At 49.9% G+C, this 141929-nt stretch overlaps 2 protein-coding genes across 5 annotated transcripts; both read right to left on the reverse strand.

The window, feature by feature from the left end:
- Window positions 1-3766: 3766 nt before the first annotated feature.
- Window positions 3767-29751, reverse strand: LOC105479036 (transmembrane protein 201). 2 transcript variants are annotated; one of them, XM_071101166.1, is made up of 11 exons: window positions 29524-29751; window positions 22610-22730; window positions 21575-21769; window positions 20003-20179; window positions 17162-17514; window positions 16345-16548; window positions 10907-11139; window positions 8593-8664; window positions 7705-8004; window positions 6624-6761; window positions 3767-5576 (listed from the first exon to the last, which is right to left on the reverse strand). In XM_071101166.1, the coding sequence occupies exons 1-11, from the start codon at window positions 29634-29636 to the stop codon at window positions 5479-5481; spliced, it is 2004 nt and encodes a 667-aa protein (XP_070957267.1). In that variant the 5' UTR covers window positions 29637-29751; the 3' UTR covers window positions 3767-5478. The 2 variants fall into 2 exon arrangements, with proteins under 2 accessions (XP_070957267.1, XP_070957274.1); XM_071101173.1 differs by lacking the exon at window positions 29524-29751 and adding an exon at window positions 24843-29209.
- A 6622-nt stretch (window positions 29752-36373) lies between these two features.
- On the reverse strand, window positions 36374-81490 carry LOC139355294 (solute carrier family 25 member 33). Of its 3 annotated transcripts, none has more exons than XM_011736854.3 (7): window positions 81250-81490; window positions 65011-65190; window positions 50010-50087; window positions 46896-46996; window positions 44100-44166; window positions 39222-39502; window positions 36374-36846 (listed from the first exon to the last, which is right to left on the reverse strand). In XM_011736854.3, exons 1-7 carry the CDS (start codon window positions 81303-81305, stop codon window positions 36644-36646), a joined length of 966 nt encoding a protein of 321 aa, XP_011735156.1. In that variant the 5' UTR covers window positions 81306-81490; the 3' UTR covers window positions 36374-36643. The 3 variants fall into 3 exon arrangements, with proteins under 3 accessions (XP_011735156.1, XP_070957291.1, XP_070957283.1); XM_071101190.1 differs by lacking the exon at window positions 81250-81490 and adding an exon at window positions 80963-81087; XM_071101182.1 differs by lacking the exon at window positions 81250-81490 and adding an exon at window positions 80609-80956.
- Between the last annotated feature and the right edge of the window lie 60439 nt (window positions 81491-141929).

Below are 141929 nucleotides of genomic sequence, written 5' to 3' on the forward strand. Positions count from 1 at the left end.
TCTGGGACAGGGACAGCTCAGTGTTGCTCACCATTGTATCTCCTGGGCCCAGCACAGCCTGGCACGTGCTAGTGGCACCACATTGATGGCTGCACAGTGGTCGAGGACGGATGAATTAAGGGAAGAACCTGCTGTGGAAATCCCGGATTCCTCTTCTCCTTCACTGTGGTCCAGCTCAGTCCCACCCGGTGAACGGGGCTGGACACGCACACTTGGGGGCTGGTGAGAGGGTGTGTGGAGAACTCCGAGTCAGCACCAAGCTGAGGGGGCTGCACTTCGGCCCTTTAAGGACTGAAAACAGCTTTCCCCACTTCCCTCTGCCTTTGTAGCAAGATACCCTCCCTCAGTGGCTATCACAGAAAGCATTTTGCAGTGGTAGAGCCACTTTGGACCCCACAGAAGACACCTATGGTGGGGGTGGGGGGAGAGTTCCTGCCTCTGATCGTCCCTCAGAAGAAACAGGGGTCACCTAGGCCCTTTCTTGTTGCACAGAGGGGTCCAGTGCCACACGGCTAGTTGGTTGGCATGGTGGGTGGTAATGCTACAGTTTTTGAACTTAAAAAGAAAAATCAGTAGATTTTTCTGATGTAAAACAGAAAAAAGTGGGTTAGCACAGACACAGGTCATAAAGACCTTACTGAGAAAACGGTTTGCAGTAAAGAAGCTAAAACCCACCAAAACCAAGATGGCTTATTTATTTATTTAGAGGCTGAGTTTCGCTCTTATAGCCTAGGCTGGAGTGCAATGGTGTGAACTTGGCTCACTCACTGCAACCTCTGCCTCCCGGGTGCAAGCGATTCTCCTGCCTCAGCCTCCTGAGTAGCTGGGATTACAGGCATGCTCCACCATGCCTAATTTTGTGTATATATATATATATATATATATATATATATATATATTTTTTTTTTTTTTTTTTTTTTTTGAGACGGAGTCTCGCTGTGTCGCCCAGGCTGGGGTGCAGTGGCGCGATCTCGGCTCACTGCAAGCTCCGCCTCCTGGGTTCACGCCATTCTCCTGCCTCAGCCTCCCGAGTAGCTGGGACTACAGGCGCCCGCCACCACGCCCGGCTAGTTTTTTGTATTTTTAGTAGAGACGGGGTTTCACCATGTTAGCCAGGGATGGTCTCGATCTCCTGACCTCGTGATCCACCCGCCTCGGCCTCCCAAAGTGCTGGGATTACAGGCTTGAGCCACCGCGCCCGGCCATATTTTTTAGTAGAGACAGGGTTTCTCCATGTTGGTCAGGCTGGTCTTGAACTCCCGACCTCTGGTGATCCACCCACCTCGGCCTCCCAAAGTGCTGGGATTACAGGCCTGAGCCACTGCACCCGGCCCAAAATGATTTCTTTACCTCAACCTGTAAATTCATCTCAGTTGAAACCCTGCCTAAGAAAACTGAGCTTCTCTGCTAGAGAGGGGTGGTGCCGGGCACCCTGCCTGCCTCTCTTCCCCTCTCCAAGTTCCTTCCTGATCTTCTGATGAGCTTTCAACTGCACTATGGCAGATGCCTGGGAACCAGGGACAGGTTTCTAAAGCAAAACTAATTTTTCTGTATGTTTCTGTAATGCAACACACACAAAAAAGCTTTAGCATCTTTTTTTTTTTTTTTTTTTTTTTTGAGACGGAGTCTCGCTCTGTCGCCCAGGCTGGAGTGCAGTGGCCGGATCTCAGCTCACTGCAAGCTCCGCCTCCCGGGTTCACGCCATTCTCCTGCCTCAGCCTCCCAAGTAGCTGGGACTACAGGTGCCAGCCACCTCGCCCGGCTAGTTTTTTGTATTTTTTAGTAGAGACGGGGTTTCACCGTGTTAGCCAGGATGGTCTCGATCTCCTGACCTCGTGATCCGCCCGTCTCGGCCTCCCAAAGTGCTGGGATTACAGGCTTGAGCCACCGCGCCCGGCCTTTAGCATCTTTTTGAGACAGGGTCTTGCTCTTGTCACTCAGGCGGGGCAGTGGTGCAATCACAGCTCACTGCCGCCGTGACCTCCCAGGGACTCAAGCAATCCTCTTGCCTCCGCTTCCCCAGTAGCTGGGACAACAGGCATGTGCCACCACATCCAGCTTTTTTTTTTTGAGATGGAGTCTCGCTCTGTCGCCCAGACTGGAGTGCAGCACCACGTCCGGCTAACTTTTTGTATTTCTAGTAGAGACGGGGTTTCACCGTGTTAACCAGGATGGTCTCGATCTCCTGACCTGATACACCCGCCTCAGCCTCTCAAACTGCTGGGATTACAGGCGTGAGCCACCGCGCCCGGCCCCAGCTAATTTTCTTAATGCTTTTGTAGAGATGAGTTTACACTTTATTGCCCAGGCTGCTGTTGAACTCCTGGGCTCAAGAGATCCTCCTGCCTTGGACTCTCAAAGTGCTGGGATTACAGGCATGAGTTTATGCTGGACCCTTGGGATAATTCTTGAGAGGTAAATCATTCTACTGAAGATTCTGGCCAGGCACGGTGGCTCATACCTGTAATCACAGGACTTTGGGAGGCTGAGGTGGGTGTATTGCTTGAGCTCAGGAATATGAAACCAGCCTGGGCAACATGGTGAAACCCCTTTTCTATAAAAAGTACAACAAAAATTAGCTGCATGTGGTCGTGTGCACCTGCAGTTCCAGCTACTGAGAGGGCTGAGGCGGGAGGAATGTTTGAGCCCCTGAGGTTGAGGCTGCAGTGAGCTATGATTGCATCACTGCACTCCAGCCTGGATGACAGCGAGACCGTCTCAAAACCACCACAAAGAGACGCCAATATCTTAAATGCCAGGATTATGAGGCTTTTTTTTGCTCACTTCTATTTCTAGGTTTTCTACATAAATGTTTTACCTTCTGATAAGAAAACCATAGATGGCATTACTACTGGTGCTCCCAGGGCGGGGAGAACCCTCCCAGCTGACGGCGCTCGGCTCTCTGCTGCCCTCACTTGGCCTCTCCATGCCAGGCCCGGGTAGGACCTGAAGCGGCTGCTGGACCTCAGGTTGAAACATGATGTTCCCGACATCTTGAGGACCTGAGGTTAGTGAGCTCAGAGGCGTTTGTGGCTCCCACTGCAGGCAGCTCCTGGTGGGGAGCCGGCCCAGCCCTGCACCCTCATCTGCCCTCAGGGTCTGGTTCAGGTTGGTCCTGCCAGCCCCTGGGAGCCAGTCCCCTGCCACTCGCCGGCTGTAGTCCTCCTGCCCGCTGGGCACTGAGCCAGAATGACAGGCCACCGTGGTAGGGCTCCCCGTGCACTGTGCTGTGGCTTAAGGTCCTCACATCAGCCCTGGATGGCCATCCTGTTACTTCCGTGTCAAACTGAAGCCAACAGAAATGCAGATCTGTCACCAGGAAGGTGACCCCAGAGCTTGTGCTGTGACACCCTGGCCATTCCCCATCCCCGCCGCCTCAGCCTGGAGCCGTGCAGCAGCTCCAAGCCCTCTCTGAGGGAGACAAGGTCTTTTTTACATGCTGACCCTGGCCCCCGCAAGGACTGCCAGGGATGGCTGGTGGACTCAGGTTTTCTGAAGAGTTGAGCCAAGTGCTTCCTGCCCGAACACCCTTCTCTGTGCAGTGAACTCTGGGGTGTCCTTCTGGCCCAGGCTCCGCCAGGCAGCGAGTCTCCCGTCCAAATCCCTAAGCCCCTCCAGGGACACTGTCCGGTCACACTGTGGCTACCCCAACCCGAGTCCCCCACTGAAGAGGAAAGAGAAAGTGGATGAGAGCCCCCTTAGCAGGACCCTGCCCTACCTGGAGGGCCCAAGCTGCCCAGGCAAACGAATACAAACAGCCAGCAAGCATCATTCAAAGGCTGTATCGTTTTTGGTTTCCTTTTTTGCTTTTGTAAAGAAAAATAAGGTTGTGTTTTCTGTTTGAACTAAAACATAACACCCCCTCCCGCCGGGCCTGTACCCTGGCTCTGGGGGATGCTGGGACCACAGGTCTGGGCAGGAGAGGCCAGGCTGCCTGGCTGAGAGGAGGGCGCGCCCTCAGAGCCAGAGAGGAAGGGCATTTGGGAATGGAGTTTGGTTAAGCAAAAAATAAAAAACCTTGACACACACGCCCACTATACAAAAATGGGGACCGTGAAGCGCTGCCTCCGAGTTGGAACCATTGCGGGCAGCTGGACTCAAAGGTCCTGAGGCTGTCCTGGGGCCCCCGTCCCTCATGTTTCAGGGGTAGGCAGGGCAGGAGGCAGCATCCACAGCTCTCAGGATAGGAGTCAGGGGAGAGGAGGGTGACGTCAGAGCAAGCTCCTTCCCCACGTTAAAAAAAAGTATTAAAAAAGCACCCAAAGCTTAAAAAAATGAATCCTCCATGGCAGGGAGAGTTGGGGGCATCCTGCTTACTAGCAAAATGCCTGACCTGGCAAAATGTGTAGAAAAATAAAATTAAACTTTATCCCTGAATGGCAGAGTGAAGACCCTTCCTCCCGCCCCACAGTGAGTCTCAGAATCCACTGAGGCAGCTGATTCTTCTCCAACTGGCAAAAGCACACGACCAGCAGACACGCGCTGCCCCAGGCCCGTGTCCGAGGCCCAGGGCAGGACGGCGGGGGGGCTCTGAGAGCCACGGGCGCACAGTCCCTCCTCTCTGCCTCACAGCATCGGGAGGGTCCCTCCTCAGCGCCAGGAAGGAGCCCCAGCAGGGGAGTGGGCAGGAGAACCAGGGGCAGATGGGACTCTTCGGGGCTGAAGGGAGGCAGGTGCCCGGGAGGGTGAGCGAAGGGGTGCAGTCTCATCTGAGATCTGAAGGCCCCCGTCAGCCTGCCCTGCAGTTCCATGCGCAGCTGAAGGAAACACAGGGCGAGGCGGGCCAGGGCTCTCTGCGTTCTCAGGGTAATGGGACTGCTTCCTGGAAGGTCAACAGAGGTCACAAAGCGGAGGGCATCTGGCAGGGGAGGGTGGAGCAGGGGCTTGCGCTGGGCGTTTGGCTGCTCAGACCTGGGAGCTCTGAGGATCCCGGGCACCCTTCTGCCCACTCCACAGGAAGGGGCAAGACAGGGCAGATGACAAGGACCATGCTTCCCTCTCCCCCAGGGGGCCTTCAGCTTAGTGGGGCTCTGAGGTCGCCCCAGGTGGGACAGGGGAGTACAGTACAAAGATGTGACCACGCCTGTGGGCGTGGGGCCGGAAGGCAGGCCGGGCAGCTCCTGCTGCAGTTACAGTAGTACTGGCGTCCCTGTCAGGCAGGGCTGAACGGTGTGGGGCACCCCAGGGTCATGCAGCCCCTTGGGGCTCCCTGGCTTCGGGATCAGAGTGTCAGCACCAAACACAGCCGATGTCAGCCAAGGAGGTGGGCGGCAGAGAGTGTGATCCCAGACACACACTCAGCCCTGCAGTCCGTTAGGTGAGGAGGGGCAGGTGTCCTGAGGACAGTCACAGTCCAGTGAGGTCAAGGCCCTGGAGATGAGGGCAGAGGCGGCAGCCCCTCCAGGGAGGGTCCTGAGGCCGGCAGTGGTGAAGCAACAGGCACCGGGTTGCTCCCCTCCGAGGGGCTCCAATAGTGGGTCAGCGCAGGCTCTGGTACAGAAACGCCGAGGTGAAGAGGGCATTGGCGGCCAAGCTCACGGCCAGCAGGCCCCGGACCAGGGAGGGGCCGAAACGACCTGCAAAGCAGAGAGACCCCGTCAAAACGTGTGTGTGGGTGAGGTCGCTGTGCAGCTGAACAGCCCCCCAGAGCATGCAGTTTGTGGGGAGCTCAAGGCTCTGCCCAGGGTGCTCCCCGAGGCTGGTGAGGCTCACCCCCAATTCTCTTGGCCAAAGGCTTCCCTAGCAGGAAAGATCCCCCATCCCTGCCTCCGTGAAGGCACAGCTTTTCATAACCCTGAGCCACCAGGAAGGCCGTGGGCTGGGCTGTCATGAGCTGGGGCCTGGGCGATGAGGCAGTGACCACAACGGCCACTTTACAGACGAGGACATGGGGGGCTGGGGACAGGAGCACCCGTCCAGGCCTCCGAGGGAATAAGCAGCCAACTCAGGTCCGCCTGCCGCAGCCTGCGTCCTCACCAAGCCCCCAAGCTGCCAGGCCACCCTGCAGTCTGGGGCAGCACTGGCTTCGGGAGTCAGTGCAAAATGATCTGCCCAGGAAAAGCCCTGCTTGCTGATCCATCCGTCTCCCTGAACACACCCCCTCCCCACCCGGGGAGTGACAACGTGGATCGATGACCTGGTCTCTTGCCCCTGAGCCCGGGGTCAGTGAGCAGAGAACCTGGGATCTGAGCCAGGCAGCTCGGCACTGGTGCGGGCTGCAGCCCCAGCGTGATGTGGTCCCGGCGTGCCCAGGCTCTCTGGGCACTTCCAGCCAGGATGGCAGCCACGGGCCACAGGTGCCTACTGAGCACTTGAAATATGGCTAGTGCAGCTCAGGAACAATATTTCAAACTTGATTTAATTTCAATTCAGTTAATTTAAACAGCTGCCCGGGGCCAGAAGCCACTGGAATAGTGCAGATCTGGGCCCAAACCCCGACGGTGGGAGTGCCGTCTACTGAGTCCCTGATCCTGGATTCAGAGGCGCCGGGTGGGTTACTCGTTGGCCACTCAGGGACTGCAATGTCCTGGAAGATTCTGTCAGCGCTCTGGACCCACCAGGGGGAGATGGTGGCTTTGGATGCGTGCCTGCCCCCCTCCCCTCCCACACCTCAGGGTGCAGACCTCTCCAAGTGGCAGCCTCCTCCGAGCAGCCCCTGGTGGTGGTGTCTACCACACAGGTGGATGACTGGGAAGAGTCGTCCTCTTTCTTGATGGAGTGGTTGCTGCAGGCACTGCCTCTTTCCAGCTTGGATCTCAGGTCTGCAAACAGAAGGGTGTGCATCTCAGTGGCGCTCACGGCTCCCCCCAGGGACAGACGTGGGGCAGCTGCACTTCCACTCTAAGGACAGTTGTCAGAAGTGGTGAGCCAGCCTGTCCCAAGCCACTCATCCACCCTGGACAGTGGGGGGCCAGGTCCTTGCCCCACTGTCGTGCCACCTCTGTCTGCCAGTATTCAGGGCCAAGGTGACCAGATCTCTGACATTGTAAGAGACACAGGAAATCTAAACATTCGAGGCTGGGTGCAGTGGCCCACGCCTGTGATCCCAGCACTTTGGGAAGCCAAAGTGGGTGGGTCACTTGAGGCCAGGAGTTCAAGACCAGCCTGGGAAACATGGTGAAATCCCATCTCTACTAAAAATACAAAAATGAGCTGGGCATGGTGGTGTGCACCTGTAGTCCCAGCTACTTGGGAGGCTGAGGTAGGAGAATCTCTTGAACCCTGGAGGAGGAGGTTGCAGTGAGCCAAGATCACGCCACTGCACTCCAGCCTGGGTGACAGAGTGAGACTCCATCTCAAAAAAAAAAAAAAAAAAAGGGAAATCTACAAATTCATGTGAAAGTTGTAGGTTTTGAAGGTTGGGGGCTAACTTTAAAAATTTTAAATGCTTTGCAGTACAGTACCATTTGAGTGAAACTATCTGTGACCACACGCACCTGGCAATGCGTGATGTATTTTCGATCAGTTCCAAGGAACAGAAGACCCTGAAGGTCAATTGCAAAAGGAGAAACTGAAATCAGCCAGTAGAGGGCAATGTCCCAGAGGGTTTGAGTCATGAGAGCCACAATGGGGTGCCTAGAGCTCCAGGGCAGGAAGGCACACACTGGAGTCAGAGCAAGGATGAGCCCCCCCACCGCTGCACAGCCAGGCCTCTTGGCAGCAGAGGCCCTCCCGCGGCACCTTGGGGCGCTCAGAAGGCCGTACCCAGGGCGTGCTTCATGTCCTGCAGGGGCGGCTTCCGGGGAACCTTGGGCGGCTCCATGGTGAAGAGGCTGCCGTTGTGAGGCGAGTGCTCATCTGAGCTGCTAGGCGTGGTGGGGGCCTCTCCAGGGGGTGATGGGAACAGCAGCAGCTTCTGTCCCTTCAGGTTGAGCCGGGCAGGGCTGATGAGGGGCCTGCGGTGGCGCAGAGAGCCGGAGCTGGAGGCCACCGAGCCAGCCACGGAGGGCGCTGGGGAAGGGAGTGGGGAGGAGGGGCAGCTCCCCGACAGCAAAGAAAAGTAATCTGGAGGGAGGGAGGAAGATGATATGAACGTGGGCTCTTGTCACCGCAACGCTACGATGCACTATTTCATTTCTGGGGGCTTTCTTCTATTAACCCGGGAAGAAAGGAAAGGTGCAGAGACTGGGGGCAGGGGGAGGTCCTGCTGCACAGCTGAGGGAGGAGGGGGCTGCCCGCTACCAGGCACCTGAGGGAGGGGAGAGATCCTGGAGCCTCAGCCACGACCTCCTGCCCTTGATTCCCATCCAAAGCCCCGGGCACCATCCGCTGAGAGCAAGGCCAGAGAGCAGCAAACCCTGGAGCCACAAGGCCAGCTCACCCAAGGCCCTGCTGCCAGCTGGCACCTGGTGCACCAGCTCCAGCCATGACCGCTGCTGAGGATGGCAGAGCAGCATGGTACCATCTGATCCTAGCGACTGCCATTCCCATGTCACGCAGGTGGAAACTGAGGCACAGGGTCACTTGCCCAGGGCTGAGATGTGAACACACACCTGAGGCCTGTCTGACCCCAAAGCTCACACAAACCACTGTGCTCTGGAACGCCCGGGCCTCACGCTGCCCCGTCCCCCCTTAGCTCTCCGTCCTCCTCACCTGAAACGGGAAACTCCCCAGATCGAGACATCTGAGACGGTGGGCGGCTACCGCTGAACAGATAGCCGGAGTCTGGAGACAGAGAGAAGCAGACAACACATCAGGCCTGTGGGCTACGGGCAGAGGCCCCCACAAAGGCTCTGGTGAAATCCCAATCCAGCCTTTGCTCTTTACAAATGTGCTTTCATGAAAACACAGGTGCTCCCGGATCCCTTGGACTGCCATCTGAGGGGTGCTGGGCACATTCCCTTTTTGCAGATAAAGAAACCGAGGCTCTGGCTGGGCATGATGGCTCATGCCTGTAATCCTAGCACTTTGGGAGGCTGAGGTGGGCAGATCACGAGGTCAGGAGATCGAGACCATCCTGGCTAATATGGTGAAACCCCATCTCTACTGAAAATACAAAAAAATTAGCCGGGTGTGGTGGCGGGGTGCCTGTAATCCCAGCTACCCAGGAGGCTGAGGCAGGAGAATCACTTGAACCCAGGAGGTGGAGGTTGCAGTGAGCCGAGATGGCGCTACTGCACTCCAGCCTGGGCGACAGAGCGAGACTCCGTATCACACACACACACACACAAAAACCGAGGCTCATGGCTCATGGCAGGTGGTGAGAAGAGTCAGCACCAGGCATATTGTCCACTCCTCAATCCATGCTCTTCTTCCCACACAAGGGCCAGCTTTTCCAGCCATCTAGTCCCACTTTTTCCACTAATCGCAGGCTCTGACTGCCTGCGCTCTCGAACCCAGGTAGCACCGACCACGCTGCCTTTTCCTAAATCAGGTGCATGCGCCCCAAGGGCAGGGGCCCCAATTCCAAGTGGCTGGCTGAGAGCTGAATGTGGGACGAGGCGACTGCCTGCCTCGCGTCCTGTTGCCACCTGCAGGCTCTGAAGGGTCTGTTGCAGCACGCAGATAACCCTCCCCTCACCAGGCCAGGGCATAGGCTGGATAAGGGTGGTCACAAGAGCCCAGCACGCCACCCAGGGTCCTTCTGGAACCCATTCTATGGATGCTGGGAGAGGCCGTTTTCCTGCTGGGCATGCGCTGCAGGACGCAGGGATGAGGCGTGCGGCAGAGGAGCAGACTGAGGACAGACAGGGAGACAGCAAGCTGGATTCTGGCCACAGCACCTGAGCGCGCTCCAGCGGGTCTCTGAAGACGTGAGCCAAAGCCCTGCAGGAACTCCTTCCGCCGACCCACCCTCTGGCGATGGAGACCAGGTTCCTCCCCCCAACCACCCTGGCAATGGAGACTGGGGTCCCATCTGTCACCGGACACTCCAAGACAAGCTTGCGCCCCACAGACCTCTGCTGCCACCTCAGACAGGCCGCTACTGTGTCCCTGCCTCTGCCTGTTCTTCTCTATCCGCGGGAGGCCCTGCCTCAGAGGCCGGAACTGGCCCTGGGATTGCCACGCTCCCCTCCCAAGGGGCTTGACACAGCAGTCCCTGAGCTCCACCGCCTCGGCCAGTGTGCACAGTTTACTCGGAGTGCTCAGGCCCAGGGCAGGGCTGCTCCTGGCACCTCCCACCCCAAGTTCCATTCAAGTGCCACCAGGCTGGGGTGCCCTGAAAACGGGGGTATCTCTGCTTAGGGGAAAAGCAAAAGCATCCTAATATAAACCTCGGCGTGTGCGCAAAATGGCCTGCCCTTTAACCGTATGACAGGAGAGGGCCTTGGCTGTTATCAGCATCTCCTCCCCTAGAATAACTGCAGTGGCCCCATTTGCTGAGGGGCATGTTGCAATTTTAGAGGAAAAGATTAGGGCACAGCACGGCGCACACATTTACCCAAGGTCATGTCACCAGAGCTGGGACTAAGGGGCCATGCTGGGGTTCCCAGATGATGTGGCAATTCTGGGCACTTTATTTTAATTTTTTTGACAGGGTCTTGCTTTGTTGCCCATGGTGGAGAGCAGTGGTGTGATCATAGCTCACTGCGGCTACCAACTCCTGGGTTCAAGTGATCCTCCCACCTCAGCCTAAATAGCTGGCACTACAGGCGCACGACATCATGCCCAGTATTAAAACACCTTTTTTGTAGAGACAGCGTCTCCCTATGTTGCCCAGGCTGGTCTTGAACTCCCAGCCTCAAGCCATCCTCCCACCTTGGCCTCCCAAAGTGCTGGGATTAAAGGCATGAGCCACCTATTCCTAGCTAGCCCCATTTCTTTGAGGGGAAACTGAGGCTCAAAGCTCCATTCTGCCTGTCTCTGTAGCAGGAACACTAACCGGCCCTCCCTACACTATGTGCCCACCCACAGTTCCGTCCCAGCTGCCCCCAGCCCTGTCTGCCAATGCCTAGGCAGCCCTTACCTGCTCGAGTCAGAGAGGGTATGGTTCCCAGAGAGAGAGCCCGGCTGAGGCGGCCGGGCAATGAGGAGGGTGAGGCCCGTCGAGGAGACTGGAAGAGCTGCTGGTTGGCAAGGGGCAGGAAGCTGGGCGGGCTGGGGATGAACAGAGACGCTGGAGAGCCTCCGACACTCGGGTGAGGGATGGCCAGGCTGGGGCTGGTAGGGAAGAGGCTGGCAGAGTCTCCTGGGAGGAACCTGCAAGGGCCCGTCAGGCACGGGACAAGAAGAGGGTCAGCGGGAGGTCCTGGAGGCCGCCTTTCTGTGGGTCCCACCCCTCTCCCACGGTGCAAGGTGGGGGCCTCAGTTGGGGTCCCAGAGAAGGCGTGCGTTAGTGAAAGCAGAAAAGCAATCCGACCGCATTCACACCATTAGGAGCGGGTGGCTGGGAGGTGCCAGCAAGACCCGGCCCTCCCCGCATGCCCCCTCCTACCCCTCCACTCACAGCAAACTATCTCCACTACGAGTCTCGGTATTAAAGTGACACTGTCGCCCTTGCCAACCTCATGCCAACCCTTTCGCCTTGAAGCAAAAATGCCCAGCCCTGTGCCAGGCACTCAATGAAGGTTAATGGACTTGGACTCCTTGCCACTTCTTGTTCTGTGCCGAGCCTCCCCACAGAGCGGCCGGGCTCAGGGACACCCTGGCTCATCTCCCAGACGGGCCTGGATCACAGGAAGTCAGGCCCCAGCACGGCTCTGGGCACCCTCTGTTTCCAGGCATGATTCCTGGAAGTTCTCCCACAGCTCTGCCCTTAGGAGGCTGCCTCCTGCGCTCTGGCCTTGCACTCTGGAAACTCCGCTGAAGCTCCTGGTAGAGCAGAACTGGGGGGCAGCCAGGCCTTGGAATCCCCCGGAAGGGCTCTCACGGGAAAACGCCAAAACCGAACTTACAAGAGACCCGTCAACGACCGCAAAGCTGCCTGAAAGACGGAAGGTGACAGTGTCTCTTTAACTCGAGATGGTACAAATCACACAGCAGGACCCGATGGCCCCACGCCAGAACATCAACCATGCTTCTGATTAAGGCACCCAATTACAGAGGGAAGAGAGGGACAGAGGCAGTTAATACATTAGTCCACCGTCTGGACGGAGCTCCGGGGGTCCAGCCTTACCTCGGTGCCAAGGGACAAAGGAGCCCAGCGGACAACGTGCTGGTGAGCGGGCAAGCTGGCCCAGGCCCTGCAGGAGCCGGGAGCTGGCTAAGGGACCTGTGCCCATCACGACTGAATGCTCGGGGATTGCTAGCCAAGCCGCACGCCACCAACCTCCCAGCTACTTTCCCTCTAAAATAAAGTTTTATAAGGAAAGTGTGAGGCCACCTGTTGACTTCCCAGAGAATCATGTAACCTTTCTAATGCCTTCCAAGGTACCAGGAGGTCACCGGGACTTCGGAACCAAAGGCGAGGCCATGTTTGGGGAATTAGGCATCAAGGCAGCTGAGCTCGGGACCCTGGGGAAGGGCCTGGACAGCAGGACTGGACACACCCTTGCTCTGCCCACTGACCTGTGCTTCCCAGGCCCAATGCCCGCTGCTTTGCCCTCAAGACTCCAGGGAAGGCTCCACCTCTACACAGAAGATGAGATTTTGTGTTGTCATGTTACAGAACTGTGATTCCATTTGGCAGGACCGCGCAGCGACTTCAGGGAATGACCCTGAGGGCACCCTCAGGCAGGGGCAGTGAAGGTGTGACTGGGACCTTAGGGCATGACCCTCCATGGGAGGGAGCTTGTGGGGCAGGGCTCTGGCCTCGAGCAGCGCCCCCAGCAGATGGCAGCAGGGCTCCACGCTGGGTTTCCTGTGCCTACCCTGCCCGGCAGCACAGATATAGCCAAGAGTCAGCCAAGGGTGACCAGGTCTCCCAGTGACCTGCGAGTACCGTTGGGAGACGCATGAAAGAAGGGTCCTAGTGTGTTGTGAGTATGAGGTGGTCGGCTGGGCCCCGCAGCTCCTGGCCCCGAGGGGTCACCTCCAGCAGGAGCGGCTGGGTCTTGCCAGTGCGTCCCCAGTCTTCCCAGCTCCTGCTCACACCACCCGGGGCTGCCTCAGTCCTAAAAAGCTGAATCTCCTGGCTACCTGGCACAGGTGCTGTTGTTCCCAGTTTGGTGCCACTGAAGATGGTGCTGTGGGGAGTTCCTTGGCAGTTTGACCCCCACTGTGATATGTGGGAACATCACTCAACGAGACCTCGTAAATCGCTCGCAGGGCTGGGCATGAGGGGCTGGGCTCTGTACGGGGGCCGCAGCGAGCCTCCCCCAGCTAAAGGAGCCCAATCTGTTGGACCCTGGAGAACTCCAAAGGTGCTGACATTTCCTTTGGTGAGAGGCCCCCCGACTGCCCTGTGCCGTCAAACCATGTCTGAGAGAGGGATTAAGAGGCCAGGATCAGGCCTGGATGCTGGCTGGGGAGTGCCGGCACGGATACACTCATCTGATAACAAGGGGAGATGTCTGGTCTTCTCCGACCCAATCCCAGCCCACGTCAGGAGTGGAAGGAGAGAGACCACGTTTTAAGCAGCAGTTTATTGAGATGGAAAAAATACGATCGAGCAAAGGCGAGCGAGGTGAGCCGGGCCCCCTAAGCCAGCTGGTGTCATTGTCACTGACTCCCAAACCTGACTCCTGTGGACGTGTCTGTACCCCAAACGCAGCTGCCCACCCCAGCCCTGGCACAGAGCCCTTCTGAAAGAAAGAAAAGAAGAAAGACGCGGCACCTGACGCCAGCGGGTAAAAGCAGGGCCCCAGAGGCATTTATTGAAAACACAGCATCCAAAACACGACATCTAGGCCAGGCGCAATGGTTACAGTGATGAAAGGGTCACTAGACAATTATCCACAATTCTACGACACGAGACAGAGACTCGGCAACAGTCACAGACAGAAAGGTCACAGGTTCCTTCCTGGGCAGGGCAGGGCGGGAGGCGGCAGGTGCGGCGTGGAGACTGCGTCCTGGTGGTTTGCTCCCAGGCAAGGGGTACAGGGAGTCTGCTTGGCCTGGGTGGGGACCCCAAGTCTGAGAGTGAGGATGGCCGAATCTACCTCGCTTATGTCTCAGAGACGGTCACCCGTTACCGGGATGACCCCACCTGGACCCTGGAAGGTCTGATGGCCGTCCCACGTCCCCTGTGAGGAGGAGTTCCCTGGCAGGGGTGACATTCCCAGTCAACAAGCCACAACACAGTGATGCCTGCACTCCCTCGGTTGTTGCCACAACACTCAAAAGTGCTGGAATTTTCTCCACATAGTGAAACTTTAAGGGATAGATGGATAATTTAGAAAGTCACACAAAACTCTAAAAAAAGCAGGAATCCTCACTCTGCTGAGAGCTACCTCCTGAGATGGCGTTCCGGACCCCGGCAGAGGGCAGGAGCGACATCAGTCGGCAGGAGGATCCTGGCCAGTGCGAGGGCTGGCTCTGGTTATTATAAATAATCTAATTTAAATACACACATACACACAGATGTCCTGCTTCTACCCAATGCCAAGAAAAGCAGAAATTAGCATCACACTGTCAACACTTCCTCGAGAACTGAAGATTCGAGACGCAAGCAACAGCATGGCCAGCCGACAGGACGCTGTCTCATCCTGGCTCCGCCACGTCCTTCTCTCAGACGGGCTTTGTGGGGTGGGGGCGGCATGAGTGGACAGGCAGGTGGTTCCCTGCCCCTCAGGCAGACACCACTGGGGGCTGCTTCGGCTCACCCAGCCCCACTCCTCACTGCAGAACCAGTGGGAAGTGTGGCCCCATCGACATATTTTCAGAGGGGTTTCCTCACCTCACACTCCACACAGAACAAGCTGAGCCCAGTAATGCTGAGGCCTTGTCTGAAGCCCCACAGGTCATCGGGCACAGAGGCCACAGAAGCCCCTGAGGGTCTCCCGACGCATCTGGGCTCCTTACTCGTGAAGTTGGGTGAGGTGTGAGTTGCTACCCAATCACTGAGGTAGGGCAACCTCCAGGACCCCTGGCGTGGCGGATTCACAGCAGTGAGGCCTGGCACCCGCCCCCCACTCCCATCCCAGCAGACCAGCTGGCAGGTGTAACCCTCATGCACCTGTGATCTGCTCTTGCCTCCCCGGGTTCCAACACACAGGAGAGAGGAGCTGGCACACCCTGGCCACATCTGGAAGGTGAGCTCGTGCTCAGAGTGGCGAGTGGCAGGACATGCGGGCCCCGAGGGAGTGGGCAGCCAGAGGGAACATGCCTGGCGGAGGATGGCCTCGGGCCACTCTTGACTGGGACCCCTGGATGAAGCCCCCAGGCCGGGAACTTCCTCTGCACGTGGCAGCCCCTCGACTTCCAGAGCGTGTCCTCATGAGCCACCTCATGTGATCCCCACACCCACTAAGGCTGGCACCCAAGGGCTCTGGAGAGGGGTCCCTCTCATTTCATAGATGGTAAACTGAGGCTGGGAACAGCAGGGACCTGGCCAGGCCCTGCTACTGAGCAGCAGGTCTGTGGGCTGCCCCCTCACCTAAGTTGGAGGGCAGAGTGAGGCTGGGTCATGGCGAGCAGGTGCCTCGGCAGCATCCAAGAGCCACTGCCAGGGCCTGGGGAAGCTCGTGACAGGCCAGGGAGGGAGAGGATGACAACAACCTGATGTCACTGAAGGCCTGCATACCCTGGGTCCCTTACCCTTGGAAAAGCTCAGATTCCCCAAGGTTAACACAGGCTCCTACTGCCCATCTCAGGCAGGGTCTCACTCCCCAAACTCCTAGCGAAGGCCAGGCTGGGCCCGAGAACTGCACTCTCCATTCCCAGGGACTCGGGAGGGTCTCGGAGCAAGAGGCCGAGCAGCAGACACAGAGCAGCAGCCCTGCCTCCTTGACGGCTCCACCATCTCCTGCAGGGCTGGTCCAGCCACAAGCAGGACCAAGGGGACAGACCGCAGGTGCTCCTCAGGGGCCAGGTGGGGGCTCTGTGCTGCCCCAGCCTCACTCTGTTGCATGGTTAGGGCATGCCAGGGGCCCAGCCTGCAGCCCCTGTCACCACCAGACAGGACCAGGCTCCTCACTCAACAGTGTCAGAGCCAGGAAACGGCATTGTGAGATGGGGGTGCCTGGAGCTACCAGCAGGAAGCCACGGGTCAGAGCCTGTGTGGGTGATGCCCACGTTCCAGTCACCAGGCCAGTGAAAGGGCCATTGGCCAGAGAGGTGGCAGCAGTGGTGAGTGGCTACAGGGCACTCGGGGATGGCTGGTGGTGCCAGAAAGGAAAAGGCGGGGCAGACTGACTCTTCGAGGCAGAGGAGGGACTGGGCCAGGACCTGGGGCTGTAGGGTGGGCGTGGGAGGGCGTGAGCAGGTGAAAAAGGGCAGGACAGAGAGGGGCCCGCTTCGGACCGGGCAAAGCCTGGGCCTGAGCATCGCGTGTCCTCCCCCCGCAGTCACGGCTGCTTCTCTGACCTTCGGGGCCGGAACCTCCGCGGGCCCGTCGCCTTCCTTGTGGCCACAGCCGCTGTGAAGCCAACCAGGCAGCACAAAGATGTGGTGCTGAACTTGAGCGTGTCCAGCCAGCTGGGCGGGGCGGCCTGTAGGTGCTGCTCAGCCAGGTGCAGCCCCAGCAGCAGGGCCCACAGGCAGGTGCAGAAGGCGTCGATCCTCCGGAGCCTGAAAGGGAAAGCAGTGGGGTCACCCCAGGGGAGGACAAGACCTCCTGGGTCCATGCCTTCCTTCCTGCCTCCTCTGCCTCCTCTGTCTATCCCTGGCCCTGCTCAGAGAGTCCAGAGCCAGGAGAGAGCGCGGGCTCAGAACCCCTCACACTCACACGCTGCCCGGCTCCGAGCAGGTGGCTCAGTGTTTCTCCTTGGCCTCTAGGTTCCAGCCTGTAACAGGGCTAAGGAAAATTCCTCCGAGTCGGTGAGGAGGGGCAACGGGGACACGGCACTCACAGGACACGCTTCCACTCAGGGAACTCCAGAGCCTCCCACGTAAGCCCCACAACCCAGGAGGCAGGTGGTTATCATTATCCTGACTTAACAGAGCCCGAGGAGGAGAGACGAGGCGACTGGGCCCAGCTCACAGCGGGTGTGCAGAGGGCTGGCTCAGAGGGCGTCTGCTGTGCCGCCTCACCTCACCTATGACTCCCAGTCCCTGGGCTTGTAACAGCGACATAGTGGAGTTCAGCCTAGGGCTGTGCACCCAATGGGGTCTCTTGGCCCCCACCCTAGACAGTAATCCAGCACACAGCCCCCCACCTGTCATTTCCCAGCCCCATGCACACCTGATGCGGCCAGCCAGCAGCATTGCCAGCAAGCAGGTGAGCAGGCCCAGTGCCACGACGCCCGTCTGGTGGCTCTGTCCGAAGGCCCAGGCCTCCCACAGCTTCTCCGCCATGTGCTCGGGGAGCAGGCCCAGCAGCTGCCGCCAGCCCTCGGCCCCAGGGGCAGTGCCATTGTCAGGTGTGGCCGAGCCATTGCCACCAGGTGGCAGGGCCAGGGGCACAGTGGTGCCCGGGGCGAAGGGGTCGCTGGCCCCATACAGTGTGGTGGTCAGTAGGAAGGCGCAGGCCAGGAAGGCGAGGGCACGGAGCAGGATGACCTGGACTGGGGACTTCACGGTGGAGGAGCAGAAGCTCTGCAGAGGAGGAAGAGAGGCAGGTTAGTGAGATGGCCAGGGAGCCACCCCCAGCCATCACTGGTGTCACTCTTTGAGGGGTTCCGGCCAGACCCACATTCCCACACATCCTGCGCTTGGTTCAAAAACTCACCACTGAGTTCCACTGGCCCGCCTCCCTTCTGGGTGGGGAGGAGCGCTGCTCTACCACACTCTCCGTTTAAAGAAATCTTTCCATATTGTAGAGACCTTATTTTGGCTCACTGCAACCTCTTCCTCCCAGGTTCAAGCGATTCTCCTGCCCCAGTCTCCCCAGTAGATGGGATTACAGGTGCCCACCACCACACCCAGCTAATTTTTGTATTTTGTTTTGTAGAGACGGGGTTTTACCATGTTGGCCAGGCTGGTCTTGAACTCCTGACCACAGGTGATCCACCAGCCTTGGCCTCCCAAAGTGGTGGGATTACAGGCATGAGCCACCACACCCGGACAAGTTGAGCCCCTTTACTTTGGGGAAGCAACATGCCCATCGGGCCACCTCCCTACCCCGCTCCCCAGTCCCCTGCATGTCGTTAGCCAGGGTAGGTGTCCCGGGACAGTGACTGGTATCACCATGCGTCTGTTATGTACGTATCTGAGCATGGGTTTTGGGGTGGCCCCGCTGTTTCTCAGCACTTTCCTGGCATTTGCATTCGTCTTCCTCGCAGCCTTGGTGGTGCACTCCAAAGTCCTGGACCCGTTTACAGCTGTGGAAACCACACTCAGGGAGGCCGAGAAACTGCACAGGGCCACGTATAAAGCCCATACTTGGTATGCAGTGGCTCCAGGATTTAAGCCCAGGACCATCCGGCTAAAACTAATTTTTATCATAGTACTCAGTTGATAGAATATTCTGGTTGTTTAAAAAATCAGATATGGAGGTTAAGTAGTAAAATCTACCCCCACAAAGAAACTCCTATCCACCCCTTTGTGTCCCTAGATGTGACCTGGGTCTGATTGGTATATGGTTTCCAGTCTGTAGCTGGGACACAGCCATGCCACCTCTGCCCTGCCACATGTCTGCACAGCAGCACACCAGGTGGACCCTGTCCTGGAGCTTTTGGTTCTCATTCTGACTACCTTGTTCCTGGTCTGAATAACTTACTACTGTACTTTTAAGGTTAACTTTTGCCACAGTTATCTGTCCATTTGTGTCAGTTCCAATTAAAATCACAATGGGGCCGGGTGTGCCCAGCACTTTGGGAGGCTGAGACGGGCGGATCACGAGGTCAGATCGAGACCATCCTGGTTAACACGGTGAAACCCCATCTCTACTAAAAATACAAAAAAAAATTAGCTGGATGTGGTGGCAGGCGCCTGTAGTCCCAGCTACTTGGGAGGCTGAGGAAGGAGAATGGTGTGAACCCAGGAGGCAGAGCTTGCAGCGAGCCAACATCGCATCACTGCACTCCAGCCTGGGGGACAGAGCGAAACTCCGTCTCAAAAAACATAAAAAAATAAAAATAAAGAAAATCACAATAGGAATTTTTGGTGAGAACTTGACAAAAGGATGGAAACAGTTATTTGGAGGCTGAGTGTGGTGGCTCACGCCTGTAATCCCAGTACTTTGGGAGGCCAAGGCTGGTGGATCATTTGATGTCGGGAGTTCAAGACCAGCCTGAGCAATATGGTGAAACCCCATCTCTACTAAAATACAAGTATTAGTCAGCTGTGGTAATACGTGCCTATAATCCTAGCTACTCAGGAGGCTGAGGCAGGAGAATCGCTTGAACCCAGGAGGAGGAAGTTGCAGTGAGCCGAGATCACGCCACTGCACTCCAGCCTGGATACCAGTGCAAAACTGTGTCTCAAAAAAAAAAAAAAAATTAAAAATAAATAAAAGGCTGGGTGTGGTGGCTCAGGCTTGTAATCCCAGCACTTCAGGAGGCCGAGGTAGGAGGATCACCTGAGGTCAGGAGTTCAAGACCAGTCTGGCCAACATGGTGAAACCCCATCTCTACAAAAACACAAAAATTAGCTGGGCATGACAGCAGTTGCCTGTAATCCCAGCTACTTGGGAGGCTGAGATGGGAGAATCGCTTGAACCCGGGAGGCAAGGTTGTAGTGAGCCGAGATTGTGCCACTGCACTCCAGTCCGGGTGATAGAACGAGACTCTGTTTGGGAAAGAAAAAAAAAAAAAAGGCCAGGTGCAGTGGCTCACACCTGTAATCCCAGCACCTTGGGAGGCCAACGCAGGTGGATCATCAGAGGTTGGGAGTTTGAGACCAGCCTGACCAACATGGAGAAACCCCGTTTCTACTAAAAATACAAAATTAGCCAGACGTGGTGGTGCGTGGCTGTGATCCCAGCAAAACTTCATCTCAAAAATAAAATAAAATAAAAATAAGTAAAAATAAAGCGGCTCAGCTCTGAAGAGCTACCCTCTGGTCACTGGGGCCCAGTCTCCTGGGAGGGTTTCCTGAACAAACTCAACGCCCCCACCCGCGCCCTGTGGATGCTGCCTCTCACCTGTGCGTGGGTCTGGTCGGCCTCCCGGCGCTTGAACTGGTGGCTGAGTAGCAGGGCGCGCAGCTGGCGGTTCTGGTGCTTGATGTAGTACTCCACGGCTGCTTGGCATGGCCGGCACAGCTTGTACATCTGCTCCAGGTGATGCCGGTACACCTCGACCTCCTCGTCATACCTGCCCTGCGGGGTGGGGGGAATAGGCTCGGCATCTGCAGGGGTGGCTGAGCTGCCTCCGTCTTACAGGTCAGACGTGGAATCAGATCCTGACCTGCCACTTAGTAGGGACTGATCGGGGCAAGTCGACCCCACTCTGAACCTGCTTCCCCTCTGCCCAACAGGACAAATGCCCACTGTGTATAGCCATGTGGGCTACTGGGAGTGAGAGCCAATCCAGGGCAGGGCCCACAAGTGATGGGGACACTAACAAGGTTCTGTTGCTCCAGGGATGCACCTGCAGGCCAGGAGCTCAGGGTCTGCTCCCCAGATGCAGAGCTCCAAGAAGGTGGGTGAACATGGGGGAAGGTGGCTGCGGGCTGACACTGCCTGGACTGGGGCAGATGGGCAACCCAGACTGTGGTGCCTGCCCTTCCCCTTAAATGCTAGAGAATCCCTGGCCAGGCCTGTCTCTTTGTGGCAGCTGAAGGTTTCTTTCGGCTTCTGGAATAGCCCAGAAGACAAGTCCCCTCCTCCCACCCCTCAGATGTGCAGCACTGCGACTCTCCCTCCCTGTTTCTGAGGGAGCAAATGTTCTGGCCTGCAGGGCCGGGAGGGTGAGGAGTGTGATCCCTTGCTGGGACCAAGCATGCCGAAAAAGCTGCCTGGCTGCCAAGTCACCCCTGCCTTCCCCTTCCCGCAGGTTCCCCATCCCTGCCTTGGCCTGAGTTCACCTCTGTTCTCCCTCCCTCCCAGACTGGACCCCAGGAAAGCCCGTGTCTCTGGGCCCCAGCTGGGACCTGCCTCTTGAGGTGACAGGACCCCCTGGGCTGGCCGAGGGCAGGAAGGAGCAGCCGGTAAGCAAGGCTCCTGGACTTCATGGAGGGCACAGGCGAGGCAAGGCTCCCGGCTCAGCCCAGCTCCTAATGCCAAGCCTCTCAGCAATGTCTAGCTTCCTCCACCTCCCAGAAGCCAGTGGCATCTTCCACCAACCCCACAGCAGACTGTCAGGGCCACCAGCAGGCACGGCTGATTCAGAGAAACAGGACAGAGTGGGTTCAAAAGAGCCCCACCTGGAGCCCAAGGTCCCTTCCTCCCTCTGCCCAGGGACAAATTCCTCTGGACTGGCAGGTGCTGAGGTTTCCACGGTGTTCCTAGGCCTGGAACCCAGAGAGCAGTGACTGTAAGACACGGGGAGAAGCAGCTCAGCTCCAACGGGGGATGGAAGAACTAACACATCCTGGAATGTGCTGGCAGCGGCCAGGATGAGGGGCCCCTTTGGGCACTCTGGACAGAAAAGCCGCTGTCTAGCAGAGCAGGGGCCAGAGGCCCAGAGCCAGCACCCTGCACGTGCCTCTCCCCCCGCTGCTCTAAGCACCCCCAGCCCCAGCCAGGGCCCCTCCCCTCCCAACCCGGCCTCACCTCCTCGCGGGGAGCGAAGGCAGCCAGCTGCTTGATCTTGGTGGTCTGGTGGTGGTTGCACCTCTTGCACAGCAGGACTTGGCTGCTCACCCACTGCTGCGGCTGCGAGGGGTCGCGCAGGCTGGGCGCGCTGCTCACCACGTGGTTCAGGTGCTCCATGTACTGGGCGGGGATCGGCTTGTTGTAGTCACCATTCTGCGGGATAGAAGTGGGACTTGAGGTCGGTGGGGAGCCCCTTACCAATGGGTGGGCAGGCCTTCCCAGCCTGCTCAGGCTTGGTGATATCCCTGGGGGCCTGCTCCAGGCAAGTGACAGTAGATCTCAAACATCTCCATTCTTTTTTATTTTTTTGCACACAACAGCAGCTGCTTTTCTTCTCAAGACATCTCCATGGAACCCAAAGGCCACCTAGCCCGAGCACAGAGCAGGGCCTGCAGCCCGCCGCCCACCCACACACCTCTAGCCAGCCTCTGTCCTCAGAGCCCCGCCCTCTCAGAGCTCAGTCTGCAAAGCCCGGTCTAGTCCAGGGGGCGGCACACTATGGCCCGTGGAGGAGCTGCCTATTTCTGCAGTTAAGTTTCGCTGGGACACCGGCGGCCTAAGTCACTCTTGTATTATCCACAGTGGCTCAACAGGGTTAGCAGTTGTGACAGAGACCAAATGGCTTCCAAAGCTGAAAATACTATCTGGCCCTTTGCAGAAAAGGTTTGCTAGCCCTGATATAGTACAGAGAATGAGACGCAGAGCCAGAAAGACCTGGGTGTGAACCCGAAATCTGCCACTTTTAGTGGGATAACCTTGGACAAATTGCCATGGCTCCCTGCGCCGGGTTCCTCAAGTGAGGGGACAGCACCAGGGCAGTGGTGAGAATTGAGTGAGACAATGTACATGACACACTACACTCAGGGCTTGGAGAGGACAGGGTGTGGGGCCCACTAGCCCCGGGGCAGGGCAGGGACACCAAGTGGTCTCAAGGTGCAATCTCAGGATCCCCACCCCCACGAGCCCACCCACCCGCCTGCCTGTGACCCACACCTCCTGGAAGCCGTTGTACTGCTCGCAGTGGGGACAGTCCCAGCAGTTGCGGTTCCCATAGGGCACCAGCGTATCCTGGTTGCAGAACCAGCAGTTGACCATCGTGTGCGTTGGCTTCATCCTGTGGACCAAGGAAAGAGCGGGTCGGCCTGGAAGACCCCAGCACCTGCTGGAGAGGGATCTCCATGCCCTGCCCCAGGGCCACCAGGGAAAAGGTGCTGGGAGTGGGATCTGGGGACGCAAAGCTGGACGTGCTCGCCCCAGGCTGACAGGAGGAACAAGGGCTCTGAAGGAGAGAAACACAGACTGGGTGCAGCTGCGTCCACCCAGGAGGACCGGACAGGGAGGCCACGGCCAACCTGGGCTTCTCAGTCTTCAAGGGGAGGCCAGCTGGGGCCTCACCAGATCCCTAGGCTCCAGTGCAGCCACATGGGGACCCTGGGCCACCAGCTCCTGGTGACCTGGGGCTCACATGGAGGGCAACAGGAGTCAGGGCTGGCCAAACCACAGGGCTGACTGGGACCAGGTTCTAGGACCACCCCTCCCATACGAGGTCCTCGATCCTGGGCTGCAGAAAGGGTGCGCCCCAGGGATATTCCAGATTGAAAGGGGCCTCCTGTGCTCCAGAGAGAGAAAGTCCCAGGATGTGAGAGCCAAGGAGGCTGAGGGGAGGGAGCAAGTGACAGCTGCCCAGTCTGGGGCCAACCCTCTCTGGTGGAGGGGACAGTGGCCCTTGCTGGCTACACGTGTGGTGACAGGTGGGGCCTCGGGATAATCCCAGCCCAGACACTGTGGGATCTATGCTCTGGGCCCCCCTCTACCCTCCTCACTGGCTGTGGGACACTGGGGGCCTGGGGAGGGGTAGGGAGAGAGACCGCCACTGCCCAACAAACCCCCCCAGTTCCAGGAATCCAGAAACAATGTGGGTGACAGGCAGCAGCTGTGGGAGCCCTGGGGCCCCAGCTTTGCTGCTCCGACTCCCCACCTCTCCCCCATGGGCCACCTCCAGCTCAAGGACACCGCTTAGGCCCCTGCCAAAGTGGGCAGCCACTTCCTGCACAGATGGCCCCCCTTGTCCACAGGACCAGAGAGCATGGCCCTCTGGCCTTTCATCCTGAGGTACTGCTCAGAGAAAGGACGACGGAGCCCCGGGAAGTTCCTGTGCTCTCAGCCTCAGTGTCCACATGACCCTGGCTTCTGCATGCTGCAAGGATGCAGTGACACAAGACAGAAAGGTGTTGTGCTCAGCAAAGTGCCAGCTCTGCCCCTAACCCATCGGGCTGGCCAGAGGCCGGAGGCTGGGCCCTGGGAAGCAGGGCTCCCGCTTCTGACACCACTGCTGCTGCCTGGCCCTCCCCTCCACCCGCTTCTGACCAGGGGCAGATGAAGGGAGATGTCTGATCACCTGTCAGTTGGGGACAAAAGCACCTCCCCCACAAGGGACTACTCGTGGGATGCACTTAACAGTGCCTGGCCTAGAGTACGTACCCAAAAAAGCCAAGTTACACTGAGGGTGGGGAGGCTTGGGAGAGAAGGGGAGATGGGACCAGGCCCTGCGGGGAAGGCCCGGGGCCCACAAGGGCAGCTGGGATCTCCATCAGCAGCCTCGGCCCACACCCTTCTCACCCCACACCCCCTGCCCCAGCACAGGCCCGAGCCCTCACAGAGGACAAGGACCGCTACATCTTGTCAACAGCACGGAGACAGTGGGCAAGGCCTGCGGACCAGCGACAAAACGGAGCCAGCCAGCTAGGCAGGCAGCACGGCAACAGGCACAGCCTCGGAGAGCAGCTCTGCCTTCTAGGGCCGCCGTCTCATCCCTCACCTGTCAAAGGGGGCTGCTGAGCATCCCTGCCTCAGGAGAGGCCACTGTGAGGATCCTCAAGGAGAATGCAGAGAGGCGCTCAGTGCTCGACATTAGGACAGCGCCACCGGGCGCCAACTACACAAACAGCCAGGGCAGGAGACTCGCTCTGGGGCGTGTGGAGACCTGCTCTGCTGCGGTGCCCGCATCTAGCACTCCCGGGCAACTAAGCACATGGCTTTCTCTGTGCTAATTACTACCTGTTTTACAGGCTTCTTTGTAACTGTGCACAGGGGCGTATCCTGATGGGTGATGACCTGCTTGTGTGACCCCATACCCCAGAGCCCGGTGCCGGGACAAGGCACTGCACCCAACTGCCTTTGGGTGATGGGCTTCCTGTCCCCATGGAGGGCCCCTCGGCTCTCTTACCCTGTTTGAAAAGGAAGGTCAACCCTTGAGCCTGCCTGGGGGACCAATGACAGCTCAGCAGGGGCTGTGGCTTCTGTCCAGGGCGCCTGCCATGAAGCCCCGCCCACCCCAGGAAGTCATGTTTCCATTCTGAATCTCCAGCTCTGTTGCTAGGGAAATGGCTCCACTGATCTAGAATGAGCCGGCCTGGAAGGGGACGGGGGAGGCAAGGGATTAGCCCTTGTCCCTGGGGCCAGCAGCTCTAACTCCGGTCACTCTCAGCCCTGGGTAATCCCTGCCAGAGTTGAGGGTGGGCTCTCTCATGGCCAGAGCAGCTGCCACCCACTTTGGCCAGGCGGGCCCTACCTGCTAGGGGGTCCTTTCCCACAGTGCCTTTGGGGGCAAGCCCTGAAAAGTCCCGAGGGGCAGGTAGGCCAGGGGGCGATGGGGAGCTGGGCATGAACTGCAGGTCCCCCAGGCGCCAGCGTGGCGGCGTCAGACACATGACCTCATGCGAAACACTGTCCACAGCTCGGAGAAGGTCCCCACACAGGTGGGGGCAGTCCTGGCTCCTGGCCTATGCGTGCCTCTGCCCAGCCTGTTGAGGCAGCATCTGGGCTGATCTCTTCTGGACCCTGTTTTTGCTCTGGGAGACGCCCCCAAGTTTCCCTGATAAACCCCTCAGCTCACTTCTCTTCTGTAAGCTAACAACCTCCATCCTTGACTCTGGGACAAACCACAGTTGGTGTACAAGGTTTGAGGTGACATGACAGAATGTCCCTGCAACACAAGCAAGAGGGGAGCTCGGGCCTGGAGGGGCTGCCCCTGCCCATAACGGTCCCAGCTCTGGGAGGACAGCAGCTGGCCCTATAGCTCCCATTGGATGGGTGGACACGAGGGCCTGGAGGCCACTCACCCAGCTCCTGCTAGCTTGATGCTGAGCCCCTGGGAAGCCTGAGGAAGCCTGGAGGGAGATGGGTCCCTCAGAAAAAGCTAGGGCAGCTGCACGCTCTGTACCTGCCCCGTCCACAAGCCCAACATACACCCTGAGGGAAAACAAGACGGGCACGTGTCCTTAATGATGACACCACTCCAGTGCCCTGAGCACGGACATGTACTAAAACAAAGCTCCTGCGGGACGCCTCACTATTCCCTGCAGGTGGGAGGGGCTCTGTTCTAGGTGTGAGCCCAGCACTGGGTCCTCAGCCTAGGAATGTGCCAGGGAGGGGGCACCTGCTAGAGGGGGCACTGGATGGGGCCTGGTCCCTGCCCTGGGGAGCTCAGTGGCTGTAGCAGGCTGGCCATCTCCCGGAGTCTCTGCCCAGCCCTGGGAAATCACCACCTCCTCAGACAGGGGCCTAGTACATTGCTCGGGACCTTGGACGCTACGTGCTGGCCCCAGCGGGGGGTTGGAAAGACTGTAAGAGTCAGGTTCCCTCAGGGGCCCAGAGAGCCAGAGGCCAGCCTCCCAAGCAGCTCCTCGCCTGCACTTCCTGCTTAGGTGGGCAACACTGTGTGTCACTGAACCAGAAGGACCAGAGAAGAGGCCTCCGGGGCTTCAGCGACAGCAGCATCAAAATGCAACTCAGAACTTAGCACTGCCCATCTCCAAGCAAAACAGACTTGAATCCACAGCAGTAACTCCACCACCAGGATGGAAAACACCCCAATCCACCATTCTAGGGTCAGACCCCAGCCTGGTGTGAGCAGAACATCCCATCAGTTAAGCAAGAACCACGCTAGGCTGGCGGAGATGCAAACATGAGCAAGACAAGAACGACGACCTCCCAGGGCAGCTGGTGACAGATGCCACAGGACAGAGGCCAATAAGCGGGGCATCTGCGGTCGCCCTGAAACACAGCTGTGCTCACCAGCAGGGCAGATGGCAGAGGGAGGGGACCACCCAATGTGTGCCCAGGGTGCGGCGGTCGCTCAGGGAGAGCGCGCAGCAGCAGGACAGTGAGTGGGAGGGGTGAGCCTGGAAACGGGAGGGGTACAGTGGACTCTGACTTCCAGAATGAGGCTCTGCTGTGTTCCTCTGGGAGGCTGCATCCTCTTTGTCCCCAAACACTAGAAAGGAGACAATCCCAGTAAACATCAACAAAGCCCCGGAGGCGGGACGGTGGTGTGTGCAGGGATGTGCTGGCAGAGCATGGATCCTGGGCATCGTTTGAAGAGGGCTGAGGACAGGCGCCCGAGCAGCAGCGTCCAGGGCACAGGGAGGCCTAAAAGTCACAGCCTTCCCAATGGCCTGGACACAGGGAAGTGAAATTGGGGCATCTGCGCTGACCATGGTGTCTTCCCATGGGTGCAGAGAAGCAGCCAAGGGGCTCCGTGAGCACCTGGAGGTTGAAGCTGGGCTGACAGCTGAAGTTCTGGTGCGAGGCAGGGGCCTGCCATTTAACAGCCGGGTAATGTGGGGCAGGTAGCCCAACTTCCCCAAGCTCTGGTTTCCTCATCTGTAAAATGGGAGAACAGTACGGCCCGCCCTGGCGGTTTCATGAGGAGACAGTGTGCTGTGCTTCCAGCCATCAGCTGCTCCCATCAGTAACAATCATGGGAGCAAGAGGACTCCATGCGTGGGGAAGCCAGGACAGGCCCTGACTGAGGCTGTGGGAGGACTCAGTCCTTCAGAGAAGCAGCCTCCTTCCCAGGTGCCTCGGCCAGTCCTAAAGCACAAGGTGGGGCTGACCTGCCCGCTCCCTCTACATCTTCCTCTCTGCCATCTCTATGCTGAGCCTGCAAACACCCACCCAGCCAAGTCGCCTTCCAAAAACAGCTCTCCTTACATGCCCTCCCGAGGGTCATTCAAAACCCACACTGCAGCCAGAGTCAATGTTTGGTTCCTCGCTGTCACAGCACTCTCCTTCTCGGAGGAAGGCTCAACTTCTTGCTAGGTTGGTCTGGCTTCTGAATCGTGATAATGGCCAATTTATGACCTCCAGGTGAAACCCAGTGCTCTGTGAGGACATCTGAAAGCATCCTGGGAAAGGCTGGCCCTTCTCGGCCCAATCAACAGCAAGGGTCCCAATGCCACACCATGACCCACTGGTGTTGTCAGGGGCGTGAAAGGACTTCCAGGCACCCTCCTAGTTCCCCTGACACCAGCTAGCCCAATACCTCTTCAAGGCCCCAGACTCTTGTTTCAGGAGATGGAGCGCTGTGGCCAGCAGGGCAGGAAGGGGAGACAGGACCCCTGAGGACAGCCGCAGTGTGCGGCACAGTGAGCCACCCAGTCCAAGCCCAGCCTCCATAATTACAACAGAGGCGCTGTGTGGCTGGGAGACTATCCCCTTGCCCAGGCTCTGATCCTTGGGGCAACACTCCTCATCCTGGCTTAGCTGAGAGGCAGCCTCGTCCAGGAAGAACACCGGGTGCTGGACCAGCTCAGCTGGCAACATGCTCTGGGAATCTAAGCAAATCACCTGAGGTCTCTGGACCTCAGTCTCCTGGGTATAAAACCACCGGCTTGGACAAGCTGGTCCTGCAGATGCCCGGCTTCCAGAATCCAGCAGAAACTGACACGGAGAGACTTGGGTTGTCAGGGACCCCTGGGCTGGGGTCACTCAGTCCCCAGCTACCCTCCTTAGTCACATCTGGCTGATCCTCCAGACACAGCTGATGTCCCTCCCATCCCTTCCTCCTCTGGGAAGCCTCTGCGACTCAACCGCCTGTACTTCTTTTTCCCTGTCTTTCCCCTGGAGGAGAGAAGCAGCACCGGTATGGGTTAAGGAAGAACACACAGACCAGCCAGACGGTCAGGGTTCAAACCCCAGCTCTGCCGCTGAGTGGGCAAGTCCCTTCTCCCCTTTTACTTAAGGGTGTGAGCTCCCTGCATCCCTTGCTGAATGCTGCAAACCCATCCACTCTTTCTAGGATGTTCTCACAACCCCAATTTCCCCCCTGCTCTCTGGAAAGGTGGATCAGGTGGAGAAACAGTAAGCTACCTGCGCGGCTCTGCTGAAGCAAGAGGCCACTAAGCTTTTATGCCTGGCGAAGGAGGCCGATGAAAGAGGCCGGATCTGAACACGGGAGCCCACATGGCCCGTGAGTGGGGCAGGGATGAGGGTGGCCCGGCCCGTCATGAACTGTTTTGAGGCATCTCAGGCCTTGCCCACCTCTGGGAGGCAGCCCATTCTAGGGATCTGCCCTACAGGCTCCATGGGCTCAAACCATGATTCCTCTCGTTAACAGCAATTTACTCAGCCTCCCTGTCCCTCAGCTGCTCTAGTGGAAGCAGGGGCTGTGGCTCTGAAACGCGCGGATGTGAGGCGTGTAGAAAAACACCTGGGACGTCACATGCCGAGTGGCAAGCGCCAGCCGCGATCGCCAGCATCGCTGTACACCGGGGCCCAGCACCGGGCTGAGGGCAGGGGCGGCCCGCGCGCACCGGCTCCAGCCCCGCGCGGCTCCCGGAGGAAGTTTGTGGGCCCCGCGCCGCGCTCCCGCCCGCACCCCACGTTCCCGGAGTCCCCGCCGCCCCCCCTGACTCCGCAGCCGCTTCCCGACTGCAGTCCCAACCCGGTTTCGGGGGACGGCGGCGCGCGCTGGGGGGTCTCCACACGCCCGCGGGCAGGCCAGGTCCGGGCCAAGGAGGGCAGCGGGCCAAGGCGGCGCGGAGGCGGGCAGCGGGCCGGGGCGGCGCGGGGGCGGGCCCGGCGGGCGGCGCCGAGGGCCGCGTGGGGCCAAGCCGTGCACTCACCTCCGTGCGATCCGGTAGAGCAGCACGCCGGCCGCGGCGCACGCCGTGACCCCCAGGCCGCCGGCCAGGCCGGCCGTGGGGCAGCGGGCGAGCAGCGCGCTCACTCCCTCCATGGCTCTCCGCGTGGAGGGACGGCAGGCCGGCAGGCTGGCAGGCGGGCAGGAGGCGGCAACGCCGGGGCCGCGGGCCGCAGGCGGGACGCGGGGAGGCGGCGCGCGCCACCTCGCGCCGTGACCTTCGCCGCTTTGTAGCGGGCGCGGGCCCGCCCCCTGACTCGGCGCGCTCCCGTCGCGCAGCCAATCGGGACGCGGGGCGAGCCCGGGTGGGCGGGGCGGCGGCGGAAGCGACAGCGCCGGCCCGGGAGCGCCCCCACGCGGCGGGAGGTGGAAGGCGGTGCGGGGAGGGCGGGGCACGGAGCCCGGTGGGAAAGCCCCGCCCTCTGCCTCCCGCGCCCGCCGCCAGGCGGGGAGGTCTGGCTGCAGACAGTACACCGAGCTTCTGCGAAGGGGAGCATCTCCAGAGTACGCAACTTCTTGTAATTAGTCTTTTTCCCCCTCCCTAATCCTGTCTAGTCAAACCCAGCCTCTGCGCCCAGTGCTGTTTAGCAGCTCCTTAAGCCGCTCCAATGGTTGAAAAACTAGTTTTTTAGAAACACGATCATCCACGGATAGGGACATGGTTAAATAAATCATAGGACAGCCATAGTTCGCAACATAACGCAACCATTGGAAAGAATGCCAGATCCAGGCAGGGCGCGGTGGCCGCACTCCCAGCACTTCCCGAGGCCGAGGCGGGCGGATCACAAGGTGATCGAGACCATCCTAACACGGTGAAACCCCATCTCTACTAAAAATACTAACTCCGTCTCTACTAAAAAATTAGCCAGGCGTGGTGGCGGGCGCCTGTAGTCCCAGCTACTCGGGAGGCTGAGGCAGGAGAATGGCGGGAACCCGAGAGGCGGAGCTTTCAGTGAGCCGAGATGGCGCCACTGCACTCCACTCCAGCCTGGGCGACAAAGCCAGACTCCTTCTCAAAAAAGAAAAAGAAAGAAGAAAGAAAGAAAAGAAAGAAAGGAAGAAAGAAAGAAAGAAAGAAAAAAGCAAGCAAGCAAGCCAGCCAGCCAGATCTGGAGTTATTGGCATAGATGGATGATACATTGTTTCTAAGAAGCAACAAGCAGGCGGGGCGCGGTGGTTTACACCTGTAATTCCAGCACTTTGGGAGGCCAAGGCGGGCAGATCACCTGAGGTCAAAAGTTCAAGACCAGGCTGGGCAACATGGTGAAAGCCAGTCTCTAATGAAAATACAAAAATTAGCCGGCCGTGGTGGTGCACGCCTGTAATCCCAGCTACTCAGGAAGCTGAGGCACAAGCATTGCTTGAACCCGGGAGGCGGATATTGCAATGAGTCAAGATTGCGCCACTGCACTCCAGCCTGGGTGACAGAGGGAGACTCCTTCTCGAAAAAACAAAAACGACTGGCCGGGCGCGGTGGCTCAAGCCTGTAATCCCAGCACTTTGGGAGGCCGAGACGGGCGGATCACGAGGTCAGGAGATCGAGACCATCCTGGCTAACACGGTGAAACCCCGTCTCTACTAAAAATACAAAAACTTAGCCGGGCGAGGTGGCAGGCGCCTGTAGTCCCAGCTACTCGGGAGGCTGAGGCAGGAGAATGGCCTGAACCCGGGAGGCGGAGCTTGCAGTGAGCTGAGATCCGGCCACTGCACTCCAGCCTGGGTGACAGAGCGAGACTCCGTCTCAAAAACAAACAAACAAACAAACAAACAAACAAAAAAACCAAAAACGACAACAAAAAAGCAACATGCAGGCCGTGCACATGGCGGCTCATGCCTGTAATCCCAGCATTTTGGGAGGCCGAGGGGCGGATCACAAGGTCAGGAGTTCGAGACCATCCTGACCAACATGGTGAAACCTGCTCTCCACTAAAAATACAAAAATTAGCTGGGTGTGGTGGTGCGCGCCTATAGTCGCAGCTACACGGGAGGCTAAGGCAGGAGAATCGCTTGAACCCAGGAGGTGGAGGTTGCAGCGAGCTGAGGTTGTGCCACTGCACTCCAGCCTGGCGACAGAGAGACTCCATCTCAAAAAAAAAAAAAAAAAAAAAAAAGAAAAAAAATTAAAAAGAAAAAAGCAACATGCAGATTGATTTTTAAATAATATTCAAAGCTTAAATAAAGCCTTATGTGCTTGTAGGAAGTGAAGGATAGTTAACGCTTAACTGCAAACTGACTACCTGGTGGTGGGAGATTTGAGAGGAAGAGTCACTGTGTTTCATTATTGATTTCAGCTAAATTACTAGTTTTTAAAAAGTAAACAGAAAATATTTGTATCTAATTACACACTATGTTCCACTGTTCTGACAAGGTTGCTTTTTTTTTTTCCCGGAGGTTAACATTGTAAACTCTTTGTGGGTAGTGACAGGTTAAGGGCAAATATTTTTTTGCTCCTGCAGCCAGTTCCTCTGTCCACACCCGAATCACGCACATTCACTAGGTGGGAAAGAGGACTGGAGAGTGAAGCAGACAGGAAACCTGGAGGTTCACTTGGGTCTGGACCTCCTTTCTTGTGAGTATCCCAGCAAAAGCCTTTCCATGCAGTCTTGATGCTTTCACCAGCCATGAGCAAACAAAATAATCATCTAAGGTTTATCTTCCCTCAAAACAGCAATTGTGTTTAAGTACCATTTGCTTCCCAAGGAAGATTGTTTGCATGTCCCACCCAAAGGAATCTTTATGTGGCCAATTCTGTTATGTGCATTATCAGTGGTATCATCCATGGATCTGTAATTCTTAAGTAAATGGAATGAAATAGTTTGTCAGGTCTTGACTTTGGAGTCAGACCATTCTACAGGCTCAGATGCCCCTCTTGCTCTGTCATCCAGATTGGGGTACAGTGGCATGATCCCATGGCTCACTGCAGCCTCAACCTCCTGGGCTCAAGGGATCCTCCCACCTCAGCCTCCCAAGTAGCTGGGACTACAGGTGCATGCTCAACTAATATTTTGTAAAGACAGGGTCTCCCTATGTTGCCCAGGCTGGCCTTGAACTCCTGGCCTCAAGCAATTCTCCTTCCTCAGCCTCCCAAAGTGCTGGGATTACAGGTGTGAGCTACCGTGAGGTGGCTTACACCTGTAATCTCAGCACTCTGGGAGGCCAAAGCAGGCAGACCGCTTGAGATCAGGCGTTTGAGACCAGCCTAGCCAACATGGTGACTAAAAATACAAAAATACAAAAATTAGCCAGGTGTGGTGGCGGGCACCTGTAATTCCAGATACTTGGTAGGCTGAGGCAAGAGAATTGCTTGAACCCGGGAGGCAGAGGTTGCAGTGAGCCGAGATCATGCCATTGCACTCCAGCCTGGGCCACAGAGCTAGACTCCATCTCAAAAAAAAAAAAGTTTTTATTTAAAAAATCTTGGCCAGGCACGGTGGCTCACGCCTGTAATCCCAGCATTTTGGGAGGCTGAGGTGGGCGGATTACGAGGTCAGGAGATCGAGACCATCCTGGCTAACACAGTGAAACCTCGTCTCTACTGAAGAATACAAAAAATTAGCCAGGTGTAGTGGCGAGTGCCTATAGTCCTAGCTACTCGGGAGGCTGAGGCAGGAGAATGGCGTGAACCCAGAAGGCGGAGGTTGCAGTAAGCCGAGATTGCACCACTGCACTCCAGCCTGGGCGACAGAGCGAGACTCCGTTTCAAAAAAAAAAAAATCTTTATATGAAAAAAAGAGAAAGAAAAAAGCATAACCGGGTGACTACAGTCAATAATAATTTAACCGTACTTTTGAGACAGGGTCACTCCTGTCACCCAAGCTGTAATGCAATGGTGCCATCTCAGCTCACTGCAAACTCCGCCTCCTGGGCTCAAGTCATTCATTCTCCTGCCTCATTTTCTGGAGCAGCTGACACCACAAGTGCACACCACCACCACACCCAGCTTTTTTTTTTTTTTTTTTTTTTTTTTTAGATAAAGACAGGGTTTCACCATGTTGCCAGGCTGATCTCGAACTCCTGAGTACAAGCGATCCTCCGCCTGCCTCACCCTCCCAAAGTGCTGGGGTTACAAGCGTGAACCACCCAGCCCCAACATTAACTGTACCTTTCAAAATAAGAGTGTAACTGGATTGTTTGCAACTCAATGGACAAATGCTTGAAGGAAATGGAGACCCCATTCTCCATGATGTGCTTATTTCACGTTGCATGCCTGCATCAAAACATCTCATGTACCCCATAAATATATACACCTCCTATATACTCACAAAAATTAAGAGAAAAACCACAGATATTTCCCATGTTTAAAGCTAATGAGCTTTAAACTGTAAAGCTTATAGAGGAAACATCACTTCTTTCCTACTTTGGTTGCCTAAGCAGCTTGCATTTCCATGCTCTGGGGCAGGAGAAGCAGAAAACTAAAATTATAATTAGTTACTATCTAATTTATTCATTCAAGAATGAGTGAAAACAAAGCAATTTTACACCTTCATATTAGATACAATCTTGGAAAACGGGTTTTAATATGGATATAGGAGGATGTTGCTAAGTGCCATCATCGAATATGAATACTAAAATAGGAATGTGAATATTAAAATAAGATGTTACTCTGTAATCCCAGTCCTTTGGGAGGCTGAGGAGGTTAAGATCGCTTCTGGCCAGTAGTCTAAGACCAGCCTGGGCAATATAGCAAAACCTTGTCTGCACAAAGAATGAAAAAACATTAGCTGGGCATGGTGGTACTTTCCTGTGGTCCAAGCTACTTTGGGAGGCTGAGGTGGGAGGATCCCTTGTGCCCAGGAGTTTGAGGTTACAGTGAGCTATGACCTTGCCACTGTATCCAGCTTCAGTGACTCAGTGGTACCTTGTCTGAAAACAGTAACAACAAAAAGGGCATGGGGTGTAGGGCGGGCCAGGTATGGTGGCTCACTCCTGTAATCCCAATACTTTGGGAGGCCGAGGCAGGTAGATCACCTGAGGTCAGGAGTTTGAGACCAGCCTGGCCAACATGGTAAAACCCCATCTCTACTAAAAGTACAAAATTAGCCAGGTGTGGTGGTGCACGCCTGTAGTCCCAGCTACCCAGGAGAATTGCTTGAAACCGGGAGGCAGAGGCTGCAGTGAGCTGAGATCGTGCCACTGCACTCCAGCCTGGGAGAGACGGAGCGAGACTCCATCTCAAAAACAAAACTTCTGGAATAGCATTCCTATCATGTATTGTAAAGTACAGAAGCTTCACTAAAGTCACTCATTTTGACTTCTATATAGTTGTTGGAGCAATTATACTAGAGAGTCAAGAATCCAGTTAACTTCCTTTATGACTATATAAAGGTGAATAAAAGTAAACTCGATTTAAATATAACTTGGAAATATCCTTCTCTTAACCCTAACAGAATGTCTGCAAGTAAACCTGAAACTACAGTGCATAGGTATTAGAAATGAGTATCTTTCTAGACGTTCGATTGAAAACCCACCTTCATGTACAATATACTGAAATTCCAGTGACAGCTAATGGGAAGACTACGGGCTTTACTTGCCTTCTTAGTATCATCTTTTTCTTCCCTCATTAAATTTGCTTTAAAACCAAGGGGGTAACACCCTTTTTTTTTTTTTTTTGAGATGGAGTCTCACTCTATCATCCAGGCTGGAGTGCAGTGGCGTGATCTTGGCTCACTGCCAGCTCTGCCTCCCGGGTTCACGCCATTCTCCTGCCTCAGCCTCCCAAGTAGCTGGGACTACAGGCGCCCGCCACCACATCCGGCTAATTTTTTTGTATTTTTTTTTTAGTAGAGACGGGGTTTCACCGTGTTAGCCAGGCTGGTCTCGATCTCCTGACCTCCTGATCCGCCCGCCTCGGCCTCCCAAAGTGCTGGGGTTAAATTTTTTTTTTTTTTTTTAACATTGAACTAGGATAAATAATCCCAGTGCTTTCTATCGGAATAAAGGTGAGCTCTCTGACGGGTGAGCCATAGTCCTATGTTGTGCTCCTTTTCTGCAAAAGCAGAGGTCCAAGAATAGGGCTAAAGACCTCAGTGGGAATGACCGTTCTTCATCACATTCTGGATTCACAGCCAAACAGGTCAGCTGTGCTGTCACACACTTAACAAGGTAACTGGTCTTAACTTCCGAAACTATATCCAGGAGCCAGGCCACTGATAAACAGTTCTTTAAAAATTCTTGCCTTTGGTTCAAAGTAGGGAGAAGAGGATAACTTCAGGAAATTTTTTATAGCTTAAAATATTTAGTGTCAGAAAGTTATATATATTCATCTCAGTAGTCTGAAAGCTTAGATGATCAATCTGCATGTAATCAGAAATGTACGAAGGAGAAAAGTTGCTGGGAAGTTTGTCCTGGTCCACACACCACCATCAAAATGTGACGTTTTTTTTTCTTTTGAGATAGAGTCTCGCTCTGTCAACCACGCTGGAGTAAAGTGGCACGACCTTGGCTGGCTGCAACTTCCGCCCCCTGGGGGTTTCAAGTGATTCTCCTGCCTCAGCCTCCCAAGTAGCTGGGATTACAGGCGCACGCCTGGCTAATTTTTATATTTTTAGTAGAGACAGGGTTTCGCCATGTTGGCCAGGCTGGTCTGGAACTCCTGACTTCAGGTGATCCATCTGCCTCAGCCTCCCAAAGTGCTGGGATTACAGACGTGAGCCACTGCACCCAGCCAAAATGTGACATTTCTTCCTTATCTAGCAGTGCAAGATCTTAAAGTCAGATTACAAAACAAGTTGTATTCTGACTATCATTTTTCTATGCATTTCTAGGGCATGTTTATCTGAACTACTTAAGTCCTTCATAGTACAGTGAGCATAAAAGAGGACACAAGCCAAATGTATACTTAAATTAAATAGCATGATTTAATTTAGTTGGTGCTTAACCCTGAATCCTCTTAAGTTAAAAAAAATGTTATAATTAACTATTAACGTTAATGAATTTAAACCTTCCAGAAAGCATGAATCCAAAAGGAAATGTCCAACAGGTGATATTAGCCAGATATTTTATGGCCTTTCCTGTTTCAGTCTCAAACGTTCTAAACATCAATGGGGGAAAAATTCTCTAGAGTTTTTCAGTTTTATTCTTCTAGAGCACAATTTTCTGGCATGTTACTGAGTACGGTCTTCTAACAGGTACACAATTAACTCGTAAGTAGACAACACAATGGCAGTATTTGGGATCTGCCGGATAAGCTGGGCAAAGAGTCCTCTATAAAAGGCGAGATAGCCTTCTTCCCGGAATACCAGGCGCGCCGTCTGGACAAAAGACTTGTACTTGGTGCCCTCTTCCCGGAGCCTTGTCCTTATGACTTCTGCAGAGAGAGAAAGACCTACTTTACTCCACATATTAAATGGGGAAAGAATCCACAGCACGCAACTTTAAAACTGTCAAGTTAGGCCAGTTGCGGTGTCTCACACTGTAATCCCAGAACTTTGGGAGGCAGCGGTGGGCGGATCACTTGAGGCCAGGAGTTGGAGACCAGCCTGGCCAACATGGTGAAACTCCGTCTCTATTGAAAATACAAAAATTAGCCAGGCATGGTGGTGCACGCCTACTATTAGAGTGGCTGAGGAATAAAGATCGCTTGAACCCGGGAGGTGAAGGTTGCAGTCGGGATCGTGCCACTGCACTCCAGCCTGGGCCACAGAGCAAGCAAGACTCTGTCTCAAAAAAGAAATAAATAAAATAAAATTGTCAAGGTTACAACTATGTCTGTTTCCCACCTCAGCTGTATTTGGACAGGAAAGTCATATACCTAGAGAGATAATGAAAAATTAAGTTCTTTTTAGAACCATTTCCAACTCTAGGATTTGGTCAACTATTGACGCTTACATATACACAAAAGTACAAAATAACTTTTTTTTTTTTTTGAGGCAGAGTCTCACTCTGTCACTCAGGCTGGAGTGCAGTGGGTACGATCTTGGCTCACTGCAACCTCTGCATCCCTGGTTCAAGTGATTCTCCTGCCTCAGCCTCCTGAGTAGCTGGGATTACAAGCACCCGCCACCATGCCTGGCTAATTTTTGTATTTTTAGTAGAGACGGGGTTTCGCCATGTTGGCCAGCCTGGTTTCGAACTCCTTTTCTCAGGTGATGTTCTCGTCTTGGCCTCCCAAAGTGCTGGGATTACAGCAAAATAACTTTTAAGGGGTTAAAAAGTCCGGGCGTGGTGGCTCAAGCCTGTAATCCCAGCACTTTGGGAGGCTGAGGCGGGCAGATCACGAGGTCAGGAGATCGAGACCATCCTGGCTAACACTGTGAAACCCCGTCTCTACTAAAAAAATACAAAAAACTAGCCGGGCGTGGTGGTGGGCACCTGTAGTCCCAGCTACTCAGGAGGCTGAGGCAGGAGGATGGCGTGAACCGCGGAGCTTGCAGTGAGCCGAGATCGCGCCACTGCACTCCTGCCTGGGGCACAGAGCAAGACTCAGTCTCAAAAAACAAAAAAAGTGGGGGGAGGGTGTTAAAAGAAAAGCTTAGTTTGAATGGGACTTAATGTTAAAATAATTCACGGTTTTCTACTCCCAATTAAGCAAATGCTAATTTCACTGAAGGTGTAATTTGTATGAAGTATAGCAATATCTTCAACGAATTCTTTTCTTATACTTTTCAGTTTTCTTTTCCTCCTGGAAACATTTTCTACTCCGCCCGGCTCAAAAGCCACCCTCTCCTTTTGCTAGCTTTTGCCCACCTGGGCCTCCTTCCCAGACACCTACAGTTGGACATTCATCATTTCTGCCCTCACACAGACCTCAGACCCTGGGAGGCATCACTGACCTCTTTCCTCACATGTCCTTTGGGGTCAGCTTAGTGTCCCAGGACACAAGGGGGACTCAGCACCTGTTACTGAGTTGACTGTATTCATTTGTCATAGCTGACAGTAAGTAGGCTTATGAAAATAAACCCCGTTTTTCATGGCACAATAAACTAAGCATTTTTAAAAACAAGTAGGCCAGTAGGTCAACAATTCCATAACTTAAAAAAATAAACTTACCCAAAGTAGCCTTACTTAAGGCTCCATTAGAAATGAAGGCTGATTTTTATTTTTATTTTTTTTTTGAGACAGAGTCTTGCTCTGTCACCAGAGTGGAGTGCAGTGGCTTGATCTCGGCTCACGGCAACCTCCACCTCCCGGGTTCAAGCAATTCTCCTGCCTCAGCCTCCCAAGTAGCTGGGACTACAGGTGTGTGCTACCATGCCCAGCTAATTTTTGTATTTTTCTTAAGGATGGAGCTTCACTGTGTTGGCCAGGCTGGTCTCAATCTCTTGACCTCATGATCCACCTGCCTCAGCCTCCCCAAAGTGCTGGGATTATAGGCGTGAGCCACCATGCCCGGCCGAGGCTGAGTGATTTTTAAGTTTGGCTCCCATATTATTATTTTGATTCAAGGAATATTAAATACAATCCAGATTTTTAGCTTCCTTGAAAACAGCAGAAGTTTAGCAACCCAGGGCCTGCGTTTCTGCACAGCAAGTTTTGGCTATAATCAGCTGGAGCTGAGTAAGGTCGAGTTCCCACCCCTCACATGACCTCCGTCCATGCGGTTAGAGCCGTTTCCCTCGTACTCACTGACCTTACCTGCAGGGATCCTGTGCCTCAGCATGTGCCACAGAAGTCTAGATATACCCACAAATGACAAACCTGACAGCTGTTTTACTGCTCTGGAAGAACAAAAGCAAAACATACCGTGTGGATAAGCAATGCAGGAGGCACAGCCCTTAGAAAGAGCAGCAGCTGCCATAAGTCCAAAAAAACTTGTGGGATTTTTCTCAGTCCCATTTGCAGAAGAGGCTAATGGAGCTTCTTTCAGATACTTCTTTAAACTTTCATAAATAGCAAAGCAGATTATAGTTTCGGAAATTCCAGCATAAGAGGCAGTTAATCCTCTATAGAAGCCACGAATGCCTTCAGTCTGGTAAACGTAACGAGCACACTGGAGTGTATTCATCTGCTTAGAGCCCCTCACTCTGCATAAAAGAGACCAGCACAGGCTGTTAAAGAGACACATCATGGCGGAACACAGAGATATCACACAGTAGGAGAATGGGTCTTCCTTGTGGTGTTAGGATACCTGTTTTCATCCTCATTCCTGGCTCCTAACTCTCATAGCCCTTGTCTTTTGTTACAGTGTGGGGTGTGTGAGGCCACAGGGGCAGCCTCTGATAGTCCCTCAATCTCCTTTCGCCTGCCCCAAGGCCATCCTCTAATGTCCCTACCCTGTTGATCTTACTCCATGAGAGTCCCCTTCTATCCCTTGGGGGAAGGAATGCTGCTGGCATGAAGCTTCCAGAAAAACCCAAGAGGACAGGGTTCAGGAAGCTTTCAGAGCTGATCGCATGCAGGCTCCTGGAGGGTGGCCCCTGGGGAGGGTATGAAAGCTCCGCGTCCCTTACTCTGTACCTGGCCCTACCTATTTCTTCTTCTGTATCCTTGCGATGTCCTTTATAACAAACCAGTAAATATTAAGTGTTTCCCTGAGTTCTGTGAGCCACTCCAGCAAATTAATAGAATCCAAAGAGAGGGGCATGGGAACCCCAACTTGAAGCTGGTCGTTCAGAAGCTCTGGAGGCCCAGACATGCAACTGGTGTGTGGGTGGGTGGGGGGTGGGCAGTCCTGGGGGCTAAGCCCCCAATCTATGGGGCTGTCTCCTGGTAGACAGTGTCGGAACTGAACGAGAGGACACCCAGCTGGTGTCCACTGCTCAGTGTGTGGGAAAACCCCCTGCACATTTGGTCACAGAAGTCATCTTCTGTGTCAATGACTGTTGTGATGTGACAGTGGAAGAAAAACATGGTTTGAGGAAGAGTTTTTCCCACGTATCTTTGTAATGTTGTCAGCTGACCCCCAGCCCACTGAGGCCAGACCAATTAGCTGGCACATCTGACAGGCCCACAGAATACTCGCTACATCTGTATCAAGAGTCATAGAAACATGTTCATAAAAACATTAACATTTGACCTAATTTTAGAAAGAGCTGCAGGCAGCAGTAAGGCTCATCACAGAGGAACTACAACTGCAAAACAATCAGAACAATCCAGATAGCTGACCATGGTACACCTGCTAGATTAAGTCACAAGGCCGTGAGACACAGGGAATGCTTTCAGTGGAAAACAGGACTAAGTTAAAGGTAAAGGACGATCACAAGGGCTAGGTGCAGTGGCTCACACCTGTAATCCCAGCACTTCGGGAGGCTGAGGCGGAAGGACTGCTTGAGGCCAGGAGTTCAAGACCAGCCTGGCCAATGTAGTGAGGCCCCATCTCTACAAAAAAATAAATAATAAGAAAGAAAAACAGGAACAGGGCGCGGTGGCTCAAGCCTGTAATCCCAGCACTTTGGGAGGCCGAGACGGGCGGATCACGAGGTCAGGAGTTCGAGACCATCCTGGCTAACACGGTGAAACCCCGTCTCTACTAAAAAATACAAAAAACTAGCCGGGCGAGGTGGCGGGCGCCTGTAGTCCCGGCTACTCGGGAGGCTGAGGCAGGAGAATGGCGTAAAAACCCGGGAGGCAGAGCTTGCAGTGAGCTGAGATCCGGCCACTGCACTCCAGCCTGGGCGACACAGCGAGACTCCGTCTCAAAAAAAAAAAAAAAAAAAAAAAAAAGAAAAACAGGAACATTCCAACCTGTTGGTGAGGCTACTTATTAGATTTCTGATTGCACTCATCTCCAAATAGATTCTAATTATTGCTAAATTTATAAAATCATAAAACATCAAAATAAAACAGCAAATGAAAAGCCTCAGGTTTAGAGGCTCCTACCCCAGGACGTAAAGCATTTATGAACTGCCTGGCTGCAAGGCAGGAGTGAGCCACTGGATGAGCGTAGTCAGCTGTGCACCGGTCACACATCACAGACCCCTCCAAGCAGGCGCAGACCTGGGGCCCTTGGGCTTCACTCAGTCTCAACTGGCCTCTCTCCCTTTATTATCTCCGCATAGACTGTTCCCGCTCCTTAGTCGCAGTGACCTTTCTAACACAAATCCAACCACGCAACTCCCATCCAGAGGCTGGGTGCCTGTAATCCCAGCACTTTGGGAGGCCGAGGCGGGCAGATCACAGGGTCAGGAGATCGAGACCAACCTGGCTAACATGGTGAAACCCTGTCTCTACTAAAAAATACAAAAAATTAGCTGGGCGTGGTGGCGGGCACCTGTATTCCCAGCTGTTCGGGAGGCTGAGGCAGGAGAATGGCATGAACCTGGGAGGCGGAGCTTGCAGTGAGCTGAGATGCGCCTCTGCACTCCAGCCTGGGCTACAGGTCAAGACTCCATCTCAAAACAAAACATCCAGAGTTTCTCACCCTTGGCACTATTCACATTTGGGGCTAGATCATTCAGTTTGGGGAGAAGCAGGCTGTCATGTGCCTTGTAGGATGTTTAGCAGCATTGCAGCCTCTATTCACACTAGACACCAAAAACACCCACCTAAGTTGTGGCAACTTCAAATGTCTCCAAACTTAGCTGCTGAATGTCCCCTGGAAAACCCCCTACTTCCATCCTCCATTTCCCAAGACTGCCCTCAAAGTCCAACTCCAAATTCCCTTTCAGGCCTGGGAAGGATTGGGTTCCCCTGCTCTTCCAGCCTTATTCTTCCATAACTCCCTTCTCCTCGGAGCAGATGCACATACTACACGCCAACCACACTTTCTGTCTTACAGCTCCCTAGAACTAACCACTTTTTTTTTTTTTTTTTTTTTTTTGGAGACAGAGTCTTACTCACTCTATCCCCCAGGCTGGAGTGCAGTGGTGCGATCTCAGCTACAACCTCCAACTTCTGGGTTCAAGCAATCTCCTGCTTCAGCCTCCCTGGGATTACAGGTGCATGCCACCATGCCCGGCTAATTTTTGTGTTTTTTGTAGAGACGTGGTTTCACCATGTTGGCCAGGCTGGTCTCGAACTCCTGACTTTGTGATCTGCCCTCCTCGGCCTCCCAAAGTGCTGGGATTACAGGCATGGGCCACCACGTCCAGCCTGCCTCCTTTCTTTAGAGGCAGCTGAAAATCAGAGTGGACTGGCTAGAAGTTTCCAGTGTACACATTTCCAGGCAACACAGTAATACAGGGGTTCTTAATAGAATGCTGGTAGTTCGTTCACTTGGACTGGGGAGAAAATGGCATCTTTAACCCTAATCCCTAACCGAAATCCAAAAGTTAAATTGTTAACTATTGGAGTTTAGGGCTAAGCATAGTGGGGTATCTAATCCCAGTTTGGGTCTTAGCTATTGTGTCTTCAGAAGTATTAAAGCCACCTTCGTACTTTATTTCATTTCAGCTAGGGTTTTTTACAACTTAGATGAAACTTAGCTTTATTGATTATAAGTTTAAAACACTCTTTACACCGGGTTCCATTAGCTTGGATTAATCGTATTTATTACAAATGTAAATAAACAGGCCACAGTAGTACTAGTAGTAGTACCTGTGATTTGACACACATAGAAATATTTTCATGTCACATTATATTTGTTGAAAACATCACAGGACACGGTTTATCATTTCTTAGAAATTATGGCAGTTACTGGACTACTATCTTGTTAATTTAATGTGTTAAAGAGGCATACTACTATATCACTGATAAGTATATTTTTAAAAACCTTATTGTAAGGCCTGGTGTGGTGGTTCACGCCTGTAATCCCAGCACTTTGGGAAGCCGAAACAGGAGGATTGCTTGAGCCCAGGAGTTGAGACCAGCCTGGGCAACATGGCAAGATCCATCTCTATAAGAAAAACAAAATTAGCTGGGTGTGGTGGCATGCACTTGTGATCTCAAACTAGTGAGGAGGTGAGGCTGAGGCAGGAGGATTGCTTGAGCCTGGGAGGTTGAGGCTGGGTGATAGATGAGACCCTGTCTCAAAAAAAAAAAAAAGAAAAGAAAAGGGAAAAAAAATACATTATTCTACCTGGGAGGCATAGATTGCAGTGGGCTGAGATTGCACTGCACTTCAGCCTGGGCAGCAAGTGAGACCCTATCTCAAAAACAAAACAAAACAAAACAAACCAAAAAAAAAACACCCAAAAAACAACATTATTCTAAAAAGGGACTGCAGGTGTCACCAGACTACCAAAGGAATCCACAGCCCTACAAAATGTTACAAACCCCTGGCTGGAGTTCGAGGGCAGAAGCCTATTACAGTTTAGGGCCTTTGGAGACTAAAATTAGCCCTTTGAGGTCCGAGGACACTCAGAGTTCTGCCTTTACTGTCTTCCCTTTTGAGAGGGAGACCATCTGGAGGAGAACCCACAGCACTTCAACTGGGATGGGGTCTGCAAAGGAGAGACAGTCACTGACTCTCTGAGACAACAGGCGGGACTGCGGATCAGGGAACGCAACCAGAGAAATCCCCTCCTTCCCGTTTGTCATCTCTGTCGCCCTCATCTTCCAATGATGCTCACAACACAAACCTCAATGCAAAAGAAATCCTGCATGCACTTAAATTAAGAAAACGAGGAGGGGGATAGCTAAGGAATCTGTATATCTCATTCCTTAGAGATGTGGGGGAATTCGGGCAAGAAAAAAAAAATCCCAAAAATCCTTTCATTAAGGAAGGAACAAATAATAACTTACTTCTGTTCTAGCTGCATTCGGGTTTTAACCATCCATATAGGATTCATTAAGGAATTTGTGATAAAAGCTGGAAAAAAAAAACAGTAAAGGTCAACACTGTACATAGTCAATACTTATTAAAGATGTCTATTATCATATAATAAACTTTGAAATCAGGATTTCAATGGCCTAATAAAAAGACAGTAGGAAGCAGTTATATTTCTTTTTCTTTTTTTTGGAGACAGATTCTTGTTCTGTTGCCCAGGCTGGAGTGCAATGGGCACTCCAGTGATCACTCCAGCGATCTCAGCTCACTGCAAGCTCTGCCTCCCAGGTTCACGCCATTCTCCTGCCTCAGCCTCCCGAGTAGCTGGGACCACAGGCGCCTGCCACCACACCCAGCTAATTTTTTGTATTTTTAGTAGAGATGGAGTTTCACCCTGTTAGCCAGGATGGTCTCAATCTCCTGACCTTGTGATCCACCCGCCTTGGCCTCCCAAAATTCTGGGATTACAGGCGTGAGCCACTGCGCCCAGCCGGAAGCAGTTACATTTCTATCCTGCAGATAGAAGCTTCAGTTTCCCCGTCAATTGTAACATCTATTGGTATTGCTAGATCTAAAATAAATTTCTCTTGATTTTCTGGAATCCCTTCTAGTCTTTTCAACCTCTAGATGGTACTGTTGATATCTGTGTTAATGTGATTCCTACCAAAAATTATAACTGTCCTAAAACTCAATTTATAAGCCTCAGATCCAGAAATAATTTAACTGGCCTCCCAAAGAGCTGGGATTACAGGCGTGAGCCACCGCGCCCGGCCGACACTGTTTTTAAGAACTTCCTTCAGGTCTGCTTTATTTATCAAGGGTTCTAAGTTAACTTTGCAAAAGTTACAAAACGGATTAATAGTTGTTAGCTTATGGTAACTCACTACTGGCCTATCTTTAAGCAAAGAGCAACCTGTTTTGGAACTCTGCCTTTCCTCCTCAGAGCTCTGTATTACATAGAAACGGCTTCCTTGTATAAAGCAACTTTAACATTTTCTATTCGGGGTCTAGAAATAATTAGCTATAAATATTCAGACAGGTTGGTCACACTTGTATCTGGAGTAACAAATGGCAAAGAAAAATGGTGTGTACATCTTACAGACTAGTAGGAGATGCAAATTTTTTGTAAAATGCCAATTTAAGTTCTCTAAAATATCTTTCTAGGTCTGGCGTGGTGGCTCATGCCTGCAATTCCAGCACTCTAGGAGGCTGAGGTAGGTGGGTCACTTGAGCTCAGGAATTCGAGGCCAGCTTGGGCAACATGGTTAAACCCCATTTCTACAAAAAATACAAAAACATTAGCTGGGCATGCTGGTGTGCGGCTGTACTTTCAGCTACTCAGGAGGCTAGAGGCAGGAGGATGGCTTGAGCCCAGGAGGTGGGGATTGCAGGGAGCTGAGATCATGCCACTGCACTCTAGCCTAGGCGACAGAACCAGACCCTGTATCAAAACAAAACAAAACAAAAAACAAAACCAAACCAATTAAAAAAAAAAAAAACAAAAAAACCCCTTCTGTTTAAATGGACATAGAACTCTATACAGCCTTCTAGACATAGCCTTCTCGGCCAGGCGCGGTGGCTCACGCCTGTAATCCCAACACTTTGGGAGGCCGAGGCAGGCGGATCGAGACCATCTTGGCTAACATGGTGAAACCTCGCCTCTACTAAAAATACAAAAAATTAGCTGGGTGTGGTGGCCCGTGCCTGTAGTCCCAGCTACTTGGGAGGCTGAGACAGGAGAATCCCTTGAGCCCGGGAGGAGGAGGTTGCAGTGAGCCGAGATCTTGCTGTTGCACTCCAGCCTGGGCGACAGAGTGAGACTCTGTCTCAAAAAAAAAAAAAAAAAAAAAAAAAGAGCCTTCCCTTCTCTCAGATAGCTATGCGTTCATGTTTTACAAGTACATCCTGGGGAAGAAGTCCTGCTATGGCTTTTCATTAGGAAGTGGAATGGTTCCCTCAAAAGAGAACAGATGCCCTGTGAGCTGTGACCCTCCTGAAAAACTCCACTGCAAGCCCGACACCCTCACTGCATAACCCATAGTTGGGGACAGGAGTGCCAATTGTACACAGGGTGTGTGGGACCCCGTGGGGAATCTGAAGAAAGAAACTCTAATTTTAGAAAATCATCTGATGGGGCGGGGCCAGGCACAGTGGCTCATGCCTATAAACCCAGCACTCTGGGAGGCCAAGGAGGTGGATCACTTGAGGTCAGGAGTTTGAGATCAGCCTGGGCAACATGGTGAAACCCCGTCTCTACTAAAAATTCAAAAATTAGCCAGGCGTGGTGGCAAATACTTGTAATCTCAGCTACTCAGGAGGCTAAGGCACAAGAATCACTTTAACTTGGGAGAAGGAGGGTGCAGTGAGCCGAGATTGCACCACTGCCCTCCAGTCCAGCCTGGGTGACAAAGTGAGACTGTCTCAAAAAAAAAATTAAAATAAATAAATCTATATATATATATAATTTGATGGGCAAACAGGAAGACATGAAAAACCTATGAATATTCCTTTAGAAGAACAAAATACCAATAGCATGCATAGAACATGTAAATTTTGAGGGCAAATAAAGAGCTTTAGTGGGCAAGGAAAATAAAATCAAGCTACAAACCGCTGTCACTCTCCTATCAGTTGTAATATAAAGCTTTAGAAAAACAATTTTAGGTGCAAAGGAAGAAAGGAGCTAATTTCTAATTCCTGGAAAAACTGTTTGGCAGAATGCATGCTTTAGAAAAGCGAGAGAAACCCTCTCTTCGCTCACTAGGGTGACATACCTGCAGAGCCAGCTGAGAAAATATGCACAATATTGCTGTTAGGCACGAAAATGCCATTAAATTGCTCTTTGGCTTTGGAGTAACATGCAAAGTATACAGCCCTGTTAGAACAAAGAGAACATTATAAAGAAATCATCACAGTGCAACTTTATATGTCCCTCCAGAATACCTGAAAAATTTTCAGAAAATAAAATGGGAAAGACACTGCCACGCACCCAAAAATCTTGTCCTCACCTGTGCTAAAACCAAAACCTGCCACAGGCACGTTCAGGAAGCTCTTGTGTGTCCCTCCAGAAATGATTTAGTGATGACAGAGGTGTTCAAAAATAATTGAGGAAAGTGAGATTTGGGGAAGACATCTATAAAGTCCTTTTACATTCTTCGTTCTGGATAAACGCTAATCCTTTAAGCATCAACACATTGGAAGTTTTAAATTTTTGTTTATGTTTCTAGAATAGACCACACTTTTTCACCTTGTGCCAAAATGAGAATGTCGAACATAATTTGAACTGTTTTTGCATGACTCAGGATCACACAGGAGCAGCCATCATATCATACCTGTGTTTTCATAGAGTCCTTCCACCACCCCCTGCCTTGACTACCACAGAGTGGTCCCATCACCTTTGTTTTATCTTCACTTTTCCCCCTGCTATCTTCCCGCTTTTGGGGCTGGGAAATAGGAGCTACTTGGCACTTTTCCTGCTCTTTCACCAGCAATGCAGGGAAAATGTTTCTGTCTTCTGCTGGCCAATGAATCTTAATCATAGAATATATTTTTCAGTTCAGGATCTTAACTACTTATCATTATTGTGTTATTATGTCTTCCTTTTCCCCTAAACCCCAATTGTTCTAAATGGGTGAGGCAGCCAGGAATCTGCATCAGGTTACCAGGGTTACACTGTAGGAGCACTGCCTGTGAGCAGCAAGGGCTCTTCTCACTTTGTTTACTACAGATGGGCAGTAGTTTCCCATCTATGAATAATGCACACCCCAGATCATCTCACAGACTAGTACTTTCTGTTTTTAAATACATCATACATACTTGCTACAAAATTCTAAAGGAACAAAAGCAGTAAAAAAGTCTGCCTTTTTACAACATCCCCAGGTGATGTTTTTGGTTTGTTTGTTTTGAGATGGCGTTCTTGCTCTGTCACCCAGGCTGGAGTGCAGTGGCGTGACCTGACCTCACTGCAACCTCCATCTCCTGGGTTCAAGCCATTCTCCTGCCTCAACTTCCCAAGCAGCTGGGATTACAGGTACATGCCACCACGCTCAGCTAATTTTTGTATTTTTGTAGAGATGTGGTTTCACCACGTTGGCCAGGCTGGTCTCAAACTCCTGACTTCAAGTAATCCGCCTGCCTCGGCCTCCCAAAGTGCAGAGATTGCAGGTGTGAGCTACTGCACCCAGCCAATTTATGTTTAAATTGGAGCACTGATCTGGAGGAATTCTATAAGCTTTTGGTCTTCACCCTATATAAGACAACATTCTCATTTTTGTTGAAAGACTTCATTTTCTTTCAAGTCTCTTGGAGTATGACAAGTTAAGTGTCCTGCCCCTGCCACCCAGTTCCCTTCTCAGGAGGTCCTTTCTGGAAGAAGTTTTTTTGTTTTGTTTTTTCTTTTTGAGATGAGTTTTGCTCTTTCACCCAGACTGGAGTGAAGTGGCATGATCTTGGCTCACTGCAACCTCTGCCCCCAGAGTAGCTGGGATTACGGGTGCCCGCCACCACGCCTGGCTAATTTTTGTATTTTTATTTTTATTTATTTTTTTTTTTTTTGAGACGGAGTCTCACGCTGTTGCCCAGGCTGAAGTGCAGTGGCGCGATCTCGGCTCACTGCAAGCTCCGCCTCCCGGGTTCCCGCCATTCTCCTGCCTCAGCCTCCTGAGTAGCTGGGACTACAGGCGCCCGCCACCGCGCCCGGCTAATTTTTTGTATTTTTAGTAGAGACGGGGTTTCACTGTGGTCTCGATCTCCTGACCTTGTGATCCGCCCGCCTCGGCCTCCCAAAGTGCTGGGATTACAGGCTTGAGCCACCGCGCCCGGCCGAATTTTTTGTATTTTTAGTAGAGACGGGGTTTCACTGTGGTCTCGATCTCCTGACCTTGTGATCCGCCCGCCTCGGCCTCCCAAAGTGCTGGGATTACAGACTTGAGCCACCGCGCCCGGCCTTAATTTTTGTATTTTTAATAGAGACAGGGTTTTGCCAAGTTGGCCAGGCTGGTCTCCAACTCTTGACCTCTGGTGATCCACCTGCCTCGGCCTCCCAAAGTGCAGGGATTACATGGGTGAGCCACCATGCCCAGCCTGGAGGCAGTTTTTAATCTGCTTTCCAGATATGCTATTCTCTCTCTGTCTCTGTTACTTTCACAATCAATCATACATTGTTATCCTCTCTATCCTATCTATCCAAGAGAACTTTCTGCCAAGATGGGATGCCGTGTATCTCTGCTCTTCAATACAGTAGCCATGAGCTGCATGTGGAGATTGAATGCTTGAAATATGGCCAGGGAGCTGAGCAACTGAACCTTTAATTCTGATTAATTTACATTTAAACAGCTCCTTGTGGCCAGTGACTATCGTTATATACTGTGACAGTACAGTTCTGTATATTTCAAACAGGCTTTCAGGAGAAGCCCTGCAAAAATACGAGGATGTCATTTGATAGAAAGTGAAGTTAAAAGCCTTTACAGTTCCTCTGGATCAGTGTTTCTAAGTGCGTTGGAGTCACCCGGGGGTTCTGTTAAAATGCAGATTCTGATGTAGGTCTGGGATGTGCCCTGGGATTGTGTATTTATAACAAGCTCTCAGACAGTACTAATGCTGCTGGCCGCATGCCATACTTAGAGGAGCAAACACTTAGAGTACATTACAGTAATGATAGCAGATTAATTTTCACACTTAAGAATATGAAGAATACGGTAAGTAGAATCTCTTTCACACACTGAAGACACACCTACAATTCTCAATAACTATTTGCTATGTCTGCTACATTTAGGCAAATCCAACACAGAAAAAAGACACTGGTCATTCAGCAGCATCACCCTTTGGTAAGAAAGGACCCAGAATTCCACACTGCTTAGCACGGGCTAGCTGGAAAGTTTAATGCTTACCTTGATGGTGCAACTCCAACCAAATTTGGACCCAAGCCTCTAAAAAGTGACTTTGGTCCCTCTTTCTCCAAGATCGACCTGAATAATAAGAAAAGACAAACCTTTAAAACCCCTCAGGCAAGGTCTATTAAAAATGATAAGGAGTCAACCTTCTCATTAGTTCCTTGAGACAATAAAATGTTTGAGAGATCTCAAGCTCGACTCTCATCTGATTTGGTTACAATACAGAATGTATTGTAATGTCTGTAGAATACTGCTATCATTAACACAGTGAAAAAAACATGCTTCAAAAAGCATCAGTTAGACATATTTTATTTTTCTGCCTTTCTTTTTTTTTTTGGAAACAGAATCTTCCTCTGTTGCACAGGCTGGAGTGCAGTGGTATGATCTCAGCTCACTGGAACCTCTGCCTCCCGGGTTCAAGCAATTCTTCCGCCTCAGCCTCCCAAGTAGCTGTGATTACAGGCGCTCACCACCACACCCAGTTTTGTATTTTTATTTATTTATTTATTTATTATTTAGACTGAGTTTCACTCTTGTTGCCCAGGCTGGAGTGCAATGGCTTGATCTCGGCTCACTGCAACCTCCGTTCCCCAGGCTGAAGCGATTCTCCCGCCTCAGCCTCCCGAGTAACTGGGATTAAAGGCATGCGCCACCAGGCCCAGGTAACTTTGTATTTTTAGTAGAGATGGGGTTTCTCCAAGCTGGTCAGGCTGGTCTTGAACTCCTCACCTCAGGCGATCTGCCCGCCTCGGCCTCACAAAGTGCTGGGATTACAGGCATGAGCCACCACGACCGGCCTAACACAGGAGGAAGCTGTGCAGAGTCTGTACTAGACAATGAAATCCTGTGAAAGTAGGATGAGTATCTGGCAGAGGGTTCCACACAGGGAACAATTTCCTCATCATAATAAGATTAACTGAGAAACAGGTTCAAAGATTTCTTTTGGATTTACTGCTTCTAACAATCCTATCTTCTAGATCTTTACCTAATATAGTAGAAATTTACACAGGGATATAAGGAATAGGGCCAGCTCAGTGCTTATACCTGTAATCCCAGGACTTTGGGAGGTCCAGGCACTTGAACAGGAGTTCCCAATCAGCCTGAGCAACACAGTATAAACCCCATCTCTACAAAAAATGAAAAAAAATAGCCAGATGTGGTGGTGTGTGCCTGTGCTCCCAGCTACTCAGGAGGCTGAGGTGAGAAGATAGCTTAGCCTGGGAGGTCAAGGCTGCAGTGAGCCATCATCACGCCACTGCACTCCAGCTTTAGCGACAGAGAGACACCTTGTCTCAAAAATTAAAAACGAAAAAAAAATGTTGGTGGGAGGGGGGAAGGTGGAATTTAAGGAATAGAAAACTCTAATAATTTTCATGGACAGGATGATGGTTATTTAAAACCAAAGTCTAGTAAGTATCTCAAGTCCAAAGATTATACCATGATGGCTTTTTTTTTTTTTGAGATGGAGTCTCACTCTGTCACCCAGGCTGGAATGCAGTGGCACAATCTCGGCTCACTGCAAGCTCCGCCTCCCAGGTTCATGCCATTCTCCTGCCTCAGCCTCCTGAGCAGTTGGGACTACAGGCGCCCGCTACCACGGCCGGCTAATTTTTTGTATTTTTAGTAAAGATGGGGTTTCACAGCGTTAGCCAGGATGGTCTCAATCTCCTGACCTGGTGATACACCAGCCTTGGCCTCCCAAAGTGCTGGGATTACAGGCGTGAGCCACTGGGCCCAGCCAATTGCTTTTTCTTTTAAACTTTTTTTTTTTTGTGTGGTGACATACACATAATAGAAAAATCTATCATTGTAACTTTTTTTTTTTTGAGACAGAGTCTCGCTCTGTTGCCCAGGCTGCAGTGCAGTGGCGCAATCTTGGCTCACTGCCAGCTCCGCCTCGCGGGTTCATGCCATTCTCCTGCCTCAGCTTCCCAAGTAGCTAGGACTACAGGCATCTACCACCATGCACAGCTAATTTTTTGTATTTTCAGTAGAGACAGGGTTTCACTGTGTTATAGCCAGGATGGTCTCCATCTCCTGACCTCGTGATCCACCCGCCTTGGCCTCCCAAAGTGCTGGGATTACAGGCGTGAGCCACATTGTAACCATTTTTAAGTGTACAGTTGAGTGGCATTAAGTACGTCCACACTGTTGTGCAACCATCACCATACCACCATCTACCTCCAGAACCTTTTCATCTTTTCAGACGGAACCTCTGCACTCATTAAGCACCAGCTCCCTAGCCCTCCCTCCTGTCAGGCCCTGGCAGCCACCATTCTACTGTCTCTATAAATCTGACAACTCTAGGTATCTCTTATCAGTGGCATCACATCTTTTTTTGTGACTGGTTTATTTCACCTGGTCTTTGAGGTTCATCCATGTTGTAGCATGTGTCACAATTTCCTTCTTTTTATTTTATTACTTATTTGAGATAGGGTCTCACTCCATCATCCAGGCTGGAGTGCAATGGGGTGATCTCGGCTCACTGCAACCTCCACCTCTTAAGTTCAAGCAATTTTTGTGCCTCAGCCTCCCCAGTAGCTGGGATTACAGGTGAGTGCCACCACGCCCAGCTAATTTGTGTGTGTGTGTGTATATGTATATACATATATATACACATATATATACATATATATATATTTTTTTAAATAGAGACAGGGTGTCACGTTAGCCAGGCTGGTCTTGAACTTCTGGCCTCAAGTGATCCACCCACCTTGGCCTTACTAAATGCTGGGATTACAACTACTGTGCCCACCCAGAATTTCCCTTTTTTTAAAAGCTGAATGTGATTCCACTGCTGTATACACCACATTTTATTATCCATTCATCCATCGATGGACACTTGGGGTTGCTTCCATGTTTGGCTGTTATAAATAGTGCTGCTATAAACATGGGTGTACAAATATCTGTTTGAGTCCTTGCTTTGGATTCTTTTGTGGAATCCAAGTGGAATTGCTGGATCACATGGTAATTCTATGCCTAATTTTTTGAGAAACCGCTAGGCTGTCTTCTATAGTGGTTATACCACCTTACATTCCCGCCTGCAACGTAAAAGGAGTTCCGATTTCTCTATAACTTCGCCAATGTGCTTTTCACAAAAAAAAAGTTAAATATTGTTTCCGATTAAAAGCGACTCAGAAAATCCTAAAAGGATTGTATGGAACACTCTTAGAGGCATTTTTCTGCTGCAGCACAGGTATTCAAGTTGGTTAAATTTACTCTTTTCAATGGTTCAATTTCCATGGTATCCGATAGAATTTACATTGTTATATTAGGGTCTTCTCTAATTTAATCTCCTTTTCTTACTGAGGATTTTTCTTTACTACTAGTACCGTCCACTTGATAGCACTCAAGGTTGATATAGCTCACAAATAATCATATGCTAGTCAAAAGTTAATAGAATGGCTGGGAGCAGTGGCTCACATCTGTAATCCCAGCACATTGGGAGGCTGAAGCGGGTGGATCGCTTGAGATCAGGAGTTCGAGACCAGCCTGGCCAACAAGGTGAAACCCCGTCTCTACAATACAAAAACTAGCCAGAAATCACTTGATCACGGCAGGCAAGGCTGCAGTGAGCCGAGATCATGCCACCGTACTCCAGCCTGGGCAACAGAGCAGGACTCTGTCTCAGAAAGGAAAAAAAAAGTTCATAGAATGTTTTACCTTCATTATAACACACAGAAAGTATGATGAAAAGATCTTTCACTTTACGGAAAAGATGTTCCTGTAAAGCTAATAGTAAAGTAAATCCTGTCAGTTCTACTTCTACGACTTCCACTTTCTCCACAGGGAAAGTTTCCCAAATTAAGCTGGTTTTTGGTGCAAAAGAGGTACAGCTGACATTCTGGTCCATGGCATACTGGATAATGTTAAGGTTTCATCTATTTCCAGCTCTCCTTCCTCAGATTACTATGCAACTTTTCATGTTCTAGATTCTCTGAATGTATAAATAAAATTTTGAATCTTAGCTTTTCTTCTCCTAATTTTTGGATGTTTAAAATAAAGAATATCTGTACCTTCAAAAAGAGCTTTCCTAAAAAGTAGGCTAGCAATTAGACGAAAAAGAGTGGAAAGAAAAAAGTAAAACTATGTCTATTCACAGACAACATGACCTTTTGTTGAAATACTAAAGAATTGGCAGGGCGTGGTGGCTCACACCTGTAATCCCAGCACTCTGGGAGGCCGAGGTGGGCGGATCACGAGGTCAGGAGATCGAGACCATCCTGGCTAACACGGTGAAACCCTGTCTCTACTAAAAATACAAAAAAAAAAAAAAAATTAGCCAGGTGTGGTGGCGGGTGCCTGTAGTCCCAGCTACACGGGAGGCTGAGGCAGGAGAATGATGTGAACCCAGGAGGTGGACTTTGCAGTGAGCTGAGATTGTGCCACTGCACTCCAGCCTGGGTGACAGAGCGAGATTCTGTCTCAAAACAAACAAACAAACAAACAACAACAAAAAAAACTAAAGAATCTACTAAAACAATTATCTCTATGAAGCTATTATTGGCTGGGCGTGGTAGCTCACACCTGTAATCCCAGCACTTTCGGAGGCCAAGGTGGGCAGATCACTTAAGGTCAGGCGTTTGAGACCTGTCTGGCTAACATGGCGAAACCCTGTCTCTACTAAAAATATAAAAATCAGTCAGGCGTGGTGGCATGCACCTGTAGTCCCAGCTACTCAGGAGGCTGAGACAGGAGAATTGCTTGAACCTGGGAGGCAGAAGCTGGAGTGAGCCGAGATCATGTCACTGCACTCCAGCCTGGGGGACAGAGAGACTCCTCAAAAAAAAAAAAAAAAAAAGCTATTATTTTAAAAAGTAGTAAGCCAGACCTTATTCCCATGTGTATGTGTGTATATATATATACATATGTATATGCATATATATACACATATATACGTACATATATATGTGTGTGTGTGTATATATATATATTTTTAAACAGAGTTTTTGCTCTTGTTGCCCAGGCTGGAGTCCAATAGCGTGATCTCGGCACACCACAACCTCTGCCTCCCGGGTTCAAGTGATTCTCCTGCCTCAGCCTCCAAATAGCTGGGATTACAGGCACCCGCCACTACGCCCAGCTAATTTTGTATTTGTAGTAGAGATGGGGTTTCTCTTTTTTTTTTTTTTTTTTGAGACAGAATCTTGCTCTGTCGCCCAGGCTGGAGTGCAGTGGCGTGATCTCGGCTCACTGCAAGCTCCGCCTCCCGGGTTCCCGCCATTCTCCTGCCTCAGCCTCCCGAGTAGCTGGGACTACAGGCGCCCGCCACCTCGCCCGGCTAGTTTTTCATATTTTTTTTTTTTAGTAGAGACGGGGTTTCACCGTGTTAGCCAGGATGGTTTCGATCTCCTGACCTCGTGATCCGCCCGTCTCGGCCTCCCAAAGTGCTGGGATTACAGGCTTGAGCCACCACGCCCGGCCGAGATGGGGTTTCTCCATGTTGGTCAGGTCGGTCTCGAACTCCCTACTTCAGGTGATATGCCCGCCTTGGCCTCCCAAAGTGCTGGGATTACAAGCGTGAGCCACTGCACCTGGCCCATTTATATAATTAAATTACATAAAAATATTATGGAGAGACAGTAGTCTTATTTTCTAATCAAATCATTTTCTTTACTGACAAGTGTAAGACCAGGCCCTTGTAAGTGATCCCATACAACCTCTGCCTCCTGAGTTCAAGCAATTCTCCTACCTCAGCCTCCTGAGTAGATGGGATTATAGGTGCCAGCCACCACGCCCTACTAATTTTTTTTTTTTGAGATGGCTGAGTTCTTGCTCTGTCGGCCAGGCTGGAGTGCAGTGGCTCCATCTCGGCTCACTGCAGCCTCCGCCTCCCAGGCTCAAGCGATTCTCCTGCTTCAGCCTCCCGGATAGCTGGGATTACAGGTGTGTGCCAGCACGCCTGGCTAATTTTTGTATTTTGAGTAGAGATGGGGTTTCACCATGTTGGCCAGGCTGGTCTTGAACTCCTGACCTCAGGTGATCCGCCCACCTCGGCCTCTCAAAGTGCTAGGATTATAGGCATGAGCCACCACGAGTATTGCTTTTTTTTTTTTTTTCTTCCCGAGACGGAGTCTCACTCTGTTGCCAGACGAGTGCAGTGGCACGACCTCGGCTCACTGCAGCCTCCGCCTCCTAGGTTCAAGCAGTATTGCTCTTTTAAAAGACTGAGCTCTCTGAACTAAAACCTCTCTCAAGTAACATGTTGAAGCGGCCTATACTTTATAATATAGCACATAATCAAGATTTTCAAATGCTAAGAGTATCGAGAAATTGTGTTCAGTTTAGATCCTCTCTGTGGTCCAGATTAATGTACCCTGTTTAGCTTCAGGAGTCATTTAAACACAATTAAGGGAATCTTTGGCTCCAGGAAGCTTGAAGCGGCTCATCCATAATGCAGTAGGGAACTTGTGTCCCGAAGTGACTCAGGCCTGTTAAGAACTTAAGAAAGGCGGTCTCCATAGTTACACATATTAACAGTTGGCAAAAAGCCAAATCTGTTACATAATCCAAACTTCTAACCTAGCTGGATGTTTACAAAACTTTTCTGGAACAATTAAGATCCTACTATAAATGGTACATTTCAGCTGCAAAACCAAGCCCAGAAGGATCCAGACTCATTTTCCCACAGTCACAAACTTTCATTTAGGAAAAAGATGAAAACAAAACAAAAACAAAAAAAAATCAGGGTCTTGTTTGGAGCATTTTATTCTCTTCACTAGTTTTATATCATAATATGAATACCACAGACTAATCCAAGAGAAATGTCTCATCTGAACACTGCAGTTCCTAAAAGATAGATAGGAGATCACTAACACATTACTTTTCAGATGACAAAGGCACTTGAAAAAACAAAGAGGGCCAAGCACGGCGCTCACGCCTGTAACCCCAGCACTTTGGGAGGCCGAGGCAGGCGGATCACGAGGCCAGGAGATTGAGGCCATCCTGGCTAATATGATGAAACCCCGTCTCTACTAAAAATACAAAAGCAAATTAGCCGGGTGTCGTGGGGGGGGCGCCTGTAGTCCCAGCTACTCGGGAGGCTGAGGCAGGAGAATCGCTTGAACCCGGCAGGTGGACCTTGCAGTGAGTGAGCTGAGATCGGGCCACTGCACTCCAGCCTGGGCGACAGAGCAAGATTCCGTCTCAAAAAAAAAAAAAAGAAAAGAAAGAAAAAACAAAAAGAATGTATCTCAGCAGTTTAAACAGTAAGAACTCTGCTGGAAAATATTAAGCCAGAAGATTTTTATTTTTTTAAAAAGCAGATACCTGAAATACATATACTATTTATTACTCTGGCAAATTTAATAGCAGATGCCTGAATCTGTTAACATATTGCCTTTTTGCTTTTTAAGTAACTATTAAAAAAAAAAGATAGGTTCTTCAATAGAGAATATTTTTTCTTTAACAGAATAGAGAACATTTTTTCTTTGAATTTTGAAAAATAAACTTCCTATAAATAAATTCCGTTCTCTGACAAGTCTTTTAAAGTAGTATTCCCCAAATGAGTAAGACCATTAATAAGCAGACAACTTTTTTTTTTTTTTTTTTTGAGACGGAGTCTTGCTCTGTCACCCAGGCTGGAGTGCAGTGGTGCGATATCGGCTCACTGCAAGCTCCGCCTCCTGGGTTCATGCCATTCTCCTGCCTCAGCCTCCCAAGTAGCTGGGATTACAGGCGCCCGCCACCATGCCTGGCTAATTTTTTGTGTTTTTAGTAGAGACGGGGTTTCACCGTGTTAGCCAGGATAGTCTCCATCTCCTGACCTCGTGATCCACCCGCCTCGGCCTCCCAAAGTGCTGGGATTACAGGCATGAGCCACTGCGCTCGGCCATAAGCAGACAACTTTTAAACGAATGACCATGTTATTTGCATGGGTTTTTTTTCTTTTCTTTTTTTTTTTTTTGAGATGGAGTCTCGCTCTGTTGCCCAGGCTGGGGTGCAGTGGCGTGATCTTGGCTCACTGCAACCTCCACCTCCCAGGTTCAAGTGATTCTCCTGCCTCAGCGTCCCGAGTAGCTGGGATTACAGGCATGTGCTGCCATGTATTTTCGTATTTTTAGTAGAGATGAGGTTTCACCATGTTGGCCAGGTTGGTCTCTAACTCCTGACCTCAGGTGATCCACCTGCCTTGGCCTCCCAAACTGCTGGGATTACAAGAATGAGCCACTGCGCCCAGCCTTGTATGGGTTTTTGATAAACACACAGTCTTCCAAAAATGTCAACAGGAAACTAACATGGGCTTTGTAGATAAGACCAAAGCCTGTACCCTTGTTCTTGTTTGATCACTTACTAGATAAAGACCCTCTCTGTAAACCATCGTGCTGTTAGCTTAGGGATGGTTAATGAAGAACCAGAAAGCTGTACAATAACCCAGGTGAGAGAGGATGGTGGCTTCAACACACATGGTAGCAGCCTGTAAAGGAGCCACCCTCTCTTAAGCCACTCTAAAGCTTCCTACATTGGTATATTGTTTTTATGTAAGTCCTAAGTTACAGACTCTGCTTTTAGAACTTATTAACAGGAAAAGATACACATTTCCCCTGAAGAGTAAGTACGCTTTCTTCATATGAGAATTACGCAATATGATATTCCCCTTTTTTGGCCTCTATTAAGAGATAAAAGACTTTAAGGTTAAAAAAACCAAAAACAACCTTGTGTTTAAAAGCAGACAGTAGCTATTATAATGACAGAAGCTTTTATTATTTACATGGAGGGAGGGTGTTAAGCCCTTTTTATGCAGTATCTTCCTGACATACCAAAACTCATGCGTTCAATTTGTATGGAATGCTTGCTATGTGCCAGGCAACATTCTTGATGCCTGGGGATGATTTCAGTAATCAAAACAAACCAAAGTCACTACCTCCAAAGAAGTCCCATTGGAGGGGGTGGTGAAGAAGGAGAAAAGAATATAAATAAGTAAACTACACTGTATGTTGATGGATGTAAGTGTGACGGATAAAAATACAGCAGGAAGGTAGGCTGGGGTGTTGGGGAGAGTTTGATTTTAAATAGCATGTTCACTTTAGGGTCTTCCTGCAAGGCGATAACAGTGGAAGTCAGCCATGCAGACAATGTCTACTGCAAACACCCTGTGGTGGGAAATGTTCCTGGCCTTTTAAAGGAACAAAAAGGAGGCTGGAGGGGCAAAGGGGAAAATAAGAAATAAAAAGTCAAGTAATGGGAAGGGTGACAATCGTGTAGAGCCTAGTAGGCCGCAGGGATAGCTGTAGCTCTTACCCAGAGGGAGACAGCAACTCTGAACAGAGGATCTGAGCAGAGGGTTCTTTGGGTGCTCTGCTGAGAACAGACTGAGGGTAGAGGACAGCAAGCTTTCAAAACAGAGCAGTCAGGAAGCGAATGCACCAATATAGGTGAGATACAGTGGCTTCCATCAGGACAGTGGTGGAGGAAGTAGTGAAAAGGGGTCAGATTCTGTATTTATTTTAAAGATAGACTTGATAGGATTTTGCTGCAAGGTTGAGAAATAAGATCCAAGGATGACTATGAGGCTTGAGATCTGTGTAGCTGGAAAGATGAAGCTGCCTCTAACAGAGACAGCGAAGACTCTGGGAACAGCAGGTTTTATGGAGTTCTGTTTTGCTCATGTTACTCTTGGATGGCTAATAAACATCCAAGCTGTCAAACAGGCAGCCGGATGGAGCGTGTGAGGCTCAGAGCAGAAACGCTGCCAGTTTACAGATGGTATTTACAGCCATGAAACTAAGTGCGCCCACAGAGGGAGTGGCAGTAGCTAGAGAAGGCCAGGGTCTGGGCCCTGGACCCTCCAACAGCCAGAGGTTGTAAGGCTGTAAGACAGCAAAGGAAACAGAAGCAATAGCCACGGAGGCAGGAGGGTGTAGTCCTAGGAGTCTCTGAGCTGGGAACTGCTGCTGCCTTCGCAGAGAAGCAGCAGAGGCTCAGCCTTGTGTCTGGGGCTTGTTCGTTTCTTACTTTACTTTAGCGGCTTCAAGTCTTTCTTAGAAACAAGATTGATATACTTTGAACATGACTTTGGGCATGTCACTTAACTCTTAACCTGCATATTCTCTTCTCTAAAATAGAGGTAATATCACACCTGAGTACTAATCTGTTAAGGTTGTGAAAAATCAATGAAATACTACTACCTAAAAGGAGTTTTCTTCATAAATGTATGCACTTACTACGTACCCACAATTTTTCTAAAGTAGTCCTTTACTTGAAAGTTATTAAATACTTGTGTGAGAGAATCTTTCTTTTTTTTTTTTTTTTGACACACAGTCTTATTCTATTGCCCAGGCTGGAGTACAGTGGCACAATCACAGCTCACTGCAGCCTTGGTCTCCTGGGCTCAAGGACATCCTGTCTTATGTAAATTGTGCCTAAAAGTGCTAAATGTGTGGTTTTTGCAACAGAGCACCTGCATTTTATTAAGTCTTTTTCTAACATTTCCCAAATACATTTCTTTTTTTTTCTTTTTTTGAGACAGAGTCTTGCTCTGTCGCCCAGGCTGGAGTGCAGTGGCACCATCTCGGCTCACTGCAAGCTCCGCCTCCCAGGTTACGCCATTCTCCTGCCTCAGCCTCCAAGTAGCTGGGACTACAGGCGCCTGCCACCACGCCCGGCTAATTTTTTGTATTTTTAGTACAGACGGGGTTTCACTGTGTTAGCCAGGATGGTTTTGATCTCCTGACCTCGTGATCCGCCCGCCTCAGCCTCCCAAAGTGCTGGGATTACAGGTGTGAGCCACCATGCCCGGCTCCCAAATACATTTCTACACTGATAAGTAGTTTTCTTGATAAATGTCTGTTTTGAACACACTCTTGCCCAAGAATCAGTTTCAGAGATCTGAGTATCATGCTCAGTTATACTCAACTCCTAAGCACATCCTCCTGAGTAGCTGGGATTATAGGTGCATGCCAACATGCCCAGCTAATTTTTTGCATTTTTTGTAGAGATGGGATTTCGCCACATTGCCCAGGCTGGTCTCAAAACTCCTGGCTCAAGCAATCCGTTTGCATTGGCCCCTCAAAGTGCTAGAAATACAGGCATGAGCCACCGTGCCCAGCCCCGAATTTTTAAAATATGTAATAAAGTTGAGGAAATAAAGCTTAAATACAACAGCTCTTGGGTGAAAAATGCCACTTTACAAACACCTTCCTAACAAAACATTATAACTAAAATTTTACTTAATAACGCCATTGTTTGTATTTTGATATCAATAAAATAAACTGATTTTAAAAGTATTCATGCTGCGTGCGGTGGTTCATGCCTGTAATCCCAGCACTTTGGGAGGCCGAGGCGGGCGGATCACCTAAGGTCAGGAGTTCAAGCCCAGCCTGACCAACATGGAGAAACCCCATCTCTAATAAAAATACAAAATTAGCCGGGTATGGTAGCACATGCCTGTAATCCCAGCTACAAGGTGGGCAGATCACCTGAGGTTGGGAGTTTGAGACCAGCCCGACCAACATGGAGAAACCCTGTCTCTAATAAAAATACAAAATTAGCCAGGCGTGGTAGCACATGCCTGTAATCCCAGCTACTTGGGAGGCTGAGGAAGGAGAATCGCTTGAACCTGGGAGGCAGAGGTTGTGCCGAGATTGCGCCATTGCACTCCAGCCTAGGCAACAAGAGTGAAACTCTGTCTCATAAAAAAAAAAAGAAATTAAAGTATTCATATGTAAGTGATGGCTCATTAAGTGAGCTGTGGCTGTGTTAACCAATGAAGCCGGTGGGCCTGTAACGAAAATAGTTTGTCTTTTGTGTGGTGTGGAAGTTGTTCCTGTATTAAAACACGGAGTGGCTTTTTTTTCTTTGATTTAAATTTTACTAAACAATTGCCCTAATTGACGGGAGGGAACAGATACACACAGACACACATACACAGACACACAGACACACAGACACACACACACACACACACACGGTATCTCTTACGGGGGGGTGGATTTACTGGAGATTAGAAAGCCATAAGAATCCAAAATGTTCTAAAATCAGAAACTTTTTGAGTGACAACATGATGGTGAAAGAAATGCAAATATTCCAAACTCCGAAATCCACATTGCTTCTGGTCCCAAGCATTTCGGATAAGTGACACTCAACCCACATATCCTGTAAAACCTAAAATGGAGAAACATTCCCATTTACCTTCCATGCTTGGCCCTGTTGACACCCACACTTTTGGGTAACAGTTCCCCAGTTACAGTAAATCCAAATTCACTAGTCATGAGTTATTTGGCAAGAGGAAGTTCATTCTGAATGTTACTGAAGTAACATTACCTGTCTCAGTTTCCTTATGTCCAAAGCACTGCATGTTCCTTAGAAGAAAGGTGTCACCAGGATACTGGCACTGCCTAAGCATGTGAAAAGGCAAAGCAGGAGGGTTCTCACCGTCCTGTCTTGTTGGGGGCCATGGACTCAGATCTGTCCTGAGAGCAAAGTGTCCCTCCACATCTCTGTGCTTCTGTCCCTCCTGTACCCACCCCCAACCTTCCTGCTCACTCAGTGTCTCCACTCCTCTTCTTAGCATTTAATTTAAAAACCTGATTCTCACCCAGGCGCAGGGGCTCATGCCCGTAATCCCAGTACTTTGGGAAGCCAAGGCAGGCAGATCTCCTGAGGTCAGGAGATCAAGGCCAGCCTGGCTAACATGGTAAAACCCTGTCTCTACCAAAAATACAAAAATTAGCCAGGTATCGTGGTGCACACTTGTGATCCCAGCTACTCGGGAAGCTGAGGCAGGAGAATCGCTTGAACCCAAGAGGCAGAGGTGTCAGTGAGCCAAGATCATACCACTGCAGTCCAGCTTGGGTGACAGAGTGACAATCTGTCTCAAAAAAGAAACCAAACAAACAAAAACCCCAATTCTCCTGGAGTTTTGGACACCAATCTCTCCTGTTCCCTTGCTGGGCTTCTGATGCACTCACTTGTCCTTGACATCTAGTCTTGCTATTCAGTTTTGCTCAGTAAGCTTAGATGTACCTTTGCACACATTTGGCATGAATGCCCGAGTGATTCATAGTTAGGTTTTACAAACAAAACGTACCTAAACATAAATTAAGCACTTTCCAACTCATCCTGCCTCATCTAAATTGTGCCTAAAAGTGCTAAATGTGGCTGGTTGTGGTGGCTCATGCCTGTAATCCCAACATTTTGGGAGGCCAAGGCAGGCAGATCACAAGGTCAGGAGATCAAGACCATCCTGGCTAACATGGTAAAACCCCATCTCTACTAAAAATACAAAAAAATTAGCTGGGCGTGGTGGCGGGCGCCTGTAGTCCCAGCTACTCAGGAGGCTGAGGCAGGAGAATGGTGTGAACCCAGGAGGCAGAGCTTGCAGTGAGTGAGTGGAGATCGCGCCACTGCACTCCAGCCTGGGTGACAGAGCGAGACTCCGTCTCAAAAAAAAAAAAAGAGTGTTAAATGTGTGGTTTTTAAAACAGAGCATCTCCATTTTATTACTTCTTTTTCTAACATTTCCCAAATAAATCTCTACACTGATAGCTTTCTTGATGAATGTCTTTCTTGAATACTCTTGCCCAAGAATCAGTTTCAAACATTTGAATATCATGCTCAGCTAAACTCAACTATTATTTATAGAGCATCTCAAAGTACAAGGTCCTGAGCTAAAAATCAGATACTCAATCAGTTCTCTTCTGAATTTGATTTTACCTTAAGCATAGACTGATACGCCAAATTTGACTTAAGAATATTTAGCTACTTTATAAGCAAATGAATTATTTTTAACAGTAAAAATAATAAAATGGGCAGGTAGCTCAGGTATAAAACAAACTTTAAAACCCATTTTATTAAATATAACTTTCCTATACATTTAAAAATATTTCCCAATAAAAAGCAAAAAAATTGGGAGGCTGAGGCAGGCAGATCACGAGGTCAGGAGATCCAGACCATCCTGGCAAACACAGTGAAACCCTATCTCTACTAAAAATACAAAATAAATAGCCGGGCTTAGTGGCGGGTGCCTGTAGTCCCAGCCAGCTACTCGGGAGGCTGAGGCGGGAGAATCGCTTGAACCCAGGAGGCGGAGGTTGTGGTAAGCCGAGATCGTGCCATTGCACTCCAGTCTGGGCAACAAGAGCGAAACTCCATCTCAAAAAAAAGAAAAAAAAAATTTTTGTTTATTTTAAAAATATTCACGGCTGGGCATGGTGGCTCATGCCTGTAAACCCAGCACTTTGGGAGGCTGAGGTGGGCGGATCACCTGAAGTTGGAAGTTTGAGACCAGCCTGACCAACATGGAGAAACCCCATCTCTACAAAAAATACAAAATTAGCCAGGCATGGTGGCGCATGTCTGTAATCCCAGTTACTCGAGAGGCTGATGTGGAAGAATCGCTTGAACCCAGGAGGCGGAGGTTGTGGTAAGCCGAGATGGCGACATTGTACTCCAGTCTGGGCAACAAGAGCGAAACTCCATCTTAAAAAAAAAAATTTTTGTTTCTTTTAAAAATATTTGTGGCTGGGCACGGTGGCTCACACCTGTAATCCCAGCATTTTGGGAGGCCGAGGTGGGCGGATCACCTGCAGTGAGCCGAGATCGCACCATTGCATTCCAGCTTGGGAAACAGAGCGAGATTCTTCTATCTCAAAAAAAAAAAATAAATAAAATAAATAAAATAAAATAAAATAAAATATTCACAACTCTTCTGTTGTGCAATTTAAAATTTTACTCTACCACCTCTTCATTTCCCTCAAGAGCTTTGAGCAAGAGCGACAATGTGATGCAACAATTTACACGTGGATTTTTGGTTTGCTTTGCTAGGTTTACTCTAACTACCCTGGATGATGGTCACATGTACACTGGGACCCCCGCTGCCAGGGGAGCAAGGTCACAGCTCAAAGGTATTGGTAAAGTAACCTAATTCTTAAGTTAGGACCAAGGCTATGCAAACAGAACGTCACATTTGATAAGCCTGATGAACATTCTGGGTTGACAGTGGTGGTACAGGGTGTGCAGGTGGCAGGAGCAAAGAAGACTGAATAGAGACTGAACTTACTTCAGAACCTGAAAGAGTCCAGGTGTCACAGATGTTGGTCTCACCATTCCAGCTCCACTAATGGTCCCCAGATGAACCTGAGGATAGTAGACTGTCCGGAGAGCTAATCTCGAAGACTGCAACCGCGTCTTAATGACTTCTAGTGGACAAGTGAAAATAGCACCAACTGTGCCTCCACACCTGTAAGAAGGGATCAAAGCAGATCAGAGAAGCTATACTATTCTCTACACAATGGAATGCGAAGTTTAGCTTTTCTCTCTTTAAAACTAGAACACGCTGGGCACAGTGGCTCACACCTGTAATCCCAGCACTTGGGAGGCCAAGGTGGGCGGATCACGAGGTCAGGGGATGGAGACCATCCTGGCTAACACAGTGAAACCCCATCTCTACTAAAAATACAAAAAAAAAAAAAAAATTAGCCAGGCGCGGTGGCAGGCGCCTGTAGTCCCAGCTACTCAGGAGGCTGAGGCAGGAGAATGGCGTGAACCCAGGAAGTGAAGCTTGCAGTGAGCCGAGATCGCTCCACTGCGCTCCAGCCTGGGTGACAGAGTGAAACTCCGTCTCAAAAAAAAAAAAAAAAAAAAAAAAGGAAGCTAGAACACAACAGAGATTAATAAAATTAGTTGAAATTGGCCGGCTGCAGTGGTTCACACCTGTAATCCCAGCACTTTGGGAGGCTGAGGCGGGTGGATCACCTGAGGTCAGGAGTTCGAGACCAGCCAGGCCAACATGGCGAAACCCCATGTCTACTAAAAATATAAAAATTAGCCGGGCATGGTGGTGTCTGCCTGTAATCCCAGCTACTCAGGAGTCAGGAGGCTGAGGCAGCGGTTGCAGTGAGTGGAGATCTCTCCATTGCACTTCAGCCTGGGCAACAGAGCAAGACTCCAACTCAAAAAAAAAAAAAAAAAAAAGTTGAAATCCCAGAGCTAAAGTGATAACTACTATTCCCACGTTAGCACATTCTTTGGGGCTTTCCATTCTTGCCATTTTCACCTAACCCCTTCCCAGTATCTAGGTATTCTGAGTGCCCTTTTATGGCAAATTATGTACCTGCTTCATCATTTGCAATGGCTTCATACTATCTCTACCTTATCGATTGATAAGATTTTAAACAATTTCCTACTGTTGGACATTCATGTCATTTCCAATTTCACTACCATGCTGCAATGAATACTCTAGAAAAGTATTTTTGCACATTCAAACAAAATAGTTCATTCAGGTGAATAAACTATTTTGAAAATCAATATTTACCCCAATACAGACCCTTCTTAGAATTTGATTAATTACTTTCGGCCAAGCACTGTGGCTCACATCTGTAATACTACCACCCTGGGAGGCTGAGGCAGGTGGATACCTGAGGCCAGGAGTTCGAGACCAGCCTGGCCAACACGGTGAAACCCAATCTCCACTAAAAAAAATACAAAAATTAGCCGGGTCTGGTGGCGCCTGCCTATAATGCCTGTAATTCCAGCTACTGAGGAGGCTGAGGCAGGAGAATAGCTTGAATGTGGGAGGCGGAGGTTGCAGTGAGCCAAGATTGTGTCACTGCACTCCAGCCTGGGTGACAGAGCAAGACTGTCTTTAAAAAAAAAAAAAAAAATCTGATTAATCACTTTCAACAATGAAGTCCTTGTGTTTCCCTCATTCACAACTAATCAGTTAATCCTGTGTTTTCACCTCGCACACTGTCTCTCTGGATCAGGGTTCCCCTAAGCCAATCATTTGAGTATTACCCTTATAACATATTCATATCGAGATATTACCTGAATTACTATTAAATATTTTTCTTCAAGACAACTCACTTATTTATCCTAAAATACTTAACATCCATCATCTCTTAAACAATACTACCAGTGAAATAACATGTTTGATGGGCTAGTTATAATTAACAATGTCAAGGGCCATAGACTCATCCTCACCCATGCCTACGCCTCACTCTGGAAAACATCCTTCTATAATCTGATGATTTCCTCAAGATCCACACCTAGGGCCTTACTTATCTTTCCATCCCTGGCATCAGGGCTCAACAAGTTCCTAAACAGTATTTACTAAGCAAATGAATTATTCAACTGAGATTTCAAGGAAAATGTCTTCCAAGATTTCTAAGTATTTGAAAAAAAGTATTTCTCACTAGACTGGGAGCTCCTTGGAGAAAAGCAGTTCATACATTCTTGCAACTAGAGTATACCAGGCACCTGGCATAAAATAGGTGGGTCAATAAAAATGATAGAGCACCAGCATCTCCGCCTGGGAAAAGTAACAACAGGAAGGAAAAACAGGCCTGGACATAAAGAATGTTTATGCAGTTTCCCTATTCCACGAGAGGCAAATGTTGGAAATCTAGAAGCAAACCTAGTACCTAACACAGACTCTGAAAGTAATGAATGAAGTAAAATCCCCATGAGGGATTATTTTATTTATTTACCTATTTATTTTGGGGGGACAGTTTCACTCTGTCACCCAGGCTGGGAGTGCAGTGGTGCGATCTCAACTCACTGCAACCTCCGCCTCCTGGGTTCAAGCAGTTGTCGTGCCTCGGCCTCCTGAGTAGTTGGGACTACAGGTCTCAGCTGTATTTTTTAGTAGAGACGGAGTTTCACCATGTTGGCCAGGCTGGTCTTCAACTCCTGACTTCAAGTGATCTACCCGCCTTGGCCTCCCAAAGTGCTGGGATTACAGGCGTGAGCCACACGCCTGGCCTATTTTTATTTTTAATCAAGTTGTGGGCCTAGCTTAATAGTGGTCTGTGTAATTTGCTCTAAGCACTAGAATATATCTAAAGAAAATAGGCTATAATAAGAAATATTTAAAAAAAGATAGAAGTGGCCGGGTATGGCAGCTCATGCCTGTAATCCTAGCACTTTAGGAGGCCGAGGAGTGTGGAGCACTTGAGCTCAGGAGTTGGAGACCAAGCCTGGACAACAGGTCGAAACCCTGTCTCTACCAAGAACACGCATTTAAAAATTAGCTGGGTTTGGTGATGTGCACCTGTAGCCCCAGCTACTCGGGAGGCTGAGGTGGGAGGATGGCTTAAGACCAGGAGGTGGCCGGGCGCGGTGGCTCAAGCCTGTAATCCCAGCACTTTGGGAGGCCGAGATGGGCGGATCACAAGGTCAGGAGATCGAGACCATCCTGGCTAACATGGTGAAACCCCGTCTCTACTAAAAATACAAAAAACTAGCCGGGCGAGGTGGCGGGCGCCTGTAGTCCCAGCTACTCGGGAGGCTGAGGCAGGAGAATGGCGTAAACCCGGGAAGCGGAGCTTGCAGTGAGCTGAGATCCGGCCACTGCACTCCAGCCTGGGCGACAGAGCGAGACTCCATCTCAAAAAAAAAAAAAAAAAAAAAAAAGACCAGGAGGCAGAGGTTGCAGTGAGCTGAGATCGTACCACTGCACTCTAGCCTGGGTGACAAAGCCAAGACTCAGTCTCAACAAATAAATAAATAAATAATAAAAATAAAAATGTTAGACGTAAAAACTTTCTAACCCATGTCTATTCATACAAAATATTCTTACCTGTCATAATAACCACATGCCTAAAAAGTATAACATTTAAAGATCCTGAAAAACTTACCAGCAACATAGTAAAATAAAGAAATACCTGAAATCTATTTGTGTTCAATAACGTAACTCCAAATCATTGAAAAAAAGAGCTTCTGGGTAAATCTTCATAGAAAGCCAGTAAGTTCAAATACCATACAGGTCAACCACCTTTGCTTTGTCCCTAAGGAAACTGCACTCATTACTTTGGCCAACCGTCATCCAAGTCTATGCCGCTAATCAAAGGATGGTATGTTTGTCCAAAACAGCAAATGCCCTAGTAACAGTGAATCAGTGACCTCTTTCAAGGTGGCAGGCCACATTCACTTTTTTTTTTTTTTTTTTTTAAAGAGAGAGGGTCTTGCTCTGTTACCCAGGCTGGAGTCCATCTCTACAAAAATAAAAACAAATTAGTCAGGTGTGGTGGTGTGCACCCGTAGTCCCAGCTACTTAGAAGAATCACCTGAACCCAGGGAGGTCAAGGCTGCAGTGAGCTGAGATGATACTACTGCACTCCAGCCTGGGTGAGACCACATCTCAAAAAAAAAAAAAAAAAAAAAAAAAGTATATATATAAATAAGTCGGGCATGGTGGCTCACACCTGTAATCCCAGCACTCCGGAAGGCCAAGGTAGGCAGATTACTTGAGGTAAGGAGTTTGAGAGACCAGCCTGACCAACATGGTGAAACCTTGTGTCTACTAAAAATACAAAAATTAGCTGGGCATGGTGGCAGGTTCCTGTAATCCCAGGTACTCAGGAGGCTGAGGCAGGAGAATCGCTTGAACCTGGGAGGCAGAGGTTGCAGTGAGCCGAGATTGCACAACTGCACTCCAGAGCAAGACTCCGTATCAAAAAAAAAAAAAAAAAAAAGGTTTGTGATGTACTGGAGGCCTTGGTGAATGTTATTTCATTGTAGATGGCGTTCAACCTACTATGAGTCTCAACACTGGGAATTCTCAATGATCCCACCAGCAGTTCATCCACCCATCTCTTTTCTGCCTTACTTGCCCTGGGGAGCCTGTGGGCAGAACTAGGTGTCTTCCCTTCCTTTGGTCCCCATGCTCCTTGACATCAAGGCAATGGGACCTCTAGGAGTTAACAAGATTGGCTCAAAGTGGGAGTCACTGAGTGTCCTTCCCAAGCACACCACCCAGTTCCTTCTCATCCTGTTGGCTTGGGCTGATGCACCAGCCTCTCACTTGTAGGAGGCATCTGGCCACAGAGTAAGCTACCAGTCTCCCTGTCTTACAAGCTCTCTCAGTCTGTAGCCCAGACCTACTAAGGGCTGGGGATAGAGTTGGGGACAATAATAGGAAAATCCTCTCTGCCCACAGGCCCCAGTGTTGACACCCACAACCGTTCTTCTCTCATAAACAGTCTGGTCAATGGCAGCAGGGCAGGTTCTTCCACCTAAGTCTTAGACTAGGATCCTCTTGGTTCATCTGAGGGCTCCAGTAGCCAGTGCTCAGACAGTAGGAAAAGTCATATTCAACCGCCAGTTACATGCTGACACAGCATTAGCCTCACATAGTTGGAAAATTAACTAATCTGACTGGGAAGCAGTATTTTAGACAAGGAATCTCCAAACTGGGTTACATACTCTTAAGAGATGTGCACCATGACCTACTGGCATACAGAAAGAAATAACATTTTGTTTATAACCTCCACCATTTAATTTCTATTTTGTTTGTTTTTTGTTTTTGAGACAGAGTCTCACTCTGTCACCCAGGCTGGAGTACAGTGGCGTGATCTTGGCTCACTGCAACCTCTGCCTCCCAGGTTCAAGCGATTCTCATGCCTCAGCCTCATGAATATCTGGAATTATAAGTGTGTGCCAACCATACCTGGATAATTTTTGTATTTTTAGTAGAGACAGGGTTTCACCATGTTGGCCAGGCTGGTCTTGAACTCCTGACCTCAGGTGATGCACCCGCCTGGGCCTCCCAAAGTACTGGGTTTATAGGCATAAGCCACCGCGCCCAGCCCATTTAATTTCTATTTTGTGTATAGGTCTTATAATATGTATCAAAGTAATAGGGTAATATAATTATACATAAGATATGCACAAACATTTTAATCATAGCAGTGTATGATTAAAGTTTGAAGGCCATGGCTGGGCACAGTGACTCACACCTGTAATCCCAGCACTTTGGGAGGTCAAGGCAGGTAGACTGCTTGAGCTCAGGAATTCTGAGACCAGCTTGGGCAACATGGTGAAAACCCATCTCTATAAAAACTACAGAAATTAGCCAGGCATGGTGGCATGCACCTGTAGTCCCAGCTACTCTAGTCTCAGCTACCTAGCTACTCCGGAGGCTGAGGTGGGAGGATCGCTTGAGCCTGGCAGGTCAAGGCTGCAGTGACCAAGGCTGCAGTGAGCAATGATCCAGTGAGCCTGCACTCCAGCCTGAGTGACAGAAAGGGAGAAAAAAAAAAAAAAACCAAACAAACCCAAAACAAACAAGAAACCCACAAAAACTTGAAAAAATAAAATAAAACTTTGAAGGCCACTATTCTAAACCAGTAGTTCTCAATTGGGGCAATTTTGTCCCCACCCCAGTAACAAAATGTCTGAAGACATTTTGGGTTTTGAAATGGGAGAGAGGGTGTTATTCGTATCTAGTGGGTAGAGGCCTGGGATGCTGCTAAACATCCTACAATACACAAGACAGCCCATCCCTCACAATCAATCATCCAACCAAAGTTGAGAAACCCTGCTCTAGACCAATAAAATGGGTACTATTTGAAGACCATATAATGGATTGGTGGCACTGCTGGTTGCCTCCCCAGCATCCATCCCCCTCTTCCTCTGTCTTAGCAAGATCCCTCATTTCTTTTTTTTTTTTTTTTTGAGACGGAGTTTCGCTCTTGTTGCCCAGGGTGGCGCAATCTCAGCTCACTGCAACCTCTGCCCCCTGGGTTCAAGCAATTCTCCTGCCTCAGCCTCCTGAGTAGCTGGGATTACAGATATGCACCACAATGCCTGGCTAATTTTTGTATTTTTTTTTTTTTTTTTTGAGACAGAGTCTCGCTCTGTCGCCCAGACTGGAGTGCAGTGGCGCAATCTCGGCTCACTGCAAGCTCCACCTCCCGGGTTCCCGCCATTCTCCTGCCTCAGCCTCCCGAGTAGCTGGGACTACAGGTGCCCGCCACCACGCCTGGCTAAGTTTTTGTATTTTTAGTACAGACGGGGTTTCACTGTGTTAGCCAGGATGGTCTCGATTTCCTGACCTCGTGATCCACCGGCCTCGGCCTCCCAAAGTGCTGGTATTACAGGCGTGAGCTACCGCGCCCGGCCCAATTTTTGTATTTTTAATAGAGACGGGGTTTCACCATGTTGGCCAGGCCGGTCTCAAAACTCCTGACTCAGGTGATCTGCCCACCTTGGCCTCCCAAAGTGCTAGGATTATAGGCATGAGCCACTGCACCTGGCCAAGATCCCCAATTTCTTAAGCCACACAGTGTGGACAGGATTGAACTCATGTCTAGTTTTGGCCTGACTCACTGAAGCCCGTCCATATCATAACATCCACTTTGCCTTGTAATCTGTTTAGGGATGAGCATATGATTTCAGCCCAAGTACTCAGCATAATTTCCCTGGGAGTAATGACTGGTTTAGAGCAAGGGGTACATGTCTTAGTGCGTCCAGAATTACCCTGAAGACTTGCTCAATGGTGGGAGAAATACAAGGAGCTGCTACTGGAAGCCCTTCTGTGGCTAGCAGGGCCAGCCTTACAATGAAGCAAGTTACTGGAGGCCAAGCGGGCATGGGTGGGCCCCTCCTGGTGACACTGACGAACTGCTCAGCTAAGCCCTCACCTTAAGCCTGCGCTCCTTCTAGAGTTCAGGTTTTTGTACCCATAATCAAGCCAGTTTGAAGTTGAATCTTCTATTACTTGCAACTGAATGCCCCCTAAACGAGCCTAGTCAAAAAAAAAAATGTATACCTAAACTTTTCAAGAAAGCAGTTAAAGAGTTTTGGCCGGGCGCGGTGGCTCAACCTGTAATCCCAGCACTTTGGGAGGCCAAAACGGGCGGATCATGAGGTCAGGAGATCGAGACCATCCTGGCTAACACGGTGAAACCCCATCTGTACAGAAAATACAAAAAACTAGCCGGGCGAGGTGGCGGGCGCTTGTAGTCCCAGCTACTCGGGAGGCTGAGGCAGAAGAATGGCGTAAAACCGGGAGGCGGAGCTTGCAGTGAGCTGAGATCCTGCCACTGCACTACAGCCTGGGCGACAGAGCCAGACCCCGTCTCAAAAAAAAAAAAAAAAAGAGTTTTACTAATATAAATAATCTTCCAAAGGCCAGTTGGGACTTATGCTTGTCTTAACAGTTCTGAGTAAACATCCTGGACGTTAATTTAATTTTGCTCCTAAGGTAACAGTGTTCTAGTCAGTCACTGATGCCAAAGTGCAGAGAAAATTCTCTGTGGGGCCGGGCGCGGTGGCTCATGCCTGTAATCCCAGCACTTTGGGAGGCCGAGGCAGGCGGATCACGAGGTTAGGAGATCGAGACCATTCTGGCTAACACGGTGAAACCCTGTCTCTACTAAAAACACAAAAAATTAGCCAGGCATGGTGGTGTGCGCCTGTAGTCCTAGCTACTCGGGAGGCTGAGGCAGGAGAATGGCATGAACCCAGGAGGCGGACCTTGCAGTGAGCTGAGATTGCGCCACTGCACTCCAGCCTGGGTGACAGAGCGAGACTCCGTCTCAAAAAAAAGTAAAAGAAATTTCTTTGTGGGATATTCCATTCATAGCAAACATCTGAAGGATTTGAATCCAGTGGCAGGAAGGCTAGTAACAGTGGTTAAACTACATGTCTAAAAGTAGTCACAAGGGATACTCTTTGAAGTCTATTTGACTAATTTTCTAAAAAGAAACTACGAATTGAAGTTTTTCTGCACCTTTTACGTTTTTAACTACGTATTCCTTTTCTTTTTCTTAGACGGAGTCTTACTCTGTCACCCAGGCTGGAGTGCAGTGACGTGATCTTGGCTCACTGCAACCTCCACCTCCCAGGTTCAAGCGATTCTCCTGCCTCAGCCTTCCAAGTAGCTGGGGTTACAGGCCTGCGCCACCATGCCCAGCTAAAATTTTTTTGTATTTTTAGCAGAGATGGGATTTCACCATGTTGCCAGGCTGGTCTTGAACTCCTGACCTCAAGAGATCCACCTGCCTCGGCCTCCTTTTAAAGTGCTAGAATTGGCCAGGCGAGGTGGCTCACGCCTGTAATTCCAGCACTTTGGGAGGCCGAGAGGGGTAGATCACGAGATCAGGAGTTCAAGACCAGCCTGGTCAAGATGGTGAAACGAAACCCCGTCTCTACCAAAAATAAAAAAATAAAAAAAAAATTAGCCAGGCACAGTGGCAGGCGCCTATAATCCCAGCTACTCAGGAGGCTGAGGCAGGAGAATTGCTTGAACTCGGAGGGCGGAGGTTGCAGTGAGCCAAGATCTCACCACTGCACTCCAGCCTGAGCAACAGAGTGAGACTCCATCTCAAAAAAAAAATAAAAATAAAAATAAAGTGCTGGGATCACAGGTATGAGCCACCACACCTGGTCTATGTATTCCTTTTCTTAAAAGATAAAAATAGGCTCCCCTTGAATCGCTTGAACCCGGAAGGCGGAGGTTGTTGTGAGCCGAGATCACACCACTGCACTCCAGCCTGGGCAACAAGAGCAAAACTCCGTCTCAAAAAAAAAAAAAACAAAAAAAACCCCACTCCCCTCCCCATTCCTCTATCTTCTCTCATTATTCCTTTCCAAAACTGAAGTCTTATATTTATTACATGAAGATATAGTTAACCTTCTAATCCTTTTACACCCATGCCGCCCTAGTTTAATTTTTCCCCTTGTGGCTTAGGCACCTCACCTCCAGTTGACAGCAGAGTAAAACTACAACATTACTACTATAATATATACTGGGATTTTTAAGAAGTATCTTTATGTGATCAGAAGTCATAAAATTTTAAATTATGCACACAGAATTGTGCTTTTTAACTCTGAGTTTAAACTATCAAGGAAAATTTGTAAAAACCAACTGTCTTCAACAAGAGCCTCTGTTCCCTATGCATACATGCATATCAGGCACTAAAACCAAGGTCTGTATGCTTTTTCTGATAATAATCACTACCCCGCTGATGGTAAACTGCTTGCCAGGCTCACAGCTTATCCACATTCTGCCAACAAATGATACTGCCAGACATCCTGCAATCCTAATCTTTGGAGGTTTGGTAACCGCCATTTCACCTGCTACCTCTTTTTTTTTTTTTTTTTTGAGACGGAGTCTCGCTCTGCTGCCCAGGCTGGAGTGCAGTGGCCGGATCTCAGCTCACTGCAAGCTCCGCCTCCCGGGTTCACGCCATTCTCCTGCCTCAGCCTCCGGAGTAGCTGGGACTACAGGCGCCCGCCACCGCGCCCGGCTAGTTTTTTTTTTTTGTATTTTTTAGTAGAGACGGGGTTTCACCATGTTAGCCAGGATGGTCTCGATCTCCTGACCTCGTGATCCGCCCATCTCGGCCTCCCAAAGTGCTGGGATTACAGGCTTGAGCCACCGTGCCCGGCCTCACCTGCTACCTCTATCGTGCTATTTGAAAAACACTAGGTGCTTTTCTGTATACACTGTAAATTTTTGTAAAGTTTTACTTGAAACCTGGCATTGGCTGGGCTCGGTGGCTCACGCCTGTAATTCCAGCACTTTGGGAGGCTGAGGTGGGCAGGTCACCTGAGGTCAGGAGTTCGAGACCAGCCTGGCCAACATGGTGAAACCCAGTCTCTACTAAAAATACAAAAAATAGCAGGGCGTGGTGGTGCGTGCCTGCAATTCCAGCTATTTGGGAGGCTGAGGCACGAGAATTGCTTGAACCCGGGAGGTGGAGGTTGCAGTGATGGCACCAAGATGGCACTGCACTCCAGCCTGGGTCACAGAGAGAGATGCTTCTTCAAAAAAAAGAAGAAGAAAAAAAAAGTAACCATCACCCAATAAAGATTTAATTTGTAGGGAAAAGTACCTGAGTACACCTGGCAACAGCTGCCCATACTAGGTGGGAAAACTGAATTTTGAAAATATCTGCATTTTATTATAGTTTAATTTTTTTGTTTTGTTTTTTATTTTTCTTCTGAGATGGAGTCTCTCTCTTTCTGTCCCCCAGGCTGGAGTGCAGTGGAGCGATCTCGGGTCACTGCAACCTCCGCCTTCCAGGTTCAAGCGATTCTCCTACCTCAGCCTCCGAAGTAGCTGGGATTACAGGCGCGTGCCACCAAGCCCAGCTAATTTTTGTATTTTCAGTAGAGATGGGGTTTTGCCATGTTGGCCAGGCTGGTCTTGAACTCCTGACCTCAGGTGATCCACCTGCCTCGGCCTCCAACAGTGCTGGGATTACAGGTGTGAGCCACCGCGCCTGTCCTAGTTTAAGATCTTTTTTTTTTTTTTTTGAGACGGAGTCTCACTCTGTCCTCCTTGCTGGAGTGCAGTGGCCGGATCTCAGCTCACTGCAAGCTCCGCCTCCCGGGTTCAGGCCATTCTCCTGCCTCAGCCTCCCGAGTAGCTGGGACTACAGGCGCCCGCCACCTCGCCCGGCTAGTTTTTTTGTATTTTTTAGTAGAGACGGGGTTTCACTGTGTTAGCCAGGATGGTCTCGATCTCCTGACCTCGTGATCCACCTGTCTCGGCCTCCCAAAGTGCTGGGATTACAGGCTTGAGCCACCGCGCCCGGCCCTAGTTTAAGATCTTAAAGAGATACCATATTCCCATCAAAATACATTTTAAAGGCTAGGATGATGAAACAAAAAAGCATGCCATAAAAATAAGACCCAAAGCAACTAATCCAGGATCAACCTCTAAATCTAAGGACAGCTTAGCCCAGCTATTTCAGGTACTGGGTAGATCTAAATGGGCACTGTGCTATGTGAAGTGCCTGCCCAGCATATGAAGGACATCACTAACACTAACAGAACCAGAACCCCCATGCTATTTGATGGGGAAAATTTATACGATTTTCGTCTTCAGCAAATCAAGCCTACACACAGAAGGGCCACCTCAGAGCACTTCTGAGTTCTTCTTGACGAGGTGGTTTAAACAACAGAAAAGGAATGACAGGGCTGGGTCCAGTGGCTCGCACCTGTAATCCCAACACTTTGGGAGGCTAAGGTGGGCGGATCACCTGAGGACAGGAGTTTGAGACCAGCCTGGCCAACATGGTAAAACCCATCTCTACTAAAAATACAAAAACTAGCCAGGCATGGTGGCATGTGCCTTTAATCCCAGCTACTAGGGAGGCTGAGGCAGGATAATTGCTTGAACCCGGAAGGTGGAGGCTGCAGTGAGCCAAGAATGTGCCACTGCACTCCAGCCTGGGCGACAGAGAGAGAATCCATCTAAAAAAAAAAAAAAAAAAAAAAAAGACAGGTTTTGTACAATAAAATGTGCTTGAGTACTTTCTTTCTTTCTTTCTTTCTTTCTTTTTTTTTAACAATATCACCCAGATGCGAGGGTAAGAGGGAAGAAAGCAGAAGACAGCAGAAACCCTAAAGGCAGTAAACATCAAATAAATAAGGTAAGCTCATGCAGAACTCACTCACCCTGAAAGACAGTTTATGAATGTGCTGTGTAGGTACCAAAAACCTTAAAAACCTTTGACTCAGCAATTGTACTTGTACTGGTTTATTTAAAGGAAATAAAGCACACATGTAGACATCAGGATGTCTAGGTATTTATAATGGCAAAAAAATTAGCAATGATAGGAGATTAGAAAGAAATTACTTAATCGACCAGGTGTGGTGGCTCATGCCTGTAATCCCAGCACTTAGGGAAGTAAGGCCCAGGTAGGCAGATAATCTGAGGTCAGGAGTAGGAGACCAGCCTGGGTAACATGGTGAAACTCCGTCTCTACTAAAAAAAATTAAAAAATTAGCCAGGCATGGTGGCACACACCTGTAATCCCAGCTATTCAGGAGGCTGAGGCAGGAGAATCGCTTGAACCTGGGAGGCAGAGGTTGCAGTGATCTGAGATCACACCACTGCACTCCAGCCTGGGCAACAAGAGTGAAACTCTGTATCAAAAATAAATAAATAAAAATAAAATAAAACACTTTTTCAGGCAGGGCGTGGTGGCTCACACCTGTATAATCCCAGCACTTTGGGAGGCCAAGGTGGGTGGATCACCTGAGGTCAGGAGATCGAGACCAGCCTAGCCAACATGGCAAAACCCCATCTCTACTAAAAATACAAAAATTAGCTGGGCGTAGTGGCACACATCCCAGCTACCTGGGAGGCTGAGGCACGCAAATCGAATCGCTTCAAACCAGGAGGCGGAGGTTGCAGTCAGCAGAGATTGCACACTGCGCTCCAGCCTGGGCGACAGAGTGAGGCTCCGTCTCAAAAAAAAAAAAAAAAAAAAAAGAAACGCTTGTTCAGTATCATTAATTTGCAACAGTATTAAACTTATTTGCTGTTATAGTTTCCAATGGCTATTCAATAAACAAGAGAAATGTGACAGATTTTTAAAGTAGGGGCTCTGACTTCTTTTCAAAGGAAGTGCACCTCGTTTTTTGGAAACACGCCAGCTTAACAACAGTGGCGTGGCAACTAGTTACTTGGAGCAAAGCAGCACATATTCCACCGAAGTAGGTGGGACCTCTGGGTGGATTCATTTTAACCATACAATACAGCCATTTTACACTCAGCTCCTTTCATGTTCTTCCCTAACAGAAAGTGAAGTAAAATATTTTAGGCTAGTGAGAGTGGATCAAAATCCAATTAGTTACTCTGAAAACATCCTTTTGGAAGCTGTCGTTTCTTTCTTGAATCTCAAACTGCTGCCAATACAGGAAGGGAAACTTGTTAAATACAATGGCTTCAGGCGATATCCTAATAAACTACCTACATCTTAATCAAGCAGGAGAACTCTGCTGGCCACTGCAGATTTACTCCATCACAAGGTAAAAGGCTAGTGCCCTAGCAGGAGAATCTGGCAGCCAGAGGGCACAGTGAAGGGTACAGAGGGAGATTCAACAAGACAGGGCCATCCATTTCACAGTGCGCCTCAACAGAGGTTTCTCCACAAGCAACTCTCCTGGCTTGGAATACAAAGAAAAAATTTAAAAGACCACCTCACTGGCCGGGCGCGGTGGCTCATGCCTGTAATCCCAGCACTTTGGGAGGCCAAGGCAGGCGGATCACGAGGTCAGAAGATCGAGACCATCCTGGCTAACACTGTGAAACCCCGTCTCTACTAAAAATACAAAAAACTAGCCAGGCGTGGTGACAGGTGCCTGTAGTCCCAGCTACTCGGGAGGCTGAGGCAGGAGAGTGACATGAACCCGGGAGGCGGAGCTTGCAGTGAGCCGAGATTGCACCACTGCACTCCAGCCTGAGTGACAGAGACTCTGTCTCAAAAAAAAACCAAAAAAAAAAAAAAAACCCCTCCCCCCAAAAAAACACACACAACAAAACAAAAACCACCTCATTAAAAACAGTAAGTCAAAATCACTGAGCAGAAATTCTTTTTTTTTTTTTTTTTTTTTTTTTAATGCTCCTTCTTGGCTTAAAAAACGTGTGAGACCAAAAAAAAAAAAAATGGCCAACTTGTTTAAAATTCCCAAGAAAGACAAATTTATATAGAGTGGCTTAATTTAAGAAAGCTTCCCCCTTGTGTTACTCTGAAAGGAAGTCTCAGTCTGGCGTGGTGGCTCACGCCTGTAATCCCAGCACTTTGGGAGGCCGAGGCGGGCGGATCACGAGGTCAGGAGATCGAGACCATCCTGGCTAACACGGTGAAACCCTGTCTCTACTAAAAATACAAAAGGTTAACGGGCGCCTGTAGTCCCAGCTACTCTGGAGGAATGAGGCAGGAGAATGGTGTGAACCCGGGAGGCGGAGCTTGCAGTGAGCCGAGATGGCGCCACTGCATTCCAGCCTGGGAGATAGAGTGAGACTGTCTCAAAAAAAAAAAAAAAAAAAAAATTAGTCGCACGTGGTGGCGGGGGCCTGTAATCCCAGCTACTCGGGACGCTGAGGCTGGAGAATCCCTTGAACCCAGGAGGCGGAGGTTGCAGCGAGCCCAGAGATCGCACCACTGCACTCCAGCCTGTGCGACAAAAGAAGACTCCCTTTCAAACAAAACAAAACAAAGGGCCGTGCGCGGTGGCTCTCGCCTGTAATCCCAGCACTTTGGGAGGCCGAGGCAGGCGGATCACCTGAGCTCAGGAGTTCGAGACCAGCCTCAACATGAAGAAACCCCGTCTCCACTAAAAATACAAAATTAGCCGGGCGTGGTGGTGCATGCCTATAATCCCAGCTACTCGGGAGGCTGAGGCAGGAGAATTGCTTGAACCTGGGAGGCGGAGGTTGCAATGAGCCAAGACCACACCATTGCGCTCCAGTCTGGGCAACAAGAGCGAAACTCCATCTCAAAACAACAACAACAACAACAAAAAGACACAAAGGAAGTCTCAATGGAGTCATGGAGGGAAGGGTTGCAAGGGAATGACAGGGAAAAGATGAATGAGAAACTCTTCCTATCTATGAAGACCCACCAAAGTTTTTGGTTAAAGTAACCTGGTGACTGCCCACAATACAAGCACAAAAAAGGTCAGGGACGCTTTCATCAATCATCTTCGAAGGTAAGTTTCTCAACCATTGTTGTAAGGAACATATCCAGGTAGGAATCCAGGCTGCAACTAAACTACTCAAGCCAAGATGATCATCCAGGTTAAACTATTTTATGCAAAATATCCTACACTCAAAAATTGCTGTGCCAGGCCCATGAGGTACTCAAATTAAGACCCCAAACATCTGGAAGACTCCGAAAGGACCCCAAGCCACCGGCTGTGATAAAGGAAAAAAGAAAATTACTAATACTCAAAAATATTTTACCTTCTCGCAGGGGGGAGGAGGAGGAAGGGGGGAGGTGGTGAGGGGCAGGGAGGTAAAAATCATCTCCCTTCCTAACCGCAGAACTCAACCTCCTAAAAATGCATTGTCTCCGCTGGAAAAAAGGTGCCTGATCATAGACCTAATGCAGCTTTCAAAACAACGAACACCTTACAATTCTGCGGTCTCCGGCGTTGGAAGCGTCCACCAGCCGGCGAGAAGTGTCTCAACACACCTTCCAGACCTCATATTAGTCCGGGTCCCAGGCTTAGCCATCCCGCGTGTGGCCGCCAGCATCACCGTTCCCCAGCACCATCCAGGCCTTGCTGGCGTCCAACGTCCGCAGACCATTTTGCCCGTCCGGATGACCTCCCGCACTGCCCTGAGGAACCTCGGGCACACCCGAGCATCAGCGATCCTGCCCCGGGCTCTGAGGCGCTGCGCTTCGGGAAAGGCCCCGGGAGAAGGGGGCGGGGGAGGGGGACCGCGCCACAGCGTCCAGGCAGGACCGCCGCCGAGCAACACTCACCGACCACTGACTGTTCAGAATGGGAAAAAGCTGGGGACGCCGCGGGGAGGACGGGCGGCGGGGCACAGCCGCCCTGGGGGCTGCGGTCAGGATAGGGGGTGAGGAAGGCCCGACCCCCTCCCTTGGCCCTGCCCACCAGCCCCCGACGCCGGGACTTCCTCCTCCCGGGCGCCGGCGCCGTAGCCCGGGGAGGGCCGGTAACCGCCGCGGGAGGCTGGGACCGCGCCCGGGACGAAGGCCGAGGGGACCGCAGGCGGCGGGGCGCGCGGCTGGGCCCGGAAACTCACCCGCCGGCGAAGAGGTGAAGCAGCGTGTTCTCCTTCTGCTGGCCGCCCGTCGCCATGGCCGCTCCGGCTCCGCGGCCCGTCGCCGCCCGGTGGCGAGAGCGCGTGGCGGCTCGAGGGATGCGCGAGGTCGCCGGGTCGTGTCTCCCCGCTGCCCTCAGGGGCCTGCCGGCAACGCCTCCATGCGCGCGCGGGCCTCAACGCCCGGCTCTGCTCGGCCCGCGCCCTCCGCGGCGTGGCCGCCGGCGCCTCACCGGCCTCTGAGGCGCGAGCCCGGCGGGGAGCGAGAGCCCGGCGCGCGGCCGTCACGTGGCGGGGGCCGGGCCGTGACGACACGCGGCGCGCGAGTCTGGGGCGGGGCGTGACGGGGGTGTGGGCCCAAATCTCGAGCGCCCATTGGTTAGGAAGCAGATGTGGGCGGGGAGTTTGCGCAGTTCTGGGGCGGAGCCAGCCCCGAGCGGATGACTGGGGAGAGGGGCTGGCCTAGGCCGGAGCGTGGAGGCAGTGGAAACTAGCTGTGACTGCCTGGTCCTCGCTCCTCAGAGAAACCTCGCGAGGCCCTAGGCCTTGCCTTATTTTAAAAGTTTACTTTGTGATATTTACGTGTGCAAAAGGTGTACAAATTACGTGTTACATCTCACACCTCTGTACTCACCACCCCGTTTAGGGAAAAAAAACCCAGAATCTAAAAAACCGTAACCTAAACAGCCTCAAATAATCAGTGAGGCCCTGCTCTGTGGCTCACGCCTGCAATCCCAACACTTTGGGAGGCCAAGGCGGGCGGGCGGATCGCCCGAGGCCAGGAGTTACAGACCAACCTGGCCAAGATAGCGAAACCGTGTCTCTACTAAAAATACAAAAGTTAGCTGGACGAGGCGAGGCGGCGCACCCCTGTCATCTCAGCTACTTGGGTAGCTGAGACTGGATAATCGTTTGAGCCCGGGAAGCGGAGGCTGCGGTGAGCCCAGATCGTGCCACTGAACTCCAGCCTGGACGACAGAGCGTGATTCTGTCTCAAATAATTAATAATCATTATCATTATGTGTATTTTTCATCTCCTTATAAGTAGTATTATATGCTGCGCATATTTTGCAGTAGGCTTTTTGCTTCTTTTCTGATCATCTCCAGCCCAGACTTAGATATCCAAACAGCTTCTCTCAGGCTATGTCCCTGGGTCATTGTCATACTCAGCCTGACATCGTCTAATCTCCAGGTCTCCCCAAGATGGAGTCTTCCCTGGCCGCCTTTGCAGAGCAGTCTGTCACATGACTATAGAACCAGGCTTCTGCAGTTTGTTGATTTATTTAAGTTGTCCTTCCCATACAGGAATGTAAGCTTCAGGAGAGCAGGGATCTTCTTTCTTTTGTTCACGGTTGTTCCTGACATGGTACCTGCCACCTAGTAATGCCCAAGGAGCTAATGAATAAAGCTCCCAAACTGAACTTATCATTCTTCCCCTCCCCCAAACCTGCTCTGCCTCTCCTATTTCCTGTCCTGGCAGTGACACCACTGACTGTACAGGCACCAGTGCCAGAAGCTTTCCTGTTACCTTGGACTATGTCTGTTTCTCTCTCAACAGCCCACCATTCACCTGTAGAGCATACCAACCCTTTCTCTTCCGTCTCTCAGAGCTCCAGAAAGCTGTACCTTGACCAGAACTAGCAGTTAGAAGTCCTGTGTGTAAACAGAGAGAGTTTAAGTAGGAGGGAATTGTGTGGAAACAGGCGAGCTAGCAATCCAATCTGTATTTGATTGCTGGGACTCTTTAAATAAAAACAGCTCTTAGGCGCAGTCCTCCAAAATGCAAATACAGTGATTACCATTAAACCAATTGCTCCCAGGCCTAGGAGAAGGGGAAACCATACCAGGACATGAGATATCTGACAAAAAGAAGTAAAGAAAACCCGGCACAGCGGTTCATGCCTGTCATCCCAGCACTTTGGGAGGCTGAGAAGAGCGGATTGAGTCCAGTAGCTCAAGACCAGCCCAGGTAACGGGGCAAAACCCTGTCTCTATAAAAGAAAAAAAAAAAGTAAAAATAAATAATTTTTTATTTTTATTTTTTAAATTTTTATTTATTTAGTTAGTTATTTAGTTATTTATTTATTTTGAGATGGAGTCTTGCTCTGTCATCCAGGCTGGAATGCAGTGGTGTGATCTCGGCTCACCGCAACCTCTGCCTCCTGGATTCAAGCGATTCTCCTGCCTCAACCTCCTGAGTAGCTGGGATTACAGGCACATGCCACCCGGCTAATTTTTGTATTTTTAGCAGAGACAGCGTTTCACCATGTTGGGCAGGCTGGTCTCAAACTCCTGACCTTGTGATCCGCCTGCTTCAGCCTCCCAAAGTGCTGGCATTACAGGTGTGAGCCACCGCACCTGGCCCGTTTTGTTTGTTTGTTTGTTGGTTGGTTTTTTCGAGATGGAGTTTCACTCATGTTGCCTAGGCTGGAGTGCAATGGCACGATCTCAGTTCATTGCAGCCTCCACGTCTTGGGTTCAAGCAATTCTCTTCCTCAGCCTCCCAAGTAGCTTGGATTACAGGCATGTGCCACCACACCTGGCTCATTTTGTATGTTTGGTAGAGATGGGGTTTCACTATGTTGGTCAGGTGGGTCTTGAACTCCTGACCTCAGGTGATACGCCCACCTTGGCCTGCCAAAGTGCTGGGATTACAGGTGTGAGCCACTGCGCCCAGCCATCTTGCCTGCTCTATCTGTCTGTCTGTCTGTCTATCTATCTATCTACCTACCTACCTATCTATCTATCTAATCTATCTATATTTTGTTGTTTAAATGGTCTTGCTTTGTCGCCCAGGCTGGAGCGCAGCAGCATGATCTCAGCTTACTGCAACCTCTGCCTCCTGGGCTCAAGCAATTCTCCTGTCTCAGCCTCCTGGGTAGCTGGTATTATAGGCGCCTGCCCCTGTACCTGGCTACTTTTTTTTTTATTTTTAGTAGTGATGGGGTTTCATCATGTTGGCTGGGCTGGTCTCAAACTGCTGACCTCAGTGATCTGCCTGCCTAGGCTTCCCAAAGTGATGGGCTTACAGGCGTGAGCCACCGCACCGGGCCTCTGGGCAGGATTTGAAGCTCTAGGAAGTGCTATCCTTAGAGCACAGCCCTTCATCATGGCTCCTTGCTCACAGAGATGTTTGAGGCTGGGACCCAGGCTCTTAACTCCAAGGTAGCACCTGGTCTCCTGCCTTCTTTTCCCAAGTATTGTCAGTACAGTGCTCTGCTACACAGACAGACAGGCCTCCCCACCTCCTTGTCAATAGCAAGGCTGCCTTCCTATTAGAATTTTCCTAAGGCGTTTCATGTTTTGTTTTTTCAAGACCTTTCCCAAGGTGCCATTGAATACTCACAATGTTTGGTAGCCCATTTGCTTTCCTTGCCTTTTTAGGGATAAGCAGGATAGATTTGCCCAAGGTCACACAGCTACTTAGCAGCTGGTGCAATGATCTTTCACGCACCAGCCTTTGAATCTGCTGTTTTGTTGTTGTTGTTGTTTTGGTTTTCTTGTTTTGTTTTGTTTTTTTGAGACCAAGTGTCACTCTTGTTGCCCAGGCTGGAGTGCAATGGTGCGATCTCAGCTCACTGCAGCGTCCGTCTCCCGGGTTCAAGTGATTCTCCTGCCTCAACCACCCAACTAACTGGGATTACAGGCATGTGCCACCATGCCTGATTAATTTTGTATTTTTAGTAGAGATGGGGTTTCTCCATGTTGTCAGGCTGGTCTCGAACTCCGGACCTCAGGTGGTCCACCCGCCTCAGCCTCCCAAAGTGCTGGGCATGAGCCACCATGCCCAGCCTGTTGTTATTGTTGTTGTTTTGAGACAGAGTCTTGCTCTGTCTCCCAGGCTGGAGTGCAGTGGCGCAATCTCGGCTCACTGCAACCTCTGCCTCCTGGGTTCAAGCAATTCTCCTGCCTCAGTCTCCTGAGTAGCTGGGATTACAGACACGCGCCACCACACTGGGCTAATTTTTGCATTTTTAGTAGAGACAGGGTTTCACCATGTTGGTCAGGCTGGTCTCAAACTCCTGACCTCATGATCCGCCCACCTCAGCCTCCCAAAGTGCTGGGGTTACAGGTGTGAGCCACGGCACCTGGCCTATTGTTTTAAGAGGTGGCCTCACTCTGTCACCCAGGGTGAAGTGCAGTGGTACCATCTTGGCTCACTGCAACCTCCACCTCCCAGATTCAAGCGATTCTCCTGCCTCAGCCTCCTGAGTAGCTGGGATTACAGAAGTGTGTCACCATGCTTGGCTAATTTTTTTTTTTTTTTTTGACATGGAGTTTCGCTCTTGTCACCCAGGCTGGAGTGCAATGGTGCGTTCTTGGCTCGCTGCAACTCCTGCCTCTCGGGTTCAAGCGATTCTCCTGCCTCAGCCTCCCAAGTAGCTGGGATTACAAGCGCCTGCCACCATGCCCGGTTGATTTTTGTATTTTTAGTAGAGACGGGGTTTCACCATGTTGGCCAGGCTGGGCTCGAACTCCTGACCTCAGGTGATCCGCCCGCCTTGGCCTCCCAAAGTGCTGGGAATTACAGGCATGAGCCACTGTGCCTGGCTTGAACCTGCTGTTTTCCCTGACTAGGATGGCCCCCTTCGTCTGCCAGCCAGACTTCTAGAGCTCTCTGACACCAACTCAGGCATTGGCCATGGCCATGTACTGGGTATACAACAGAGATTCCAATAGATAAAAACCTTTAGTGAAACATTGGCAATCAAATCCAGCAATATAGAAAAAGGATAATACATCAGGACGAAATGAGAGATGCTCAGGAATTAGAGGTTGGTTTAACATTCAAAAATCAATCCATGTAATTCAGCATATTAAAAGAATAACAGGGACACATGTTCCCAGGACCTCCTGGGGCTGTGTCAACAGCAAAACAAACAAACTAACAAACTAACAAACAAACAAAAAAAAACAGTGAAAGAGAAAGAGAGAATAATGGAAAAAAACCTGATGACCATGTAAATTGATGCAAAAAAAGCATTTGGCAAAACTGAACACCTATTCATGAAAAAAAGCTCTCAGCAAACTAGGAACAGGAGGGAATTCTGCTATCTGATACAAAGTGTCTACCCCAAACCTACAGCTAACATCACACACAACATTAAATAACTGACCAACTGCCCCTAAGATTGGCAATAAGCAAAGATATTTGCTGTTACTACTTACTCAATGTTGTACTAGAGGCCCTAGTTGGTGCAGTAAGGCAAGAAAAAGAAAAAAAAATGTGTAAAGATCAGAAAGAAGTGAAACTGTCTTCAGTCACAGATGATGTAACTGTTTACTAGAGAATTCTAAGTAATCTATATAACAACTACTAGAACTAATTAGTGAATTTAGCAAGATCACAGGAAATAAGGTCAATATACAAAAAAAAAAGTTTTTGCTAGCTGCAAACAATTTTTTTTTTTGAGTTGGAGTCTTGCTCTGTCGCCCAGGCTGGAGTGCAGTGGCGCAATCTCAGCTCACTGTAAGCTCCGCCTCCCAAGTTTACGCCATTCTCCTGCCTCAGCCTCAGGCACCTGCCACCTCGCCCGGCTAGTTTTTTTTGTATTTTTTAGTAGAGACGGGGTTTCACCGTGTTAGCCAGGATGGTCTCGATCTCCTGACCTCGTAATCTGCCCGTCTCGGCCTCCCAAAGTGCTGAGATTACAGGCTTGAGCCACTGTGCCCAGGTGCAAACAATTTTAATATAAATTTTTTTAAAATTATTTTTAGGCCAGGCGCAGTGGCTCAGGCCTGTAATCCCAGCACTTGGAGAGGCCGAGGCGGGCAGATCACCTGAGGTCAGGAGTTCGAGACCAGCCTGGCCCACAGGGATCTACTAAAAATACAAAAATTAACTTCGGCATGGTGGTGGACGGCTATAATCCCAGCTATTTGGGAGACTGAGGCAGGAGAATCGCTTGAACCTGAGAGGTGGGGGTTGCGATGAGCTGAGAACGCGCCATTGCACTCCAGCCTGGGTGACAAGAGTGAAACTCCGTGTCAAAAAAAAAAAATTATTTTTACAGGCTGGGTGCGGTGGCTCACCTCTGTCATCTCATCACTTTGGGAGGCCACAGTGGGAGGATCATTTCAGCTCAGGAGTTTAACACTAACCTGGGCAACATAGCAAGACCCCGTCTCTATTTTATTTATTTTATTTTTATTTATTTTTTTAGACGAAGTCTCACTCTGTCACTCAGGCTGGAGTGCAGTGGCATCATCTCGGCTCACTGCAACCTCTGCCTCCCGGGTTGAAGCGATTCTCCTACCTCAGCCTCCTAAGTAACTGGATTACAGGCATGTGCCACCACGCCCGGCTAATTTTTTTGTATTTTTAGTAGAGTCAGGGTTTCACCATGTTGGCCAGGCTGGTCTTGAACACCTGACCTCTAGTGATCTGCCTGCCTCAGCCTCCCAAAGTGTTGAGATTACAGACGTGAGGACCCACACCTGGCCCCCATCTCTATTTTAATATTAAATTTTTTTTAAAAAGTATTTTTACATCCCTTCTCATCCTTTTGCCTAAGATCAAGTGTAAAATTATTTTTACAGCCAGATGTGATGGCACACACCTGTGGTCCTGGCTACTTGACAGGCTGAGGCAGAAGGATGGTTTAAGCCTGAGGCTGGGCGTGGTGGCTCACACCTGTAATTCTAACACTTTGAGAAGCTGAAGATTGCTTGAGCCTGGGATTTCAAGACCAGTCTGGCAACACAGACGGACCCTCACTCTATAAAAAAATTTTTAAAATAAGCTGGGTATGGTAGCGTGTGCTTGTAATCCCAGCTACTCTGGAGGCTGAGGTGGGAGAATCTCTTGAGCCTGGGAGGTTGAGGCTGTTGTAAGCCATGATTGCACCACTGCACCCCAGCCTGGGAGACAGAGCGTGACTCCATCTCAAAAAAATAATTAAAAAATAATAGTAAAAACAAAGAAAGAAACCAGACATAAAAAGTATATGATTTCATTTATATGAAATTCTAAAAAAGGTAAAACTGATCTTTAGTGACTGAGAACAGATGAGTGAATGGATGCCCGGGGCCGGGGTTAGGAGGGGACTGACTGCAAAGAGGCTGGAAAAAACTTCTTAGGGGTGACAAAAATGTTTCATACCTTGATCAGGGTGTATACATACAATGAAAATCTTTCTTTCTTTTTTTTTTTTTTTGAGACGGAGTTTTGCTCTTATTGCCCAGGCTCGAGTGCAATGGCGCCATCTCAGCTCACTGCAACATCCGCCTCCCATATTCAAGCAATTCTCCTGCCTCAGCCTCCTGAGTAACTGGGATTACAGGCACCCGCTACCATGCCCTTTTGGTAGAGATGGGGTTTTATCATTTTGGCCAGGCTGGTCTTGAGCTCCTGAACTCAGGTGATCCACCTGCCTCAGTTTCCCAAAGTGTTGGGATTGCAGGCGTGAGCCCCTGCGCCCAGCCCATACATTGAGAATTAAACTCGTTAAAAGTTATACTTAAAATGGGTGCATTTTATTGTACGTTAATTATAACGTATTTTAGAAAAGTTGACCATAAAGTAGGCCAGGTGAGTTGGCTCACGCCTCTAATCCCAGCACTTTGGGAGGCTGAAGGTGGGTGGATCACTTGAGGCCAGGAGTTTGAGACCAGCCTGGCCAACATGGCAAAACCCTGTCTCTACTAAAACTACAAAAATTACCCGAGCAGGGTGGCAGGCGCCTGTAATCCCAGCTACTTGGGAGGCTGAGGCAGGAGAATTGCTTGAACCCAGGAGGTGAAGGTTTGCTTGAACCCGGGAGGTGGAGGTTGCAGTGAGCTGAGATAGTGCCACTGCACTCCATCCAGCCTGGGCAATAGAGCAAGAGTTTTGTCAAGAAAAGGAAGGAAGGAAGGAAGGAAGGAAGGAAGGAAGGAAGGAAGGAAGGAAGGAAGGAAGGAAGGAAGGAAGGAAGGACTGACTTATAAAGTAAAAAAGCAAAGTGGATTATAGACATAAATATATGTAGATACGTATGACATGCCAGATGTAGAGGGGAGGAAGTTCACAGACAGTTATACTCAGAGATTCATTTAGGTGTCCCTGCGTCTCTGACTTGGTGGGGTGGAAGAGGAGAAGCTTGTTTGGACTTCTTGTAACCATTCCAAATTTGAAGGGCCTGAGGCTTCCTGCTGACTTGTGGATTTCTTTTGCTCTGTCCCCTGATTGCTTGTTGGCAAACCACTAATTGCTTCTTTAATCCTTGTTTTTCTGCAAAAACTGCTGGCTATTGGAAAAAACTCCATCCCCTCCCAAAAGTTTGGGGTTTCATTTCTTTGCAGGGGGTTGTAAGGAGCATTTCAGTTTAGCAGAGAGCCAAAGGCTGGGGCTGGACCTCTCTGGAGGCCTCACTTAGGGTGAGAGGAAGCTGTGAGGCCTGTTTCTGCCCAGGGGCAGCAGAAGCAGGTAGTGCAATTTGGGGGCAAAGGACAAATACCCAGCAGGTCCCTGGTCTCATTTCTCCTCAACCCATCCAGCCTGAGCCAGATTTCCAGCTATGGGCCTAATGAGACTGCAAGTCAGGCCTCGTTAATGAAAGGCCTGTGTTGTTCCAGCTCTGACAAGGAAAAGCCACTGCCTGTTGAGAGTCCTGCCCTGTGCCTACAAGGCTGGAACGTGTTTTCCCAACTTTCTGTGAGCTCTTTGTCCCTGACCGCAAACGTTCATGATTGTTTCTTATAAGGAGGCACCTATGGTGCACTATCTCAAGTCCAAGAGGCCCAGACTTGTGTTTCTAATGTGTGTGTGCTTTAACTTTTTTTTTTGAAATGGAGTTTTGCTCTTTTGCCCAGGCGAGAGTGCAGTGGCGTGATCTCGGCTGACTGCAATCTCCGCCTCCCAGGTTCAAGCGATTCTTGTGCCTCAGCCTCCCAAGTGGCTGGGATTACAGGTGCACGCCACCACACCTAGCTAATTTTTGTAGTTTTAGTAGAGACAGGGTTTCGCCATGTTGTCCAGGCTGGTCTCGAACTCCTGATCTCAGGTGATCCACCCGCCTCAGCCTCCCAAAGTGCTGGGATTACAGGCGTGAGCCACCACGCCTGGCCTCTGATGTGTTTTGAATCATGCTTGGAATTCGGCAGCTGCTCAAAATGAATTGATGACATGACACTGTCATGGGAATGACTGGCTGGGCAGCTACTGCCAGGGTAGACAATGCCCTTTTCCCTATCTCCTCCCTCCCTCCCTCCCACTCTTCCCTCTGTCTCTACTTCTGAGAGGCTAAGTAGAGCATAGGGTTCTGTTGCCAAACTGCCAAGTTATATAATCTCTCCATGCCTCAGTTTCCTCACTTGTACAATGAGGCTAGTTATGGTACATAGTTTGGAGTGAAGATTAATACACACACACACACACACACACACACACACACACACACACACACACACCCCCACCCGGAGGCTGGGAGCAGTGGCTGATGCCTGTAATCCCAGCACAGTTTGGGAATCCGAGGTGGGTGGATTGCTTGAGCTCAGGAATTTGAGACCAGCCTGGCCAACATGGTGAAACCCCATCTCTACAAAAAATACAAAAATTAGCCAGGCATGGTGGCAGGTACAGGTGCCTGTAGTCCCAGCTATCTGGGAGGCTGACGTAGGAGGATGACTTGAGCCCAGGAGATGGAGGTGGCAGTGAGCCAAATTTGTACCATTGCACCCCAGCCTGGGCAAGAGAGCTAGATGCTGTCTCAAAAACATAAATAAATACCTAACCCAAACATAAAATAAATAAAATAAAAACACCCTGAAACTGCGTCAGTTTGCCTCTAAATGGAGTCATGTTGGGCTCTGCTGTCAAGGGAATTAACCTCCAGCTCCCTGGGCTTTTGGGTTTCAGAATTGTGGGTGAAGGACTGTGGATCTCTGTTTCATTTCATCCACCTGACAACCCTGCAAGTGAGTATTCTCAAGGCTGGCCGAGCTGAGTGCTTGCCCGAGGTCACAGAGCCCGTGCTGACCACACTTGCAGGAGCACATTCCTTGAGCACTGACCACCCGCCAGCACTTCACATACCTGAACTCATTTAGGCCCCCAACAAGCCATGTCCTTTTTCTTTTTTCTTTTCTTTCTTTTCTTTTTTTTTTTTTTTTTGAGATGGAGTCTCGCTCTGTCTCCCAGGCTGGAATGAAGTGGCATGATCTCAGCTCACTGCAACTCCTGCCTCCTGGGTTCCAGTGATTCTCCTACCTCAGTTTCCCACGTAGCTGGGATTATAGGTGCCCACCACCATGCGCAGCTTTTTTTTTTTTTTTTTTTTTTGATACACAGTTTTGCTCTTGTTGCCCAGGCTGGAGTGTGATGGCGTGCAATGGAGTGATCTCTGCTCACCGCAACCTCCACCTGCCAGGTTCAAGAAATTCTCCTGCCTCAGCCTCCCAAGTAGCTGGGATTACAGGCATGCACCACCATGCCCAGCTAATGTTTTGTATTTTTAGTAGAGACAGGGTTTCTCCATGTTGGTCAGGCTGATCTCGAACTCACGAGCTCAGGTGACCTGCCTGCTTCGTCCTCCCAAAGTGCTGGGATTACAGGCATGAGTCACCATGCCCAGCCTAATTTTTATATTTTTAGTAGAGATGGAGTTTCACCGTATTGGCCAGGCTGGTCTCGAACTCCTGACCTCCGGTGATCCGCCCGCCTCGGCCTCCCAAAGTACTGGGATTAAAGGTGTGAGCCATGGCGGCCAGGCGCCTCTTATTCCCAATCTATAGATGAGCAAACTGAGCTTGGGAGAGGTTAATAACTTGTGCGGAGTTATGATGTGAACCCAGCTACCCCTGCCTGCAGAATGGCAGTGCTTAACTCAGAGCTGGGGCAGAGGTCAGCACACGCTCCCTTAGGTCAGGCCACGTAGGTTCAAATCCCAGCACCCTGCGCACTTCACATAACCTTTCTGATAATGTTTCCCAAACTGTTGAGGGCAGATGGAACTGCCTCAACAGGACCTGGCTCACAGGGTTGTGGTGAGGATTACAGACGTTAACTGTGCCTCAGCCAGAGAAAGTGCCCAGTAAGCAGAAGCCCCATGATTGTCATGTTTTCGGTCCCCAGCCCGCAACATGAGTTTCAACCGGCCAAGCACCGTGGATCACGCCTGTAATGCCAGCACTTTGGGAGGCCGAGGCGTGTGGATCATTTGAGGTCAGGAGTTCAAGACCAGTCTGGCCAACATGGCGAAACCCTGTCTCTACTAAAAATACAAAAATTAGCTGGGCGTGGTATCAGATGCCTGTAATCCCAGCTACTTGGGAGGCTGAGGCAGGAGAATCGCTTGAACCCGGGAGGCAGAGGTTGCAGTGAGCTGAGATCGCGCCATTGCACTCCACCTTGGGCAACGCAGTGAAACTCCATCTCAAAAAAAACAAAATATATATGTGTGTGTGTGTGTGTGTGTGTGTGTGTGAGTTTAAGCCACATTGATTGTGGGCGGGCAGCTGCCCAGTTGGAAAAGCTACTGGGCGAGAGACTTGGAGGACCCTCAGCATACGAAGTGGGTTCTATGTTCTTGTCTCCAGAGTGTTGCTCTCCTCAGCCTGATACCCAGTGCCAGCTACTCTGAATACCAAGGGGTGCTGTGCCAGGGGCATCACCATGGATGTGGCCATCTCCTAGGGAGAAGCCACAGCGTCTGGACCCACAGCAGCTTCCAAGCAATGAGTGAGGTGGGGCAAAGCAAGAGAGAGCACAGGGCTGACCTGTTGCCCAGTCTGGTCTGGAACTCCTGGGCTCAAGCAATCCTCCCACCTCGGCCCCCAAAGTGTTGGGATTACAGGCGTGAGCCACCATGCCTGGCCAACAGGGTAACTGGTAGACAAAAGACATAAGACATAAAAACAAAGCTGGGAGTCCCAGAGGCTCAGGGCAGACAATGCAGGTAGGCGTAGGCTCCTGCTGACGGCACCAGCAGTGACTTCTGCATGCATCAGGGAACTGCTGAGAGGCGGAGCAGCTTCAGGCTCTGAGAAGTCACTTTCATTTTTCAATGGGCTTTTTTTTTTTTCTGAGACCAACTGCCTGGGAGGCAGAATCAGGACACTCTCTAGAGGGCCAGTAAGCCCTGGGGCTTTGAAGATTTCATCACCACCAAGAAATTGTTCTTTGTTCACTGCCCTCCCAGGGGAGCTGGCTCAGGTTGCAGACCTGGCATCACCACAGTCTAAGTAGGGCAGAGCTGGGACACTGCCGCTCTAGGCCCAGCAAAACAGAGGTGCAGGCCTGCAGAAGGGATCCAGACCCTAGCGAACTTCCAGAGAGTGCCGGCTCTGCGCTTTCGTCATATTGACTCAATTGTTCCTGCAACACTGTCAAGTGGGGACTATTTTATTGCTGTCCCCATTTTACAAATGAGGTGACTGAGGCACAGAGGATTCGAACCAGTGCATTTCAGCTCCAGTCTGTGCTCTACCCACTCCCAGGATGGATTAGAGACTAGGCAGGAAGCATTCCCAGTTTTCCTTCCTCTGACATAAATTAAGCCGACCTGTAAGCCAACTTTCCCCTTGACCAACCTCTTTGTGGGGATTTTTTTAAAAAAATTATTTATTTTTAGACAGAGTCTCACTCTGTCGCCCAGGCTGGAGTGCAGTGGCATGATCTTGGCTCACTGAAACCTCCGCCTTCCGGGTTCAAGCGATTCTCCTGCCTCAGCCTCCCAAGTAGCTGGGATTACAGATGCCTGCCACCATGCCTGATTAATTGTTGTATTTTTAGTAGAGACAGGGTTTCCCCATGGTAGCCAGGCTGGTCTTGAACTCCTGATCTCGGGTGATCCACCTGCCTTGGCGTCCCAAAGTACTGGGATTACAGGCGTGAGCTGCCGTGTGCAGTTCTCTTTGTGTTTATTTGTAAATCTGTTGCCAGTGAGGGGAAAGGAAGGAAAGACAGGTGTGGAAGGAGATGCACTGGGTTCTTATTACCAGAGGGCTCTGGCTGCCCCAGCCATGGTTTCATTAGGGCCTGTGAGATGCTCACCATCAGAACTCATGAACACTGAGCACTTCAAGGCATGCTCTGCCACTTACAGGAATGTGACTGGGACTACAGGTGTGCGCGACCACACCTGGCTAATTTTTGTATTTTCAGTGGAGACAGGGTTTCACCATATTGGCCAGGCTGGTCTCAAACTCCTGACCTCGTGATCCACCTGCCTCGGCCTCCCAAAGTGCTGGGATTACAGGCATGAGCCACTGCATCCGGCCCACTGATGGTTAATATTAAATGTAAACTTGATTGGATTGAAGGATGCAAAGTATTGTTTCTGGATGTATCTGAGACAGCCAAGGAAAAAGGGCTCCCTGGAGATCGTTTAACTGGCCTGCATACAGGGAGGAGTGCGCACTGGGATGGAGCCTTGGGAAGTTTGCGCCCTTTGCAGTGGTGGGGAGGAATCTGGACTCTCCCGTTCCTGGGTGGTAACCTGGATTCTATCTGTGAGGTGGGAAACCTGCGAGCAGGACCCTCCCTTTGCTGAGAGTTCCTGTTTCCCCTTGTTCCTTTTTTGCCCAGTAAATTTCATTTTTCTCACCCTTTAAAGTGTCTGCGAGCCTAGTCTTTCCTGGTCGTGTGACAAGAACCTGAATTTTCTTTTTTTTTTTTCTCTGAGACGGAATTTCGTTCTTGTTGCCCAGGCTGGAGAGCAGTGTCTTGATCGCGGCTCACCGAAACCTCCACCTCCCTGGTTTAAGCGACTCTCCTGCCTCAGCCTCCCGAGTAGCTGGGATTACAGGCATGCGCCACCAAGCCCGGCTAATTTTGTATTTTTAGTAGAGATGGGATTTCTCCAAGTTGGTCAGGCTGGTCTTGAACTCCCGACCTCAGGTGATCCACCTGCCTTGGCCTCCCAAAGTGTTGGGATTTTCCTACAACATATCTGGGTGTTGTCAGAAGAGATTAACGTTTGAGTCAGTGGACTGGGAGAGGAAGACCCACCCTCAGGAAGACCCACCTTTAGCGTGGGTGAGCACCATCTAATCGGCTGCTGGCACAGCCAGCCCCCACACCTGCCACCATGCCCGGCTAATTTTTAGTTTGTATTTTTAGTAGAGAGGTGGTTTCATCATGTTGGCCAGACTGGTCTTGAACTCCTGACCTCGTGATCCACCCGCCCTGGCCTCCCAAAGTGCTGGGATTACAGGTGTGAGCCACCACACCCAGCCAGGTCTCAGTTAATTTGGAAAGTTTATTTTGCCACGGTTGAGGACGTGTGCTGGTAACATAGTCTCAGGAGGTCCTGAGGACATGTGTCCAAAGTGGTCAGAGCACAGCTTGGTTGTATACACTTTAGGGTGACATGAGACATCAATCAACACGTGTAAGATGAACATTGGTGGCCAGGCACGGTGGTTCACACCTGTAATCCACTTTGGGAGCACTTTGGGAGGCTGAGGCAGGCGGATCACCTGAGGTCAGGAGTTTGAGACCAGCCTGACCAACATGGAGAAACCCTGTCTCTACTAAAAATACAAAATTAGCCAGTCATGGTGATGCATGCCTGTAATCCCAGCTACTCAAGAGATTGAGGCAGGAGAATCGCTTGAACCCAGAGGGCAGAGGTTGTGGTGAGCCGAGATGGCACCACTGCACTCCAGCCTGGGCAATAAGAGTGAACCATTTCACAAAAAAAAAACATTAGTTTTGTCCAGGCGAGGTGTGGTGGCTCACGCCTGTAATCCCAGCACTTTGGGATGAATGAGTAAGCAAAATGTGGTCTCTACATACAATGGAACATCTTTTTTTCTTTCCTTTTTTCTTTTTTTATACAACGGAACATCATTCAGCCTTCAAAAGGAGGGACATTCAGTTCCGGCGTGGTGGCTCACGCCTGTAATCCCAGCAGTTTGGTGACCAAGGTGGGTGGATCACCTGAGGTCAGGAGTTCGAGACCAGCCTAGCCAACATGGTGAAACCCCGTCTCTACTAAAAATACAAAAAGTAGCCGGGTATGATGGTGGGCGCTTGTAATCCTAGCTACTCAAGAGCCTGAGGCAGGAGAATCGCTTGAACCCGGGAGGTGGAGGTTGCGGTGAGCCCAGATGGTGCCATTGCACTCCAGCCCAGGCAACAAGAGTGAAACTTTGTCTCAAAAACAAACAAACAAACAAAAAAAACAAAAAACATTGGTCTAGAAAGGCGGGACAACTCAAAGTGGGGAGGGGCCTTCCAGGTCACACGTAGGTGAGAGACAAAGTTTGCATTCTTTTGAGTTTCTGATTAGCCTTTCCAAAGGAGGGAATCAAATATGCATTTATCTCAGTGAGCAGAGGAATGACTGAATAGACTAGGAGGCAGGTTTGCCCTAAACAGTTCCCAGCTTGACTTTTCCCTTTAGCTTAGTGATTTTGGGGGCCCAAGATAGTTTCCTTCCACAGAACGAGCTTAGATTGTGTGAGGAACTGAAAGGAGGTCTGTGTGGCTGACGCCTGGGTAGCCAGGGGTGAGAGATGTGGGGGGATGGAGAAGCAGGCAGGGTTGGTGCCAGGCCAGGTAGGTTGTGTGGGTGTAGACATGGACTTTTACCTGGACGAGGTGGTTTTACCCTCTTATCCAGGGACTGTCTCCACACATCCTGCTTCATACGCTGAAACTTCATTCAAGCCTCATGACTTTGAGACGTGGCTGAACCACACATCTGGGGAGAACAAACTGGCTTGCAAAGCCAACAGTGTGGACAGGATTGCAGAAGAGACTCAGCTCCAGAGCCTGCACCCTGGAGCTGATGGGGATTCTGAGTGACTGACAAGGCCCAAATTCATCCTTTGGTCCCTGTGATTGTTAATCCCTCCCTCCCTCCCTCCTTCCCTTCCTTCCTTCCTTCCTTCCTTCCTTCCTTCCTTCCTTCCTTCCTTCCTTCCTTCCTTCCTTCCTTCTCCTTCTCTCTCTCTCTTCCTTCCTTTCTTTCCTTTCTTTCCTTCCTTTCCCTCCCTCCCTCTCTCTCTTTCTTTCTTTCTTTCTTTTTCTTTCTTTCTTTCTGTCTCTCTTCTCTCTCCTCCCTCCCTCCCTCCCTCCCTCCCTCCCTCCCTCCCTCCCTCCCTTCCTTCCTTCCTTCCTTCCTTCCTTCCTTCCTTCCTTCCTTCCTTTTCTCTCTCTCTTTCTTTCTTTTTGAGCCAGGGTCTTGCTTTATAGCCCAGACAGGCTCACTGCAACCTCTGTCTCCCAGGTTCAAGCAATTCTCCTGCCTCAACCTCCCGAGTAGCTGGGATTACAAGTGTGCGCCACCATACCCGGTTAATTTTTTTGTATTTTTAGTAGAGATGGGGTTTCACCATATTGGCCAGACTGGTCTTGAACTCCTGACCTCAAGTGATCTGCCTGCCTCTAAGGGGGGAGACCACCCCTCATATTGTCTTATGCCCAATTTCTGCCTCCAAAGAAAGAAGAAGTAAAAACTAAAAGACAGATATGAAATCCTCAAGCAGACAGCCCGGAGCTGCACCCTGGGCCTGGTAGTTAAAGATCGACCCCTGACCTAATCAGTTACTTGCATTAAAAAAAGCACTGTGAAGATCCCTGTCCTGTTCTGTTATTTTTCTAACTACAGGTGTATGCAGCCCCTAGTCACCTACCCCCTACTTGCTCAATCAATCATGACCCTCTCACGTGGACCCCTTAGAGTTGTGAGCCCTTAAAAGGGACAGGAGTTGCTCACTCACGGAGCTCGGTTGTTGGAGGCATGAGTCTTGCCGAAGCTCCCGGCCAAATAAAGCCCTTCCTTCTTTAACTCGGTGTCTAAGGGGTTTTGTCTGAGGCTTGTCCTGCTACACCTCAGCCTCCCAAAGTGCTGAAATTACAGGCATGAGCCACTGTTCTCGGCCCCTGTGATGGTTAATTTCATGTGTCAACTGGACTGGGCTAAGAGTACTCAGATAGCTGGTAAAACATTGTGTGTGTGTGTGTGTGTGTGTGTGTGTGTGTGTGTATGTGTGTGTATGTGTGTTGTGGGAAGTCAGGTACCCCAAACGGAAGGACTGGCTGAAGCCACAGCAGAAGAACATAAATTGTGAAGATTTCATGGACATTTATTAGTTCCCCAAATTAATACTTTTATAATTTCTTATGCCTGTCTTTACTGCAGGCATAAGACATAAATTGTGAAGATTTCATGGACACTTCTCACTTCCTCAATCAATACCCTTGTGATTTCCTATGCCTGTCTTTACTTTAATCTCTTAATCCCGTCATTTTCTTCATAAGCTGAGGAGGATGAATGTCATCTCAGGACCCTGTGATGATTGTGTCAACTGCACACATTGTTTGTAGAGCATGTGTGTTTGAACAATATGAAATCTAGGCATCTTGAAAAAAGAACAGGATAACAGCGATGTTCAGGGAACAAGAGAGGTAACTTTGAACTGGCCACTGGTGAGCCGGACAGAACAGAGCCATATTTCTCCTCTTTCAAAAGCAAATAGGAGAAATATCGCTGATTTCTTTTTCTCAGCAAGGAACATCCCTGAGAAAGAGAATGCGCCCCTGAGGGCAGACCTCTAAACAGCCCCCTTGGAAGCCTGCCGTCTTTTATGGTCAAAGCTGAAGGGATGAAACAAGCCCCGGTCTCCTGTAGTGCTCCCAGGCTTATTAGGATGAGGAAAATTCCCACCTAATAAATTTTGGTCAGATTGTCTGCTCTCAAACCCTGTTTCCTGATAAGATGTTAACAAAGATAATGTGTGTCAAAACTTCATTAGCAATTTTAATTTCACCCCGTCCTGTGATCTCGCCCTGCCTCCACTTGCTTTGTGATATTTTATTACCTTCTGAAGCATGTGATCTCTGTGACCCACACCCTATTCGTGCACTCCCTCCCCTTTCGAAAATTGCTAATAAAAATTTGCTGGTTTTATGGCTCGGAGAACATCACGGATCCTGCCAACATGTGATGTGTTCCCCAGACACCCAGCTTTAAATTTCTCTCTCTTGTGCTCTTTCCCTTTATTTCTCAAAACCAGCTGAGACACTTAGGAAATAGAGAAGAACTCACGTAACCATCGGGAGTGGGTTCTCCTGATATATGTGTATGCTTCCAGAAGAGATCAGCATTTGAATTGGGAGATCAAGTAAAAAAGATCTACCCTCATGTATGTGAGTGGGCATTGGCCAATCCTGAATAGAGCAAAAAGGCAGAGGAAGGTGAATTCACTCTCTGCTAGAGCTGAGACATCTGTCTTCTCCTGCCCTTGGACATTGGAGCTACTCGTTGTTGGGTCTTCAGACTTGGACCAGGACTTATACCATTGTCTTCCCTGGTTCTTAGGGCTTTGGGTTTTGACTAGAATAGCACCACTGGCTTTCCTGGGCCTCCAGCTAGCAGATGGCAGATTATGGAACTTCTCAGCTTCCATTATCCTGTGAGCTAATCCCTCATAATAGATCTCTCTTTTTTGTTTTGTTGAGATGGAGTTTTGCTTTTGTTGTCCAGGCTGGAGTGCAATGGCGTAATTTCAGCTCACTGCAACCTCCACCTCTTGGGTTCAAGCAATTCTCCTGCCTCAGCCTCCCTAGTAGCTGGGATTACAGGCATGAGCCACGGTGCCCGATCTTAGATCTCTTTCTATATATCCATATCTATCCAATTATTTATAATTGGTCTTGTTTCTCTGGAGAACCCTGACCAATATAGTCCCAGTGCCTCTGCTTCTAGAAATATGACACATCTGAGATCCTAAAAAGCCCCCCTTACTACAAAACTCCTACAGATCCAAGATGAAACAATAAATAGGCCAGGTGCAGTGGCTCACACCTGTAATCCCAGCATTTTGGGAGGCCAAGGCAGGCAGATCACAATGTCAGGAGATCGAGACCATCCTGGCCAACATGGTGAAACCCCGTCTCTACTAAAAGTACAAAAATTAGCCGGGCGTGGTGGCGGGTGCCTGTAGTCCCAGCAACTTGGGAGGCTGAGGTAAGAGAATTGCTTGAACCCAGGAGGCCGAGATTACAGTAAACTGAGATTACACCACTGCATGCCAGCCTGGGTGACAGAGTGAGACTCCATCAAAAAAATAAATAAATAAAAGAGATAGAGTCTCGCTCTGTCACCCAGGTTGGAGTGCGGTGGTGCAATCATAGCTTGCTGCAGCCTTGAACTCTCAGGCTCAAACCATCCTTTCACCTCAGCCTCCATAGTAGCTGGAACTACAGGTGGTGGCACCACACCTGGCTAATTTTTTTTTTTTTCAGGCAGGGGATTGCTTTGTCACCCAGGCTGGAGTGCAGTGGGGCGACCTCGGCTCACTGCAACCTTCCTTTCCCATGTTTAAGCCATCCTCCCACCTCAACCTCCCAAGTAGTTGGGATTATAGGTGCGTGCTGCCACATCTGGCTAATTTTTATATTTTTTGTAGAGACAGGTTTTGCCCAGACTACACCTGGCTGATTTTTTGTAATTTTTTCTAGAGATGGGATCTTGCTTTGCTGCCCAGGCTGGTCTCAAACTCCTGGCTTCAAATGATCCTCCCGCCTCAGCCTCCCGAAGTGCTGGGATTACAGACAATAAATTCCTTTAAAATACAAAGCAGTTTTCTTCTTTATTTATAATTGTAATAAAATATATATAACATAAATTTACCAAATTAACCTTTTTTTTTTTCTTTTTTCTTGAGAGGGAGTCTTTTTTTTTTTTTTCTTTTTTAAGATGGAGTCTTGCTCTGTCACCCAGGCTGGAGTGCAGTGGCGCAATCTCGGCTCACGACAAGCTCCGCCTCCTGGGTTCACGCCATTCTCCTCATTCTCCTGCTTCAGCCTCCTGAGTAGCTGGGACCACAGGCGCCTGCCACCACGCCCAGCTAATTTTGTTTGTTTGTTTGTTTGTTTGTTTTTTGAGACGGAGTCTCACTCTGTTGCCCAGACTGCAGTGCAGTGGCATGATCTTGGCTCACTGCAACCTCCGACTCCCCGGTTCAAGAGTTTCTCCTGCCTCAGCCTCCCAAGTAGCTGGGACTACAGGCGCCCACCACCATACCCGGCTAATTTTTTCTATTTTTAGTAGAGATGGGGTTTCACCGTGTTAGCCAGGATGGTCTTGATCTCCTGACCTCGTGACCCACCTGCCTGGGCCTTCCAAAGTGCTGGGATTACAGGTGTGAGCCGCCTCGCCTGGCCTTTTTTGTATTTTTAGTAGAGATGGGGTTTCACCATGTTAGCCAGGATGGTTTCAATCTCCTGACCTCGTGATCTGCCCATCTCAGCCTCCTAAAGTGTTGGGATTACAGGCGTGAGCCACCATGCCCGGCCGAGAGGGAGTCTTGCTATCACCCAGGCTGGAGTGGCACAATCTCGGCTCACTGCAACCTCTGCCTCCTGGGTTCAAGCCATTCTCCTACCTCAGCCTCCCCAGTAGCTGGGATTACAGGCATGCACCACCATGCCCAGCTAATTTTTGTATTTTTAGTAGAGATGGAAGGTTTCACCATGTTGGTTTGAACTCCTGATTTCATGATCTGCCCGCCTTGGCCTTCCAAAGTGCTGGGATTACAGGAGTGAGTGCACCAGGCCCATATTAACCACTTTTAAGTGTACAGTTTGGTGGCATTAAGTACAGTGTCACTGCCACCACCATCCACCCCCAGAACTTTATCTTCCTAAACTGAAGCTCTGTCCCCATTCACCACTCCCATTCCCTGCTCCCCCAGGCCCTGGCATCCACCATTCTACTTTCTCTTTCTTTTTTTTTTTCTACTTTCTGTTTCTATGACTTTGCATTTCTAGTACCTCATACAAGTGGAATCACACAGTATTTGTCATTTTGGGTCTGGCTTACTTCACTGAGCACAACGTCCTCAAGGGTCTCCCATGATGCAGCATGCATCAGAATTTCCTTCCTTTTTTTTTTTTTTTTTTTTGGTCTTTTGAGACAGAGTCTTGCTCTGTCGCTCAGGCTGTAGTGCAGCAGGGCAATCTTGGGTCACTGCAACCTCCATCTCCTGGGTTCAAGCGATTCTCCTGCCTCAGCCTCCCGAGTAGCTGGGATTACAGGTGCTCACCACCATGCCTAACTTTTGCATTTTTAGTAGAGACGGGGTTTTGCCATGTTGGCCAGGCTGGTCTCGAATTCCTGACCTCAGGTGATCCACCCACGTCGGCCTCCCAAAGTGCTGGGATTACCCGCGTGAGCCACCACGCCCGGCCTGAATTTCCTCCGTTTTGAAGGCTGAATGATGTTCCATTGTATGAATAGACCGCATTTTGTTTATTGCTTCATCCATGGATGAACATTTGGGTGGCTTCCACCTTTTGGTCATTGTGAATAATGCTGATGTGAATGTGCAAATATCTATCTGAGTCCCTGCTTTCAGTTCTTTTGGGTACATGCCCAGATGTGGAATTTCGGGATCACCTGGTCATTCTATGTTTAATTATTTAAGGAACTGACCATACTATTTTTTCATAAAACCATGAGAAATCTCCAGGGGTCAGAACTCCCTCCCTTGAGTTGTTTGCTGAACTTTGTAGCCTCGCTGTGCACGTTCAGATGGCTGAGGAAGTAGGGATGCAGGTAAGGGGCCCTCCAGGGGCTGCAGCCTCTATGAGGCATGAACTTTCCCATACCTGCCAGCAAAGGTAGGTGAGGAAGTCAGCCTGTCCATCTGCATCAAGGGGGAAGGGTAAAAAGCTCCTTTGAAAATGTGTGCCTAGGCCGGGTGCAGTGGCTCATGCCTGTAATCCCAGGACTTTGGGAGGCTGAGGTGGGTGGATCACCTGAGGCCAGGAGTTCGAGACCAGCCTGACCAATATGGAGAAACCCCATCTCTACTAAAAATACAAAAATTAGCCGGGGCATGGTGGCATGCCTGTAGTCCCAGCTACTTGGGAGGCTGAGGCAGAAGAATCGCTTTAACCTGGGAGGCCGAGGTTACAGTGAACAGAGATCGATCGCACCACTGCCCTCCAGACTGGCCTGCCTCAGTGTGTCTAGGGCTGCAATTTATACTGCTTTTGTGATGCATAGAGCACCACATTGGAAAGTTACATTTGCCTTTGGTTTTCTCAAAAGCACCACCTTTTGGGTGGTGCACAGGGATTTGGGAGTGAGTACACGTCTGGGATGTGGTCCCAGGAAGCACAGGGAGGGGAAGGAGGGGAGAGAGGAAGGAGGTGAGGGTGAGCAAACGGACCGCTGTCATTGCTGTTGGGATCTGGTGCTCAATCCTGCAGGGCCCGCGGGAGACAGTGCGGACGCAGCTCAGAAGGTCCCTCTGGGAGGTGAGGAGGCAGGACATTTCCCACTGAGTCTCAATCCTCATTAGTTCAGGGTTGCTCCTGACTCCTCAGCCTGTGTGCCCCCACGGCAGAGGTGTGTCCTCATGGAGGATGGGGAAGCCACAGGAGCCTGCAGGGTGACTTGGGGCTGGCTGAGGGGACACAGGTGGGTCCCTGACGAGTCTGCCTTGTTCAGTGAAACAGTCCCGGGTGACAGTGCTTGGGGAGTCTCGCAGAAGTCTCGTATACTCAGCAATAGCAACACGGGGTTTCTGTCTGAAGAGCCCAGCAGAATGTGAACCCAAATTCACCATTTCAAATAACTCCCCGATATACGTTTCCAGATCCGGCCGGGGACAGTGGCCCACGCCTGTAATCCCAGCACTCTGGGAGGCTGAGGCGGGCAGATCTGCTAAGGTCAGGAGTTCGAGACCAGCCTGACCAACATGGTGAAACCCTATGTCTACCAAAAATACAAAAATTAGCCAGGCATGGTGGTGCATGCCTGTAACCCCAGCTACTCAGGAGGATGAGGCAGGAGAATCGCTTGAACCCGGGAAGTAGAGGTTGCAGCGAGCCGAGATCATGCCACTGAACTCCAGCCTGCACAACAGAGACTCCGCCTCAAAAATTATATATGTACGTAATTGCAGATCCTTTCACCATGTGATATCTGCCATGCCTCTGAGCCTTTGCACATGTTGTGCCCCTGCCTGCCCTTTCCTGCTGGTAGAGTCACCTCCAATGCCACCTCCATGTGGAGCCCTGGCTGCTCTCCCTCCCCAGCCCTCGCTAACCACACCTCTGCCTGCGCCCTCAGTGCCCCAGCGATGTCCCCATGGAGACACATTTGTTTCTGTGTGTCTCTCCTGCTCTGGTTTTTATTGCATCGCCTGTGTAACACGAACAGCTAACGGGATTGTGGAAGGTGTGCCCTCCCCAACCTCCCTCTTATCCCTTCATCAAGGGAGAGTCTTACTGCAAAAGAGAGGTAGAACTTGATTTCAAGAACCGCTGTCCATGAACATCGTAACATTTCATTTCTTTTTCTTATTTATTTATTTATTTTTGAGATGAAGTTTTGCTCTTGTTGCCCAAGCTGGAGTGCAATGGCACGATCTTGGCTCCCTGCAACCTCTGTCTCCTGGGTTCAAGCCATTCTCCTGCCTCAGCCTCCCAAGTAGCTGGGATTATAGGCATGTGCCACCACGCTTGGCTAATTTTTGGTATTTTTAGTAGAGATGGGGTTTCACCGTGTTAGCCAGGCTGGTCTCGAACTCCTGACCTCAAGTGATCCGCCCGCCTCGGCCTCCCAAAGTACTGGGATTACAGGTGTGAGCCATTGTGCCTGGCATTTCGTTTTTAAAAAAATCATCTGTGGATTTTAGATGGAGTCTCCCTTCAAGGTGTGGGCACCAGTATATTTTGTTTGTTTTAGTTTTTTAAAAATCAAACTGCAAGTCATCACATAATCAGTGGGGTTTTAAATGCACCTCTTAGTTTGAGGCACGTGGGGCTGACTTGGAGCTGCCTTCCCTTCCCTATTTCTGAGTCCATGGGAGACTGGCCTGTCCTGGCAGGATGCCTGCAGTCCCTGGGAACTTGGTGTCCTAGGAGAGGGCTGGTGATGTTTTTTCTTCCTACAGCTGTTCCCTCTCACGCCAAGGGCTTTCCCTCTGAGGGAGGTGGGGTGTGGTGGGGGTGGGGATCATCTAATCCTCCAGGAGAAGCTTGGAGTTGCCAGCACTTCTTAGGCAAGCAGACAAGCCAATCTTCTGGCCCAGAAGCTGGGCTGGCTCTTCCACCCTGGTCATACAATGAGGACATGGTGGGGACTTGGCCCCCTCCTCTGCACCTTCACAGGCACCCCTGATGATCATGGATCACATTTCCAGCCCCAGAACTTTAGAAGCATCTTGTTCCTGGATGGCAGATTAAGTCACAAGTCCTGAATGAGGAGCAGCTGGGAAGGTGACCATGAGCACGTGTTTTCATTCAAATATCAAGTCCCTAGGAGGGGGTGGATGTAGGGACATCTATCTGTGGAAATAACCCTCACTTAACTATATATAGATTTTTTTTCTTTTTTTCTTTTTTTGTTTTTGAGACAGGGTCTTGCTCTGTCACCCAGGCTGGAGTGCAGTGGCGCAATCACGGCTCATTCGTGCACAAGTGATCCTTCTAGCTTGGCCTCCCAAGTAGCTGGGCCTACAGGTGCATGGCACCATGCCCGAGTAATTTTTGTTTTTTTAATAGAGACTGGATCTCCCTATGTTTCCTGGGCTGGTCTCGGACTCCTAAGCTTAGGCAATTTACCCACTTCCCAAAGTGTTGGGATTACAGGCATGAGCCACCACACCTGGCCAACTTTTATATATTTTATAGCTCAGATTTGACATCAGGAATCAGATCCATCCACAGGGATTGAAACAAAGAAAAACTGAGTAATCTGTCCCAGGGTCATATGTCAGGACATACATTTATTATACATCTGGATTTTTAAATTAGCAGAAGGCTCATGAGACTACAGTCCATGGGTAGGCCTGTTTTTGTATCTCCAGGTCTGGGTAAGAATGATTTTTACATTTTTAGATGCTTGGGGAGAAAAAAAAAAAAACGAAAAAAGAATATTGTGCAACATGTGAAAAGCATAGAAATTCACATTTTCCTGCTTATAAATAAAGTTTTATTGGGACCTAGCCACACCCAGGTCAGAGATTGTGTGGCTGCAAAGCTGAAAATAGTTACTATTCAGCCCTTAAGAAAGCATTCACTGAGGCTTGGGTTAGAATATTTCCTTCCTTCCTTCCTTCTTTCTTTTTCTTTCTTTCCTTCTCTCTCTCTCCCTCTTTCTCTCTCCTTTTCTTTTTTGAAATGGAGTCTCACTCTGTCACCCAGGCTGGAGGGCAATGGCACGGTCTCGGTTCACTGCAACCTCCGCCTCCCGGGTTCAAGTGATTCTCCTGCCTCAGCCCCCTGAGTAGCTGAGATTACAGGTGCGCACCACCACGCCCGGCTAATTTTTGTATTTTTTTGTAGAGACATGGTTTCACTATGTTGGCCAAGGGGGTTTTGAACTCCTGACCTCATGATCCACCCGCCTTGGCCTCCCATAGTGCTGGGAATACAGGCGTGAGCCACTGTGCCCAGACTTATCATTTATCCTTTCTTTACTTTTTCTTTCCTTCCTTCCTTCCTTCCTTCCTTCCTTCCTTCCTTCTTTCCTTCCTTCTTTCCTTCCTTTCTTTCTTTCTCTCTCTCTCTCTCTTTCTTTCGACAGAGACTCTGTTGCACAGGCTGGAGTGCAGTGGCACGACCTTGTCTCACTGCAACCTCTGCCTCCTGGGTTCAAGCTATCCTCCTACCTCAGCATCCCAAGAAGCTGGGACTATAGGCAGGTGCCACCACACCCGGATAATTTTTGTTTTGTTTTGTTTTTTTGAGATGGAGTTTCGCTCTTGTTGCCCAGGCTGGAGTGCAATGGTGCAGTCTCAGCTTACTGCAACCTCCGCCTCCCAGGTTCAAGCAATTCTCCTGCCTCAGCCTCCCGAGTAGCCTAGATTACAGGTGCTTACCACCATGCCTGGCTAATTTTTGTATTTTTGTATTTTTTTTTTTTTTTTTGAGACGGAGTCTCGCTCTGTCACCCAGGCTGGAGTACAGTGGTGCCATCTCGGCTTACCACAAGCTCCGCCTCCCAGGTTCACGCCATTCTCCTGCCTCAGCCTCCTGAGTAGCTGGGACTACAGGCACCTGCCACCATGCCCGGCTGATTTTTTGTATTTTTAGTAGAGACGGGGTTCACTCTATTAGCCAGGATGGTCTCGATCTCCTGACCTCGTGATCCGCCTGCCTTGGCCTCCCAAAGTGCTGGGATTACAGGCGTGAGCCACCGCGCCTGGCTAATTTTTGTATTTTTGGTGGAGACTGGGTTTCACCATGCTGGCCAGGCTGATCTCGAACTCCTGACCTCAAGTGATTCGTCCCCCTTGGCCTCCCAAAGTGCTGGGATTACAAGAGTGAGCCACTGTGCCTGGCCTGTATTTTTTTTTCTTTTTAGCAGAGATGAGGTTTCACCATGTTGGCCAAGCTGGTCTAGAACTCCTGACCTCAGGTGATCCACCCGCCTCGGCCTCCCGAAGTTTTGGGATTAGGGATGTGAGCCACTGCACTGCGCCTGGCAAAAAAAGTTATTTAGAATTATTCTGTACTGGAGATTTGTCTCCCCCAGTTATTTACTTATTTATTTGTATCAACGTGGGCTCCTGGGTATTTAGTTTATCCTTTGAGTTGTTATTCAATGCAATATTATTTCTTTTGGCACTCAGCTGTTTCAGCTGGCTCTTTGTTCCTTTGTCATCACCCCATCATTTTGTTTTTTAAGCTCTTCCTTACTTTCTGACTTTACAAGATGCTTCAAGCTTATCTTACAAAGACCCTATCCCAGCCAGGTGTGGTGGCTCATGCCTGTAATCTCTGCACTTTGGGAGACTGGGGGGGGGGGTGTGCGTATCATGAGGTCAGGAGTTCGAGACCAGCCTGGCCAACATGATGAAACCCCGTCTCTACTAAAAATACAAAAATTAACCAGGCGTGGTGGCATGCGTCTGTAGTCCTAGCTACTCGGGAGGCTGAGGCAGGAGAATGGCGTGAACTGGGAAGGTGGAGGTTGTAGTGAGCCGAGATTGAGCCACTGCACTCCAGCCTGGGGGACAGAGCAAGACTCTGTCTCGGAAAAAAAAAAAAAAAAGACCCCACTCCAGTTCTGGAATCAGTCATTTCTCCAAAGAGCCCTGGTTTCTTTTACTGGGGAGAATGCATTAGAAAACAAGACCTTGGCCGGGCGCGGTAGTTCACGCCTGTAATCCCAGCACTTTGGGAGGCTGAGGCGGGCGGATCATGAGATCAGAAGATCAAGACCATCCTGGCTAACATGGTGAAACCCCCTCTCTACTAAAAATACCAAAAAAAAAAAAAAAAAAAAAAAAATTAGCTGGGCGTGGTGGCGGGCGTCTATAGTCCCAGCTACTCGGGAGGCTGAGACAGGAGAAGGGCGTGAACTCAGGAGGCAGAGCTTGCAGTGAGCCAAGATCGCACCACTGCACTCCAGCCTGGGTGATAGAGCAAGACTCCATCTCAAAAAAAGAAAAAAAAAAAAAGAAATCAAGACCTCACTGCTCATTGCTACTTGGGTGGTGGTGTTCTCCACTCTCTCAGTGGACAAAACTGGAAATATATAGACAAAAATAACCTGTGTATATACACATATCTATACTTTCCATATTTATCCATCTGTGTTTATGTTAAGCTAAAAGGAATTAACACTGATGTCTCCAACTCTAATCCAGCATCACATGGTTCATTCTAACCTTTTCCCTTACCCATCTCTACCTCTCCTCTCCAACAGTGAGAAACCTGGCCCCCGCCATCCACCATCTATTTACTTGTTGTTTAATCCTAATATAAGTGGTGTGTAGTGGCTCTGAATTGTCAAGTTCATTCCATGAGAAACAACTTTAGCAACTAGAGGACAGTACTTATGAGTGGCACCGTTTGTCTTTGGTCTTAAAGTCTTCACTCATTTTCAAAGTTTATTTATTTATTTTGTTTGTTTGAGACGGAGTCTTGCTCTGTCACCCAGGCTAGAGTGCAATGGCGCAATCTTGGCTCACTGCAACCTCCGCCTCCCAGGTTCAAGAGATTCTCTTGCCTCAGCCTTCTGAGTAGCTGGGATTACAGGCGCGTGCCACCACACCCAGCTAATTTTTGGATCTTTAGTAGAGATGGGGTTTCACCATGTTGGCCAGGCTGGTCTCTAACTCCTGACCTCGTGATCCACCTGCCTCGGCCTTCCAAAATGCTGAGATTACAGGCATGAACCACTGCACCCTGCTGGAGATCAGAGTTTTTAAGAATAACTTGGTGGGGGTGGGGACGGTGAGTCCAGTGCTGATTGGTCAGGTCAGAGATGAAATCACAGGGATTCGAAGCTGTCATTTTACGCTGAATCAGTTCCTTGGTGGGGGCCACAAGATCAGATGAGCCAGTTTACTGATCTGGGTGATGCCAGCTGATCCATCAAGTGCAGGGTCTGCAAAATATCTCAAGCATTGGTTTTAGGTTTCACAACAGGGATGTTATCCCCAGGAGCAGTTTGGAGAGGGTCAGAATCTTGTAGTCTGCAGCTGCATGACTCCTAAACCATTATTCCTAATCTTTTGGTTAATCTGTTAGTCCCGCAAAGGCAGTCGAGTTCCTAGGCAAGAGGAACGTTTGTTTGGGGAAAGGGCTGTTATTGTCTGTTTTAAACTATAAAAAAAAAAGGGTGCAGCGGCTCACCCCTGTAATCTCAGCACTTTGGGAGGCCAAGGCAGGCAGATCACTTGAGACTAGCCTGGCTAACAAAGCAAAACTCTGTATCTACTAAAAATACAAAAAATTAGCTTGGCCGTGGTGGCACACACCTGTAATCCCAGCTACTCAGGAGGCTGAGGCACAAGAATCACTTGAACCCATGTTAGGAATGCTTGTTCCCTGGTGCCGTAAAGAAATAGCACTTGAACATAAATTTAATTTCCTTAGCAAGGCAATTTTTAACTTTCTACAGAAAGGGTACCCTCGCCAGCAGTTTTGCCACAAGAGTACACCAAACAAAGGAGACAGGGTCATTTATAACTTGATGCATCCACCCTACTGCTGTGTCTGGTTTCCATTGGCTGGAACAGGACCTCATATTCTGCATTTGTCCTGATTGGCTAGCAGCTTAGCAACTTAGAACTTTTTTTGTTTTTTGAGACGGAATCTTGCTCTGTCACCCAGGCTGGAGTGCAGTGGCACAATCTCAGCTCACTGCAACCTCCAGCTCCCGGGTTCAAGCGATTCTTCTGCCTCATCCTCCTGAGTAGCTGGGACTACAGGTATGTGCCATCATGCCCAGCTAACTTGTATTTTTAGTAGAGACGGGGTTTCACCATGTTGGTCAGGCTGGTCTCAAACTCCTGACCTCATGATCCGCCCACCTTGGCCTCCCAAAGTGCTATGATTACAGGCGTGAGCCACCGCACCTGGCGGCAACTTAGAACTTTTAAAAGAAGCAAAGACAGAGGAGAACAAAGGAAGGAGGAAGTAACTCGTGGAATGCTGAGAAAGCTAAAAACACCTTCAAATAAGGAAGAGGAACAGGCTATGACCTAATGCTTGCTTGGACCAGTGTAAGCATGCCAGGACAAACATTTAGGCTAAATTGTGGGAGCTAAGAACATAAAGTACATTGATTTTTTTTTTTTTTTTTTTTTGAGACGGATTCTTGCTCTGTCACCCAGGCTGGAGTGCAGTGGCCGGATCTTGGCTCACTACAAGCTCTGCCTCCCGGGTTCACACCATTCTCCTGCCTCAGCCTCCCGAGTAGCTGGGACTACAGGCGCCCGCCACCTCATCCAGCTAGTTTTTTTGTATTTTTTAGTAGAGACGGGGTTTCACCGTGTTAGCTAGGATGGTCTCGATCTCCTGACCTCGTGATCTGCCCGTCTCAGCCTCCCAAAGTGCTGGGATTACAGGCTTGAGCCACCGCGCCCGGCCACATCAATTTCTTTATTATGGCTAGCGGATATTTAAGAATATTAGCACAGGTCTTTCAATAAATTTTGCTTCTAAAAGATGTTACTATTTATTCCTAATTAGATGCGCAAGAACATCTTTGAAGAGGAACTTCTATTTTACTTTTTACACCTGGAGGGTGGAGGTTCCATCATGGCACAATCTTGGCTCACTGCATTCCAGCCTGGGTAACACAGCAAGAGCCTGTGTCCAAAAAATAAATAAATAAAAATAAAAATAAACTCTAAACTAAGTTCTTCCCAAAGTTAGTTCAGCTTACACCCAGGAATGAACCAGGACAACTTGGAGGTTAGAAGCAAGATGGAGTTGGTCAGGTCAGCTCTCTTTCAAATTTTGTAATGGCAGTTTCAGCGGGGCAGAAAGAACCGATCACGGAATGCCATGGCTTCCAGGTGATGAAAGCTGTCTTTTCCCCGGCGTTGCCTCTGCCGCTTTCCCTTCGCCCTCCCTGCTTGCCTGGCGTGGCCTCCTCTGTGGCTCCTTCTCTTCTGTCCCCTGTGCTGGGTCCCAGGCCCACCCTTCTGAAGCAGCTGTGTTGTCTGGGGCAAATACCCTGGGGTTCGTCGTCTTGCCCCAGAAAAACTTAGGACACGGACACACATGAGGCATTTAGGAGTGGAGGTTCAACAGGCAAGAGAAAGAGAAAGAAAGAGGACACAACTCTTTTTCTAGTGAGAGAGAGGGGACTTCTGAGAGGAAAAGGCCAGCCAGTGGTGGATGCACCGGATTTTGTTTTTGTTTTGAGATGGAGTCTCACTTTGTCGCCCAGACTGGAGTGTGATTGCACGATCCCAGCTCACTGCAACCTCTGGTTCACTGCAACGTCTGCCTCCTGGGTTCGAGCGATCCTCAGCCTCCTGAGTAGCTGCGACTACGGCACCCACCACCATGCCCGGCTAATTTTTGTATTTTTAGTGGAGACGGGGTTTCGCCATGTTGGCCAGGTTGGTCTTGAACTCCTGGCCTAAGGCGATCTACCCACCTTGGCCGCCCAAAGTGGCGGGATTACAGGTGTGAGCCACCACGTCCAGGCAATGGGAGGGATTTTACAGTCACGTTTGAGGAGGCGGTTTCTGATTTACATAGGGCTCACAGACTGGTTTGATCAAGCATCATAGTTACATAGTGTGCCCAGAAGGCTGGCTGCCCCACCCTAATCTTATTATGCAAATGACTTTCCCCTTGGCGGGGTCGTCTTGTCTGCTCCTTACTATACATGTGCGAGCAGACAAGAGAAGGGAAGATGGAGCCGCCACCTTGAACACGATTGGCACACCTGCCGGCATTTATGTCTGCAGCTCGATTTTACGGGCTGCTCTTTGTCAGAAGGGAAAACAATTTTGGGCTGCTTTTCATGAAAAGGAAAACCCTACTGAAGATTTCTGTACCTTCGCTATCTGCCTAAGCAATTTTTTCTTAACTCCTGTATCACTTCCCACTCTGCCTTGTCTGTCTGGTGACTCGTTCCGTTTCCGGGATTTGATAAGCACCTGTGTGCTGGGGGCTGCCGTGTTGACTCCTCCCTGACTTTCCTTTTGAGCATCAGCTCCACTTGGCCTCCGTGGAATGTCCCGCTAGGATGGAAAATCGGTGCCTGCGACACAGCAGAACTCAAACCAACCTTGTTCTCGTGTTGCCCTCCACGAGACCAGAAGACTGGAGTAAGGAACAGTATAAACAAACATTTAATCCAGGAAAAGATCTTTAAAAAATCTTTAAAATTCAATCAGCAGCCTGGCGTTCCCAGCATTCTTTCCCCTACACTTGGCAGCACATTTTCTGACCCCGCACTGACGCACTGACCTGTCATTGTTCAGGGTGAGCTGTAGTGGATGGTGAAAGTGTTTCTAGAAGTCTTTTCTTCTATTTTTTTTTTTTTTTTTGTGAGACAGTCTTGCTCTGTCACCCAGGCTGGAGTACAGTGGTGTGAACATGGCTCACTGCAACGGTGACCTTCTGGGCTTAAGTGAGTCTTCCATTTCAGCCTCTTGAGTAGCTGGGACTAGGGGTTCATGCCACCATGCCTGGCTAATTTTTGAAATGTCTTTGTAAAGATGTAGTCTCATTATGTTGCCCAGGTTGGTCTCGAACTCCTGGACTTAAGTGATCCTCTCGCCTTGGCCTCCCAAAGTGCTGAGATTACAGGCATGAGCCACCATGCCCAGACTTTTTTTTCTTTTTCAAAGACACGGTCTTGCTCTGTTGCCCAGGCTGGAGTGCAGTGGTGTGATCATAGATCACTGTAGCCTTGAACTCTGGCCTCAAGCAATCCTCTTGCCTCAGCCTGTTGAGCAGCTAAGACTACAGGCCTGCACTACCATGCCTGGCTACAGAAGCCTTTCCTATAAGAATTTTACATACACAGACTTGACCACAAACTGCATAGATATTCACCACCAAACTTAACCCACCTTCTCATCAGACCCCAAACACCTGCATCCATTGTAATGATCCCTGACAGGAGGGGTAGTGCATAGTGGGAGGTCAAAATGGAAAGGGGTCATATTTAACCACTTCTCCTTTGCAAGTCTGGCAAAAACATTTGACTGGCAGAGGCCCATTGCTGGAGTCCCTGCAGCTTAAACTGGGTCTGCCCCTGCGTGAAGCACCTGCGGGAGTTTGGAACCCAAGTTCTCTTCACTTGAACCCGGGAGGCTAAGTCAGGAGAACTGCTTGAATCCAGGAGATGGAGGTTGCAGTGAACCAGCTGCATGGAGTGGAGATTGCACCACTGCACTCCAGCCTGGGGGACAGAGTGAGACTTTGTCTTAAAAATAAAAAAAATATGGCTGGGCGCAGTGGCTCATGTCTGTAATCCCAGCACTTTGGGAGGCCAAGGCGGGTGGATTACGATGTCAGGAAATCCAGACCATCCTGGCTAACACGGTGAAACCCCGTCTCTACTAAAAATACAGGAAATTAGCTGGGCGTGGTGGCAGGCGTCTGCGGTCCCAGCTACTCGGGAGGCTGGGGCAGGAGAATGGCGTGAACCCAGGAGGCGGAGCTTGCAGTGAGCTGAGATTGCACCATTGCGCTCCAGCCTGGGCAACAGAGCAAGACTCCGTCTCAAAAAAATAAAACAATGAATAAAAAATAAAAAAATAGGCTGGGTGTGGTGGCTTACACCAGTAATCCCAGCACTTTGGGAGGCCGAGGCAGGCGGATCACCTGAGATCGGGAGTTGGAGACCAGCCTGACCACCATGGAGAAACCCTGTCTCTACCAAAAATATAAAATTAGCCAGGTGTGGTGGCACATGCCTGTAACCCCAGCTACTTGGAAGGCTCAGGCAGGATAATTGCTTGAATCCGGGAGGCGGAGGTTATGGTGAGCCGAGATTGTGCCATTGCACTCCAGCCTGGGCAACAATAGTGGAACTCCATCTCAAAAATAAATAAATAAATAAATAAATAAATAAAATAATAAAAGAAACAAAAAATAAAATAAAAAAATGAATAATAAACAGGTGTGGGTCCTGAGGTGCAGGGCTCTGAGGAACGCTCATTCAAGGCAAGTGACCTTTAGCCCTGTGACCTTTCCAATGCCAGCTGGGGAGCTCGTCCGGCTGTCCGGCCAGAACAAGTGAACAACAGGCACCCGGGAAAGTCACCTGAGCCACCTCCCTGTGTTCCCTCCTCTCCTCGGAGTGAAATAACAGCTCAGCGGATGCCATGGTGTGAAACTCGGGCCCAGGAGCCGCCGGCCCCTCGTGGGGACAGGCTGTGTGGCCCAGGCTCCTCCAGGTCTGGCCGGCGTGGTTATTTATAAGCCCTGGCTGCCTCCAATGTGCCTGGATCAGACTGGCTTGTTTGGGTCACCGGTGCCAAGCTTTTTCTTTCTTTTTCTCCAATAAGAATCTGCATCTGAGCATGGACAGAATCCCAGAATCAAATCACTGGATCAATACTTGCTCACCAGACACACTCAAGCCCTCAAAAGCTCAAAGGTGAGGTTTTCCTTCCACCTTTCCTCTGGACAAATATCTTGGCTGTGGGAAGGAAATGGTGGAGCTATGGGCTGGAGGGGGAGGTGCTCCCAAGAGCTTCTCCCTAGAATTTGCCCCGATGGTGTCCTTTCTCAGAGACAGACATATCGAACTCCCTTTCCTTCTTCCTTCCCTTCCCTTCCTTCCTTCTTTCTTTCCTTTTCTTCTTCTTCTTTTTTTTTTTTTTTGGAGACAGGGTCTCACTTTGTCACCCAGGCTGGAGTTCAGTGGCACGATCATAGCTCACTGCAATGTCCACCTCCCAGGGTAAAGCGACCCACTTGCCTCAGCCCCCAGGTAGCTGGGACTACAGGCATGTGCCACCATGCCTGGCTAATTTTTTTTTTTTTTTTTTTTGTAGGGATGGGGGTCTCCTCACGTTGCCCAGGCTGGTCTTGAACTCCTGAGCTCAAACGATCCTCCCACCTCGGTCTCCCATAGTGCTGGGATTACAGGCATGAGCCACTGCGCCCAGCCGAGAGTTTCATTTTTATTTACAAAGTAGACTGAAGTCCCTGGAGACAAGGCTTCAAAAACATATTTTATAGGACTTAGGGCTGTGCTGTGCTTTTCACAGGCCCTGGGTACTTCTTCTTTCGTGAGTACCTTCCTTTGTGAAAATTTTTTAAAAATTATATTTTATAGCTACATTGGTATAAAGACAAAATCCAAGCTGGAGTCATTATGATATATATTTATTATTATATTCACATTTTCCTCCTGATTTATTTATTTATTATTTTTTTGAGAGGGTGTCTCCCTCTGTCACCCAGGCTGGAATGCAGTGGTGCCATTTCGGCTCACTGCAACCTCCACTTCCTGGCTCCAAGTGATTCTCCTGCCTCAGCCTCCCAAGTAGCTGGGATTACAGGTGTGCACCACCACGTCCAGCTAATTTTTGTATTTTTAGGAGCGAGGGGATTTTGCTGTGTTGGCCAGGCTGGTCTCAGACTGCTGACCTCAAGTGATCTGCCCATCTTAGCCTCCCAAAAAGCTGGGATTACAGGAGTGAGCTACCAAGCCTGGTCATTTCCTCCTGATTTTATAAAGGAGTTAAAACATTTTCTCAGGGTCCTAAATGTAGCAGAGCCCCTGGGCCCAAATGCTGAGTCAGTCCTGGGGGTGCTGGTGTCACCCTCCCTTCGCTGTTTTATTCTTTGTTTCTGCTATCAAGGTTTACCATGTGAAGTGATTTACATGCAAACTCATATCTCTTCCTCACAACAGGCTGTAGGGTAGGTACCCTTGCTACCTACTGTACCCACAGACAAAGACGCTGAGACATCAGATAAGTTGTCCAAGGTCATGGACAGCTGGGACTAGACCCATGACTCGTCACACTCCACGAGCCTTATTCTTTTTTGTTTGTTTGTTTGTTTTGAGTTGGAGTCTCGCTCTGCAGCCCAGGCTCTTCAGCTCACTGGAAGCTCCGCCTCCTGGGTTCACGCCATTCTCCTGCCTCAGCCTCCCGACTAGCTGGGACTATAGGCGCCCGCCACCATGCCTGGCTAATTTTTTGTATTCTTTTTAGTAGAGATGGGGTTTCACCATGTTAGCCAGGATGATCTCGATCTCCTGACCTCGTGATCCGCCCGCCTCAGCCTCCCAAAGTGCTGGGATTACAGGCGTGAGCCACTGTACCTGGCCCCACGAGCCTTATTCTTAACCTCTCTGCCTAATGCCTCTTGACCCACATTCGACTTTGAAAAAGTTTACACACTTGGTTCATTGGAAAAAGCCACACACAGCTGCCCGGAGGCCTCTGTTAATCAGTAGCTGGTTGCATTTGGCCCAGTGGGCAACACCAGGAGGAGAAAGTACAGAACAGAGAGAACGGCAGGCCCGCAGTTGCATCTGAACCCACGCTCTCCCTCCCAGCCCTTTCCCTTGTCTTCATTCAGCCATGTCCTCGGTATCGCCCAGCACAGGAGGCAGCCGGCTTACTCCAGCCTTGACCAGGGCCATCGCGGGATCAGAGCCTCCTCTGTGAGAATTAGAAAACAGTATCTCTTCCTCAAGATGCTTGACTGCTAGGAAATTGACACCAAAAACGTACAAATCTACAATATCCAGTATGTAGGTGATGTGAATGCCTCTCTCTTCAGTGTGCAGTGTGCACACCCTGCCCACCCTTACAGGGCAGCCTTGTCCAGGCCTTCAAATGTCCCAGTGCCACTGCCTGCTGTCATGGGGTTCTAATCTAAAGGGTGAGATGCCAGTCCCGGGAGAAGGCTAGTGACGAAAGTTTCCAGGATAACGGTTAATATACAAAAGTCAATTACTTTCCTAATGCCAGCAATTAAGTGGAATTTTAAATTAAAAACATATCACTATTTACATTAGCATCCCTCAAAAATAAGGCTGGGCACAGTGGCTCACACCTGTAATCCCAGAATGTGGGAAACTGAGGCAGGTGGATCACTTGAGGTCAGGAGTTTGAGACCAGCCTGGCCAACATGGTGAAACACTGTTTCTACTAAAAATACAAAAGTTAGCCATATATGGTGTGTGTATCTGTAGTCCTAGCTACTTGGGAGGGTGAGGCACGAGAATCACTTGAACCCAGGAGGCAGAGGTTCTGGTGAGCCTAGTTCAAGCCACGGCACTACAGCCTGGGTAACAGGGAGATAATCTGTCTCAAAAAAAGAAATGCCTAGGTATAAATCTCACAAAATATGTACAAGATCAGAGGAAAATGGTAAAACTCTGATGAAAGAAATCAAAGAACTAAATAAATAGAGAAATAATCCATGTTCATGGATAGGAGACTCAATATTGTGAACTGAGCCCAGTCAGTTCTTCCCAACTTTATATATAGATTCTCAGCATTTAATTTTGTGGATATCAACAAACCAATTCTAAAGTTTTTTGGAGAAGCAAAACACCCAGAATAGCTAACTCAGTGAAGGAGAACAAAGTTGAAAGACTGACACTACTTCAAGAGCTACTCTTGGCCAGGCATGGTGGCTCACGCCTGTAATCCCAGCACTTTGGGAGGCCGAGGCAGACAGATGACTTGAGGTCAGGAGTTTGAGACCAGCTGGCCAACATGGTGAAACCCCATCTCCACTAAAATTACAAAAACTAGCCAGGCATGGTGGTGCGTGCCTATAATCCTAGCTACTTGGGAGGCTGAGGCGGGAGAATTGCTTGAACTCAGGAGGGAGAAGTTACAGTGAGCTGAGATAGCACCACTGCACTGCAGCCTGGGCAGCAGAACAAAACTCTGTCTCAGAAAAACAAACAAACAAACAAACAAAAAAAACTTACTCTAAAGCTACAGTAATCAATACAGTGTAGTACTGGTGAGAGAATAGACAAATAGATCAATAGATAAATGGAACAGAATAGAGAGCCCATAAATCAACCCACATAAGTACAGTCAACTGATCTTTGACAAAAAAGCAAAAGTAATACAATAGAGCAAAGATAGTCTTTTCTTTTCTTTTCTTTTTTTTTGAGATGGAGTTTTGCTCTTATTGCCCAGGCTGGAGTGCAATGGCGTGATTTGGGCTCACTGCAACTTCCACCTCCTGGGTTCAAGCGATTCTCCTGCCTTAGACTCCCGAGTAGCTGGGATTACAGGTGTGTGCCACCACACCAGGCTAATTTTTTGTATTTTTAGTAGAGACGGGGTTTCTCCATTTTGGTCAGGCTGGTCTCAAACTCCGGACCTCAGGTGATCCACCCACCTCGACCTCCTGAAGTGCTGGAATTACAGGCATGACCCACTGCACCCGGCCAAGATAGTCTTTTCAAGAAATGGTGCTGGAAAAAAAAAATAGAAATGGTGCTGGAACAACTGGACTTCCACATGCAAAACAGAACAACAACAACAAAAATCTAGATACAGATCTTATAGCCTTCACTAAAAGTAAAATCAAAATGGGTCATAGACCTAAACATAAAACATAAGACAATAAAACTCCTAGAAGATAACATAGGAGATAATCTAGATGACCTTGTGTATGGTGAGGGCTTTTCAGACACAATACCAAAGGCATGATCCATAAAAAAAAAGAACTGATAGGCTAGTTCCATTAAAATTAAAAACTTATACTCTGCGAAAGTCACTGTCAAGAGAATGCAGAGACAAGCCACAACCCAGGAGAGAATATTTGCAAAAGACATATCTGATAAAAGTTTGGGCTGGGAGTGGAGGCTCATGCCTGTAATCTCTGCACTTTGGGAGAACAAGGCAGGAGGATCGCTTGAGTCCAGGAGTTCGAGACCAGCCTGGGCAACATAGGGAGACCCTGTCTACAAAAAATGTTAAAATTAGCTGGATGTGGTGGCACACCTGTAGTCTCAGCTACTTGGGAGGCTGAGGTGGGAGGATTGCTTGAGCCAGGGAGGTTGAGACTGCAGAGAGCTGTGATTGTACCACTGCACTCCAGCCTGGGCAACAGAATGAGACCCTGTCTCAAAAAACAAAACAAAACAAAATCCAACACACAGACACATGATTGTTATTCAAAATATACAAATAAGCCGGCACAGTGGTTCACGCCTGTAATTCTAGCACTTTGGGAAGCCAAGGGGGACGGATCACTCGAGGCCAAGAGTTTGAGAACAGCCTGGCCAACATGGTGAAACCCTGTCTCTACTAAAAATACAAAATTTAGCTAGGTGTGATGGCACATGCCTGTAATTCCAGCTTCTCGGGAAGTTGAGACTCAAGAATTGTTTGAACCTGGGAGGTAGAAGTTGCAGTGAGCTGAGATTGTGCCGCTGCACTCCAGCCTGGGTGACAGAGCAAGACTCTGTCTCAAAACAATGACAATAACAAACAAACAAAAAACCAAAATATACAAATAACTCTACAATAAGAAAATGAGCAACCTGATTTTAAAATGGGGCGAATACCTGACCAACCCCTCACCAAAGAAGATATGTAGATAGCTAATAGGATATGAGAAGATGTTCAATATCATATGTCATCAGAGAACTGCAAAGTAAATCAAAAATGAAAACAGTGCATACCTATTAGAATGGCCAATGTTGCCGGCATGGTGGCTCACGCCTGTAATCCTAGCACTTTGGGAGGCTGAGGCATGTGGATCAGAACAGCCTGGCTAACATGGCGAAACCCCGTCTCTACTAAAAATACAAAAGTTAGCCAGGCGAGGTGGCACACGCCTGTAATCCCAACTACTCGGGAGTCTGAGGCAGGATAATTGCTTGAACCTGGGAGGCGGAGGTTGCAGGGAGCTGAGATTGTGCCACTGAACTCCAGCTTAGGCGACAGAGCGAGATTCCATCTCAAAAACAAAAAAACAAACAAAAAAAACAAACAGAATAGCTAAAGTCCACAACACTGACAACACCAACACCAAATGCCAGCGGGGATGTGCAGCAACAGGAACCCTCATTCACTGCTGGTGGGAATGTAAAATGGCACAGCCACCTTGGAAGACAGTTTGGCAGTTTTTTACAAAACTAAACATACTCTTACTATACGATCCAGCCAATGAATTGAAAACTTATGTCCACACAAAAAGCTGCACGTGGATGTTTGTAGCAGCTTTACTCATAATTACCCAAACTCGGAAGTAACCGAGATGTCCTCCAGTGGGTGAACAGATAAATAAACTGTGGGCTGGGTGTGGTGGGTCACACCTGTAATTCCAGCACTTTGGGAAGCCGAGGCAGAAGGATCATTGGGCCCAGAAGTTTGAGACCAGCCTGGGCAACATAGGGACATCTTACGGAGGTCAGGTGATCAACGGAGTTTTAGCTTAGGTCTGACTCCTGGTGGCTCGCATGGATCCCTGAACCCATCCTGTGGTTATTTCCTGGTTCCAGATTCGTAATTGACATACTTAGCACCTAGCAGAATCCCCACACTGGTTCCCTACTTGTGCAGTGAGGGCTATTATGGTGGGAAAGGCCAAATGGAAACCATTAGCGTTGCCTCTGCTTAGGAAAATAGTACATCAAAAGCAACATTGCGTCCCTGGGGTGGTGCTGCAGAGATTAACGCCACCATCAAGGACTTGGAGGATGCAGGGGTGGCGGCCCCCACCACATCCGCATTCAGCTCTCCGATTTGGCTGGTGCAGAAGACAGATGGACTTTGGAAACTGATAGTGGATTATTGTAAACTTAACCAAGTGGTGACTCCAAAGTTCACACATCTCTGGTCCCTGGTACTGCATGCAGCTGTTGATCTGATGAATGCCTTTCTCTTTATACCTGTCCATAAGGCCCACCAGAAGTAGTTTGCTTCCAGCTGATCAGACCAGCAATGCCCCTTGACGGTCTTGGCTCATGGGTATATCAGCTCTCCAGCCCTATGTCACAGTTTACTTCACAATCATCTTGATCACCTTTCCCTTCCACAGATATGCTAGGGCTGGATGCAGTGGCTCACTCCTGTAATCCTAGCACTTCTAGCACTTCAGGAGGCTGAGGCAGGAGGATCGCTTGAGTTCCAGAGTTTGAGACCAGCCTGGGCAACATAGTGAGACATCATCTCTTTTTTTTTTTTTTTTTTTTGAGATGGAGTTTTTGCTCTTGTTGCCTAGGCTGGAGTGCAATGGTGCAATCTCGGCTCACTGCAACTTCCACCTCCCAGGTTCAAGCAATTCTCCTGCTTCAGCCTCTCGAGTAGCTGGGATTACAGGCATGCGCCACCACACCCAGCTAATTTTTTGTATTTAGTAGAGACAGGGTTTCACTATGTTGGTCAGGCTGGTCTTGAACTCCTGACCTCAAGTGATTTACCTGCCTGGGCCTCCCAAAGTGCTGGGATTACAGGCATGAGCCACCATGCCCGGGTTGACATCATCTCTATAATTTTTTTTTTTTTTTTTTTGATTAGCCAGGCATGATGGTGTGTGCCTGTGGTCCCAGCTACTTGGGTGGCTGAGGCAGGAGGATTGCTTGAGCCCAGGAGTTCCAGGCTGCAGTAAGCCATGATTGTGCCACTGCACTCCAGGCTGGGTGACGGAGTGAGACTCTGTCTCACAAACAAACAAAACAGAAAACCAAAAACCCCCAAAACGGTGGAACTTCAGACAGTGGAATATTACTTAGTGCTGAAAAGAAATGAGCTACCAAGTAAAGACAAGACAGAAGGAGGCTTGAGTGCATATCACTAGTGAAAGAGGCCAGTCTGAAAAGCCTGCATGCTGCATGATTCCAGCTATGTGACATTCTGCAAAAGACAAAACTGTGGAGACAGTAAATAGTTCAGTGGTGGCCAGGAGTTGGGGGAGGCAGGGAGCGGTGAACAGGCAAAGAACAGAGGATTTTTCGGGCAGTACAACTATTCTTATGCCGCTACAATAGTGGATGCACGCTATAACACATTTTACATTTGTCAAAGCCCATAGGATGAAAACTACCAGGAGTGAGCCCCAGTGTCAGCTCTGACTTTAGTGACAATGACATATCGATTGTAAGGGAGGTACCACACTCTCCTGGGGGGGTTTTGGTTTCGGGGGAGGCTGTGTGCAGGGCGATTGAGAAGCAAGGGCGGGGGCAGTTGAGAGCCTTCCCCTGGGCTTACATCCCGGCGCCCTCACCTTCCAGCTAGGGTAGTTACCACCCCATGCCCGCAGTGCTGGTGAGGACCGAGGGGTAGCAGAGCATGACGCAGCGCGGCCGGCGGCGGGCGCATTCTTCTCGCAGGCCATCGCGGCCCCTTTCCCGTGCTTCCTGCTGGCGCCGCTGCGCCCCCTGGTGGCTGCACGAGGAGCGGCCGCTCTGGGGCGCTACTTGGGGCGGGACCGCACTCGCCTCGCCAGCGGCCACCCTTGCGGTGGGCACTGCGGTATGACCTACTAATCAAGGTCCCCGACGGTAGCCACGCTGAGTCTTCTCCCCGCCTGCTTTCTCGAGGGTCCTGAGCCGCCATCTTCAGAACCAGATTGGTGGACCCTTGGCGGCCCCTCTGGAAGATGGTACCCTAAAGCCCTTTACCCAGCCACTACCAACCTTACCCAGGACGAAGACCAAGCCCCTCCCCTCCCCGCTCTGCCCCTCGGGCTCTCCCAGGACACACCCCAAGAGGCGGAGAGAGGCAAAACTCCTTCCCCACGGAATGCCCACACCAGCCCAGGGTAGCCCATCCACTCACTAAGCCAGAGCTGCCAGGGTGGGGAATGCAGAGAGGCCCCCTCCCAGGACCCTTCCACTATGAGCGAGAAGTCCAGGAAGGGCTCTGCCACCTGGTTTTTGAGGGAGGCTGAGTGTTAAGACACGCGAAGGTGATGCTAAAAGGAGAGGGTGTCAGGGCTTTACCTGCCCCTCCTTCTCTCCCAGCAACTCCAAATAAAAATTTGTGTGTGTGTGTGTGTGTGTGTGTGTGTGTGTGTGTGTGTACATATATATATATATATATATATATTTTTTTTTTTTTTTGAGATGGAGTCTTGCTCTGTCGCCCAGGCTAGAGTGCAGTGAGGCGATCTCGGCTCACTGCAAGCTCCGCCTCCCGGGTTCACGCCATTCTCCTGCCTCAGCCTCCCAAGTAGCTGGGACTACAGGCACCCGCCACCACGCCCAGCTAATTTTTTGTATTTTTAATAGAGACGGGTTTCACCGTGTTTGCCAGGTTAGTCTCGATCTCCTGACCTCGTGATCCGCCCGTCTCAGCCTCCCAAAGTGCTGGGATTACAGGTGTGAGCAACCTTGCCTGGTCGAGGATAAAGTATTTATTGATAACATCTTTTTTTTTGGATGAAGTCTTGCTCTGTGCAGTGGCACGATCTTGGCTCACTGCAACCTCTGCCTCCCGGGTTCAAGCGATTTCCAGCTAATTTTTGTATTTTTCGTACAGACGGGCTTTCACCATGTTGGTCAGGCTGGTCTTGAACTCCTGACCTCAAGCGATCTGCCCGCCTCAGCCTCCCAAAGTGCTGGGATTACATCTGTGAGCCACCACACCTGCCCAATAACATCTTTTTGTATTATTTTCTGTTATTGTCCTCTGATGGCTGATGACATCTTTCATGTAAATGGGCCCCTGGCCAGCTAATAGCCACCCCTGTGTCCTCCTTTGAGGGAGCCCTGAAGTCCCCCCTTCCCCCAGGTCTTCCTTGTTAGTAAGGTGTGAGTCCCAGGACATCCTGAATGTGGCTGGATTCTGGAGGCCACTGGCCAACAGGCGCAGGTGAGCTGTCCCACAGCTGGGTGGTGGCACAGCCACAGCCGGAAGAGCAGACTGGGAAGCATGATGGGAGTGAACTGAGAACTGGAAGAAATTGTGTGACTGTGTCTGTGTTTGTGATTTTTATTTTTATTTTTATTTTTTTTTGAGATAGAGTTTGCTCTATCGCCCAGGCTGGAATGCAGTGGTGTGATCTCAGCTCACTGCAACTTCCGCCTCCTGGGTTTAAGCAATTCTCCTGCCTCAGCCTCCCGAGTTGCTGGGATTACAGGTGCCTGCTACCATGCCTGGCTAAATTTTGTATTTTTAGTAGAGATGGGATTTCACTGTGTTGGCCAGGCTAGTCTCAAACTGCAGACCTCAAGTGATCCGCCTGCCTCGGCTTCCCAAATGTGTTTGTGATTTTAGTGTGGACCTGCACAGGCTGTGAAATCAGGGCATTCGAGCCATGTTTGTCTAAATTTCAAAGGGCTGTGTTGGCCCAAAGTGACATCTGAGTTGGTCACAATATGCAATATTGAATTTTTTTTTTTTTTGAGATGGAGTTTTGCTCTTGTTGCCCAGGCTGGAGTGCAATGGCACGATCTTGGCTCACTGCAACCTCCGCCTCCCAGGTTCAAGTGATTCTTCTGCCTCAGTCTCCAAAGTAGCTGGAATTACAGGTGTGCGCCACCAAACCTGGCTAATTTTTGTATTTTTAGTGGAGACAGGGTTTCACCATGTTGGCCAGGTCTCGAACTCCTGACTTCCTGATCTGCCCTCCTTGGCCTCCCAAAGTGCTGGGATTACAGGTGTGAGCCACTGCACCCAGCTGTTCTTTTTTTAAAATCAGTTTGAATTAAGATCCACTGAGATTGGTTGTTCTTCCATTTAAATCTTTTTATCTTTAGGTTCTCTGTTTACCGTTTTGTTTTTAACTTGCAAATCACTTGTTGAAAAAAACTGAGTTTTCTATTTTAACATATAATTTAGATTTGCACGTGGCCTGGGATTGCAGTTGTGTTAATGAACAGGGTCATGTGTTAATGAACTGAGTCAGCGAATTCTGTGGTCGGAGCTATAGGGGCTTTATTCGTCTTTCTGTCCTAGTTTCTCCAACTCTCTGTGGTTCTATCGCATTTTTACAGAAAAGCTATTTTTTAAACAGAAAATGTACCTGAGGCACTGGCAGGGGAAAAAGGAAAAATACTGTACAATTGACCCCTACACTCTTTCAAATGACCAGCATTTGTCTAAGTCCTTCTGAGATTTCTGAGCCTCTTGAGAAGAATGAGTCAGCCTGTGAATGATCCTGTGGTGTGAAATATACAAGGAACTCCAAGCACCTGAGACCAGGTTTGGACTCAGCAGCGGAGGCCACTGCTTGGCCTCTCCCCGCACCTGCTCCATAGCTCGGCCACAGTCTGGACTAGGAGCCCTTGACTGCTCTCCACTCCTGCCAAAAAAAGTCAGCCATCCTCCAGCCCTGATCACCGGCCACAGAGCCAGTTTCCTGGTGGCACCCCGATTTCCAGTGGGACATCAATGACATTAAACTTCAATATTGGGAGGCCGAGGCAAGAGGATCTCTTGAGGCCAGGAGTTCAAAACTAGACTGGGCAACATAGTGAGGCCCTACAAAAATTTTTTTAAAAGAACATTTCTGTCATTGATAAGACTGTTGATAATATGACACTGATAAGTGAGTGATGTTGAATCAATTGTTTTAGGTGTGTGTAATAACATTGTGTTGATGTTAAAGAGTCCGTATCTTTTATGCATGTGCAAATATTTGCAGATGGAATAACATGTTATCTGGGATTTGCTTTAACATAGTACCGTTGGGGGTAGTGGATACAGGTGAATATGAAATGAGAACGCGATTGGTCAAGTGCTTTTTTTTTTTTTTTTTTTTTGAGACGGAGTCTCATTCTGTTGCCCAGGCTGGAGTGCAGTGGTGTGATCTTGGCTCACTGAAACCTCCGCCTCCGGGATTGAAGAGATTCTCCTACCTCAGTGTCCCGAGTAGCTGGGATTATAGGCGCTCGTCACTACACCCTGATAATTTTTTGTACTTTTAGTAGAGATGGGGTTTTGCCATGTTGGCCCGGCTGGTCTCGAACTCCTGACCTCAAGCGATCCACCTGCCTCGGCCTCCCAAAGTACTGGGATTACAGGCGTGAGCCACTGTGCCCGGCCGAGTGTTAATTGTTCATGAGATTATTCTGTTTTTTAATGTTTGAAACTCTCCATAATATAATGTTCTTAACAACTGGAAAAGAGGTTTTGCAGGGGCTGGGACTCACCTTATCTGGGTGTGAAGGGACCTACCTTATGACAGGCACGCAGTGGGCTGGGAGAAAGTGCTGGACAAGTCACACTTGCTCCAGCCACCACCTGCCTCCAGATGCGGCTTTCTATGGCTCAGTGTCCGCCAGGGGGAGCCCGAGACCAAGCTAACCCGCCCAGGACAGAGAGGCTGGGCAAGGGCTGAACCTGGGTGACCCGCTCTGAGATCTGCCGAGATTGCAAACGCCTTGCTGGGGGAAACTTTACACACAAACCTGAGATGTGCATGAGGCGAAGGCGAAGGCCAACTTTTGGGCCTCCCAGAGTTCTGTGATTATAGGCGTGAGCCACCACACCCGGCCTTATTTGATTTTTTGAGATGGGGTCTTTGTTGACCAGGCTAGAGTGCAGTGGCACGATCATAGCTCACTGCAGCCTTGAACTCCTGGCCTCAAGTGATCTTCCTGTCTCACCTCCCAAAATGCTGTGGTTACAGGCATGACCCACCGTGCCCAGCCGTGAGCAGGCTTTGTTCCCTCCCATGCTGGAGCTGAGAGTATGATGGGGGCCCCTGGGCCTCCTGCCCTTTCCCTGGGCAAGCTTGGTCCAGAACACGGAAGTTGCAGATTACTACGACAGCCTCTAGACTGCTTGATGAAACTGGCTCCTTGGAAAGCAGACTCTGATGAGTTGGGGTCTACAGCACGGGTTCACATCCCACAATGTACATATGTGTGCTGCCCATGTGTACGCCCAGGGAATCAGACCAGGGAGATGAGACATTACAGTTCACAAGGGTCCAACCCCCCACCCCCAGACATTTCTATGGGGACTGGAAAATCGATTGCAATGGCCCATAGATTGGCAGTTCCTCAGAAAGCTGGACATGGAGTTACCATATGACCCAGAAATTCCACTTCTATGTATATACCCAAGAGAATTGAGAACATATGTCAGCACAAAAACTTGCCGCTAGCAGCACTGTTCATAATAGCCCCCAAGCAGAAACAATTCAAATGTCCATCAACAAATAAACGAAATGCGTAGATTTCTTTTCTTTTTTTTTTTTTTTTGAGATGGAGTTTTGATCTTGTTGCCCAGGATGAAGGGCAATGGTGCGATTTCAGCTCACTGTCTCCCGGTTTCAAGTGATTCTCTTGCCACAGCCTCTTGAATAGCTGGGATTATAGGTGCACACCACCAGGCCTGACTAATTTTTGTATTTTAGTAGAGACGGGGTTTCACCTTGTTAGTCAGGCTGGTCTTGAACTCCTGACCTCAGGTGATCTGCCCATCTTGGCCTCCCAAAGTGCTGGGATTACAGACGTGAGCCAACATGCCTGGTCTAGAATGTGTAGATTTTTAAAAACACACACAATGAAATACTGTTCAGGCCAGGCGCGGTGGCTCACGTCTGTAATCCCAGCACTTTGGGAAGCTAAGGCGGGTGGATTATTTGAGGTCAGGAGTTCGAGACCGGCCTGGCCAAAATGGCGAAACTCTGTCCCTACTAAAAATAAAAATTAGCCAGGCATGGTGGCACGCACCTGTAGTCCCAGCTACTCAGGAGGCTGAGGCAGGATAATTGCTTGAACTCGAGAGGCAGAGATTGCAGTGAGCCGAGACTGCACATCACGGCACTCCAGCCTGGGCGACACAGCGAGACTCTGTCTCAAAAAAAAAAAAAGAAAAGCTATTCAGCTATAAAAAGAAATGAAGTACTGGTACATAGATGAACCTTGAAAACATGATGCTAAGCCAGACACAAAGGCCACAGAGCATATGATTCCATTGTTATGAAATATTCTGAACAGGCGAATTGGTAAAGACAGAAAATAGATTAGTGGTTGCCCGGGGCTGGGGAGGTGGGGCTGGGGAATGACTGTTGTATGGAGTCTCTTTTCAGTGTGATGAAAGTGTCTTGCAGTTAGACAGTGGCGATGATGACACCGCATTGTGAATATGCTAAAAACCAGTGAGTTATACACTTTAGAATGGTAAAGATGGTGAGGGTTTAAAAAAATAGACTGAAATGCAGGAGCTGCCTTTTGGCCAGCGAGGTGGGCAGGATGTCTAAGGATTCCTTCTAGAACCATGGTGAGGGGCAGGCCTTGAAACCTTCTCTGGGTAGCCACTTGCCCTCACTGCTCCCCTGAAATCAGCCTTGTCAAGCTCGCCGGTGACCTTGTCTCAGCCCTGGTCTTACTCAACTAGCAAACAAATTCCTTCTCCTTCTCCTCCTTCTCCTTCTCCTTCTCCTTCTCCTTCTCCTTCTCCTCCTCCTCCTCCTCCTCCTCCTCCTCCTCCTCCTCCTCCTCCTCTTGCTTCTCCTCTTCCTCTTCCTCCTCCTTCTTTTATTGAGATGGGATTTTGCTCTTGTTGCCCAGGCTGGAGTGCAGTGGTGCAATCTGGGCTCACTGCAACCTCCACCTCCTAGGCTCAAGCGATTCTCCTGCCTCAGCCTCCCGAGTAGCTGGGATGACAGGCACGAGTTACCACACCCAACTAATTTTCGTATTTTTTAGTAGAGATGGGGTTTCACCATGTTGGCCAGGCTGGTCTCGAACTCCCGACCTCGTGATCTGCCAGCCTCGGCCTCCCAAAGTGCTGGGATTACAGGTGTGAGCCTCTGCACCTGGCCTTCCTCTTCTTCTGCATGTCCTTCCTGGCTTCTGGGACCACAGCACTCTGGATCCTCCTCCTGCCTCCCTGACTGCCCCTTCTCAGTCTGCTGCCAGCTTGCTGACGCTTACATGTCCTTAGATTGCTTCTCTGCTGGTCAGCTCACCCCCAGGTGCTCTCAGCAGGTCTCAGGCTGTAAGGAACGCCCAGCCATCAGTCCAGCCCCAAGTGTCCCCTTACTGCAGACTCCATGCCGAGCTGCCTCCTCAGCCTCTCCACGGGAGGCTCGCTGAGAAGCTCATACTTAACTTCTGCAAAGCCACTTCTGTTTGCCTGGTGGAAACTTGCTTCTCCCAGACTTCCCTATCCTTGTTCCTAGCAGCCCCATCCTTCATTTTGCTCAGGCCAGCAATATTGGTGTCACTTAAAAATGGTAGGGCCGGGTGCAGTGTCTCATGCCTATAATCCCAGCACTTTGGGAGGCCAAGGCAGGCAGATCACGAGGTCAGGAGTTCGAGACCAGCCTAGTCAACATGGTGAAACCCTGTCTCTAAAAAAAATACAAAAAGTAATAGCTGGGGGCAGTGGTGCGTGCCTGTAGTTCTAGCTACTCGGGAGGCTGAGGCAGGAGAATCACTTGAACCCGGGAAGCGGAGGTTGTAGTGAGCCAAGATTGCACCACTGCACTCCAGCCTGGGCAACAGAGTGAGACTCCATCTCAAAAAAAAAAAAAAAAAAAAAAGGGTTAAGGTGGCTGGGTGTGGTGGCCCACGCCTGTAATCCCAGCACTTTGGGAGGCTGAAGCTGGAGGATCACTTGAGCCCAGGAATTCAAGTCCAGCCTGGGCCACATGGTGAAACCCTGTCTCTACAAAAAATAAAAAAAAAATTTTGAGATGGAGTCTCGCTCTGTCCTCCAGGCTGGAGTGCAGTGGCACGATCTTAGCTCACTGCAATCTCTGCCTCCCAGGTTCAAGCAATTCTCCTGCCTCAGCCTCTTGAGTAGCTGGGACTGTGTGGTGGCGTGCACCTGTGTTCCCAGCTGCCCAGGGGGGCCGAGGTGGGAGAATCACTTGAGCCCAGGAGGTGGAGGCTGCAGTGAGCTACAGTTGCACCACTGCACTCCTGCCTGGGTAACAGAGTGAGACCCTGTCTCAAAAGAAAGGAACAAAAAGGAAAAATAAAAGGAAAAAATAAACCTGGATTTTGTTTGTTTGTTTGTTTGTTTGTTTGATGGAATGAGACAATGTGGCAAAGCTCCCCGGCAAGGCTGGGCACATGGGAGATGCTCCACTGACTTTTTTTTTTTTTTTTTTTTTGAGACAGAGCCTCACTCTGTCACCCAGGCTGGAGTGCAGTGATGCTATCTCGGTTCACTGCAACTTCTGCCTCCAGGGTTCAAGCAATTCTCCTGCCTCAGCCTCCAGAGTAGCTGGGACTACAGGTGTACACCACCACACCTGGCCAGTTTTTGTATTTTTTGTAGAGATGGGGTTTCACTATGTTGGCCAGGCTGGTCTTGAACTCCTGACCTCGGGAGATCCTCCTGTCTCAGCCTCCCAAAGCGCTGGGATTACAGGCATGAGCCACCATGTCTGGCCTCCACTGACATTTACAGGAGGCCTAGGATGCTGGAGTGACAGGAGGAGCTGGTGGGAATGGACTTGGGGCTCCAAGATTCCCCACTGGGCTCCTGGCTCTGCTCTCGGATGGAATGTTCTGCGGGGAGAAACAGAGACATAACAGGGAGCAGTCTCCTCTTACGGCTTGACAAAGAGGATCCGGAGAGGGCAGAAACGCGAGCCAGAAAGAGGGGAGAAAACCCAGGCTGGATTCAGGCTCAGACAGAACAGAAACCCGTGAGTATTGCAAACATTCTCCATCTGGCTGCAGCCGCGTCTGTAATCAGGCTGATGAGAAGTACTCACACCAAAAAGCACCCCTGGAAATAAGAGGATGCTTCTTATCAGGGGCCTTCCCTTTCTTTTGAGTCTTCCCGTATGGAATTCAGTGATGACTTTGGAGGGAATTTTGAGGAGAAAAGGCAATAAAAGTGATGGAGAGGCTGTCGGGCCTAATTATGAGGAGAGATGAAATGACAGCTTGGCTGTGGCACAGACCTGGGGGAGACGCGGCCTCATGCTGACTGATGCTAAGGGTCCAGATGGAAGGAGAAGTTGGGGAGAGTCTGGGAGGATGTGAGGAGGAGGAATGAAGTGCTATTATGAAAAGGAAGTGATAGGCTGAGGTTCAAGACGATTTCTGGGCCAAAAACCCGTTGAGGAGAATAATGGTCTCCCAAGGGCCCTGGAAACACTCTAGTGCTTGATACAGTCAACGTTTTACAAGATCAAGTCTCAGGATCTATTCTGTCGGGAGTGACCATCTCCTCCCCAACTTGGGCGTTTCATCTCCAGGCTCTCTGCCTCTTTCACACGTTTGTGTGGGTTTGCAGCCTCGATCTTCTGGGCTGTGGACAGGGCTCTGGCCCTGGAACCCAGGCTGGGAGGAGAGTTCAGCAAAGAGGACCAGCACGCCTGCTTTCTGCTCCTTCTAGGAGAGTCTCAAATAGCAGATGGGTGGAAGAGCCAGAGATCATCTTCATTCCGCCAGGGGGCGAAGGATGAAGGAGCAAACAGATGAAGTGGGATGCTCTTGGAATATTAGGGGTAAACAGTCAGTGGGCTTCTGGTCTCTGGTCTGAGCTGAGCAAACGTTTGACCGGTTTCTTTTCTTTCTCTCTTTCTCTCTCTTTTTTTTTTTTGAGATGGAGTCTTACTCTGTCACCCAGGCTGGAGTACAGTGGTACGATCTCAACTCATTGCAACCTCCGCCTCCTGGGTTCAAGCGATTCTCCTGCCTCAGCCTCCTGAGTAGCTGGGATTACAGGCACCCGCCACCAATGCCCAGCTAATTTTTGTACTTTTGGTAGAGACGGGGTTTCACCATGTTGGCCAGGCTGGTTTTGAACTCCTGACCTCAGGTGATCCACCAACCTCGGCCTCCCAGTATGCTGGGATTACAGGCGTGAGCCACCATGCCCGGCCCCATTTGACTGGTTTCTCTTGGGACAGTTTCTTTGACTTCTGTAATCCTCTGTCCCATGGGGTCACGATGCCTCAACGCTTCTGACTCGCCCTCATGTTTACCAATTTCAGGTCAATTGCCTCCTTTATCTATTCATTGTTAGTAGTTGAAGCCAACCTTAAGAGTGGCTAAACACATTCCAGATCTGGGGTTCATGGGAAAAGTTGGGGCTGGAGATATATGTTTGGGAGTTGTCACCATGTAGATGACGTTAGAGCCCTGAGTTGGGGAGAGCTCACTTACGACGTGAAGGTGGGTGGAGAAAACAAGACTCCAGTCTTGAGTTCTGCGCCAGCCAATCTTAGAGGCTGAGAGACTTGGGGAAGGAGGAAGAGGAGGAGGAGAAGGGAGTGGGCTGGACAGAGGATCCCAATGAGCACTTACAGAGCATGTACCACGTTCCAAGCACTGGGAGAGGGAGCTGGAAGACCCATGCCTGGCCCTCCAGTAGCTTCCGGGCCGTCGGAGGAGGCCAAGTAACAAACTGCCACCATCAGACTTGGCAACAAGTGCATTGAGGGGCTAGTTGCTGGGGCTTGGCAGTAAAGAGAGGTGCATCAGAACCCTACAGGGTATCCAGAGAGGGCTCCCAGAGCCTGAGACACTGGAACTGAGTCTCAAAAAACAAGTGAGTGCTGGAAAGGGAGGGGCAAGCATGATCCCGAGAGCCCACAGGAGAGGTGCGAACTGAGAACTGAGAACTGCAGTCGTTAGATGGGGGTCCATGCAGAGGGGCAGGGGATCCCTCATTGGCAGAGCACTGGGAGCCTTCTATTTGGGTTTAATTCCATGGGGCTGTGGCCACAAAATCAGGTGTCAGGGGTCAGCAAACTATAGCCTGCAGGCCAAACGCCACCTGCCGCCTGTTTTTGTACAACTTGCAAGCAAAGGACGGTTTTTACTTTTTTTTTTTTTTGAGACAGGTTCTCACTCTGTTGCCAGACTGGAGTGCAGTGGTATGATCTTGGTTCACTGCAACTTCTGCTTCCTGGGCTCAAGTGATCCTCCTGCTTCAGCCTCCCAAGTAGCTGCGACTACAGGTGCACACCACCATGCTGGGCTAAATTTTTGTGTTTTTAGTAGAGATGAGGTTTTGCCATGTTGGCCAGGCTGGTCTTGAACTCTTGAGCTCAAGCAACCCTCTAGCCTCAGCCTCCCAAAGGGCTGGGATTACAGGTGTGAGCCACTGTGCTAGGCCAAGTTTGTGCTTTTCTTAATGGTTGGGAATATAAATCAAAAGAAGAACAATAGTTCATGGCTGGGCGCATTGCCTCCTGCCTGTAATCCCAGCACTTTGGGACACCATGGCAGATGGATCACCTGAGGTCAGGAGTTTGATACCAGGCTGGACAACATGGCAAAACCCCATCTCTACTAGAAATACAAAAGTTAGCTGGGTGTGGTGGCGCATGCCTGTAATCCCAGCTACTCAGGAGGCTGAGGCAGAAGAATCACTTGAACCTGGGAGGTGGAGGTTGCAATGAGGCGAGATCATACCACTGCAGCTTGAGCAACAGAGCAAGACTCCATCTCAAAAAAAAAAAAAAAAAAAAAAAAAAAGGGTAGTAGTTCATGACCTCTGACAATGATATGAAAATCAAATTTCAGGCTGGGAGTGGTAGCTTACACCTGTAATCCCAGCATTTTGGGAGGCCAAGGTGGGCGGATCACTTGTGGTCAGGAGTTCGAGGCCAGCCTGGCCAACATGGTGAAAACTCATCTCTACTAAAAATACAAAAATTAGCTGGACATGGTGGTGGGTGCCTGTAACCCCAGCTACTCAGGGGGCTGAGGCAGGAAAATTGCTTGAATTTGGGAGGCGGAGGTTGCAGTGAGCTGAGATCATGCCACTGCACTCCAGCCTGAATGACAGAGTGAGACTCCTTCTCAAAAAAAAAAAAAAAAAAGAAAAGAAAATCCCATTTCAGTGTCCATATATAACGTTTGATTGGGACAAGGCTTCATCTGTTCAGAAGCTGTAGGCCGTGTGTGCTCTCCAATGGCGGAGTGGAGGATTTGCCCCAAGTGGAGGATTTGCACCGAGACTGGTGAACTGCAAAGCCTAAGCTTCTCACATCGAATCCTTTAGAGAAAAAATGGTATTTTAGACACCTAGTGGTATTTTAGGGACCCAGTGGCAAACAGGACAGACAGAAATTGGGGCCCGTGTGGTTTCCATCCTGGAGGGGGATGCCTGTCTCCAGCATTGCCTGTTTCTGAGGGCAGAGACCACTTGGATGGGATCGGCTCCTGGTTCTAGGATTTCTCCTTTTCCTCTTTCCAGGAGTGGAGTCAGCTGTCACAAGGAGCCGGTGACCCTTAAGGCCAGGACCTGCCGGAACCTCCTGTGTTGCTGCTCGCTCTCCAGCCCTCTGGGAGAGGTGATGTGGGCCTCATGGGGCCAGCGCAGAGCACGCAGAGCACGCTCTCTGGCACGCCGTTTATGACACGGTTGTCATGGGCTCCAGGCCAGGAAAAACACATACCTGCTTCTACAAAAGCGAGTCCTTCTCATGAGTGCACTCCCTCTCCCTGGTGGAGTAGCAGCGGGAACATCCTTTACCCTGAGCTGCATTTTATTGTTTTGTTTTTCCTTCAGGGACAAACCGTTCACTCAAGGGCAGGCACCAAACCTTGTTGTCTGGGGAGGGGAGGCCACCTCCCATGGCTCCCCTGCGGAGACTCACACGGTCCTTGGAGCTCTCCCTTGAAGGCTGTGAACAAAGATGGAGCGGTCCAGCCCGGGAGTTCATAGTTCCCCTTGGAGCCTCTTGGCTCGGCAGGCCTCTGACCTCAAGGTTGCTTGGCTGAGCAGGGTGCTCCCAGAGTGCTCCCTCTGTGCTCCTTCGTGTCAAGATATGCCTGTGTCGCTCCCTGAGTGGCCCGGCAGCTGGCTCAGGCTTGGCACCCTTGCTCAGCTGGAGAGCCCCTCCATCAGCAGAGGCAGCCTTGTCAGTGGCTAACAGCAGGGGCCTGGAGCCAGAGTGCTGGGATACAAATGTCACTCTGCCACTTAGCAATGGGGTGACCCTGGGCAGGCTGCTTAACCTCTCTGTGCCCTTGCATCCATAAAATGTGGTAATAATAGTGCCTGCCTCGTAAAGTCTTTATGAGAATTAAGCAACTTAGCATTTGTAACATACTTAGAACAATGCCTGTGTGCAGGCCAAAGCAGCTCTGTCTAGGACACTAACCCGCTGTGTTGACGTCTGATTAACACCAGTTCCAGGAATGCCTCTAAGATTTTTATTTTGTCTACTGCTCTTGTGTAAGAATACGTACTTATAGCAAATTCTGCCTTTAGGTCAAAATCACCTTTCAAAAAATATATTAAAGAATATAAATAGAGACAGGGTCTCACTATATTGCCCAGGCTGGTCTTGAACTCCCAGCCTCCAAAGATCTTCCCACCTCAGCCTCCCAAAGTGCTGGGATTACGGGTAAGAGCCACCATACTCAGTCCCAGAACAACCTGGACCATAAGCCCTGCCCTTAGACAGATTCATTTGGCATGCTTACCTTTCTCTACAATTGTCTTATACATTGCTTCCCTATTGGTGTATAAGCCCTGGGTCGGGTCTGGGAGTGAATGGCGTAGGGATCCATCATCTTGCCCTGCGGCCGCCTGAAATGATAGCTTCTGTACCTAAGTACCTATTAAATGTTCCTTTCTGAGGCTGGGTGCGGTGGTTCATGCCTGTGATTCCAGCATGTCGGGAGGCCGAGGCAGGTGGACCATTTGAGGTCGGGAGTTTGAGACCAGCTTGGCCAACATGGTGAGACCCCCGTCTCTACTAAAAATACAAAAATTAGCCAGGTGCAGTGGCAGGTGCCTGTAATCCCAGCTACTTGAGAGGCTGAGGCAAGAGAATCACTTGAACTCGGGAGGGAGAAGTTGCAGTGAGTCGAGATCTGGACCCACTGCACTCCAGCATGGGTGACAGAGCGAGACTCTGTCTCAAAGACAGAGAAAAAAAGTTCCTTTCTCAGAAAGAATTTATCAGCCTCTTTGTTCTACCTCTCAGCTCCCTTGGACTTTGGGGGTAGGTTTGCACAGATTTGCACACTGCAAAACAATGGTGGCACAGAATGTTCTATGTGTTTTTGTGACATAAACGAACAGAGGGTAGTCCTCAGAGGTACCCTAGCTCTCTCCTTCTCTCTGTTCCCAGAGCACTTTATGACTGTGTTCTTCTAGCACCTGGTTGTTCTGTTGTAGGGTCCAGGGTGGGCACTGCCTGAAATATCTGTGCCCCGTCCATTACCTGGCAGAGCACCTGGCTCAGTGTAGGTGCTGGGTAAATGAATGAATGAATAAGACACTCCCACCTTCCCCAAATTGGTAGAAAATGTTCCTGGAAAAATGAGTCCCTGTGAAGGAAGCTTTGACTGTAATTTCCAAAGGAATCTCAAAGCTGAGTCCATGTTTCCAGGGTCATCCATCACGGATGCTGGGTCTGGCTGGGAACTTGGAGGTTCGCTAAGTGAGCCCAAAGTGAGCGCGTGGCAGGGAGGGAAGAGTAGGTGCTTGTACGACAGGAGGGTGAAGGAGGCTTCCAGAGGACGAAGCTTTGGGCCAGCCAGCACCTGCCGGGCTGAGTACAGGAGAGAAGCCACACCTGCTGGCACTCAGCCAGTGCTGGGTTCCCCCGGGACAGTGTGGAAAGGGGGGCTTGTTTGTTCTTTTAGGCTAAGTCTTAGGAGAGACTAAGTTATTACAATTTTAGGGGCTGGAGCCGAGTGTGGTGGCTCATACCTGTAATCCCAGCACTTTGGGAGGCCAAGGCAGGAGGATCACCTGAGGTCAGGAGTTCAAGACCAACCTGGCCAACATGGTGAAACCCCGCCTCTACTAAATGTACAAAATTAGCCGGGCGTGGTGGCGGCTGTCTGTAATCCCAGCTACTTGGGAGGCTGAGGCAGGAGAATTACATGAACCCAGGACGCAGAGGTTGCAGTGAGCCGAGATTGCACCACTGCACTCCAGCCTGGGTAACAGAGTGAGACTCCACTTCAAAAAAAAAAAAAAAAAAAAAAAAAAAAAGAAAAGAATTCTAGGGGCTGGGTGTGGAGCTGGTCCAGGGGAGGTAAATATGACAGTTGGTGCCAAAGCCCAGCAGCTCCAAGGGGCATGGAAAAACAACCTTTGCTCCCTGACAAGTCCACGGTGGCACCAGCAGGGGAGCGAGTCCACCCCAAGGAATCATAACTGGTCTTGCCTGCAGTTCGAAGGAACTATGCATCTCGGTCCTTTGGCTCAGGTCCTCTCTTGGTAGCCAGTTTCCAAGCAGTCCTGGGTCACCCAGCTTAGCCCCACCCATCTGTCCACACCTTAGCTGGCATCCAGAGGCGATGGTCAGGCGAAAGGCCTGACATCACTATCTTTGCTGGTCTCCAAGTTAGAATCAAGTGAGGAAGTGGGGGACAGTGGATGACCCTGTCTAACACTCTCTGGGCTCTCACATTGAAAAACGAGAATGCGGCCGGGTGGGGTGGCTCAAGCCTGTAATCCCAGCACTTTGGGAGGCCGAGGTGGGAGGATCACTTGAGGTCAGAAGTTCGAGACCAGCCTGGCCAACATGATGAAACCCCACCTCTATTAAAAATACAAAAATTAGCCAGACGTGGTGGCATGCACCTATAGTCCTAGCTACTTAGGAGGCTGAGGCAGGAGAATCCCTTGAACCAGAGAGGCAGACGCTGCAGTGAGCTGACATTGAGCCACTGCACTCCAGCCTGGGCGACAGAGCAAGACTCCGTCTCAAAAAAAACACAACAACAACAAAAACCCATGAATGCAGTCACTATGAGAGCATCAGACAGACTTTGGGTGGTGTTGAAAGGCCTAGTCAGATCACTGGGGCTGGGGGGCGACCTCCACCCCTCCTCCAGCTGTTGGTGTCGGAGGTCTCCCTGTGAGCCACTGCAGGCAAGGGAGCAGGGGGGCTCTAGAGGTTGACCTCAGCAGAAGCAACAGCTGATGGCTGCAGTATTAGAAATTGCATCCTTAAATATGGGACAGAATGGGAGCTGGCCACTTGCTTGGATAAAGGCTGCTGGCATAAATTTAAACTCTGTATCTTTGGAGAAAACTTGGAAAATAACCTCTTTTTTTTTTTTTTTTGATGGAGTTTTTGCTCTTGTCTCCCAGGCTGGAGTGCAATGGCGCAATCTTGTCTCACTGCAACCTCTGCCTCCTTGTTCAAGCGATTCTCCTGCCTCAACCTCTTGAGTAGCTGGGATTACGGGTGCATGCCACCATGTCTGGCTAATTTTTTGTATTTTTAGTAGAGATGGGGTTTCACCATGTTGGTCAGGCTGGTCTTGAACTCCTGACCTCAGGTGATCCACCCACTTCGGCCTCCCAAAGTGCTAGGATTACAGCGTAAGCCACTGCGCCTGGCCAATAACCTCTCTTTTAAAACAGTGTTCCAGCACATTGTGTTCATTCCTTCATTCGACAAAGGTGAACTGAGGTCTTAATATGGCCCAAGCATGGTACTGGGCAGCCATGGCCAGATACATACCTTGCCCTGAAAAATCACAGTGTGGCTGTGCTGGGGGCGGACGGGAGACACAGACAGATAACTGACAGGAACGTGAGGGCCAGTGCTGCGAGGAACCACACGTGGGGTTGTGGGAGACCCAGGAGGCTGCCTTCCAGATGGAGGAGAGCAGGGTGCTGAGTCAGGGAAGTGTTTTTGGATGGGGTCACGCCTGAATCGAGTGTGAAAGGATGAGTAAGCGTTTAGGGGCTGGGAGGGGCAATGAGAGTGTCCAGGCAGAGGAGACAAGAGCAAGGACCCTATGGCAGGAGGAAGTGTTGTGTGCAGGTATGCATGCATGTATATGCATGTGTATATGTGTGTGTATGTCTGTAGGTGCATATGTGTGTGTGTAGCGTGTGTGTATGAATGTGTGTATGTGCATGAGTATACATGTGTATGCGTGTGGGTGCCTGTGTGTGTGTGTCTAGCGTGTGGGTATGCTTGTGAGTAAATGCATGTGTATATGCGTGTGTCTGTGGGTGCATGTGTGTGCATATGTGTGTGTAGCATGTGTGTATGCATGTGTATATGCGTATGTCTGTGGGTGCATGTGTGTGCATATGTGTGTGTAGCATGTGTGTATGCATGTGTATATGCGTATGTCTGTGGGTGCATGTGTGTGCATATGTGTGTGTAGCATGTGTGTATGCATGTGTATATGCATATGTCTGTGGGTGCATGTGTGTGCATATGTGTGTGTAGCATGTGTGTATGCATGTGTATATGCGTGTGTTTGTGGGTGCATGTGTGTGCATATGTGTGTGTAGCATGTGTGTATGCATGTGTATATGCGTGTGTTTGTGGGTGCATGTGTGTGCATATGTGTGTGTAGCATGTGTGTATGCATGTGTATATGCGGGTGTGTATATGTGTGTATACGTGTGTGTGGGTGCATGTGTGTGCATATGTATGTGTAGCATATGTGTATGCATGTGTGTATATATGTGTGTATATATGTGTGTATACGTGTATGTGCATGTGTGTGCATATGTGTGAAGCATGTGTGTGTACGCATGTGTATATGTGTGTGGGTGCGTATGTGTGTGTATATGTGTGTGTGTCTGTGGGTGCATATGTGTGTGTGCGTGTGGGTGTGTCATGCATGTGTGTGTGTGAGAAAAATTGTGGGGCTGGTGTGTTAACTGAGAGGCAGGGGTACAAAGCCTCAAAGGAGAGGAAGGACCCCTTAAGAGGGAGGTTGCATTTTATTCCACAAGGAATGGGAAGGTGCCAGGGCAGAAGAGTGAAAGTGGAGTCCTGCTTGCCACAAATATTAATCAGGTCTCTTTTAGTTGCAAATTACAGACTAGTTCCAACTAACTTAAGTACAGAAGGTATTAATGGTTTTCAAAAGTAAACGGCCTCTAAGGCTAGTTCTGCCTTCCGGCAGAGCTGGATCCAGGAGCTTAGGTGATATTGACAGGAATGGGCCTCCCCTTTGTCTCTGCTTTCCTCCATGTATGTCTGATTCTCAGGTGGGTGTGCCCTGTGTGGCAGCAAAGGTGACTGCCAGCGACTCCAGCCTCCTGTCCTGCAGATTCAGCAGATGTCCTGAGAGTGTTCTCATGGGCTGGGACTGAGTCACAAGCTCCCCTCAGAAACTAATCATGATGACTCTGATTTGCACACCTTGGGCCATGTGCCTGCCCCTGAAAGCAGGGGGTGAGGCAGCCACGGGGACTGAAGGGAGGTCAGGACAAGGAGAGAAGGGAGCTGTGCAGATGTCTGACTCCATTTGTATGAAATGCCCAGAATGCATAAATCATAGAGTCAGAATGCTGACTAGTGGGTGATGGGAGTGATGGGGCGTGAGGAGGAGGAGTGACTGCTTCATGGGTAGGGAGTTTCCTTTTAGGGGGATAAAAATGTTTTGGAACTAGGTTGCATGACACTGTGATTGTACTAAATGCCACCAAATTGTTCACTTTAATTTTATTTATTTATTTATTTGAGACAGGATCTCACTCTGTTGCCCAAGCTGGAGTGCAGTGGTGTGATCACAGCTCAATGCAGCCTCAACCTAGGTCCTAGGCTCAAGCAATCCTCCCACCTTGGGCTCCTGAGTAGCTGGGACTACAGGTGCATGCCATCATGCCCAGCTAATTAAAAAAAAATTTTTTTTTTTTTTTTTTTTTAGAGGTGGGGTCTCACTATGTTGTGCAAGCTAGTCTTGAATTCCTGGGCACAAGTCACCTCCTGCCTTGGCCTCCCAAAGTGCTGGAATTACAAGTATGAGGCACCATGCCTGGCAAACTGGTCACTTTAAAAATGGTGAATTTTGGCCTGGCATGGCGGCTCATGCCTGTAATTCCAGAACTTTGGGAGGCTGAGGTGGGTGGATCCCTTGAAGTCAGGAGTTTCAGACCAGCCTGGCCAACATGGTAAAACCCCTTCTCTGTTAAATATACAAAAATTACCTGGGCGTGATGGCAGGCACCTGTGGTCCCAGCTACTCAGGAGGCTGAGTTAGAAGAATTGCTTGAACCTGGGAGGTAGAGGCTGCAGTAAGCCGAGATTGCGCCACTGAACTCCAGCCTGGGCGACAAAGCGAGACTCCACCTCAAAAAAAATAAAATAAAATAAAATAAAATGGTGATTTTTATGTAATGCAAATCTCACCTCAGTAAAAAAATTTTAAAATGACAGTTGTCCCTCTCCCTCATCCCCAGATGTCCTGGGACACTCCCCACCTCCATAGGGGCTGCTAGACGAGGTGACTCCTTTCCTTCCTTTTCTGCCTGTTTTCTCCCTTTTTAAACTTCAGAGAGTTTGGGACCCACAGTGGATTTTAAGCCAGAGGCTACTACAGGGTAATTCCGGGCATGGTGGCTGGCAGGGCCGTAGTCCACTGCTGGGACCGTGGGCATGCCGCTGTGGCTTTTCCAGAGGCCAGTTTCTGTATTTTCATGAGATCTGGTCGAGCAAGCTCCAGTGAGGTGCCAGGGACATGTTGTTCAGAGGAGAGCTGGTGACCGGGTTTTCCTGGCAGACCTTTAGCCAGCTGCACCTGTGTTCCTCTGGGCTGTGGGTGGAGGAGAGGGTGCTGTCACAACTTAGGGTCCAAGCTGCAGCTCCAGCGGGCCGGGAAGACTTGGAGCACCGAATTTCCGTCATCGCTTGGCGTGGGGTATGCTTGGTGACGCCACCATGAGAAAGGGCTGGGCTTGGGGAGGAGCCATGCACACTGGAATTGTAAAGAGGAAAGAGGGTTTTGGCTCACTTTCTG

The sequence above is a fragment of the Macaca nemestrina genome, chromosome 1 (genome assembly GCF_043159975.1).
Source record: "Macaca nemestrina isolate mMacNem1 chromosome 1, mMacNem.hap1, whole genome shotgun sequence".
NCBI classification, from domain to species: domain Eukaryota; kingdom Metazoa; phylum Chordata; class Mammalia; order Primates; family Cercopithecidae; genus Macaca; species Macaca nemestrina.

What these genes read in the sequence shown, in the direction of transcription:
- LOC105479036 (XM_071101166.1), bottom strand. Translation starts at nt 29,636, where the DNA reads ATGGAGGGAGTGAGCGCGCTGCTCGCCCGCTGCCCCACGGCCGGCCTG. An exon ending in CGGAGGTTCCGGCCCCGAAG is followed by an intron (nt 11,140 to 16,344) that starts GTCAGAGAAGCA and finishes GGGCCCTTGCAG; the next exon opens with GTTCCTCCCAGGAGACTCTG. An exon ending in TGGGGAGTTTCCCGTTTCAG is followed by an intron (nt 8,005 to 8,592) that starts GTGAGGAGGACG and finishes CCCTCCCTCCAG; the next exon opens with ATTACTTTTCTTTGCTGTCG.
- LOC139355294 (XM_071101182.1), bottom strand. Translation starts at nt 80,784, where the DNA reads ATGGTCTGCGGACGTTGGACGCCAGCAAGGCCTGGATGGTGCTGGGGA. An exon ending in ACGCCGGAGACCGCAGAATT is followed by an intron (nt 65,191 to 80,608) that starts GTAAGGTGTTCG and finishes CCCTTCTTACAG; the next exon opens with GTGTGGAGGCACAGTTGGTG. An exon ending in CGAATGCAGCTAGAACAGAA is followed by an intron (nt 39,503 to 44,099) that starts GTAAGTTATTAT and finishes TCTTTTATGCAG; the next exon opens with AGTGAGGGGCTCTAAGCAGA.